This window comes from Medicago truncatula, chromosome 4, assembly GCF_003473485.1.
Source record: "Medicago truncatula cultivar Jemalong A17 chromosome 4, MtrunA17r5.0-ANR, whole genome shotgun sequence".
NCBI classification, from domain to species: Eukaryota; Viridiplantae; Streptophyta; class Magnoliopsida; order Fabales; family Fabaceae; genus Medicago; species Medicago truncatula.
The window spans coordinates 44,932,364-45,036,492 of NC_053045.1; the positions used below are offsets into that span (position 1 = coordinate 44,932,364).

General features: G+C 32.8%; 9 protein-coding genes and 1 non-coding gene across 11 annotated transcripts; 2 read left to right on the plus strand and 8 right to left on the minus strand.

The window, feature by feature from the left end:
• The first annotated feature begins 11,728 nt into the window (after positions 1-11,728).
• Positions 11,729-13,978, plus strand: LOC11407738 (gamma-glutamyl peptidase 5). The gene is made up of 4 exons (XM_003608329.4): positions 11,729-12,201; positions 13,026-13,181; positions 13,319-13,486; positions 13,620-13,978. The coding sequence occupies exons 1-4, from the start codon at positions 11,878-11,880 to the stop codon at positions 13,764-13,766; spliced, it is 795 nt and encodes a 264-aa protein (XP_003608377.2). The 5' UTR covers positions 11,729-11,877; the 3' UTR covers positions 13,767-13,978.
• A 6,165-nt stretch (positions 13,979-20,143) lies between these two features.
• Positions 20,144-23,030, minus strand: LOC11406830 (uncharacterized protein C6C3.02c). The gene is made up of 5 exons (XM_003608358.4): positions 22,874-23,030; positions 22,084-22,131; positions 21,860-21,940; positions 21,586-21,761; positions 20,144-20,496 (listed from the first exon to the last, which is right to left on the minus strand). Exons 1-5 carry the CDS (start codon positions 22,893-22,895, stop codon positions 20,398-20,400), a joined length of 426 nt encoding a protein of 141 aa, XP_003608406.2. The 5' UTR covers positions 22,896-23,030; the 3' UTR covers positions 20,144-20,397.
• Positions 23,031-25,387: 2,357 nt separating this feature from the next.
• LOC11406829 (dynamin-related protein 3A) lies at positions 25,388-34,771 on the minus strand. 2 transcript variants are annotated; one of them, XM_039833077.1, is made up of 20 exons: positions 34,201-34,771; positions 33,836-34,118; positions 33,704-33,732; positions 33,499-33,600; positions 33,183-33,251; positions 33,041-33,100; positions 32,716-32,829; positions 32,528-32,576; positions 32,254-32,363; positions 31,431-31,523; positions 31,236-31,328; positions 31,009-31,146; positions 29,381-29,476; positions 29,165-29,260; positions 29,002-29,044; positions 28,692-28,837; positions 28,441-28,587; positions 27,791-27,843; positions 27,596-27,695; positions 25,388-26,118 (listed from the first exon to the last, which is right to left on the minus strand). In XM_039833077.1, the coding sequence occupies exons 1-20, from the start codon at positions 34,531-34,533 to the stop codon at positions 25,981-25,983; spliced, it is 2,292 nt and encodes a 763-aa protein (XP_039689011.1). In that variant the 5' UTR covers positions 34,534-34,771; the 3' UTR covers positions 25,388-25,980. The 2 variants fall into 2 exon arrangements, with proteins under 2 accessions (XP_039689011.1, XP_024637718.2); XM_024781950.2 differs by having other exon boundaries at positions 29,375-29,476.
• Positions 34,772-40,257: 5,486 nt separating this feature from the next.
• On the minus strand, positions 40,258-44,456 carry LOC11405700 (GATA transcription factor 24). Its single transcript, XM_003608354.4, has 11 exons — positions 44,049-44,456; positions 43,593-43,688; positions 43,361-43,494; positions 42,773-42,874; positions 42,541-42,655; positions 42,210-42,266; positions 41,719-41,769; positions 41,508-41,576; positions 40,894-40,974; positions 40,667-40,738; positions 40,258-40,580 (listed from the first exon to the last, which is right to left on the minus strand). The coding sequence occupies exons 1-11, from the start codon at positions 44,232-44,234 to the stop codon at positions 40,539-40,541; spliced, it is 1,005 nt and encodes a 334-aa protein (XP_003608402.1). The 5' UTR covers positions 44,235-44,456; the 3' UTR covers positions 40,258-40,538.
• Positions 44,457-47,415: 2,959 nt separating this feature from the next.
• On the minus strand, positions 47,416-57,251 carry LOC11409284 (F-box/LRR-repeat protein At4g14103). The gene is made up of 3 exons (XM_024780722.1): positions 56,340-57,251; positions 56,079-56,231; positions 47,416-47,574 (listed from the first exon to the last, which is right to left on the minus strand). Exons 1-3 carry the CDS (start codon positions 57,249-57,251, stop codon positions 47,416-47,418), a joined length of 1,224 nt encoding a protein of 407 aa, XP_024636490.1.
• Positions 57,252-59,799: 2,548 nt separating this feature from the next.
• On the minus strand, positions 59,800-69,402 carry LOC11413368 (uncharacterized). Its single transcript, XM_003608350.3, has 5 exons — positions 69,119-69,402; positions 68,654-68,744; positions 66,431-66,533; positions 61,058-61,325; positions 59,800-60,235 (listed from the first exon to the last, which is right to left on the minus strand). Exons 3-5 carry the CDS (start codon positions 66,512-66,514, stop codon positions 60,087-60,089), a joined length of 501 nt encoding a protein of 166 aa, XP_003608398.2. The 5' UTR covers positions 66,515-66,533; positions 68,654-68,744; positions 69,119-69,402; the 3' UTR covers positions 59,800-60,086.
• A 7,715-nt stretch (positions 69,403-77,117) lies between these two features.
• LOC11407740 (U4 spliceosomal RNA) lies at positions 77,118-77,268 on the minus strand. The gene has a single exon (XR_003011779.1). It is a non-coding gene; the product is annotated as a U4 spliceosomal RNA (small nuclear RNA).
• Positions 77,269-79,707: 2,439 nt separating this feature from the next.
• LOC11413367 (costars family protein) lies at positions 79,708-81,044 on the plus strand. Its single transcript, XM_003608348.4, has 2 exons — positions 79,708-79,927; positions 80,625-81,044. Exons 1-2 carry the CDS (start codon positions 79,847-79,849, stop codon positions 80,805-80,807), a joined length of 264 nt encoding a protein of 87 aa, XP_003608396.1. The 5' UTR covers positions 79,708-79,846; the 3' UTR covers positions 80,808-81,044.
• Positions 81,045-81,218: 174 nt separating this feature from the next.
• On the minus strand, positions 81,219-88,010 carry LOC11407739 (KH domain-containing protein HEN4). Its single transcript, XM_003608347.4, has 7 exons — positions 87,352-88,010; positions 85,201-85,665; positions 84,826-85,101; positions 83,070-83,336; positions 82,912-82,994; positions 82,058-82,184; positions 81,219-81,707 (listed from the first exon to the last, which is right to left on the minus strand). Exons 1-7 carry the CDS (start codon positions 87,841-87,843, stop codon positions 81,567-81,569), a joined length of 1,851 nt encoding a protein of 616 aa, XP_003608395.1. The 5' UTR covers positions 87,844-88,010; the 3' UTR covers positions 81,219-81,566.
• Positions 88,011-97,340: 9,330 nt separating this feature from the next.
• Positions 97,341-100,515, minus strand: LOC11416430 (fructose-1,6-bisphosphatase, chloroplastic). Its single transcript, XM_003608346.4, has 3 exons — positions 100,019-100,515; positions 98,345-98,741; positions 97,341-97,955 (listed from the first exon to the last, which is right to left on the minus strand). The coding sequence occupies exons 1-3, from the start codon at positions 100,415-100,417 to the stop codon at positions 97,555-97,557; spliced, it is 1,197 nt and encodes a 398-aa protein (XP_003608394.1). The 5' UTR covers positions 100,418-100,515; the 3' UTR covers positions 97,341-97,554.
• Between the last annotated feature and the right edge of the window lie 3,614 nt (positions 100,516-104,129).

A 104,129-nucleotide genomic window follows, 5' to 3' on the forward strand; every position in this document is an offset into this window, starting at 1 on the left:
AATAATTAGCAAATCCACCTGCACCAACTGTTTACTACGATGATCAAAACAATATTAATCAGCCATTTTTAGCCCACAAAAAGCGATCACACAAGCACAACATAGGCACAAGTCTAAAATCCAACCTTTACCAATGGCAATGAATCCGACCGCCAACACGATAGCGAATCCACTCACCAACCACTCACTAAGACACCATACATCAAGTTTGTACGACCATTTCTAGCCTATCAATCTGAATCCTCCATCAAATGGAGCTACCATCCAACAAAACCCACACGCTCAAAATCCAAAAGTGTAGATCATAGACGAATCACACCAACTCGTGGTCTTTTTTGCCCAAAACACGAGAACCAGCTAGATCTCAGAAGATCCGTCGAAAAGAACCCACAATCGACAAAGATATGCCAGACAAAGACATATCTCGTTTGTGACAAACACAAACACAGAACTAGCCACCACACGCCACCGTCATTTTTGTGTGTCATCAAATCAAAACAGAACCGCCAGAAATGAAAACAAAATTGGTTTAAACCAAAGCTACCGGAGAGAAGACGGAAACCACCATCACATCCGGTATCGAACGAAAACACAACCAACAACCCGACCAACCGCCGGTAGAACCGCCAGTAGATCTGGTTTCGAGGTGGTGCAGGTGGTTAGCACCGACCATCGCACCCCTCACCACCACGCCTGCATCAACCAAAAAGAGATTGGATTAAGAGGGAAAGAGGGTGGCGCGGTTGTTCTTTTAGAGAGAAGACATAGAAGAATTATTAGAAAAAGAATTCAAAATTTTGTAAGATTAAATGTAGATTTTATTCTTCGTACTTTCAAAATTAATTTTGATTTGTATACTTGGATGTATTATTTAAAAATAAAACCTCTTCATTTATGCAATATAAATTTATGACTTACCTCACACTTCAATTCACTACATACACTTTGTTTGTTAGTAACTTTTGGTATATTCATTTTAATATTTTTTGTTTAAGAATCATTAACAAAGTTCCATGTTTTCTTTGATTTCTGAAGAAGTTTTGAAAGTGTCAATGTGATCGTGGTGCATGTGCTCCCAGTCATGTGCTAGGCGTGGTGACGTCTCTCAAAGAATAGTTTTTTTATGTGTAATATTTGTCCAACTGTACGAGAAGAATACTCCAAGAGGATATATGAGAAGACGGTTTATGCGTGCATGCATTACATTTTTGAATAATTATTTGATCATTTTTATTTAATTTTTTTTGAACAAGGATCATTTTTATTTATTATAGTTTAGGATTCTATTTTATTTCTAGGAATTTTTATATGATTTAGTTTTTCTATTAATTAAATATTCTTAGGTTTCCTTATATTATTATCATTAGGGAAATGTTAACCATTATCCCTGTGGCACTGGTTAAGGAAGCAAATATAGTAGTTTTTGCATCGAAAACTGTGTATCAAAAGTCAAAAAAATGACTTTTTCAATTTAATTTTTCCTTTTTTAGATACATTAACCAGTGCCCCGGGGGCACCAGTTAACACAACCCTTATTATTATTATTATTATTATAGTGTTAATACCTCTTTTCGTCCTTGTAATATTAGCGAATTCTAATTTCAGTCCTTGTAAAAAAAAAGATTTAGATTTTGTCCCTGTAATTTCAGATTCTTCCACTTTTGGTCCCTTATTCCACCACGTCAGCAGAATCTGCATACATGGCACGTAAAATGAGGGACCAAAAGTGGAGGAATTTGAAATTACAAGGACCAAAAGTAGGAAGAATATGAAATTACAGGGACGTAATTTATGCAGATTTTGCTGACGTGATGAAAGGAGTGACCAAAAGTGGAAGAATATGAAATTACAGGGACAAAATCTAATTTTTTTTTATACAGGGACTAAAACCAGAATTCGCTAATATTACAGGGACGAAATGAGGTATTTACCCTTATTATTATTACTAGCGAAAAGACGGACACTCACATGCCCGTTTTCTGCTCTTTTTATTGTGCTAAAGTTTGAAAATTATGAACGGTGTTTTTCTATAAAATTTTGATTTTGATTAAAAGTATAATTATAAATTATTGTTACTTTTAAATTATAACAAAGCAAACCAACTTTGTTTATCCATTTCAATTACACCAACAATATAACAAAAAATATACAATCTAAATTCTTATCTTTTTGATAACGCCAACAACAATCATTATTATAGAAAAAAATTGTTTTATAGTATAATTGGGATAATGAAAAAAGTCAATCCAAAATCTTATATATATATATATATATATATATATATATATATATATCCGATCTAGTTTGTTACATTTTTTAAAGCATAAAAGAAAGAAAAAAATGACATATATATTCATATTGTGTTGGTTACATTTTTTTCTTCTTAATTTTGAATTCACCCCATCAATTATCTTTGTTAAAGAATAAAGATAAGGAAAAAATTGATAAATCGCGGACAATAAAGATTGAATTTGTTACACTTTTTTTAATATTTAAATTTACTCTTATATATTTGTTATATGTGTTATTTATATTTAAAGTTGAGAGTAATTTGGAAAAGAGAAAATGTCAGCCCAAAAGAAGTAAAATGAGCTATTTTCTTTATATATAGAAGATTATTATTACTGTTGTTGTTGTTATTTTTATCAATGGTGCATTTATGGATAACTCTAATAAATTATTATTCATAAATTTTGTGTGAATTTAATGGTTTTCATATTTTAAAATATAATTTTGGTGCTTCTTTGTCTTTTTTTTCTTTTAACAAATCAAAATGGAATATATTGCTCAAAAGGAGAATGGTTCACCCCACATAAGGTATGCTAAAAGCGATGAATCACTCAAAGTCTGTTCAACAACTAAATACCTGGCACAAATGCCACCAAACAGAAAAATAAAAAATTACACGACACTCATACAAAGAAGTGGGTGTCTCCACCAATCATGAAAACCAAATGCAATTGGCACAAAATTCGACGAAAACCATAAAAAGGAATTCAGCTTCACCTTTTCGACAATATTGTGAGGATCAATTGCCACATTCTTTGTCTTGTTTTGTTCCATATTTTTTGGTGTTTGCACTATAGTTATGGTTGAGCTTTCACCATTTGTGAATGAGCTTAAGGTGCTAATGGATCATGATTTTATGTAGATTAAGATTTAATTTGATTCGACGACAACATTGTCATCTTAATTTTTATGGTTGCCACTGCTATAATTTGGTTAGACAAATAGTTTCAAAGTTATATTTCTTGATTTCTGGGAAAATATGATATAAAGATACATGTTAATGTTGATGTTTGTTATGAGTTTATTAAATTTTATATCCAGGTATAACATGTTCATAGGAATAGAAAAAATTTCCCAAAGAAAAGAGTGGAAATAAAGTTCTCATGAAGATGAGAATAAATTCATGTGTAATTTCTTACTATAATTCTTATTTTTAAGATTTCTGAAATATTATAATGTTAACCAAACATCTTTTTTCTAAATATCTTCGAATAAAATTCGCATCTTTATATTCCAAAAAATATTATTCTTAGGAATAAATTTTGTAAACTTGAAACAAATACATCCCAAAATAATATAGTTTTGACGACCAGAAATATGATGAGAGGGACTGACTACTAGTAGGTACACAACTTAGTTAAACATTTGTCCCTATAAATTTAACTCAATTAATAAATATGAAAGATTCGGAGTTTGAATTAAGAAACTCATTTGTTGTAAATTTCTAATGAATAAACTATTTCATAAAAAATAAAACGAAAAGACCCCCGCCTATAAAAAATCTGAAAAGACAATGCAAATATGCAATGGGTAGCATACCATGTAAGGATATTAAACCACATACCCCTGCATTTAATCTTTTACTCCTACAAATTATGCAAAGTGTCAATTTTACCCTTTTTATTATTTGATTTCACCCACATAATATTTTAAAAACAAAGAGTGACCTATTGTTAAAAAAAAAAAAAAACAGAGTGACCGTTTTCAGGATTTTCCAAATTTATGCTTCTTCACCCAATCTCAAACTATTCCTATTCATCATGTACCCCTTGTTTTCATACAATCAAACAACAATATTTTGTTAAAAGATTTGAAATATACAACCTTTCATATGCACAGTTCCAATTTTTTTTAAATCTAAAGGTAAAGATGCAAACATTTTTTTACTCAACTTTTTCAAAAAGAATTCAAAGAACATGTTTCTGCGATTTTATAGATCTAAAAATTTCTTAAATCTAAATTTGAATTCTTTTATATTTAATCCACAAATTTCTTAGACCTAAATTTTCCTAAACCTGCTAAAAATCCAATTCGTAAACCTGCTAAATTTCAAGATAAAGAATTCAAAAAATCCCAACTTTTAGAATTAAAATACAGTTTTTTTGATTTCCTAACCTTTGGATCTAATTTTTTTTCTGCAAAATTATAAGACCCTTCATTTTTTAATCCAAAAAAATGAATTCCATGAAGAATATGATGGGGTTTGATATCATGATCTCTACTAGAAACCTTTAATATGAGTATTTTGGAAATTGGAGTATTAAATTTCGAAAATGTTTTAATGACCAAAATTTTATGAGGGATGATGAAGTTAATTGATAAAAGGGTAAAATTGGCATTTTAATAAATTGTAGGGGTAAAAGATTTTTATTTTTTTTTAGGGAAGGGGTAAAGGATTATATGTTGGGGTATAAAGTATAGAGAATTGTTGTTCCCACATTACATAAGGATGTGCCACATGAGTAAATGACATTTTTGCCCCCTCGGCAGTTAACTGCCGAGGAAAACTTCGGTAGTTAACTGCCCAGGAAATCTAATTATGGAGGCAGTGAGCTCTGCATCATTCTAAAACATTTTCAAGTCTTTTTTCAGCCAGTTTTTACCTGTAATTAAACCAGAGCATTTCGAAAGGCAAAACAATTCATACAACATTGAAACTCGGACATAAACAAGATAAATACAATATCTTTTACAATTGTCCATAATTAAATCAAACTGACGTTTGATTCAAATTACAGAAACGTTTGAAATTCATCATAACGGTTCAAATCACAAAAAAATATTGGCGCAAATGAACAACTTAATTAAACCAACATTTTTATACATTAAACAAAGTAAAAAATCTCATGGAATTAAAAGTAATGTCATCAAAGTACAAATATACAAATCAATGCCATGAAAACACCAAAAGTAAAAAACAAGTCCTAAAAATCAAAATACTACTACTGGTCCTGGTCCTGGTCCTGCTGATGGTGCCTCCTCCTCGGCCTCTGGCCTCGCCTTCTAGTCAAAATCGGCGCGATCTGCTCCCTCATATTGCTCATGGCCTGAAACCACTGCTGAGGGGTCATGCTCATGACCTCCTCCTGGCCTAACGAGCGTAGGCAACAACACCATAAACCATGTCATAGGTGTCAGGCGAGCTTCTCGCCTCATACCGCTCTCACTGCTCTGCAATGATCTGCTCTTCATTTGCAGGCCTCGGAAGATCTACTGAAAGAGGTGGCAAGATCTTAGGGTGAGACACCCTAGTGTACCATAGCACATAGCCATCCGCCATCCGCCATGTCTGCTCACCCCAATCGTCCGCCTTAAGTGTGTGAGTGCGGAAGTCAACGAACGTCTGCACAATGTAAGGCGATGGGAGGTCTACAACATCCGTCAGATGTCTGGGGATGGTCTTGACGTATCCGTATTGCCTCAAAACCCTCTCGGGCAAGTGACGGTACACCCTACGAACACCACACATAATCCAACCAGAATACCAGAAAACCTCCTCAAAGTTCTGGATCTCCCTATGCTCTTCGTACGACCACCAGCATACGTCATCAAACTGTATACAATCAAGCAGTGACCGATACGTGATCCCCTCCCTGTGACCCTTCTGAAGCTTCCACCTCGCTGCAACCAGATAGTTTTCCATGTAGTCAGTGTTGGGATCAACACTGTAAAAGCCAGGAAAATGCGCCAAAGACCATGCCTGCACAAACCAAACAAATCACATTTATAAATTAGTACGCACGGAAAATATAACAAAAAAATTAAAGTTAACAAAAAAATAAAATATAAATTTTCTTACAGTGAGCAGTGTCACGCTCCCTCCAAGAGCTCTGTCTCCAGGCCTACACGCCTCAGCTAACTCACCGTATAGGTAAGCGAGTGTCATCCCTCCCTATGAATAATTACGCATCCCTGCGTAGCCGTCCTCCATGGTCGTTAGATAGACCAACTCGATGCGCTTGTTGCTTCTATCGCCAAACAACAAGAATCCGACCAAGTAGAGAATGTAACACCGAACGCAATAAGTCCTAACCATCACCAGCTCCTCTGGATCCTCCGTACCAGCCAATAGGTTGGCCTTACCAAGGTACGTCGTATAAAAGTCCCTCAGCCTTGGGTAGCTAATGTAGTCACCGTACTCGTTGTAACACCCCGTTTTCCCAACTTGAATATTTGTGCATAAATCAAAGTAATTCAACATAAACGGAATGTAACACTTCTTTTCATAAAATCATAAACGGAATAAATTCACTATTTATTGTCCAACTTAAACATCATATCATTTATTACTTCGCAGCGGAAATTATTTCAACGTTTAAAACAACCTTGGCACAAAGGCCTCAATGTAAAATCTCATAAAATTATTCCAACAACATGTTCATAAAACTTCATAAAATAATACGTAAGGAACAGAAAGCAACAACAAAATTCTCATCCCGTTACGTATCAGAGCGACCCTAAGACACATGTGAGAGAATCGACTCACTTCAACAGCTAATCTTGATTATCTGCAAGTTACCCAATTGTGAGGGCAACATTTCCAAGCAGAAGAGGTGAGATTTCACATTCAAAAATAATAAGCATATAATTCATCAAAAGCATTTAACAACTTAAACTTCATCAATTAATAACATTAACTCTTCTTATAATACTTCATTAATAACTTAATCAACTTCTAATCATCATTAATTTCATATTCATCACATTATATACAACATCATATAGCACAAAATAACCAGATCATAAACATCATCATATAACGACATAATCATCACATCATAATATCATCTTATAACAACATAAACGATACATCATAAACATCATCTTAAACAACATCATAATCAACATCATAAACAACATCATATAATCTTCATAAGTACTTCATGAACAACACGTGGATAGAAGACAACTCAACAACTTATGGATGACAACTCATCAACAACTTAACAACTCATGGATGACAACTCATCAACAACGACTTTGACTCGACAATACAACTTCGACTTCTTAATCATGCATGTGTTACCAATCCAGGGCATCAAGCCCTCAACTTATTTGAGCATTAATATACTCTCAGGGCATCAAGCCTTCAACTTAATTGAGCAAAGGCTCCAGGGCATCAAGCCCTCAACGTATTGAGCATAAATACACTCCCAGGGCATCAAGCCCTCAACTTAAAGAGCAAAAGCTCACAGGGCATCAATATATCCCTCAACGTAAATGAGTATGCATGGACTCAACAACTAATGCAACGACAACCAACAACTTCAACGACATCGACAACAACTTACAACTTTAACGACATTGACAACAACTTACAACTTTAACAACTGGACCAACATATGCAACTTAATGATTTAATAATCAATACAGCAGAGACAACAACATACAACAACTTCACAACATAGCATCATTAATAATAACAACTTGAATGGTATAACAACATTATTTTCTATATCATACCTTTTCCACATAAATATATGTATTTCACATTAACCAACAACATTAATCATTAATAACATCATAGTTATCAACAGATACATTCATATAAGAAATCAACTTCATCTATCATCATATTCATATACATTCATATAATAATTAAATCATTCAACAAAAATATTCACGTCAAACCAAGTTAGATCCATCACAGCATAGGTTAAATACTCTTAAACACCTTAGTTGAACCCATAGTACTTCTAGTTTTGAGGTTTGAAATTATTCCTTAAGTTTTGGATTAACTTATAAACGATTATGCTGAATTTTCATAAGATTTCACTAAGACCTCCTTGGAGTATTTTCATCATATCTCAAGAACCAAAAATCATTTTCACGTCAAACCAAAGCCACTGGAAAGCTAACTCAATTATCTACAACTTTCATGTTTACACCAAAGGCCAATTCAAAACAGAAACGTGTGAAAAAGACGCAAGAACATAAAACAAGACGTGCTGTCATAGAGCAACTCGGGAAAAACCCACTTTTCACCCCCAAAATCCCAATTTTAACTTCCCTATGCCCAAATTTGATCCAAAAACTTGTCTAACCATTTCTATACATGTTAAGGCACTTAAAACCACATAAAACATTACACTAAAAATAACCCATGATCTGAACAACAATTCTACACAAATTCAACGAATTTTCTACTCTATTAACAACCAATTACAACTTCAAAACCTAATTCTCAAATTCCCATAACTACAACCTACAACATGTTAAACTCAATTTCAGAATTATACAACTTAAAATTAGAGAAAGTTAGTCACACCCTTACCTTAGATTGATCGACGAAGGACTCTACCGCTTTCTCTCCTCTGACTCTTCTCTTCTCTTAGTTTTCTCCCTTTTTCACCAAAAACAGGTTTCATATAATCCTTATTTTCTAATTCTAACTCTCCCCTTTTATATAAATCCTTAACCTACTTATTTTTTCTTATTTCCAAATATGCCCTCAAAGTCTCAATATTCTATCCTAATATATATAATATAAAATATTTTCATAACAAATAACAAATATATCTCTATAACAAATATATTTCTATAACATATATATTTCTTCACCAAATAACAAATATATTTATACATCAGATAACATATATATTTCTACACCAAATAACAAATATATTTCTACACCACATAACATATATATTTCCACACCAAATAACATAATATTTCAACACCAAATAACATAATATTTTATACTAATATATACCAACATATAACATAACAAAATATCACTCATCAAAATAAATCGACTAAATTATAAAAGACATATAAACTCAATTAAAGTAAATAAATAATAAAATAGGGCGTTACACTCCTGCCCACAAATTTTTTTCGCCTCCTGCTGCGACACACCCAGGTGCCTCATAAGTAGTGCCGCTCCCTCATGTTTCGGCATCTTCTTCCCATGGCTCAACATCCGCCCCTCAATCGGAATATGCGTGAGACATGCAACATCATCCAATGTCACAGTCATCTCCCCCAAGGACATGTGAAAGGTGCTGGTCTCGGGATGCCACCTCTTGTATAGAGTCATCAGCAGGGCATGAGGCACGGTGGCGTAGCCCAGGTAAACCAAGTCATGTAACCCGCTCTCCCTAAGCGGATCCCAAAATCAATTCTCATTCCCGTTTGGGCGTCCGAGACTGAGGATCTTAGCCCCATGATTAATTGGTTTTATCACACGGAGCTTACGAACCTGAAATAATAGAAAAATAAACATAGTTTAAACAAACAAACATATAAAGAAAACAATTAAACATAAAGAAAAGAATTAAAAAAAAACACATATAAAAGTGGATATAATAATTAAACAAACACACATTTAAAGAAAATAATTAAACATAAAGAAAAAGAATTAAAAAAAAACACATATAAGTGGATATAATAATTAAACAAACACATATAAAGAAAATAATTAAACATAAATAAAAAGCATTTAAAAAAATTACACTTACATTATCTAATTATACCAAAGTGGCAACGCCACATGACTGGCATAAGAGTGGAACAAAAATAAGTCTGTCGGTCCACCAGGAAAGAGAGGGTCCACAGGTAACACCTCCGGTGCAGCAGCTGCTGCAATGTCATCATCGTCTCCTACATGCTGCTGCTGTGGTATATTATCCTGGTCATACCCATCATCAGTCACTCGTGGTGTATCTGATCTTGATAATTCAGGTACTCCACCCCAGACTGGTCAACAAGCTGTGACGGATCAACAACCTGTGACTCCTCAGGCTGTGTAGCCTGAGAGCTCCCTGAACCATCTCCCCTCTGACCTCTACCCCTCTTTGGGATGTGGCCGCTCTGCCTCTCCCTCCGATGGCTCTGAGTCATCGCACGCCTACCACCAATCATCTTAGATGGATCAATGGGGTCCTGATCGGCCATATCTACACAAAAAATAATAAAATAAACATCATTTCCATAACCTAATCAAACACATTAAACCTAAACTAAACATAAACATAATCAAACTCATTAAAAGTACAACAATGAACATCATTTCCATAACCTAAAATCATTCAATATAATCATCATTATAATAAAATTTATGTCCATCATTTTCATAATAACCTAAACATCATTCAATAATTAACATACACTTAATCATTTCTATACAACTAAATCATTTGTGTCCATCATAATTCTCGTAACCTAAACTAACTAAAAAATTAATATAATATACACTTAACCAAACTATAATTAACATCATTTCTATCATTTTCATAACCTAAACTAACTAAATAATCAATAAAATTGTCATTGAAGCATTTTATCAAACACTTTGTGTGCAAAGTATAAAAGATATTCAAATTGTGTTCATTTGCCACCATTCAAAGCCACATTATGATTTAAACAACATATGCAACAACTACATTCATTTATCAATTCCTAAACTACACATGCAATCATCAAATTGTCAATTTTAAAATCAACTCTAACCACATACAAACTACTCTAATTTTATTTTATTTTAAAAATCAACCTAAACAAATTAACATTATCATTAAAATGTGCAGTTGATTTGCTTGCTATTCGTGAAAATGAATTTGGTGAAGATTGGAGAGAAATTGTTAAATTTGAAAAAGTTTTGGAAATGGAAAGTTCTGGTTCTGCGAATGATTAAGTCCAGATTTTCTCGGCAGTTAACTGCCGAGGTTTTCCTCGGTAGTTAACTGCAGCCGAATTTCAAATTCATGCCGATGGGACAAAAACGTCATTTACTTGTGTGGTACAACCTTATATAATGTGGGAAGAACAATTCTCTAAGGTATAACTTTTCAGAGCATGTAATTGTTGAAAGTATTTTTTTTTTTTTTACGAAATGTAACTTTTTTCCTATATAAAAAGAGAAATGATATTTGTACAACCATTTTGATACAACTTTATCTCTCATACTCACATGATGGTCTTATCATCTCTCTTCCTTTTTATCTCTCCATTGTTTTTGACCAATAAAAAAAAAGAAAAACAAGATTATCACTAAAGTTGTCATGAAATGGATGTACAAATATCATCGCTCTTATAAAAAGGATCAAATGTAACTCCTGAAAGTTTTTTTTTTTTAAGAAACTCTTGAAAGCTGAATCAACTATTTCATGAATCAAACACATTCCGCTCTAAATTAATTTACATCGCTTTCAAGAGCAGATTCATTGCAGGTTTTGAATTCTAGCCACAATGCCGGTTACATTCATTTTACCCATTTACTAAAACCAATTTCTTTTCCCTGTATTTTTGGCATCACCAACTTATTTCCAATAAGCAAATTAAATAAAATCCGTTGTAAAGCCACTTTATGGTCATAATCAAGGGTCACTTTGACGTGGAATTAGACCAAGGACAACGTTGTAAATAACACAACAAATCATGCCCTTTCTCAAAAAACCACCCTTTAAAACAACAACGTTGTCATCCTCATTCTCAATCTCAAAACTAAGTATCCAAAAACAATTCCCTTTCTCTCTCTCAATCTCTCTGTAACCTTGAACTTTCTCTCTCTAAAAAAACAACATTTTTAGAGGGAGGAAGCATCACCGGACAGGAGAAACCCAGAATCAAAAATCAAATCTTTTAAGGATGGAGAAAATGGGTGGGAGTGGGAAGAGATTTGGGGTGTTGTTATGTGCAGATGATTCAGAATATGTGAAGAAAATGTACGGAGGGTATTTTGGGGTATTTGTGAGAATGTTGGAGGAAGAAGGTGAAAGCTGGGATGTGTATAAGGTGGCGCGTGGTGAGTTTCCAGATGATGAAGATTTGAATCTGTATGATGGGTTTGTGATCACTGGTAGTTGTAGTGATGCACATGGAAATGATACATGGGTCTCTCAACTTCTCAATTTGCTTAAGAAATTGAATGATATGAACAAGAAAATCCTTGGCATTTGTTTTGGTCATCAGGTACTAAATCAAATCAATCCATATTTAGTAAATTATAAATCACTGGTTATGTTGATTAATTTACTCTATTTTCTTCCAATTTCGAACCTTTCATTTTCTTTCTATTAATATTTGTTATTTAATGTAATTGATTCGCATTTATTTCAGTGCTGGTACATGATGCTATAACACATGGTCCAGGTGGTCCACTTTCAAAAACAAAAACAAAAAAAAAAACTGACAGCTTTAAAAACGACGTGTCAGTGTTTTATGGCGTAAAGAAAATACCTTAGATATTCTTAGGATTGGTTCTCTCTACTTTGGAATATTTAACGCACTATCTATACTCAAGTTGTTTTAACTTTGTTTATTGATTTAGTTTTAACTTTTTCTTTTGGAGAATGTTGATATTGCCTTGATTAAACGTAGATAATGACTAGACGTTACTTTAGTTGTTCGTTTGTACCTATCTATTTATTATTCATGACATCCATATTACACTAATATTTATTTAACCAGACAACTCCAAAAATCATAATAATTAACATTTTCTTTTTAAAAGAATATTTTGCCAGTTTTTGCGACATGTAAATCTTTAAAAGTATCACACTTGTCTATATGCATGGCCCATATGATGCAATCTTCACATGCATCACTTTACGTTACGACATGATGATATGGTATCAACTCGGTTATATAAGTGCTTTATTAGCATGGCTTTGTCTTTTTTCTGACATATAATGTAAAGCTGAGTTAGAAGTATTCTATTATTAATATAATATATTTTACGTGCAAGTTTTTCCTACCATTAATTAACTTACTTTATATAATGTTAATTTGATTAGATACTTGGCCGTGCAATTGGAGGGAAGGTGACTCGTTCTCCAACTGGCTGGGACATTGGTGTCCGAAACATAACGTTATCACCCTCTTTGCCATCTCCTTTGTCTTCTCTTGAACTTCCAACGAAGCTTTCCATTATTCAATGCCATAGGGATGAGGTATGTGTACATCTGCAATACCTTATTAATTTAACATTATCATATCTTTAGTTTAGTCTAACATTATTTTTTAATCATACCACAAGATAAGTTAGTTTAGTTGTTGATATATTTCTCATTTGAATTAAATGATTTAGTTAAGAGAGCTACCTGCCAAGGCTGAAGTGATTGCTAAATCAGATAAGACTGGAATTGAGATGTTTAGATATGGAGATCACATTATGGGAATTCAAGGTCATCCTGAGTACTCTAAAGACATCCTTTTGAACATTATTGACCGTCTTATTCAGCGAAATTTCATCACGGTATAACCATCATTTTCACTTATTACTTCATTTATTTATTTGCAATACCTTGTATCACTATTAAAAAAAAAAAAATTAGAATTATATGATCAAAATTAATCGTAATTAAATTTACTGGCTAATGTAATGACAGGAAAATTTTGCTATGAGATTGAAGGAGAAGGCTGGTATGTGGGAGCCAGATAAGGAGGCATGGAAGAGACTATGCATCAGCTTCCTCAAGGGTCGTTATTGTGAAAGAAATGGAATAGAAAATATGAACATTGGTGGTATATTCTAAAGTAGTAATCGTATGGAAGAAGTTAATAGGAAACTAAGGGTCCCCCCGCTAATTAAGGTGTGGCACATGCACCAGCTATCTAACTAACTAGATGCATGTGTTATTAATATTAGTGATAGAATTATGTGGAATCTCTGTACCTGATGTGAAATGTGAAATTGTAAATATTAAATTTAAAGTAATAAAAAGCTTTCAGTTTTCTTCCTTTTGAATTTGGGATTTCTTTAATTAAGAAAATGTAGAAAGGCGTGGTAGTTATAAAGTGTACGTAGTAATGTGCTAAAGTACAAATTTATGGTTTTGGCTTTTAGCCAGAAATTGACTCGAGGGCAAAACCATGACATAGGCATTTTAAACGCAAGTCTTTCCTGTTTATATGGAAAAAAATGAAAAGAGTGTAAATAGTACTTTAACTCAATACATAAATTGACATTTAAACCAAATAAAAATAGATAACACAAAACAAAAGCAACAACCAAATAGTAAGAAGCATGGTTGACATAACAACTCCCACGAAAAAAAGAAAGCAACCATAAAGCAGGGAAAGGAAAGAAGGAAAAGGAGAAAAATAAAAACACCAAAGGATGGATAAATAAGAAAAATTGCCACCCAAGAAGATTCATAACCTATCTTTTTAAGTGGTGGTCGGGGTCAAACTTCGAACCTTCTATATAATATGCATTGTCTTTATTAAATTAGTTAAACTCATTAAGACTGGTTCAGAACCTATCATCCAAGTAAAGGAAGGGTTCTTGTCAAGAAACATAATAAAAAGAAGGGCTTCACCTTCCACTCATACAATACAAGGTGCAAGAGATTCATGAGAATTTCTCAACAACTTTTAAAAGGAGAATATGATAATGTCTACAAATTAATTGCTCAATACATGAAACTTTATCTAAAAAGATATCATCATTTCGTGACATTCAAGATCATCGGCACTATTGAATGCCACCCACGATCTGTTGAACAGAAAAACGAAAAAAAGTGTCAAGTTACATGTAAGTATTTTTTTTTTTTTTTTAAGAAATGTAAGTATTTTTTTTTTTTATCGCTATAAGTATATCATCTCTCATTTTTAGTTCACACAATTAACTATTATTGTACATGTGTTTAAAGGAAATCCATGTGGCCTTGCATGACTTTATTTACTCCGTATGATGCAACATTGCAGAGTTTTAAAGATGTTATCAACTGATCTTTAAAAAAAAAGATGTTATCAACTTGCAATGATTTAACTATTTAATTTAATCAATTACTCTTCAATTTGAGGTTATTGATAAATTAATTTTAATTTAATGTCAATTTTCCTAAAAAATTTAAATATTAATTAGAAAGTAGTAAATGGTTAAAATTTTAAATTAATAATATTTTAAGGGTATGAACAATATTATCACTCCTCCTCCTGTTTTTTTTTTCTCTTAAAAATTCTCTTCTCCATTCATCAACTCTCAGAGAGATTTTAAAGTTAAAACTTCAATTAGCTTATTAATATCTTATACTCAACTTATTCTTTGATAAAGTTTAAACTATATATACACGAAACCAAGATCATTTGACTTGAGTTAATCTCTTCAAGCTTAAGTAGAGATAATGATGTTGATCTTCTTTTTGTTGAAAGAAACAGTGTTAGTAATTTATTGGTAGGTTGGTATTTTCTCTTTCACTAGGGTTTAGACCGAGGTCATTCAACTTTTTAACTCTTAACTCAAACTAGTGAGATACACATTTCATTCTTGAGTTTGAATCTAATTTTGAAAATGCAACATCAGATAAACTAGTCTCTACACTTATATGTGGAAGATACCTATATTTACACATAAATTATGTATATGATGAAAGTAATCCTTGCTTCTTAATAATATCATGAAGAGAAGTATCGGGAATACTCTTTAACAATCACTATTTTATTGAATGAAATCAATATGGATTCCATCAATTTGTGGGAAATTTATTTTAAAATGTATGACCTATATTAATTTCAGAAGAAAGAAAATAAATGTTAGAAATAATGTACATAACACTCTCATATCATGAATATAATTATGATAACATGGATTAGAGTCTGGGATGAAACTAGAAAGAAAAAAAAATTATAGTAGGAGAAAAATATACACCGTCTATAATATTTTTACAAAACTATAGGCTCAAAGTGACCTTTGCAAAAACACGAACACGTATTTATTCTCTAAAATACTGAAAATTACCAAGTTTTCAGTCAAATTATTTCTATATATTGGTGTAAAAGATCTCCAGAAATGACTAATTTTACTTAATATGCAAGTAAAACAGCTTATTTTGTGGGCGATAATTGGCCCGTTTCTGCCAACATATATTCGTCCGTGATTAGAATAGTTATTCTCTCACTATTGTATATGGTAAATATTTTGGTATCAAATCATCTATACGTGCAACTGCAGAATTTTTTTTTAAGAATAATTCGAGTTCATGATCTTTGTTAAACTTTGCAAAAGGTATGTATTGTAGTTGTTGATTGTGCGTTTAGTATTTTTTATGTTTTTAAAAAATGGAGAAGACGAAATCATACATATTATATTATACGTTCATTATAATTGTGATAATTGTAATTTGTAACAATATCTAAGGGAATAATCATCCAGAAGAATAATTTTTATGTGGTCACAATTAAAATCTAAATCATGTATACAAATTCACAAAAAAAAATACACATTTATTTAATTGTTTTAAAAATACTAAAAAGAAAACTCTCTTTTATATTTATTGATTTGTGTGTACGTCTAAATCCAAATAATTTGTGATTGTGATCATACAAGCATTGTTCAAACATGTAGTGATCACGCGTTCTTCTTTCGTAGAATGAATAATATATAAAATTAAGATAGCTTTTGGAAAGTAGAGTACCACAAAAGGGAATAAATTAGTCAAAGAAAAGATGATGGGTCCTTCCATTGAAATGCTGTAAGACTATAAGAAACACCATTACTCAATAATATCTGAAAGCAGAGTCCACAAACAAACAATAATAGTTAAAGGCAAAACAAACAAAAAAAACCATTCCAAATCACTACGCATTAGAGGAAAAAGAAAGTAGAAGATGACCTCCTTTTTTATCCTTTGCCCTTATTATTGAATCCATCATCTATGTATATAGACTCTAATTTCGTAACTATTCGATTTCATGTGTGCTTTCCACTAAACCAGCACTGAGTAAAATGCACGTAATTTGCCAAACATTGTAATCTCACTAGCTAGCTCAATCTATAGCATAGGCTAAGGATAGACGGTTCATTTGATGAATTTTTTGTCAATATTATATATATCACATACACGTGGTGGACTGGATGGTATATATACTAACATAGATCATAGATATATTAAAATATCAACCATGATATTTTTTTTTAGTCATCCTTAGGAATATCTTATGCCTTATTTGGATGGATCTCTTCATGATTTAATATAATTTTGGCTTCTTTCTTAAAAAATAAATAAATTATTTTGGCTTCTTCTTAAAAAAACAATAATATTTTTTTTCTTCAACTGTTATTCTTTATTTTACAACTAAGAAGAGTTAAAATCTAACGGAAGATGTTAGACTACCACAACATGGCGAATTAAGATTCAATTAAAATATGTATGTTGTCGAGACCAGAACGCAAAGTCGAATATTTCAAACTCAGCTAGTTGGACTCACTTCCATCTTGGTGTCCCCTTTTGCTTCTCTCATGGTGCCACTACTCTCTCTTTTTCTCTTCTGCGTGCAGCATTCTTTTCTGTTTTGCCACGCTACCTGTTGCTTGCTGCCATGCCATTGCCTTTTAATTAGGGATAAGACCCCTGTGTCATAAATACACAATGGTTCGGCATTCACAAGCTCAATTTTTTTTAAGGATGTTGCTAACCGATGCAATCAGGGCATTGTTAAGAATTTTACAAATAAAAATTTTGTCTTGGAAATATAAAATTCATATATATACCAATAGACCGAACCTATGAGAAACCAATATCAAATTCATATATAGACCAATGATAGGAGCACAAGAAAATTGAGATGGAAGAAAAATTGAAATGTTATCATTGAGGGAAAAGTTAGATAATGCATTTGTTTTGTGCTATCAGTATTAGGAATGGACAGAACCTATGCCTAACAAAGGATGTGATTGTATTAATTTATGAACTTTTTATTTTTGAGTTTATCAACGGACGTAAACCACTTTTAGAGTGTTTGAGAAAACTCAGAAAGTCTTTGCACATATTTATAAGTTATTTTTAGTTTATTTCGATAAATTCTTTAAATTATATCCTAAGAAAGCAAAAGTTATTTATTGGTGCTGCAGATGAACACCAAGAGGACACACATCCGTATTTTCTTTTTTACCGTGTTAACCACTTTGTCAGTTGATAATCGATATTTAACTTTCAATGAACGATCCCAAACTCAAAGACGTTCCTCTGCATGGCGATGACAATTTTCCTTCCATGCTGGATTTATGAATATATTTGAGAGTTTGGTGGAAACCATTTTAGAGTTTTTGATGAGTTGGACAAATATTTAGAAGATATAGAAAAGTTGTTTAAATAATTAAGAAGTACAAAACATTGTAAAAATTATGCGGGATTCCTTTTAAAGAACTTAAATAAATGTAATGGATGCAGATGCATTGAAGTTACTCCAAATAGACACGATGGACAACATGATATTGTGGTATGAAATTAGGGTAAAATGCACCTTTTAAATCCATTTCATTTAATTTCTCATAAGTTTTTTTCTCCTTTTGAATGATGAGAGATAATAATATGTTCTCTCATGTGTTAATGAGACATAAAAAAAAAAATTCATGTGTATACGAAAATAAATTCTCTCATGTGTAAATTTTCACAAGAGAAAAGTGTTATCTCTTACCCTTTAACTTCATTCTATTTAAATTTGTCATGTTTTTATCTCTCCTTTTGAATTGTGAGAAATCACACTTTATCCTCTCATGAGTAAATTACATATGATCCATTTATGAGTGTTTACACCTTGAGAGAAAAAAGAAAAAGTGAATAGTGTAATACACTTTATAAATTGATGATGTGATAGAAATATATAGATAAAAAACAAATAAGGTGTTCAGTGAATGGCGAGAATATAAACGTACAAATATAATTGTTGCAATCAAAAGTATACTTGAAATATAGTAAACAACCTTGCATATTATAAAAATATCAAATATATCTCTCAAAGTTTTATTCTCCTTCATTCATCGAGGAGGGATGGTTCTAGATTCTTTTTTACTTAGAATCACCCCTTTGCATCTTTTCTCTCCTTTCTTTCAATTTAAATAAATGATTTTCACACATATCAAGTTTTTATTGTGTCTTTTTGTGATTTCGTCATCTGAGTACGGCGTTGTGTTGTTCGTCGTCTTGTATGGCGTTTGATTTCATGTCTTGTCGCGGTGTACGTTTGGTTTCTATCAAAAGATCAACTTCAATCAAATACAGATTCAATCAATGATTTGGACATCGACGTTGCAGATCGAAAAACATGGGTATTTCAGTGACTTAGAAATTATCATATTATTTGTAGACATTTAGCCATTGTATGCTATTAACTTGGGTGCTGTAAATTTGTTCTGTATTTTTAGCAATGTTGAACGTTTATTGTATCTGATATACTTTCAATTTAAATGAAAGAGTATCGTTTTATTTTTGTAAAAAAAATGTCAAATATATGATAATCTTCTTTTTTTATAGAAGCAAAAGCATTCATCAACTAAAACGAAAGTTGGGGGATAAATCCTTCAGCATCATACAATAGAAGAAGCTGAAATGCCCTTTCGAGCTGGCATATGAACACATGAGACACATTATTAGTTTCCCGAGATTAAACATATAGGGCTAGTAAGATTCTTTGGTTCAACGGATTCATAATTTCCTTGAGAAGGAGGAGGAGAGTAAAATTGGTCTAGCCTGTCTTGAGCACATGAAAATAAGTTCCAAAGTCAAAGATCACATTAGTAAATCCATCCATTATCACGAGCAAACACAAGAATTATGGTCATTACCCAAATGATTTTGCTCATTCCCAAAGTAAAAGACCTTTTTACCCTTACACAATTTAATATGCGCAAATGCAAATTGGAACGTGACTTAAGATAGATAGCGTGACTTAAGTCACGCTAGTGCAAAAATAAGATGCCTTGCAAAAGTTCGTTTTGGGCGCTAATTTGTGGCGTTACTAAAATGAGGTCTTTGGCACCCTACGGATGTTATCCACTCATCAGAGGTTTATAGATTTCAAATCGAGTTTAAAATCACAGTTGCAAACAGCAAGGAAAATCAATGCAGACAAAGTATACTCTATGAAGTTTGCCTGGATCGACTTTGTGGACAGGCTTTTGATCAACAGAGAGGAGGAAAATTGATCCACAGTAATTAAAGTAAATTCAAAACAAGTTAAACCAGGAACATTTGAGACCAAAAAACATTCAAGTATTTGAGACCGATAACAAATAGAACGGTAGATTGATGTCACTTTCACTTCAGTTTGACACCAGACAAATAAAATTTATTGGAATTATATCTATCACCACACAAGCAGTTGTATTCCAACTTAAGACAGACAGAGTACACAGACGATTACTCCAAAACATGCCAAGAGCAGTTACATACTCATTGTGGATCCAGAGTTCTTTTTGCACTCTGCTAGCATATCCATGTAAAACTGGCACTTGCTAATCTCAGTTCCGTAGTGGTTGATGCACTGCAACAATATGAACGTGAAAAACATCAACACAAGTAAAAAATTGTTCTTAAAACTTCTCAATGACAACAAGGAATGCTTGATTTGAAACACTCACAAGACAATGCAAATTCACACACACACACAAATATCACATGATGATGCTTAGTGCTTGTATAACAGATAATGACAGACTCAAAATGAGGTGCATCCATAAAAAGGGAACTTTTGTTCCTAACAGACACATCAAGGTGTTAGTCAATTTTGATTTAAAAAAAAAAAAAAAAGGACTGACCATCCAAAGAATTTCAAAACATTACAAAGAACCCCAATGGGACCCAAAAAAAGAAACCGGGCAGCTAATAACGACCTAAACATCTATAAAATAACGTAGGTTAACAGTCGCAATTACAAAGGTATAGTCATACAAACAGCAATATATTTCTTGATCAACAAAAAATAGCCAATATGAAGAAGACATGCAATTCTTTACATACCCAACATACATAATTAAGATTATAGTTGTTGGTTGCCTTTTTTTTTTTTTTTTTTTAATCAAGTAGCTTGCAGGCTAGAATTCACCTTATAAGGTGAATAAGTGGGGTGTCCGGGGTTCGAATCCCGACCCCTGCATATAATAATGCATTGTCCTTGCCAACTATGCTATGCTCACAGGGACATAATTAAGATCATAGCTGTTGGTTGCCTTTCAAAAGGAAAAGAAACAGACTACATCAACGTTAGCAGCCTGTTATAGTGTTTGTTGGATTTCAAAACATTAAAATATCTTACTCTAAGTCTTTCAAAGTGGAAACAAATCTTCAAGATCATAGTGGTTGGTTGCCTTTCAAAAGGCAAACAGACCATATCAATGTTCACAGTCTGTAAGTGTTTGCTGGTTTTCAAAACATTAGAAGATATGTTTTACTATATTGTCTTTCAAAGTGGAAAACAAATATTTTAAGGTTTGTGATTATGTAAATATGCTAGTATCAGACACATGGGTATAGTATTCAATGTTTAACAGCAGATTATGTAAATACTAAAAACTATTTAAGATTTAAACCAAAAGGAATTTCAAGCAATAACTGAACTAGGAAAACAACATACATCTTGGAATGCCTTTGAATGAATATTGCATGCATCACTGCCAAAAGAGCTTGAAGTTGGTGCAGGAGCTGCTGCAGCAGCCTCATTAACTACTGCTTCATGTTGAATGGTGCGAGGACCCACAACAGCATCCACGGCCCTGTGTGCCATTGCACTTCCAGTTCCAAAAGCCATACCTGCCAAAAATTGAAATTTAGTACTACCAAACAAGAAAATGGAAATTTCATTATATCAATCCACATCACAAAAGCAACATTTATTTTGCTCGACATACCTTGAGCAATGGTTGAACCAATGCCACTAAGCATGCCGCCGCCACCACTCTGAGGATTAGCTGGAGGAGGAGCGTGGTTAACTGCATCCAAACATTAAGACAGTGTTATTAGAAAAAATATGTACCCGTCAATATCTTATTTAGACAACAGGAAATGTTTCTTTAAAGCTTTGCTGTTTTTTAGCAAAGGTTACTCGGCTCATGTATACTACATTAATATATACCTGGAGCAGGACGTGGTGCAGCACGTGGAGCTGGACGAGCAGATCTTCCTACACGAAGAAAGAAAACAACAGGGCCACATGAGAATAAAAAAAAGCATCAGGCAGAGAATAAAACTAGCCCATTCATCAGTTCACTTGATATCGGAAACAAAAAGTTCACTATATAATAATCCATATTGATCAAACCAACCAGCAATCAAAATTTCACTTCACTTCATTAAAATATATCATTATTATTGATAAGAATAATATTTTTAACAATAACCTACTAAACTATAACTCCAGAGCTATTATCATAACATTAAGTCCAAACACATGCATTAACCAACAGCCATATCAAGTATTGAATGCACAAGTCAAAATATCTCTGTCAATTAGAACATCAAATCTAATCGTAAATTAGGGTTTGTACGTTCATCCCAAGCTCCACCAAAAACAACCCAATACAACAATCTAAAAACAAAAACAGACCTCCCAGAGATGAAAAGCAAAAATTATTTAAAGGCGAAACAATTTATCAAGCTAAAAATGAACAAGATTCATAACTTCCCATACTCAGGGAAGAGAATCAGCTAAAATAACTATGAAAAATGGATCAAACATTTAATAAATACAAGTTAACACAACAAAACCCACAATTTTTCAAAATAATAATTAATCGAAAGCCGGAAAAAAAAAACATAGAAATGAATGCGAAAATACAGCATAAAAATGAAAGGGAAAACTATTGTATCTATAATAGGAATAAAGAATGAAAATAATAAAAGCAGATCTGAGATGGGAACGTTACCTCCGGAGCTACGGCGTGCCATGGTTGTCGAAGATTAGGGCAAAGAGAGCAAAGGGGATTTTTAGAGGCAGAAGAAAACGAATGAGTAATAATCGCGGAATGGAACTTTTTGTGCGTGCGAATGGTCTATTTAAACCCTATAAAACTTGGTAATGGTCTTGGGAACGTGTCGTGTACCCATTCGTTTGTACCGGATCTTACTCGAATAATCTAGAAGAACTCGTCTTATACTTGTGTTGTGTGTGTACATGTATTTGCCAAGTATTTGAGTCGGTTATTTTTATCAAACTAAAATTATCAAATCCAATTTTTTTTAAAACACATCTAAACTAATGTATGCACTTCGAACTTTTGACAATAATGCACTTAAGAATATAGCTAAATACATCATATTTTGGAGTTTTTATCTTGTCATTTGAAAATATTTTAGATGATCTGAGAAATGTTTTAATTCGAGTCGTTGTAATTTCCTTTTTCTATAACTAAACAATTTGTTGGATATTTTGAATTTTTTATAGTATAAATCATGTAATTCAGAAAAACAAGACATCTCATAGAAATTATGAAAGTTAGAGAATCAAACAAAACATTAAGATTCATTCCTTCTTTAAAAAAAAAATTAAGATTCATTCCACGTTAGCATATAGATTAAGCCTAAGCATAACAGTAAGATTCTTAAAATTATTTGGATGAGCTAATTTAACTTCTTAAGAAAACGATTTTTAAGATGATTTTTCTTAAGAGTAGCATGCTTAACATCCTTTGTAATATGCCTCACAACATAATGAGCTTCATTTAAATTAAAAATTAAAAATCGTAGTAAATCAGAATTAACCATTCTGGCCTAGATAAAAACATTACTCTTTTTCTTCTCAGAACCCTTATTAAGATCCATAAATAAAATCAAGTTTTTAATGCAATTTTTTTTTTTACAAAGTGACAAACGTCACTACAAACTTACACACATCAATGAAAAATCTCTCGCATTAGAACCCAAAATACTACAGAGGATATCCAACCTAACGATATTGGTATTATCGGTTGGTTATATTAGGCCTTACGAAACTCAACATTGTTTTTCTCTACACCGGGAATGTTCCTAAATGATTAAACATTTTTTCCTTTTAAAAACAAATATTCCCTTGACATTACTTTGGTTTCTTAGAATCATAAAAAACTTTGATCTGTTTCAAAACTTCGATGGTTACTTTTGTTTCTTCAACCCCCGTTTAGTGGCAAAGTTACTCTTTAGGCTTCCAAATTTCTCCATCTATTAAATGAAACTACTAGCATTGAAATGACATGCATTTCAAACCACGGATGCTCCTCGTTTTTGTACCTTGTGTGAGAGTGGATGAATCGTCAACTCATCTTTTTCTCCATTGTGAGGTTGCCGGAAGGGTGTGGCGTGATATTATGGGGTGGTGGGAGAGGTTTATTGTAATTCCGCCTAATTTATTTGTCTTATGGGAGTGTTGGAGTGGCGGGGAGAGGATTAAGCGTATTCGTCAGGGGTTAAGATTAATTTGGCATGTTACGATTTGGGTTTTATGGAAAGCTAGAAATGACAAGATTTTTAATAATCGGAATCCGGAGGTGGTGGATATTGTGGAGGATATTAAGGTATTGACTTGGCGGTGGTCGTTGGAGATAATTGCAATGCCTCCTTGTATGTTCTATGAGTGGTGTTGGGATCCGAGGGAATGCCTTTCGCGATTGTGCTAAGTTGTGGAGGTGATGTTCTCTGCAGGCAGTGCTGATAGCTTTGCTGGTTTTTTGGATGCTGTGTTGGATTGGGCCTGTTAACAGGTTTTATCAGCAGTTGTTGTGGTTTTTGCCCAGCTGTTGGTGGTTAGCAGCAGTGTTGTGCTGTTAGGCCTGCTGGTCCTGTGTTCTGCCGCTGTTGGGATTAGGCTGAGGGTGGTTTTCCTGGGTTCTGTGGCTAGTTTGAGCTATGTTATTGTAATTTGTTGTCTTGTTAGCAGATTACAAGAGCATAACTTGCTTCTGTCATTAGATAGGGAGTTTATCTTTGTCATTAGGAGTTTTTTGGTGTTGATTTTGGTGTTCCGTATATATGCGGCACCATTTTTGTAGTTTCTGTTTTCGTCCTTTCCTTGCGGCTTGCGGGGTTGGCGCTAATAAATTTTGACGATTCAAAATAATATTAAGTAAAGGAGTTGGATCTTCATTTTTTTCTCTCCAATACTATAGTTTTTAAACACACATCAAATGTCACTTTATTACATTTATATTCCTTAAACTTTGGTAATGCAAAAAATTGAGGGTAAAAAATTGGAAGGATGGGGTAAAGACATCTTAAGTGATGAAAAGACCAAAAACACCATGATGACAGTGTAAATGTTGGGGGATGTAGGAAACTTCAGTGCAACAAATCTTATTCACTTAAAATGTACTATCAGGTATCACTGATGATTGAGTTTTTTTTTTTTTTTTTTTTTGGCTCGTTACATTTATGCAGTCAAGGTATTTGCGATTTGGTTCAGGCTAGTATTAAAACAGTGGCATGCTTGTGCATGATGTATCAATTTCTCATAGCAAATGTAACTAGAGAATGTAATAAGAGGAAGTCCAAAAATCAATCTGACCAGCCATTTGAGACATGCAAGTCTTCCATTGAGGCAAACAAAATCAATAATACAAAAAATAAAAATAAAAACCCATAGGACACAACCTGGAAAGTTCCTATGAACGATATCTGATATCTGATATACCCAAAAAAATGCTAATACTAATAATAATATACATGAATGTAGTGAAGGATGTGAAAGATCATCCGCTTGCATTATTCGTTCTGGAGCCTAAAAAAATAATGGCAATGCTATATGAGAACAAAAAGGAAATTAGTAATTGAATGCAGTCCAGCTCCAGGCCCCCAAAAATTGCAGAAGAACAAACATATAAACAAAATACTGAGTTTGCAGTCCAGCACCAGCGCTCATTTGTCAGTCATGTGATCAAAACCTGACATGTATTATGTAATAGCCCTCAATTTCCCTTTGAACCTTCACAAGCTTGCAATGGTTATACAAGCATTCCAGAATGTGAAGACTTATATAAGCTTGCAATGGATAAACACGAACTTCTTAGATATTGTCTCCTGAACTGCTAGTAGAATACATAGAAGAAGTTGGCAATCCGCGAATTTTAGGCAAGCCAGTTGTTTCAGGCGAACTGTGTCCCCACTCAGCTGTTTCAGCTTCAAGAGGTAGTTCGTCTAAGTCCTACCAAGATGAAATAAAATCATCATCATCAGAGACCAACAATATTTTGGAATCAACGTGATTATGCAGAAAAGCTCATGGATTTCAAGATCACACACACATGTATATCTTGGACAATATATACGTCTAAAAGTCATGAGAAGAAACTGATTCAGTAAGAGTAACAGGCATACTGCCTGCACTCATGTAGAAAACGGTGTCATCATGACACAAAAAACCTTGAGGTCGACAACCCAAATATTCACAGAAAATCAAGTTTTCAATGTCAATCTCATACAAACAAACCAATTACCAATATACCATTATTACGAGAGTTTACCATGCGAGAACCAAGTGTCAATGATCAACAACTTGAATCAAGGAGAACTATGATTGCCTTCTAAATAAAATATTAATTCCAATAAGTAAAGATAAGTAGACTAAGGGTATGTTTGGTTAAGAGAAGAAAGTGAGAAGAGAGAAAAAGATGAGAAGAAATAAAGCATATTTGATGTTATTGTTCGGTAAAAGAGAAAAAAGACAGAATTGTTTTCCCTCTCTGTTCTTGATTAGTTGGAAAGAAACTCTAAAGAGAAAAATGTTGTTATTTTTTAAAAGGACAAAAAGACCCTCGAGTTAGAACCAATGTATAATTTTTTGGTTATTTTAAATTGAATTGATCGATTACTTTTAATTAATTAAATTATATAAATTTATTGATTTTACTATCAGTGTTAATTTAATTAATTTGATGGATCTCATTTGACGAAACGTGGGTTTATATCACATGAGATATGTGGTGCAATTAGTTTGGTGCCTTGGTTGTATCTTCAGACAACGTGTACAAAGCCTCGGCCCTCAGCTGCCCAATACAACTGAAATCTGGAAAGAAGAAAAAAGAGGGAGCCTGGTGCACTAAAGCTCCCGCATACGCAGGGTACGGGAAGAGGTTCCATTTTTTTTTTTTTTAAATCCAATATGGTCGCTTACTTCTATTGGTCAATTTTTTCCCACTCTCTCCATAAGTGGAGAGAAATGTAAAATTTGTGTGGGCCATCGTGTTTTACTGTCTTCCCTATATCTCTTCTCTCCTAACCAATCAAGAGAAATTATCAATCTCTTCTTCAACTTCACTCTCACTACTTCTCTCTATCCTATTTCTACTCATCCAATCACACCCTAACGGAGAGCTTTGATGTAATAGCTGGTGTTCACCATGTGATCTAAAGGTCACAGGATCGCGTCATGGATTCACCTATTATAAATCCACACAATGAGGCCGAACCTTTCCAAGACCTAGCAGTACCTTTATATCACACTTTTCTTTCTATAAATGTTGGTTTACAGCGGGCAGATCAATGTTAACAGCAAATATCACTAGCTTTCCATAGAAAACCACAGACAGTAAAACAATAATGAAGGTGATCCAAACTGGCATTTAAAAATAATACAGAACTTCGGCAGGAGAATGCAGACTGAAGTGTTAAAAAAATCTCACCCTAAAAGCTTGTTGATAAGCTCGGAGCAGTTCTCGACAGCGCTTTCTTTTAACGGCTATCTCATTAGGTTCTTGCAACATCTCTTCAAACAGATCGTCTCTGGTTTTGGAGTGACAGAAAAATTAGCAACCAAAATCAGACAAATTAAATAAACTCCAAAGTAAATCTGAATCACTAGGTTACAACCATGTTACCTATATAGATTTGCGATGAAGACATTGTGCAGTTCTCTCTTCGTGTTATTTACCTAGTTATAGAGTGCATGGAAATTCAGTATGTTCAAACACTTAAGTAGCATAGGGAATATGGTAAAATATAATGAATCTAAGCTGTTGGAATATTTAGGAAATATCTCATAACATTAGGCATTATATCTTATCATACTTTAGAGATCTCAAGACTTTTTTGTTTCCACCTTACATATTTCCTGACTTGTTTACTTATTTAATTAGGATCAGTCCATCAGGAATTTAGTAATAATTTAATAAAGCATAAGGATTAGTCCATTGTCTTTTGTAACACAATATCACACGCGATATATCGATATAATATTCTATCATTCAATGCTTTTCTTACCTAAATCTCTGTTATTTCAATATCTAACAAAATACATACCACGACCCACAAAAGCAACTAGTGGATTAGCACCCAATATGCACCACAACTGGTGGATAGTCATTATTATTAATCAGATTGCAGAACAGATCTGGCACATGGGAACATAAGATTTCTGTATACCACATAACATACCATTCGGATTTGAAAGCATCGTATCACTTGCTATAAATTTACCGGTCAAATATTTAATTAAAAAAAACCCAAAGAATAAATGATGGGGAAATACCAAGAAGTGCATGATCGCCTTAGGAATAAGATCCTCAACATTTTTTCTGACTATCTCGTAATATGATCTCAAAAGCAACTTTGTTACTGCAATTTCAACAGCTAGCGTCTCTGAACTTCTCTCTGATGGCCTCAAGACAGTAGGGGGCTGCAAAACCCAAAGCACATTAAATACACACGCGGGGAAACACAGACTCATGGAACAAATTATTGATACTGATGATAGTTTCAAGTAAAACATAATATATACACCTCTCTCAAATGAATTGTAGAGGATGGCAGCACACTTTGAACTGGATCATTATGATGTTTACTATTTGTATTCTCCTTCACAGACACACGGTTATCACCTCCACCAAAAATAGATGAGATCCCCCAACTAGATCCACTAGTGGTTCCTGAGGGGATAAAAATACCAAGCAACCAAAAATTTAATAACTTGCAATAAGATAGATGCTTGCTGACAGTTGATTGAACAAGAACAAAACAAAGGTGCAAAACTAAATGCACATAAAAAGCGTATGCCTTGGAAAACTCATAATTAAAAAGAAAAAAAAATTACCTGAATGTAATACTTTATCGATATCTGATGAAGCACGCACACCCTGTTTTTTTTTTTCACATCATTAGAATCAACAGATAAGAACAAGATAACATAGTATCCGTTATCATGCCAGTATATAATGTAAGCAAAACTTCTGGTCAACTAAACATGATAGAATTACATGATCAGCCATTCCTCCATTGGCATGTCTTGCAAGAATAGATCGAGACTTTCCACTTCTTTCAGAAGCTGATCCTTTATCAGATTCCACAGCATCCTATTGGAAATTAGTGGGAGAATTTAAAAACAAAAATAGGAAAACAAATTAGTTTTCACAGCTACTATGAAAAAACTGTATGATTGGATTAGATCCCACAAAATGTATTTGTACCTTCACCTTAGAAACTGTAGAAGACTTGGTCTGTTGCACTGCAGCTTCTAACGCTTTACTTCCACCAATAAAATTTGGGTGGGAAGTGTTTATGTAATCCATCTGCAAAATGCAGTAGTTTAACTGAGACATTGAAGATAAGGAATAAAAGTTTCACTTTAATAGACAGACCATCACTTTAATAAGTTAAACTTCTTTGTGGCATGATAACTGTTTTCTACTAGAATTCCAAAAAGATTATCACTGTTCTTTCTTGAGGTAGTGGGATTTTAGATAAAAAGAGGAGAAAATTTATAAGAGTTTAAATATTATTGATAATATTGATACTAACTTGATACAAAAGACTAAACACTAATCTCTATTTATAGGGATACATACATAGACTCAATCTTTATTAAATAGAGAAATTAGGAATCATAACAATAAAAAGTAATATAAAAACTAACTACAAAAATAATCCAAGATACTTTAATACTCCCTCCGTCTCAAATTATAAGTCATTTTGACTATTTCACACAGATTAAGAAAAGTAATCAATTGTGTACTGGAAAGATAAATTAAAGAATAATGAATAGTTGAGGGCATAATAGGAAAAGTAACATTAATGCTTCAGTGGTATTGTAAAGCGACATATAATCTGGGACAAAAAAATTTCCAAAGCGACTTGTAATTTGGAAGGAAGGTAGTATAATATTCTAAAAATCCCCCTCAAGGTAAAGCTTACCAAGCTTTAAGCTTGTTACAAATATACCCTCTGAAATAGAAAATATAACTCCTGACACAATTAGACCTAGAAAAGATTTATTGTATAAACCAATGAAGAGCACCAGAACAATCAACAAATAAACTTTTTGCTCAACAAATCAAACTGAAATAATAATAGTAGGCCAGCGCTAACAGCAGCTGAAACCCAAACTAAATGTCATGTCTTCAAACCAAAACAAAAAACGTTATAGGGTCAGTGCTACCCGTAGCAGAAGCCCCAACTAGAAGGTGAAACATCTTCAAACCAAACTGAAACAATGGCCCCGTTTGTTTCAGATTTTTTCAAAAAAATAATCACTTCTGTTGTTTTTAAGTGTTTGCTTAGGATTTAAAAAAAAAAAACATTTTACCCAAAAAAAAATTGACTCTCAAATAAAAAGCTCTTAAAGATTAACTTTTCTCAAAATCTATTTTTTCAAAAGCAAGGAGGTAACACTTGTACAAGTTAAAACTCAATTTTATTTTATTTTTTAAAAAAAGGTGATTTTTATGGGTCGTAAACAAACAAAAATAGCTTCAGATTTTTTTTTAAAATCTCTAGATTCTTTAACACAATTTTTTTTTAAAGCTGAAACAAACGCACCCAATATTGGATCAGCGCTAACCGTAGATGAAATCCTAAGGAAAACTTAAAATTCATGGTGTCAGTGGCATCCTAACTTCAAACCAGATTGGAATGATAAATTGAGGTCTGGAATAGCAGCAGAAACAGACATATGGTGCAGCAAGCAACATTAGCTCCAAAGAAACAGCGGTACTATAACAACAGGAGGTCATGAATTTTGAGCATCTAATACTGACATGAATATTGCAGTAGAAGTGGAAGCAAATATATGTTTACATAACAATGAAGTAATATTTCAGCATACCTCCATTTCTATGATGTGGGTGATCATTGTCTCCGAGGGTTCAAGGCCTTCTCGTAAAAAGTTCCCAATAACTTCATCCATGCGTTTTCTCAAGAAAGGGAATCGCTGCAGTTCAGTCACCATACAACGATGGCTGATCTGAAAAGAAGATGCTTTAATCTGGCACGCATTTGTGTTGAATGGAAAATAAAGTGAGGTAGAAGAAATGGCATGCCATAAACCCTTACCTTCATTAACTCGTCATATATAAACCTGGCACATTGAAGACTTGGATCCAATAGCCGAGATATCTGCCTCCGTACAAGGACTTCAAACGGAACCTACTTACAGGGAAATAATAGATAGGTATGTTCTTAATCAATAGGGCAAGAATGTGTTCAATGAAGAAGACTAAAATTATATGTGATGGCAATAAGACCTACATCTGGAACAAACAATGCTGCTCTAGGTCCAGTTGCATTCTGTATGGCGGTACGAATATCATCATCAGTCAAGTCTTCACATGGATCAACTTCCTATAAGATACATTAAATTGCATTATATAATACAACAACCAAGCCTTATCCCACTAAGTCGGGTCGGCTACATGGATCAAACGACACCATAATGTTCTATCAAATACCGTATTTCTATCCAACTCAATAATCTCTAGATCTTTCTTAATAGTTTCTCTTATAGAACAACACAGTCATTGGATCATATAGAGTTCAACATAATTTCACTGTTGCCTAAATAAATATGTTCATATAAAATTAATTACTGTGATTTTCCTTTTCATTTTAAGCCGTTCAATTTGATAGCAACGTGTATGCAACGTAGTTTGCTTGGACCATAAAAACAAGGAAAATGAATCATTTAGTTCAACAATTTCAAAATCAAGATGGTCATGTGACTTGAAACAAAAAGACTGACTAAAAAATCAAACATTTGATAAATAATACTTGACATTATCATTGACTTTATCAATATTCAAATAGTATATGAATGATGTAAGAACAATAAGAAGACAATGGTATATGAATGATGTAAGAATAATCAGAGAATGGGTTAATGGGCATCTACCCATTAAATATGATAAATTGATGAGATGGACAACAAATAGATATAGGCCAGATGGCTCGTTATTTTGTTAATAAACTATACGAGTTAACGGCATAGTTATCCATTTTCTGTCTCTAAAGACGACATCTCATGATAGTTTACCTATATATATTATTTTAACACTATAAAAGACAAAGTTCATACCTCTAAACTCCTCACAAATATGGATTGAAAAATGTAATTAATCCGTGCTCCACCTGATAGCTCAGATGTAGACATCGCCTCATTCTTTCCCTCTACTATGGAGGTGAATGCTTTTTTCAACAAGAAAAAAAAAATAGTATTACTGAGTTTGGGAGATAGTTAATTAGTTATGTGTGGAAAACCAATTCGCAATTGTGACCAGAAACGGAATGAGTTTGCAAATGTAAAAGCTGAAGAGGAGATAAGAAATTATATGGTAGAGATAGTTAAGTACCGTCAGAGTATTTTGAAAGAATATTCAGGATAAGTGCACCCTGTCCAGCCTGCAAGACACGAAGAATCATATGGATAAAATATATGGCCAGCCAAAGCAGAAAATGTGTTGCTTTATATTACAAAGAGAATCACAATACAGTATTATTTACAAATGTCACAAAGACATATCAAAATAATAACACATGCCTTAGACTCCGTGATTTCTCCATAGCTTGCATGTTCCTTTGCAAGATTGACAAGTGAAGCGCTTATGCGTGCCTTCAGCCCTGGTAGCACAGCCTTGATGTGTTGTGCAAGAATCTGCAAGAGATGAACAGACAAATATGCATATGAAATCTCCAAGTACAAAAATTAGAACTTCTAAGAATTTAAAATGGTTTGATCTTTTGGTTAATTTCTAGGAATTCAGTTTTTTTAATTGTATAAGCAGAATGTGTAATTAAGGGCTGCAATTAAGAAATTAAAATAAATAACAAAAATAATTTGAGTTTTCAACATTGCAAAAGCCTACCTTGTTCAACTTCTTTGCCAATTGAGGAACGCCACAACTATCAGCTAGACCACTATATATCTAGAATAGCACAGAAAAAATTAGTATAAATAAGTGTCATGTAATGAATATTACTAACTACTAAGCAATGACACTTCCTTACAGGATGACTGCGGAAAAACTTCTCTTCAGCAACAAGAGCATCCTTTATACTTCGGTTCGTCAGAATATCCTGATTTATTATGAAAACAGACAACTGAATTTAGTATTACATGTTGACCTAGACACTAATCAAGCAATTTACACAATGGCATATTTGTTTGTGATGATGATCATATTTCCCTTATGTGCAAGCCCCCAATATTTAACAACAACCCATTCTTAACAGATAGAAGCATATGCAAAGGCTAAATGTAGTAAGTCAGAAACTGTCTGCAATTTATTACAGCAGGATGAAATATAAGTAAAGAACACGTTACCTCCTGGCTACGATTTACAACACCGACATAACCAAGTCGGAGGGGGATAACTTTCCCCAGTAACAGATTCCGAGCATCGGTACCTCTGTCCATGATATCCAACTACAATCCAAGTCCAAGCAATACCATTCTTAAACTTGTCAGAATAAGTAAACAGCGTAACAAATTCACAATAACATTTTCATATCAGAGAAATATACTATACCTTGGTAATGACACCTATAGTTCTATGACCTGCAAAAAGTGCAAAAAAAAAAAAAAAAAAAGCATTTAAAAACCAATGAAAAAGATTTGAAAAATATTAAAATTGTTTGAGGCATATAAAAAGAGTAAGCACCATCGGGATCAGCATTTCCGGCCATTTGAAGGGCATCGGAATTCGCCAAATCTGAATTAGCCGGTGTAACAGCAAGAATAAGACAAGTAGGAACTTTGATATATGACATAATCATAGTTCTGATTCTCGATTCGATATCTGACGGTTGATCGCCAACGGGAACCTTGGTAATACCAGGGAGATCCACAAGCGTAATGTCAAGAACATTGGGCGAAAAAATCTTCAAACGAATTTGTTTATCAGAAACACCTTTATTCCCTCCAGCTTCCCTATCAGTCTCAGCCTACAAAAACATCACATAATCATCAACATCAAATTCAATTCAACTAGTGTAATTGAAATTGAAATCGGTGAAATGAAGGAACCTGAATTTCGGCACGGATTTGAGAGAAATCATGGAAAGTGCGACCAGGTAAATGAAGAAACTCAGCTGATTCGGGTTTAGAAGGTGGAATGTGAACGAGTTGAAGAACAAGGGGTCTTCGTGTGCAGATATCGTTACCACGGGGGAGGAAGTCACGGCCGACGAGAGCTTCGAGGACGCTAGACTTGCCGCTACTTTGGCAGCCGACGACGGCAACCTGAGGAAGGTCGATGGTGGATTGGCTTCCGACACGGCTGAAGATGTCTTGAAGTTTGTTGACTAGTGAGATTACGGTGGATCCTAGCGGGGCGCCGTCGTTGGACACCGCCGCCATAGTTTGGTTAGGGTTTTAGTGTCGATTTGATTGGATTGGATTGGATTGGAGTGAAATGGTAATAAGTGATTTTTTGGGGAATATTTCAATTTTCAGTTCAACTCAATGTGTGTGGTGATTGTTGTTTTTGTTTTTTAGGATTCTGTTGTGCGCGCTTTTCAACTACTTTCACAGCTTCTTTCGTATCAAGAAAAGTGAAACAGGTTTTTTGAATCATGAAATGTAACGAAATGAAAAGGGATGAAAAGTTTAGTGAGTTTGGCCAGTTTGGAATTTTCAATAATCGATCAATAGTTTGTCAAAAAAATAATAATTAATAATCGATCAATAATAATACTAATAACTCAATAATTATGCCTTAAAAAATCAATACACGCTGGGACTTTTTTTACCAAAAAATAAACATAGGGACTTTGTTAAAAAATAAAAAATAAAAAAAAATCAAGAGGGTGTATTGGATTAGGATTTTAAAGGACAATTTTTGTTTAAAAAAGTATTGATGATTTTAAAAGACTTTGGAGGATTTTGATGATTTTAAAAGACTGTTAAGGATTTCAATAGATTTAATTCATAAGATTTTAAAGGATTTGAAATGATTTTATGGAATTTAAGAGATTTCAACAGATTTTATAAATTTTAAGAAATAATTGAAAAAAATATCATAACACACTCTCTTTCACAAAATCTCAATAAAGACTCTTTTATTTATTTAACTTTATTTTTTACGAGAGAGAGAATGAGAGGTAGAGAGAGAGAGAGTAGAGAGAAGGGAGGAGAGATAGTAAAATCTTAAAAGAAAAAAAACAATCCTAAGAAATCTCATATTTTCATGAAAGACTTTTTCATGCTAAAATTTTCACTAGAAAATTCCACAAAATCCATCAAAATCTGATTTATTAAACAATCCTTCGAAATTTGAATGATTTTAAATATCACTAGACTTTTTTTTAAGTGATTAAGAGTCTTGATTGAATACCACAAAACTTTTTTTAAATGACAAAGAATCTTGATTGAATAACACAAGACTTTTTTTAAATTGAAAAGAGTCTTGATTGAATACCACAAGACTTTTTTATGATAAAAATATCTTTTAAAATTCCTTAGAATCATGATCCAATACACCCGTTTAGTAGGTTGGATACAAATCTATTTTAACAAAAATGACTTCCAATTCATCTATATTTCTTGTAAAATATCTATTGGATCATCTTACACAATTAAAATTACCAAATACATTTGGTAAAAAGGATCCAAACAAAAGATAATTAGATTTTATTATAAAAACTTCATAAATATTTTGCGAAAATTGAAAATGGGGTTTTGGGTGGAAGAAGGAAGGTCTATCATAGTTTTTCATTAAGGGTCTATTTGGTAACTCCCAAAAAGAGCATATAGCTTATAAGCTCGTCTGACAAAAAAAAGTTCTGTTTGATAACGCTTTTTTACAACGAGCTTATAGCTTATTTTAGGAGCTTATAAGCTATTTTTCAGAAGCTACTTCAAATAGCGTTTGAGCTTATAGCTTATCATATTTTCTTCCATTTTTATCCTTATTGATTTATCTAAAACCCATTTCTACCCCTTTATAATTTATTAAATGTTACATTTATATATATGAAAGATGTCACGTTTATATATTTTCTTTGAAGTAATGTTACATTTATATTTTTTTTAATGACGTTAAGTTTATATTTTTTTAAATAAACGTTACGTTTATATTGTTTTTTTAACGTTGCGTTTATATTTTGTTACGTGCTTTTATATAATATTGTTTTTATTGTGCTTTTTCTTTAATCATTTTTTTTTACTGTTTTTATATATATTGTCTAGTAATACATGTTACGCATTTTTCTTACAAAAGAAAAAACATATATTGTTTCGCTTCTTTTTAACAATAATATATAAAATATATACATACATATATAATATATATATTAAAATAATAAATTAGAATTATTAAATTTTAAGTATTCTACTTTTTTTGTAAAGAAAATATTTTATTTATCAATTGATATAAATTTTATCATGAATGTCCTTTTATGTCATTTTACGTTTATCAGCTAGATGAAACGTTAGTTTTATCAAACAGTTCAATTAGCTTATCAGCTATCAGTCATCAGCTATAAGCTATAAGCTATCAGCTATCAGCTATCAGCTATCAGCTATAAGCTCTTTTTACCAAACAGAGCCTTAATATTAGAGCTACTAACTCTACTCTATCGGAGATTTGGGACCTTTATTTAGGTAAGAAGCTTGGAGACCGCTTTTCTCTCTTCTCTCTCCTCAGACACACTTTTCCGACGACATAGATCCTCTCCGATGAGGATCCAGTGAGGGTGTTTTCCCTCGATTCAAGTGGTATTCTTGCTCCTTTATTTGTGATCTACCCTTCAGGCGCTTCTTCTCACACTTTTGGGTGGTTTATTTTTGCTTCATCGGAGACTGAAGTTTTCGGGTGGCTGAGATCTAGTTTGGTGCGGCTCCGGCGACGGATTCTTCACGGTTTTCAAGTGATTTTCCGGACTCTTCTTCGCATGTTGATCTTCTTGCGTGGTGTCTGGTCAGTGTAGCTTTGTCGGAGTCTGGTGGCTTTTTCCGGCGACTGAGATCTGTTCTGGTTGCGATTCCGGCGACGAATTCATCTATGAGTTCCGGTAAGCTTCTCTTCCTTCTGTTGGTTTTCTGGTGAAGGTTGTTGGGTCCTTTTTTGCTACTGTATTTTGTTACTCTGTTCGGATGGTTTGCCCCTGGCCATTTCTTGCTGCCTTGGACACGACGGAGACGGCGCCGCCGGAATCTGGAAATTCAGGAAAAACTTCTGTTCAAGTTCTTGCTGCCTCTGATGACCTTGATCTCAGTCAGCTCCCGCCGAAGGTTATCATGGGTGACTCTGTTCGTGTCAAAGTTACACAGAAGGAATATGAATGTGGGATTTTAGACTGCAAATACAACCTTCATGGAAGATTAACCTTGCACAAAGGGGATCAACCCCTCCTAACCCAAGCCTTGAAGCTGAAGCTTGCTGGTTTGTGGCCAACATTGCGCAATTGGAATGTCTTACCTTTGGGTAAGGGTTTCTTCGAGTTCCAGTTCAGTTCAATGGAGGATATGCGGAAGGTGTGGGCACTTAGGGTCATGAATCTGAAGCCTGGGTTTCTGCGTTTCTTTTGCTGGACTAAAGCCTTCACTACTCACACTCAAGTTTAGACACATGCTCAGGTTTGGGTAAGATGACTTCACCTTCCACAAGAATATGGGCGAAAGAAAACTATCTTTGAAATTGCCTCAGGACTTGGTACACCTCTCACTATTGATGAAGCTACTCAAAATAGGAAATTTGGTCTTTATGCTAGAGTTCTTATTGATATCGATTTGTCTGCGAAAATGTTTGATATTGTTGTAGTGGAAACCGAAGCTTTATGTTTGATATCAATTTGGTCTTTATGCTTCCAATCTCTGTTGATGTTTTGTGTTAACTGCAATATGATGGGACATAATCTCCAGAACTGTAAAAAGCTAAGTTCTACTAATCAATCTGTTGGTGCCTCTAAGAATGTTAAGAAATCACAACCTGAGACGAATAAGCCACCTCAAAATTTTGTGGGCTCTTTAGCGGACAAGCCTAATGCAAGTAGTATGGCACACCCTCTTAATAATGTTGATTGGGGGGGGGGGCATTTTGGTTAAAGATACTCCATTTCCACACGTTTTCGAGTATATTGAAAGTTCTCCTAAATCAGGTGATGCTGAAAAGGAAGGAGTCAAAGATGTTGTGGCTGTTGGACCTGTAAGCATACATGACCTTGATAAGGAACCTCCTTTGACTCTGCAAAACTCATTTGACTTACTCCCTGCCGAGTGTGAAATTCCTTTTGGCAAGGCTCAGTTAATTAACAAGGAACAAGCCACTTTTTTATCAGAGGAGGTTATAACCTCTGTTGATGAAGTTTTAAGCCTTGATAAAAGAAAGATCACCATTACTCATGAGGACCCTACTTTGGTTCAAGCATTGCCTTCTGAGTTGTTGGGTGTTTCTGTCATACCTGCTACCTCTATCAGAACTGTAAATCCAGATAGGTTAAAGACTTCGGTGGATACTCCAGGGCTTACTCCTATGCCTCAACCTATAACTACTAGCTATGCTAGTTTGACACCTGACAAGCTCCCTTCAAGCCAAATCTTGGTTCCTGCTTCCAAATCCTCCTTTCATTCTGCTGCTGCCCTAAAGAGTGTGCAAATTCTTTCCAAATTTTGGGGGGAAGAGGTAGAAGAGGTGATGGAGGACACTTTCAACCATGACAAGAGGCTTGAGATGGAAGACTATCCAAGTCTATCTGAAAGCACTAAGGCAGAGAAAAAGAAGAAGAAACATGTGAACAAAGTGAAGCCTTTCTAGTTTTAACTCAGCCGGAATGAGGACTCGTGCCCAAAAGGGTACCTCCAAAGCCGCTTTGAGAGATACAAAATAGTTGGTTCAATTGCAACAGAATATATGGGAATACCAATACTTTTGTTCAAATTTTCATAGAGAGAGTAGTCTTTTAGTCGTTGTTTGGCCAAGTATGGTCATACTTTTGACTAGTTTTTTGTTCATTGGTTGTCTTTGATACCTCGTTCCTTTGGACATTCCCTTTATTGGGATAGATCCAGTTTCTCTTTTCATAGGTTTTACACTATGTGACTCTGTTGTATTGGTTCGGGCCTCTCATGCTTTTATATTTTATTGCTTTGATAATAATAATAAAATCAAATAAAAAACGTTGGCTTATAATTCAGTTGCATTTGAGTTGGGCAAAAAATTTGTGGCTAATATGATTCATGTGAAAGCATCACACATTTGATGTTATAACGAATATTTAGGTACACACGCATTATTTGAAGAAAAAAAGTAAGAGAATATAATTAAATAATGTATATTTTTAATATAATTAAATTAAATAATATGTATATTTTTTGTATATGGTTAAATATGTTCAAGAGTAGTGCCAGTAATTCTCTTTTGAATACTCTCTTTAATACTCATTTTTTTATTGGTTTAAATCATTGTGTTTGATTCAGAAGTCTTAGCTCAACTGGCAAAATGCCGAAATTGTTAGGCCGGATGCCATGACCGGGGTTCGAACCCCGATAGCTCCACTTATGTGTGTGAGTTTATAATGGCTTTGCCATTTCGTCTATCTACCAAAAAAAATAAAATCATTGTGTTTGAAAATAGAATCCAAACAAAATATGTGACATACATTGAGAATTTAAAAGTGAATGTTACCAGCATTACTCATATGTTCAAATACTTCCAAGCACACGTTGTTCCGAGCACTCACGTATTTATTTTCCTCATATTAGAGGATTCTCGTTCCATTGTTATGTGTGTTGTCCTCGTGTTTTCATTTCTTTTATTGTTGCTGCCACTGTGAGCACTCAACCCCACAGCCACAGGTTTCCTTTTTATTGTCTCCTAGATCAGTTTATTTGAGCAATTCTTGCATGGACACAAAGATTTAAACACATTACTTGGACGGACGTTGATAAAATGCACATCATATGATTCTTTATAAAAAAAATACACGGAGTATTATTAATTATATTTTTTCTTATTTTTTTCTTGTGTCCAAAAGATGTGTCTAAATTTTTGTGGCCACAAGAATTATTTGGCTTATTGAGTCTCATTCTTCTATAAGAATTTGGTCCCCCTTTCTCCCATTCAATTATAACTTCAAAAAGTGGTTACAGCAAAGAAAACAAACTCAATGGCCATAAGAGAAGGGATAAAAGGACTTAACTATTTACACTATACAAAAATTAAATCCGGTTACATGGGATGTACAAAAACTATCATGTATGAAGATTTTTAAGTCGCTATGGTCATATAATTCACAGTGTTTCCAGAAATAGTTTGTCTATAAACCATAAAACATCTCCAAAAGTCTAGAGTTAGTTGAACCAGAGCCGCAAATTTGTTCCACCACGAAAAAACCATGGCTCAGTCACACACCAATGTCGTAAGATCACAGCCAGTAAGTCCTCATATTGGAATCATCAATATTGACCTGTAAGTATGTCAGAACTCATCTCATAAAAACTTTAACAAGTAATTGATAGATAAAGGCTACCATTAGCAAGATTGGATGGATACCTGATCATCAAAACATAAAGGAATCTCAAATTCAGTCCCAGAAGCATCAACAAAATCCGCCATAGTATTATCCTGTAATCCTCAAAAGTATAACATACCAGTTCTCAAATAATGCCCTAATACTGGAGCTGCTATCAGCTATCACCTCAACCCTTTACACGACTTTCCCCTCTCAGAAGGATACCTCATCTGAAGAGTAAGAAATCACAAAAGTAAAAGAAAATCACCTGCTCGTGCAGATCAAGAGCATTATTCTCCACTTGGATGGACAAGTTGTCAGTAACTGCTTCAGCAGCTTCAAGCATATACTGTAATCATATTATCAAAGATCCAAAATGTTCAATAAATGACATAATGTTCGGATAAAAAAAATTAGGAATATTTTTTAAACAGAACAAACAGATTGAGTTCCCAATTGAAAAAGTATGCACGCCAAAAACTTGACAAAACTATTGTGATTGTCCACATGGGGCTAAAGACACTGATTAAGAGCATGAAATACTCTAATCCAAAAACTTGCATTCTCAATAACATGAATTGGTCTCAATTTTCTGGAGGGAATATCTGCTTCATTTACTTAATTCTTACAAATAATTAAGTTCGATGTGACAAGGTTTTTAGAGACCATAGAAAACGTAATTACTACATGGTTTGATTTCTGCAAAAGTTAATCACATTGTTAATTATTGTGTATCTCAAATGATCTATCATCTATTTATTCAATGAATTGAATTGCATTATCCCATGTGAGCAAACAAGTCAAATTTCCTCATCATAGCCTGAGGCTAATTTAGTTTCTCAGAAAAGATAATGATTCCACGAATACAAACAAATATAAAACCTGCTCAATTATCATCTCAGGTGACTGTCTGGCATCCATTGGCAAAGGCTTTGTTGCATGGGGGCTTTCCTGAGGATAAAAACACATAAGACTGATAAAAGATAAAGGGACACAACCAATGTCACAAGAAAATAAGGTGTAAAAGAAACAGCTGCATTTTTCGAATCAACAAAAGTGTCATTAATTTGCGGCGGATAAAATCAAAAGATACCTTCTTGTCCTGTGCAGCACATGAATTTTCTGGATCTGTTGTTGAAAAATCCTAAAAATAAAAGTAATACTATTAGACATGAAATTTGAAGCATCTTTGGTTGAGAACAGGTCATGTCAAGAAAGAAACCTCAAACTGGTGACCACTAACGGATTACACTCTAATTTGCATTGGATTTTGAGGGCAAGTAATCCAAACAAAAAGGTAGCAAATAGACACAATCTGTTTCTTAGTATTTATCATAAATGAAATCATTTATGATCCTATGCCAAAATTCTCTAGTGTTGCATCATAATGCCATGTGATGTGACAACTCGAGAAGATCCAACATCCAGGTTACACGAAAACGGAACTGGGTCTCTAGAGTTGTTAGTTCTTTTATTCTTAAAGTGTAATGCCGAATGCGGAATGAATAACATATTATATTCTTGGTTACTTTATAACAGGAGAAGACATTGTCCAGTGAAAATATGCAAAATGAAAAAAAATACCAGTTCAGTCTGTTCAAAAGCAATCCTTCCTGCTTTGCCGAGATCTCTCAGTGTTCCCTTCATATCAACAGACCATGCGAACGTAGGTCAGTAATTGGATACAATAAATAAGATTTCCCAAGTCACTTCAGGCAAGATGGGAATGCGAAATTTGATGATATTACAGAGGACAAAAGCTCCTGTTTAAGCCATGGGTTCTAGTTGGTAAATATAAAAGAAATCGTACAAAAATGAGGCATGACTTAACACCTAGTTCTGGAGTGCAGAACTTGTAACAATTCCGTTACAAAAATATAATCCTATGCTAAGCTAACAAAAAGATATTAATTACCTTATTTGCCCACATGAGCCCACAAGCATTGCATAGAGTTCTTGGACCAGCCGGTCCTCGACGCATTACCGGAGTAGACTTTGCAGCAATTCCACAATGCTGGCATCTACGCTCACTTAAGAATGGAAGGGATGCAACAGAACAATAGCCGTATTAGCACCAATATTAAGACTAAAAGGTAAATATGATTCCATTTTAACTTTCAAACAAATGATATAATTTTGAAACTCACATGGATTCTGGGAAAGGAGAACCATTGCTAAAATCCTGGTTTTCAGCAGGAGAACTGCATTCTTCCTTCAACGATGCAAACTGCCCATTCTTCCGTTGCATCCTATTAGATAAATTTATATCATCAATCTCAAAAGCACCAAAGTCGAGAAGATTGGCAGAACATGTTAGCGTCTAAATTAAGTGTGACTCTTATTCAGAAAGCCAATATATCCTAATGTCGTGCAAAGACACGTACGACTAACATTTAGAGACGTAATATTGCAAATAACCAAGGTAGACTTTATTCAATTTAAATGAAAGCATATCTAAAGAGGGAGGCAAGCTTACTCTTGAAGACATGGCACAAAGGTGAACCAACTACTCACCCAATCTTAAATTAGCTTATAAGTTTTGTTTAAACCAAATAATTAAAAAGAAAAAAGAGAACAGGACAAATCTGCAATTTTCTTCGGTTTCAAATAATCAAAATGTTTGTAATTACCACACCAATTTATAGTATAAAAGAAGAAAATGTGAAACAACAATGTCAATAGGAAAACATTATATGCCAGACTGCACCAAAGATCCCAACAACCCAGGACTCTACCTCTCAGCAACCTCCTTACGGCAAGTGTAGCGGATTTTCTTCTCAAAACATCTCTCTTTCCGTTTTTCACGAAACCTAACAAGTGATGCAGATCTCCGTGAGACCTTTGAATTACGGAAAGGATCATTTTTCCCCTGGTATACATCATAAATTTAAAAATGTTTAATAACATGTTAAGAAGCAATTAGTACTGATACATGTCCAAACGAAGAGTTATTTCGAAATAAAATACCCAAATGTCCCGACAGTTTTGCTGCACCGGAAAGTCAGAAGTGGGTACGCTATTGCGTGTCTCCTTCCCATCTAAGAGTAACAATACAGCCTGTACCTGCATATTACAGAGGGGTGATCAAAGGTTTTTTCCTTTAAAAATCACAAGAATGATCCAGAATCAAAAGATAAAATAAAACATGATCAAAATAAATAAGTAAGTGCTATCAACACTCTCATTTTCTTGAATAATAAATGTTATTAACTCGTCACCATTCACCGCATTGTAGAAAACCCACTATTTGAACTTTAATCCGACCTTAAACTTTATTGCATAGAGTGCATTATCAGAACAAAAAGTTCAAAATTTTCAAAATTTATTTGGCTATGGTAATTCAAATTCAAGCATTTCAGTTCATAACACAAAAAACTTCAATTGATCGATGGGGGAAGAAATAAAAACTGTAAAAAATTGAACCTTTTCTGGCGTAACGGAAGGGAAAACATAAACCTCGCCTTCAAAGGAAATGGTGAGTTCACTAGCACGAGAGAGTGGAACAGAAGCAGTAATGGGCTGAGGTTCTTCTCCTTCGTCAGAAAAGTAAGCTACATTGGTACAGTGCATGGCCATTGACCCGTTCTCAGACGAATTCAGCATTTCCATTTCTCAAGCATAACTCGCTGAGAAAATGGAAGAGTGGGAGGGTTTGAGATAGGAACCCTAGAGAAGAGAGTAGAAGATTAATGTTGAAGAGAAGTGAATTGGAAATGGAAAGAAATATTTTTGAGTGTTTGTTTGTACTTTTGTGGTGTTTCCTAGACAAAGGGGAGTCAAGGGAAGACAAGACTGCCACCCAAACTCACTCTCCCCTGCACGGCTACACCCTTTTTCCATAACAATTTCAAATCTTAAATCAACTCTAATTTTTAATGTAATTTTATCGGTACCACTTGGATGACAGCGTGATTGGTGACATTAGTGATATTGACCAACCACAATCTCACAAGTGTATTAGAAAAAAAAAACTATTGTGAAAGAGGAAGACACTTGTGACATTGTGGTTGACCAATATCAAAAGCCACAATTTCACCAAATGCTATCCAATTTTATCTCATACAACTTTAATTTTATGTTAGAAATTAGCGAATTTGTCCAAATCAACCCGAAAATGAAACATATGATTATTTAATTTAAATCGGACTAATCTATATGTTTCAGGATTTGGATTTGATCAAATCCAACTAAAACTAATCCATGTACATCATTAATCTTATTTATTGTATTTTAAGCGTTATAAATATAAAAATTTATATATATATATATATTTTAAATCTAATCTTTTTAAAAAAGATTTATATAATATTCTAAACATGCCTGCGAAAAGAATATAAAAAATTTAAGGAAAATGTTAACTTGTGCTCTTAAGTAAAAAATTTAAGGGAAATGTTAACTTGTGCCTTTAAGGCACAAGTTAATGGTTGTCAAAAAAAAAAAGGCACAAGTTAATGAATCAAATATAATAAATAATTTATTGGAAAGGGTGCATTAAATTTAATCTTTAACTTTTTAATGAATTGAATACACAAAACTTTAGAGAATAATTCTTCTTTTAAGTTTTTTATCATGTGCGCTAAGGGTAAAAGTTAGCACTACCCAAAATTTAAAAGCAAGGATTAAAAGGAGTGGTGAAAAAAATTTGGGGACTAAAATCAAAAAAAAAAATTAGAAGGATTAAAAGTTAAAATATTTATAGGGACCAAAATCATATTTAATCCTGCATTAAATAAATACATCGATATTATATATAAAAGAAAAACTATCCCACTACTTCAATTATATTTAATTGTTAGAAATAATATTCATATTTTTGTAATAATAATAATAATAATAATAAATTAAGGAATTAATTTGGTGATCCCTTTACATTTATCTAACTGTATTTTGCAGGTTAGTGCATTAGCATGATTCTCAAAGATTTTAAGGTATTATATGAATATTGTTTGACTTGGTTGTGTCTGGGTAATTCGTAAAAAAAAATTACTTTTTATCGGTCAAAAAGAGGAGATGATTGCTTACTTGTTCGATAAAATTAAGTTTTTTTTTTTTTTTTGCGGTTAATCTTCATCATTGATGGGTTAAAACTTTATTGTATGTGTTTAACCACTTAGCTAAGTTATTTATTTATTTTTTGTTATTGCTGTCTCTTGTTACGGTGAGTATTTTGTTTGTACTCTATTTTTATTTTCTTTAAAATAATCAGGTGGTTAAAAATTTATCTGAAGATGAATAAGTAGGATGTCAGCGGTTTAAACCCTGGCCTTTTCTATTATAATGCATTATTTTTATAAATTGAGTAAAGCGCACATGGATACTCTTTGTTCTTTCTATGCACTTTTTGTGGTGAGAAGAACCTTTTATGTCATAAATAAATTCCATTTCATTTTGTTCAAAAAAATTATCTTAATTTTTTCAAAAACATATCCTATATCAATATATTTTTATCTGGGTTGAATATACTTCTAGTCACTACAAAACCACCAAATTTCAAATTTAGTCCATAAAAAAATATTCAATTTTTCTCCTTAATTATATTTTATATGAACTATTTTTGAGGATTAAAAATATCCATTTTTATTAAAAGTTTTTAAAACATGGACTACTCTTACAAACAACAATATTATATAGAACGAAAATTACAATTAAAATTTAATACGTACTAAACATGAAAGTTTGTGATTTTGTAGGGATCAAATATATATTTAACCTTTTTTATTAATATTTATATTTTTTTAATTCAATGTCAAACTCAATTGTTTTGGCTTTTAAATTCTATATTTATATATCTCTAAAAAAAATATTTTATTTAATATTTTAAAGGATTTTTTTTTGACAAAATTTAATATTTTAAATGATATTTCATACCAATAGGTGAGTAAATTATATTATTTTTTATCATATATTTATGGTTTCCAACCCAACTTCGTATTCATGATAAAAAAATAAAAATTAAGCAGAGATATGATAAGGTTTCAGATTTGGCCTAAAACAAAAACTTATCGCATCTTGGTGGCTTACCAAATGTTTAATCGAGACATTATATGATAGCTTATTTGATCATATTTCTCTCTTATGAGTGTCAAATAGACGTTAAGGTCTAGACAAAATTAAGTCGTATAAAAACTCATGTGGCTGTTGTGAGTGGCGGAGCCAAAATATTTTTTGGGGGTGGGCCATAAAAACAAACTCTTGATAATAAACACTAAGCACAAAATTATTAATAAAAAAATTAAACTACATAACTTACAAAATTAAAATAATTCTTTATGCAATTTAACCAACTTTTTGATATAAATGACACAATCCAACCAACTTGAAATCATCATTAACTAATTTATAATCAATACTTGCACTAATTTTTCTTTTGATATAAACTGTCATGTTATCTGTCAGAAACCTCCCCTCCCATCTTGTTTCTCAACCTAGTCTTGCTTCATACATACATGTCTTTTATATTTGTTGGTTCAATTAACCTAATGTTTTATCAGTACACATACTGTTGAGACAAAATCATTATTTGATGTTTTAAAGATTATAAACATATTATATTTATTTAATCTTGTTATCTACTAATTCGTTTTGTGCGAATTTGTTTCATGAGAATGAACTGAGAACGTTCTGGCGAAAACGATAAAAATGGAACAGTACATCAAAAGTGAACAGGTCTGCACAGCATGAAAGCATGGTTGATTATGTTTTAATAAATGTCTATTGGGCCATAAGAAAAGCTTTAAGCCCATTTGGAAAAGTAAAGCCCATTAATCTCTCATGGATAAGATCACATGGCTTACTTAAGCATGACATCACTAAAGCAAAAGGACATGACATCATCAGAAGTGGGCACAAAGTTATACAGCTCATTACAGCTGGTTATCTCATGCGCAAGCAAAACAACAGTGCTTTCAAAGCCAGGCAAATCAGAAAGAACATTTTGAGAACGTTCTGGCTATTTTAAAGAAGAAAAGAGAAATCAATTGAGACTTTGGACAGCTATCAAAAACGTGTCCAACAACTCTATTTTCTCCCTTGATCACCAAGACACTCCTCACCTATAAATACAAGGGCCTTTGAAGGTCATAAGCAAGAGTTTTGCAAGCTAATATCTCTCTAAGTGAAAATCATCACTACAAACAGAGCTCTTCGCAAACAAAGCAAATTCCAAGCTCTCTCACTATATCTCTTGGATCTTCTCTCTTGAATTTGCTCTTGTAAAACTCAAACAAAGATTTGAGTATTTATTTGATCCAAACAAATCTCATCATACAAAGTGTGTTGTATTTCTCAAAGTCTATTGAGCTTAATAGTTTTGAGATAGAAAATTCCAACCTTTCTTTTGCTAGTGTGCAAAGAATTGTATAAGCCTGCTGAGGTTGATAATACAGGTGTAACGGACTGATCTGGTGTGATCAAGATCTTGTAGTGCTAGTCAGAAGTTTCTGTTAGCAAGAAAACTATAGTGGATAATCTCACACGAGGTGTGGGGACTGGAAGTAGCCGGGTTTGGTGAACCAGGATAACTCTCCTGTGTTATTCTTCTCTCTCTCTCTCTCTCTCTCTATTTAAAGTTACACAACACACACACATTATTTTATTAATCTCCAGAACATTCTGGTCCTTGCTAAATTAATATTTTATTTTCAACTTAACATCATTTTTCTCATTCTGCTTATAATCATTATTCAGAACGTTCTGTTCTAAATCAATTAATCGTTATATACTCTAATTTTGTTAAACTAACATACACCAAGATTATTCTTGAGTATATAAATCTAAACGTAATTTTCATGAATAATTTTAAAAGGGTCACAATTCAAACCTCCTCCCCCCCTTTCTTGTGACGTTTATTGCTACTTCACATACATCATGGGTCCAATGTTATATAATTTATTATGCATCTAAACCAATCCTTTGAATTCCTTGCTCCGAAAATGGCATATGCAAGAATTGAGGCATCCCTCTTCTAGGGCGCGGTTATGGTGCATAAGGAAATCCTTATGCACCTTGCATAAATCCAGAAATGTTTTATGCGAGTTATACTCCAAAACCATTATTAGATGTACTTAATGGTTTCCAGCATCCTGCATAAGGATTTTCAGCACCCTGCATAAAATTATGCCAAAACTATTTTGCTGTGGAAATGGTTTTTGTGAGTTGTACTCCAAAACCATTTCTGAATTTATGCAGGGTGCATAAGGATTTTCTTATGTACCATAATCGCACCCCATCTTCTATGGTCATTCAAGCTTTTGTTACCAACAATTGAGGCATAAATTGAGGAACAAACAATAACAAAAAAAAACAATCAATCCTATAATCCTATTCAATTAAGCCAAATCAATCAATAATATTGCAGCTTCAAATTGTGTGTGTGTGTTGGGGGGGGGGGGGGGTGGTTTGGAAAAATTCTTTAAGATTTGGGTATTTTTGTAATTTTCTTATTAGAGAAAAAAAATTATTTTTTTTGGGGGGTGGGCCATGGCCCACCTCAGTCCAAAGCATGCTCCGCCACTGACAGTTGTCGCACGAGTTTTTGTTAAACAGTGTATAGTTAAAAGGGATGATTAAAATTTGATGAAAAATGTTATTTGAACAACCATTTTTTGACAACTTTTGTGACAACTTTCTCTCTCATATTCACATTATATTTTTACCTTCTCTCTATTGCTTTGGTTCTTATGTCAATATTCATTTTTCTTTGTAAATTTAGGTTGTCTCAAAAGTTGTCAACAAAAATGGTTATTCAAATAACACTCCTCAAATTTGATATATTAAAGAAGAGTCTTGTTAACGAGTGCCTCCGAGACTCTTTAAGCATCCCAAATTTAGTATTCTTTTAAAAAAAATCAACTATTATAATTTTCAATGCAATTAATACATAATTTTTTCATTAAAAACTTACCATTTAAAGTGCTTAAAAAGTGTCCATGTTAATATTTCCTATTAAAGAAATACGTGGAGTAAAAAAGTTTGCATGAGACTTTTTTAAGGACTAAAAGCAAAAGTCAATATCTATACTATATATAAAGAAAACAACTCATTTCAGTTATTTTGGGCTGAATTTTCTCTTTTCAAAAATGCCTTCAAATTTCAATACAAATAACACATGTAACAAATATATAAGAAAAAAAAAAGTAACAAACTCGATATAAATACACATACGTCTGATTTTTTTCCTTTATCATTTTAAAAAATGTAACAAACTAGACGAGTACATTTAAAAAGTGTAACAAATTAGATTATATTTTTTTGTTATATTATTGGTGTCTTTGAAATAGATTTCTTTTTAAAAGAAAGAAATATGCTTATAACATTTCGTTAATAATAAGAGATTCAATACAATCGGGTATGTTAAAATAAACAACGGGACTAGCTAGAAACATGGCTTCTCTTGCAAGCACATGAGCAACCACATTTGTTTGTCACCTAGCAAACTCCACCCTAGAGTTGGTAAAAGAAGAGCTGAAAAGAGATTGACAAGAAGAAATAATGCACCCAAATTCAGAAATATCGTCTTGAGTAGAATAAAAAGTGTTACGAGTAATCTTGTAGTCGGTTTCGAAATCAACATTGTTAAATTGCATTTCACTCAACATTGCATAGCACTATCGTTAGTTTGGTTTGTTGTAACTTGAAAGCAACAAATATTTATATATTTAGTTTTAATCAAAATCAAAATTTCTTAAAAAAAACACCATTCATTATATATTTTTTTTTTTAAGTAAACGAGGGCTTACGTCCTTACCCAAAATAATTTTACATATGTACCTTATTATATAAGTATCTCTTATTCCTTAAAGTTAACCCGAACGCAAAATTTTGCCTTAGATTTAACCTAACTTATTTGCTTAATTTTACTATATTAATCATATTTAATTTAATCAAAATGTTAATGTTAATTGTTAGGGAAATCAAAATAAACAAATCGCTTCTAATTTTTCTCCTTAATTTTACTAGACAAATAAACAAATTCTCCTATTCTTATCCATCTCTTATATCTTATTCCTAAAAGTTAACCTGAACGCAAAATTTTACTCTAGATTTAACCTAAATTCTTTGCTTAATTTTACTATATTAATCCTATTTAATTTAATCAAAATGTTAATGTTAATTGTTAGGGAAATCAAAATAAATAAATCGCTCCTAATTTTTCTCCTTAATTTTAATAGAGGCAAAATAAACAAAGAGTTTAATAGTGATGGGTTGACGATTCAAAACAGTTTTGCACACACAACCAATCAAAACATTTAGAATTGTCACATCAATTAATGATTTTAATTTATGTGGGTCAAACGTGACAATTCAGAATGTTTTGATTGGTGTGTGCAAAACTGTTTTGAACTGTCAACCCACCACAATTAAACTCATAAAAAAATTCTCCTATTCTTATCTATAACAAAAATTTATTATTATAGAATTATAAGAGGAATAGAAAACTGAAAACACAAGAAGCACGATAGCTGAGTGGTTTATTTAAAAAAAGAGTAGATTCTTTAAAAAAAAGAAAGATGTAACCAAAGAAAAAGAGTAGATAATGACATTTTTTCCTTACGCAAAATATATAAATCAACGGTGATTACCTCAAAAATAAATCAATGGTCACCCAAAAAAAATAGAAATCAACTTTTCTTTAGTAAAAATTGTTCTGATTACCGTGAAAATATCAAGGGTTACTTCAAGGGATATAGTTTAAAGATATTGATCAATGATGAGGATGACCAAGATACTGATGTGACATCAAATTTTCCGTAACGTATAGGACTTTGTTTTGTAGCATTGTTGTTATTGCATATTCGTACTATTTATATGTCGATAGACCTTGGATTTTCTTTTCTTCAATAAACTATGCTATTAAATTTATATGTAATGTTACGGTACCAGGGTCGATGTCATAGAAATATTTTAATATGGTACGGTAGAAACGTTTGTGGCAATTAATATTATGAATTGAATTATACTATTATATTCATTCAACTAAACTACATACAATTAGCGCTTTATATTTTTATCCGAATGACCTGTGCGTTAGCACGGGTCAATGATCTAGTTAGTGTTAATATTTTCAACAATAGTTACTCCTTCTATTGTCAAAAAAAAAAAAACACAATAGTTACTCCTTCAATTTCTCAAAACGTCGCTTTTGCGGAAAAGATTTATTCAAACTTATTTATCATTCTTAAAGTTCAATGTAGTATTAACTTTTTTTTTGGTACAAGTAGTATTAACTATTGTTTTGTTAACTATTTGTTTTTTTAGGGGATTGTTAACTATTTGTTGTTGAGAGAAATAAGTGGAATAAAATAAATTAGTCTTATCCTCTATGTGTGGGAATGATGATAAGACTGTTATCCACACACTTAGGGATTTTGTCCATGCAACTCGTATCTAGCTCAGGTTAGTTAGATCGATTCAAATTATTGACTTTTTTTCCTTCTCTTGACTATAGAGATTGGATCTTCAAAACCTGAACAACAAAGACTTTTTGGAGCAAGAGGAAAGTTGAAAATCTATTTTCATGGTGACATGTTTGACACCCTTAGACTTGGCGAAACAAATCCATTTTTGAAGAGGGCTTCTGGCGCGCAAATGATCCACTCTTGGTAATCACAAGGAAGGTGAAAGAGATCGAGATTTTTCAGGATACCATTTACATCGGTTGGAAGCATCCACATAGGAAATGGATCAAGCTTAACTGCGATGGAGCTTACAAGGGTTCAATGAACATCGCGGGATGTGGAGGTCTTTTTCGGGACTCAGATGGTCAGTGGCTACAAGGGTATACACAAAAGATTGGAGCTTGTGGCGCCCTTCATGTTGAAATATGAGGAATGTATACAGGAATGTAAATGGCAAGAAGACAAGGATACATTAATATTATAGTGGAAAGTGATTCTAAGTTTTTGATTGATATGGTAACATAGAGCTGTAAGCTTAATGGCAATACCTCTAGTCATGTCCAAGACGTCTTAAAATTACAGTGATATGTTATTTTTAAGCACACTTGACGTGAAGGAAACAAAAATGTTCATTGGCTAGCTAGTTTCAGTCTCAACTAAAGTTCATATGATGTGAGCATTCTTAAGGTTCTACTTAGGGAGCTCCAGAATCTCCTCTTTAATGACTTATCTGAAAGCTTGCATAGGATTGCTCCAGAATCTCCTCTTTAATGACTTATCTGAAAGCTTGCATAGAATTGTTAACGTAATTTTGTAGTTTTTCTTTTCTTTTGAGCATTGGCTCTCTTTGTTTAAAAAAAAGTAGCACATACTAAAAGTGTTATAATCTCATGAAAAATACTATCAACTCGTAAGAGAAATTTTTTTTTAAACAAATAATTCAACTTTAATCAACGAGTTTTATACACTTTTTTTAGAGGGAGCTTACACTATATATTATCCTTTAATAACCTAAAGGTTCAACATTTGGCAATCATACTCTAAATATAGTGTATAAGCTCCCTCTCACAAAAAAAAAAAAAAAAAAAGTGCAAGTACCTAGACAAATTAATAAACACACATAACATATTTTTTCTCTTAGACAAAGTGGAAATCACCACTAAAACTCACAAACAATTACGACATTCTGGATTCGAACCAAATAAAGGTAGCAATATTGACATAATTTAGTGAACCAGACTTTACGAACAAACCAAAATATGTTTTATATATGAGAAATGTTAACAAGTGCATGCGGAGCCTTCTTTAATACTTTTAAATAATAATTTTTTTTTAAAAATATATGTAATCAATGAATTAAAAATCAAAATATTTGACTTTTGTATAAAATATTTCTTCTTTTCAAATGTTTAAAAAGTGCTACCGAGACACTTGTTAGAATAACCATGTTTTTCGATCGTTAGAGAATTCTATGCAACAAACCTATTTCAATATATATGTGCCTGAGTAGTCTTGGTTGAATCCTTGAAAGTGTCAGAATGATCTTCAAATTAAATTAATATCCTGCAACAAAACAAATGTTGAATGATTAATTATAAGATTACAAACATAAATATTACTCCATCCGTCCCTGAATAAGTGACCTATTTGATCATTTCACATAGATTAAGAAAAGTGTAAAGATGAAAGAAAGAGAGTGATACTTTTACTGAGTTGCCCTTGTCATTTTTTTGAAACTTTTTCACTTTTAAGTAATGATTACTTTCTTTGTTCCACTACAAACTTTAACATGAGGACCACAAAAAGTATTTATAAGGGGTAAATATGTCAAATTTTGCTTAGAAATCTGAGAAGGTCAAGTATTGTGGGACAAATATTTTTTACAAATAAGTCACTTATTCAGGGACGGAGGGAATATCTCTATAAATTTATTTACGATCGCTATGATTTTCTAGCTTTACTTTTTTATATCATTTACTAGAGAACATAAAATCATTAGAGCATTTTGATTGAAAAAAAGAATCATAATTTATTTAAAAATCAGTCTTATACTCAACCGTGTGTGTGTATATATGTATGTATGTATGTATAGACGCTAATACACAATCGTTTTTCATAAAAAACAAACTATATAAACTTTGTATTATAGATGAAAAGAAAAGATATAAAACTTCGTACCAATACTAGTGTTGATGATTTCTTTGACCCCTTGAGTAAACTTCTTTCTACCGATTTCTTTGAATTTTTTTGTATAAAAATCTTGACCTTCTCTAATTTACTTGAGCGGTATAAAATGTATTGCGTAAAATCCACCTCAGCTTTTATATTTTGAATTCCTGTAAATTCAAACGTAATTAAACTAGTTGAAAGACATGTCGGAGTCGTTGATGGTCCCACCCAACTCGAGTTTCCAACCTCCTTTCTTTGAGAGTTTTTTTTAAATTTTTTCTGCATGTAAACAATACAAAAACTTAAAGTTAGGCTTTTACAAATAATATATAATAGATAGATAGTGTCTTCGTGTATATATTCTATATGGGCAAATCAATAGTATCTATATATAAAGTAAGATTTTTTATGCCACTTATCGCTTCTACGTTTATTCTTAATAATTTTATTATTTTTTCTATTTTCTAAAACTAATATTTTATTTCACATAAATATTCAACAAACTGATCATTATATTTTAAAATTTTCTAATCATCAATTGTATCAATCAATAATCTATCTTTTATTTTCTATTTTTGAAAGTTAATGTCAAGCAAAAGCACAATTTTGTCTCAAGATTCTGATCTATAGCTAATTGGTCACCAAAGTAATGATGCCATTCTGATCATACCAAGCAACAACTATATATCGCAAAGAGAAATGATATTTGAATATCTATTTGGTGATAACTTTTTCTTTCATACTCACATTATTTTTTACTTTATCTCTCCATTGCTATGATTTCCGTGCCAATACTACTTTTTCTTAGTAAATTTTGATTGTCAAATAAGTTGTCACCAAATTGGTTGTTCAAATAACACTCCTCTATCCCAAAACACAATCCCTCCAGCCGAAAGTATCCACGCTATAGCTACAAAAACAACTAACCACTTGATCCGCAATCCAAAAAACGACATGATAGAAGCTACGATGCCATTTAAAAACACAAAACTCACTGCAGTTTTAATGGAGAGCCTCTTTCTATCATTGCAGTAGCATGCATTGCAAGAGCAAACATGAAGTTTAGTACGAATTGTAAGAATGATTGAAGGGATACATTCAGCAAGTATTGGCAATGATGTAGTCAGGATCATAGTATATATAGTAAGAATTACAGAGGTTAAGCTCAAGATATATACAAAAGGGGATTGAGGAGGAGTTTCTTCAGCATGGGCTTGATGAGAGGGTTGAGGGGTGTCAAGAGAGGATTGATAGGGTGTTAAGAGAGGTTTGAGAGGTGTCGGTGTCTCCACCTCTCAAATAAACATTTATCAATGTTTCTTTCAATTCTTTATATATTAACAAAAAATTGTTGCAGCTATTTTGAATGTCAAATAAACATTTATCAATTTTGAATAAAATATCATAAGGTTTGTATTATTAATAATGGGTACGGGATTCTGCGAGTTCGGGTACTTAAGATATGTTTATTTTATTCTATACGTTAATAATTTTACTAAATTCAATTAATTTCATCGGTTTGTGCATCTATTAATTTATGGGTATTTAAAATGTGATTTGTTTTATTTTATTCTATTTGTGTGTATTCATTAAGATATTTGTTCCATATTGGTCCGTGGTAAATTTTGTTTACGAATACCATGCATACAAAATTTTGGTCATCCTTACTTATATATAACTTAGGTAACGTCGGATAAATACATTAGTTTAAAACTAAAAATATAGGAATAATGGATAGATTTTAGTTATTAAAAAATAAGAAGGAACTAGATATTATGTTGTCAAAAAACATGGACATCCCTAAATACTTTTTATCATAAAAAAAAAACAGTAATCATTGAAAAAACATATATTTTGTGCAAATAGAGTTATAATACTTTATACGTACCTCAATGATAAGATCTTTAAGGTTAGGAGCATTTTGAAGAAAGCCAACAAGCAAATTCCAATTGCAATTCTCAGATATTCCAACCGATAAAGATAATAATTTATGAAAAGTAAGGAAACTTAAGTTGTGAAGTTTGTCCTCCATGCTTAAAAACTGTATAACAAACAAACAAAAATAACATATAGGTAACAAAATATGGAAGTATGGAACTATATTCCTTAAAAAAAAATAAAAATGTATAATAACAAAATTGAAACTTACCTTAATTGTTTCAGAAGTGAGGGTCAATGATTTGACATAAGAAAGTCCTTTCAAGAGTTTATGTAAACTGTTAAAATCTACATACTTTATAATGCTAAGAGTAGCTCGATCAACATTGGACAAGTTTATAAACTCGTATTCTTTGTGAGAAAAATCAGTAAAATCCAAAGCTTCAAGCGATGACTGGATATTAATTTGCAAGGGTCCAATGGGAGAAACACTATCAGAAAACCTCCATAAATTGAGGTCTAACCTTTTTAATAAGGGAAAAGAGATATTGATAGGTTGTTCCAAGTAGCCATGAAAAAGAAATTCCTCAAGACGTGGGCAACCAGATAGTAATTCAATAAGATCATACTCACTACGATCCTCATTAAAATCAAGCCTAAATAAATCGAGATGAAGAATCTTTAGTGACGGTAAATGTATATCAAAAGAAGAATCAAGTGTTGGTTGAAATTCAATATGACCACGTAATTTTAAGACCACGAGTGACTCGGATCTAAATAGCCTTAGCGGCAATATAGGGTTAGGTCTGCTCCCAAACTCCAAGTGAAGTTCCTGTACCTTGAGATCCAATGCCTTTGAAACCCACAAGTGTACGTCACATGGTTTACAACCATCATAATTACGTAGACGTAGTTTTCTTATATTTTCGGTGCGTCTTAGAAGAGCTGCATATACGGATTTAATTTCACTGGACGAATCTGTAACTTCTGGTATTTCAAAGTTAAGGTCAAGGATTGTGGTGCAGATCGATGCCCATCTTTTAGATAAAACACTTGATCTGTATGCTGCTTTTGTTGGGAGAAAAGATAGAACATGACATACCAATTCGTCTGAGAGATTGCTAAACTGGTCACACTCTTCATCATAGCATGTCACTGTTTTGAGTTTCTTGGCTTCCTCCATATTTTCACAATGGAGATTTGGAGAAACAAAATTTGCTTTAATAGAATTAATAATCGAGGTTTGATCAAGCCTGTACTGTATATAATATAAGGAACGTGGGGTATTCTTCTAATAACCACTACCCTTAAATAGTTAGTAAATAGCTTGGGTAGTAGTTTGTTTTTTTTGGACAGAATAATATGGGTTAGATTTAAAAAGATAATATACAATATACCTCTTTCGGTAATATAGCAGGGAGTAGTTTTTTTTTTTTTTGGGATAAATCTAGGATTATTTGTTTTTTTGATAAGAAATCTACGATTTAGTTAATTTTTATTTGGCAAAATTACACTTTTAGTCCCTTAACTTAATTTTAGGTAACAGTTTGATCTTGATTTTATTTTCTTATGTCTTTCAATCTTCAAATCTATGATTCCGTCTATGTTTGCATAAGAATATTAGATTTGAAACTTGAAAATGTATATGAAAATGGACAAAAATGATCAAATTGAAATGAAAAAAAGATAAAAAAACTAAATTGTAACCTGAAATTAAGTTAAGAGACTAAGGGCCTGTTTGGATCGGTTTTTGTTTTTAGTTTTTAAAATATGTTTTATAAATCTGTTTTAGAAAACAGTTTTAGAGAAAAAGAAAATTTGTTTGGTAACGTAACTTTTCAAAACTGTTTTAGAGATGAGAAAACAAAAAATTCATTTGGCATTCTAATTTTCAAAAACAGTTTTCGAGATGTAAAAATAAAAAAATCTACTTGCAATCTAATTTTTTAAAAACAAATTTATAATTTTAAATACTTTTTTTAGAAAATAATTTTAAATACTTAGGTTTATATATATTGAATTTTTTTGTTAGATTTGTCACGATTAAAACTTTTAAAATATCAAATTTTATAAATTTTGTTAATAGCTATTTAAAGATATTAAATGTCAAAATTGTGCATTCACATATGTCAAACCCTCAATTGGATCACTCATTGTGGAACGAATGAAGTATGATAAAAAAAGTGACAATATGTGATGAATCGTTAGAAGTTGAGTATCATAGGATAACTTGCGATTTGGCCAACATGCATGGAGATATACAATATATAAGTAAGTCAATAAATTTTCAGAATTTGGAGTCACATGTTCTCAAATGGAACCCTAAAAAGGTAGACTTAGTAATAAGATACAAATTAAAAATAAATAAAAAATCAACCCCATAATTTACTGCTATGCAAATAAAAACACACAATACATTTTTATGGGAGAAAGATGAAAATGATGAAAAACAAATTGTCTATATATAGAAAAAAAAACATTTTTTAATTTACAAATGAGTCATGATCCATTTTGATTGGCTCACGAAAAACAAATGTGTCATAATCCTTTTTTTATTGGTTGATATAAAATAAATGTTTCAATTCATTTTGATTGGATGATAAGAAAACATTAAATGAGATGAAATTTTTTTATTAATTAATTTGATGAAGAAAAAGAACAAGAATATTTCTTTCAAATTTTTCAAAAAAACAAAGAGAATATTCTTTCAAAACCTTACACATGCGCGTGCCAAACTACCATTTTTTATTTGTTTAGATTTTTATTAATCAAAGTTGGCATTAATAACGATTTTGCCATTAATAAAAATTAACCCTTTTCTCCGGGTTTTCAGTTTTCGTTTGGATACTCAAAAAAGTGAAAAGCAAAATGCAAAACATGGATTATCAGTTTTGGTTTTTTGCTTTTAAAAACACCAATTTTGAAAATGATTTTTAGAAACAGTATTATAAAACAATTATTCAAACAAGTTTTTAATTCTCTAATTTTTAAAAACAGAAAAACAGTTTTTAAAAAGGCAATCAAACAGGCCCTAAATGTGTAATTTTGCCTTTTTGCTAGCATTACGCTTTTTTTTTTTGGACTAAGGTTTAGTATTACGTATTTAAGGGGATTCGAACTTTCGAGTATGAGAATTTTTTTTTTTTTGAGAAGAGTATGAGATTTTCTTGTTCGGTAAGAAAAACATCAGTATAGATTCTCGGTGCTTATTACAAAAGAAGATATATATCCAATTTCTTTATAAATTCTTAGGTACTTTTGGTTGGATAATGATATCTATAGACAAAATTTGTTTAATATTTAAATTTATTTTAAATAAACTAATATATAAAAATATAACATGATTATACCTGAATATCACCGTGTTCACTTTTTTTATATAGTCACATGATGTTTTAAAATAAAAAATATTATTTGTATGATTATTTTCTTTCAAAATCTTATTTGATTTACATTCTTTTGGTCAATACTTGATTTACTTTTTACTCTCGATCTTCTTATTTTTTAAATTCAAATCCAAATTTGCCTCAACAAAAAAAAAATCCAAATAAATATATATCCATTTTAATTAAATCCAAATATCATTGATTTTATCTTATATTAATATAATTTTACATTGTACTCCAATCAAATTTTACCATTTAGATATTTGGCCACAGACCACTCTGAGGCAGTATTCAAACTCAAAAATCATTACCAATCTGAAAGAACGGAGCATAATAGAGAATCAATTCAAATCTAAATAAGATGTCGCTATAATAATAAGCCTGTGGATTAAAACAAAAAGAGGTTTGAATGACTCATAATTTCGTACCCTTTTCTCAGGGTATGTTAAAGTCTTATGAGCAGCTTCTAAAACTTTAGGACACATGATTTACAGAGTGACTCAAAAAGAGTAAAGCATATTCACTTGTCTCCATTATAAAGACAATATAAACCCCCTAAATACCTTAGGTTTTTTTTTTCTTTCCAGAAGACACTGTGACATGCCATCGTCTGATAGTCAGCAAAACACATCTTACTTTGGTTTGTCATTTAAGGTTACAAGTGATTTAAGCACTCCTGGACTTATCAAGTCGGCGAGAGCACCTTTCTCTGATATAAGATACGACTTGTCCTTCACAATGCTCTGTAGTTTCTTTGCCTCAAAGTCAAGCTCTGCTTGATCTGCAATTAGATGAGCCGTAAGAATATACCAACCAATTTTCAATAGAAATGAGCTTATAGACAAAAAGGAATCGACACAGTTATAGTTCAAACTCAAACTTTCACAACAACAACAACGATCAACAAAAGAACATTAACAAAGATATTCAGTCCCATCAGAACTTCTCAACTATAATTTGATGCATAATACTGACCATCCATGCTCAACCCTTCGCTTTAAACTATAAAGTAATTTTGTATTTCATGATGATAAACAAACTAATATAAGAGGCATTTGGAAGCACTTCGAGTTAAATTACAGACAAAAGACTCTTTTAACTGGCATTTGAAAACCTACACAAGCACTGTATATTTTGCAATGACATGATGAAATTCCTCACCACAATCACGTTGAACCAATAAAGAGTATGAAAATCAATTTTAACATAAAAAATTTACAAAGAAAGAGAATGTTAAAAATACCAAACAGTCTAAGACATGACTGCATATGCACATTGTTTCTCATATCAAGGATAATGGTCAATAATCCAGATTCCAAACTAATGCATATAACCTAGAAAAGGTGGAAAATAATCTCACATGTATTCCTAAATCACACAGAAGCAAAGATGGAAAAATTCCAATGACAATGGGCTTTTCTCAAATAAATACTACTGAATGGCCACATACAGAAATATGACTAATCAGCATGTTTACCGAAGTAGATGAAAAAGACAACCAACACAAGCATACATTTACAACAAAAAAAAAACACATTCTTCTTTCTGAATATTGTTTTTGTTAACAATTAGAAGATCCCGAGTGCAGAGTAGAATAATAAACCTGTTTCCAATATAGTATGAGCAGCATGAAATGGAATTCCCACAAACAGATCAGTTCCCGGAAACATCGTCCACGTCTGCTCAAAAGAGTCATGGTTACCACAGGTGGTACACACCTCTTGTACCAAAGGTCTTGAGCCGGTCCCTGAAACTCCCTTCATTATTGATCCAAAAGGAGATGGAACACTAGTAGTTGTTGTCCGAGCCTTTTTCCTTAGCGCAGTAAGTGCTTCTCTGTTCCCATTCCTCAACTTATCATTCTCAACCAGCTGTACTTCACCAAAACAGAAAATTGCATACCCACTTAATTTAATAGAAAGGATATTAAACAAAGGATCCAGTAGAAGGTAAACAGTTTTTGTTAACTTAATGAATAAAACATCTGTTGATTGAAACACCTGAATTTAAGGAAGTTCATGAAATGGTATAGTGATGTGGAAATTATTTTTAGGATCAAGTGATTGGTTACATGTACACACAAAGCGAATGACATGAGTCAGTTGGTACTAGGTTGGTTCTTGTACTTTATTGTTGTGAAGCTGATGTTTGTGTTTGCTTTGACACGTTGATGCATAATTGTCAATGGTAGATAGTAGCACATGGTGGTAAATGCTTTAGTAACTACATGGGATGGCCTACTATACAAAATATAGTGAAAATAAAACATAATTTGCCAACGTTTGGTTTTTGTTGTGTTGTGTTTAGTCTGGAGTTGTGTTTGGGTTCTGATTTGAATTTCTCACTATTTTTGTTTACTACCAATTAAGTGGTTGGCTTAAAGTCTTTGACACTGGCAAGGGAGTTGGGTATTTATTGGGTTCTATGAGACCTAGGGTGGCCCATTAGGGAGAAGGTTGAGCAGAAGCAACTACTTAGAAGGTCAAAGATAGCTTTGACGTGTCTGGAAATGATATTGAGGAACACTAATGAGTAAGGACTAAGGAGTAACACAAAATACATCTAACCTAAAAGCCATCTACCATGGACAACCCCAATTATTGTTATTCAAGAGAAGTGTAGCTGCCCAAGTCATCTACCATGTCATCTAAGAGTGCAATACATAAGATTTTTAAGAAATGCTTTCATGATATAATCTCTCCTCAGAAGCCATTTGTCTAATTTATAGAAAAGCATTTCAGTTTACATGGCTTTTCGCTTTTCTTCAAAAGCTACCAATCTAATTGATTACATTGAGATTTTTTACACATTTTTAAAATTTAAAAAAAATACTTTTTCCTAAATAATACTTGAACTAATTTGGGTTTCCTTTTTCATCAAGTTATAAGAGCTTAATACAGCTTCCAGCATGATGAAGACTGATAGGATCATAACATAGTTATACGGAAAGTACTATTAAGGTCATTCAATTGAATACATATATCCCGGTCAAGTTGAAGGGCATGCAAATACTTTTTTCTGAAAACATTGGCAGCTAAGAAAAACATCCCAAAAAGCTATATCTGACAAATAATAATTATAAACTTTACCGAGTAATATAATCTCTCTTTAAGGTTGTTGAGATATTGAAAAGTTGTGACTATTTAGTTTTAACTTCAATATTTATTGTATTGATTGTATTGATTAATCTTCCTTATTAATTAGGGATTAACTAGGAGACTCCCACCCATATAAATGTACATTTTCCCCACATAATTTGATATGATAAACATATTTTCAGTCTTAAGATGGTATCCAGAGCATGGTTCTGAAATCCTAGTTTTGTCTTTGGGTTCAGTCGCTGTCAAGGCTATCCCTATATTTTTTTTTTTCTTCTCAATTCAGTCGTTTGGTGTCCAAAAGGAACCGTCCTAGTTTTTGTTTCGTGTTGTTTAATGGCGATCCAACCAGTTTCCTCTTCAGCCACATTGGCTCATTTAAACAATTCTACAGTGTGCCTATCTCACTCTACTGGATCATGGGTTTTAGATTCTGGTGCTTCTGATCATGTTGTTGGTGATCCCTCTCTTATCTCTAATTTGTCACCTCCTAAGATACCTCACAACATTATTGTTGCTAATGATTCTAAGGCACAAGTTACTGGTATTGGTCAAGCTTCTCCTCTGCCATCTCTATCATTGAATTATGTGTTATTCATACCTAGAAGTCCTTTTAATTTGATCTCAATCACTAAACTTACTCAATCTCTCAATTGTTCTATAACATTTTCTTTCGACTCTTTCCTTATACAAGACCGAAATACGGGAAAGACAATTGGAACAGGATTTGAATCACAGGGTCTCTATCATCTCCATTCTCATCCATCCACCATTTGTGGTGTTTCTGCATCTCCAGATATCATTCATCGTCGTTTGGGTCATCGAAGTTTGGATAAGTTAAAGGTATTAGTTCCTCACCTTTCACATTTAAAGTCATTGGATTGTGAATCATGTCAGCTTGGCAAACATGTCAGAGTATCTTTTCCAAGTCGTGCCAATAAAAGATCAATGTCTCCCTTTGATATCATCCATTCTGATGTTTGGGTCCTAGTCGCGTTTCGTCTAGGACGGGATACAAATATTATATCACTTTCATTGATGATTTCTCTAGATGCACCTGGATCACCTTATTGAAGGATCGTTTAGAATTATTTGGTGTCTTTCAAACGTTTTGTTCAGAGATAAAGACCAAATTTGGTAAAACAATTCGAATTTTACAGAGTGACAATGCCAAAGAATATTTTTCTACATCGTTCAACTCCTTTATGGCTTCTCATGGTATTATACATCAGTCCAGCTGTCCTCACACACCGCAACAAAATGGTGTCGCTGAAAGAAAACATCGTCATTTGGTTGACACAGCTCGAACTTTATTGATGAATGCTCATGCACCTTTTAGATTTTGGGGTGATGCCATTCTCACTGATTGTTATTTGATAAACCGCATGCCATCATCGGTATTGGGTAATGAAATTCCATACTCACTTTTGTTTCCTAAGGATCCACTGTACGTTGTCCCTCTTCGTGTGTTTGGATCTACGTGTTTTGCACATGATCTCTCTCCTGGCCGTGATAAATTGTCTCTTCGTGTGTTTGTCTCTTCGTGTGATAAATTGTCTGCTCGAGCTGTCAAATGTGTGTTTTTGGGATATTCTAAAACCCAAAAGGGGTATCGTTGTTATTTTCCATCTGCACATCGTTTTTATGTTTCAGCATATGTTACTTTCTTTGAGGATAGACCATTCTTTGCTTCACCCACTACATCTGGTTCTACAACTGATGTTACTACTTCCCAGGTGATGCCCATTCCTCTATTTGAGTCATTTGTCTCTACTCAAAATCCTCCAGTCACAAGGTAACCCAAAGTTCCGTCGGTATGGTATTACTTATGAGCGTCGACATGTTGAAGCTCCAGAAACAGCTCCTATTGATTCCAATGATTCAACTCCTAAGACCCCTGCTACTAATTCTAGTGATTCAGGTATTGTTCCAGTCTCTTCTCCTGCTGCGGTTCCACTTGAGCGTCCTATTGACTTACCTATTGCTCTTCGTAAAGATAAAAGGTCTACCGCTAATCCTCATCCTATTTATAATTTTTTGAGCTACCACCGATTGTCTCCTTCCTACTTGGCTTTTGTTTCTGCTCTTTCAACTGTCTCAATTCCTAAGACACTTCATGAAACATTATCTCATCCAGGGTGGAAACAGGCCATGATTAATGAGATGATTGTGTTAGAATCAAACCAAACTTGGGGGCTTGTTCCACCACCTCTTGGAAAATCTATTGTTGGTTGCAGGTGGGTGTTTAATGTCAAAGTGGGACTTGATGGACAGGTTGATCGATTAAAGGCTCGGTTAGTGGCAAAAAGTTATACTCAAGTCTATGGTCAGGATTATAGTGATACCTTCTCACCAGTTGCGAAGATGACATCTGTTCGCCTCTTTATAGCTATGGCTGCCATGAGACGTTGGCCCGTTTCAGTTGGATATCAAGAATGATTTCCTGCATGGTGACTTGGAAGAAGAGATTTATATGGAGCAACCTCCTGGGTTTGTTGCTCAAGGGGGAAAAGTTTGGTATGCAAATTGAAAAAGTCCTTGTATGGATTGAAACAATCGCCTCGAGCATGGTTTGGTCGATTAAGCAAAGTTCTACAACAGTTTTGGGATGACCCGTTGCGAATCAGATCATTATGTTGATGACATTGTAATTACCGATGATGATTATGAAGGTATCAAGGCATTAAAACAACATCTATTTCAAAACTTTCAGACTAAGGACTTAGGTCCTCTTCGTTACTTTCTCGGGATTGAAGTGGCTCAATCAAACTCTGGAATTGCTATCTCTCAGAGGAAGTATGCCCTTGATATTTTGGACGAAACAGGTCTTATAGATTGTAAACCAGTTGATACTCCTATGGATCCTAATGTGAAGCTTCTTCCCAGGGGAGCCCTATTATGATCCAGGCAGATACCGAAGACTAGTGGAAAAATTGAATTATCTCACCTTGACCAGACCGGACATATCTTTTCCAGTTAGCGTCGTAAGTCAGTTTCTTAACTCTCCTTGTGTCAATCATTGGAATGCAGTTGTTCGAATTCTTAAGTATATCAAAAGAGCACCCGGAAAAGGACTTGTTTTCACTGATAGAGGCCACGCAAATATCGTTGGGTATTCAGATGCCGATTGGGCAAGAGATGCAAGTGATAGACAGTCTACTTCTGGTTATTGCATTTTTGTGGGCGGAAATCTGATTTCATGGAAGAGCAAAAAGCAGAATGTTGTCGCCTGGTCAAGTACAGAAGCCGAGTATCGAGCTATGGCTCATACTACATGTGAGCTTGTGTGGTTGAAACATTTACTGCAGGAATTACAATTTTGTGAGGTTGGTCAAATGGAACTTGTATGTGATAATCAATCAGCTTTACACCTCTCCTCCAATCCAGTTTTTCACGAGAGGCATATTGAAGTTGACTGTCACTTTCTTAGAGAGAAAATTATCACCGGAATCATCAGAACCTCATTTGTCAATTCCAAGGATCAACTTGCTGATATCTTTACTAAATTTCTACGGAGTCCTCGGATAACTTACATATGTGACAAGATGGATGCATATGATGTATACGCACCACCTTGAGGGGGAGTGTTGAGATATTGAAAAGTTGTGACTATTTAGTTTTAACTTCACTATTTATTGTATTGATTAATCTTCCTTATTAATTAGGGATTAACTAGGAGACTCCTACCCATATAAATGTACATTCTCCCCACATAATTTGATATGATAAACATATTTTCAGGCTTAAGAAAGGTGACATTCTTGTTCTCAATGTAACAACAAAATCGAGATTATCTCGTTGTCGAATGAATATAAGTTATTTTGGTAGCAAGTGTTTCTGCTATCATGAATCAGCTTGAATCTGAAAATTGGAATTACCTGATGTCGGGCTAAAAGAAGATGCTCAGCTTCGAGTTCCAATTCTGTTAATTTCTTTTGAAAATGTTTCATCTTCTCATCCATATTTGATGAAGAGAAACTCCTGCAAAGTTGTAAATAAAATATTATCTTGAGAATTCAAAGCAAACAAAAAATGAGCCTCACACCAATCAAATATACAAACAGCGGCTGCACAGTCAAGGACACCGAAACGGAAGCAAATAGAGACAAAAACCCCTGCACCAAACCAGAAAAATACTACAGCCTATTTGTCTCATGGAGAAAACGAGCTTAAAACCAACAACCTATCTGCCTATCTGCCTGAGTTGAGTTTTATTTATGTATGTTTGGTGATATATCTATCTGCCTAAGTGAGTGTTGCTTATCTGCGTTTTGAGATCTGTTCCCATGCTTATATGCTCATCTGCTTGAGTTTAGTTTTGTATATGTCTGTCTGATAATATATCTATCTGCCTAAGCTTTGCTTATATGGGTTGAGTCCTGTTCACATGCTTATATCCTTATCTGTTAGATAATTTGATGCATAAAAACATTGTTAAAGCAGCAATAAAACAACAAATCAACAATTCAAAAATCCAAACCAAATAACAAGCACTTTCACTTCTCTAACATGAGATGAAATAGAAAAATCAATCAAATGCAGAGCTTAGTCACAAAAGGAGATGAAATCAAAGTTGAAGTTTTTATTTATCTTTGTTAAAGTTAAGAATCTTTAGATATCCCTTTAACTGTACAACTTCCTAGATTGATTGTATAACTCCTAGAGTATTCAACTTTCTAGGCTACTGTTTACTAAATAAGCATTCAATGTATTTATTGTAAAGCCATTATAAATACAAGCTGTGTGATCTCATTATAGACACACAGAGAATTTATCACTCTGCTCATCGCTTCCGGTGACCTTCACACCCTTTCCGCTGTGCATATACCAGCTGCCAGAGGTTGTTTGTCACGTTGTTTGTCACTGAGTCTGCTCATCCCTTCCAGTGACCTTCACACCCTTTCCCGCTGTGCAAATACCAGCTGCCACTTTTCCGGTGCCACTCAACATCGGGCGCCACTACCTTGCCGCCGCGTACCTCCGGCGTGCACGACGACTATTTCTCTGCTGCCATCTTCCGATGAATGCGCCTCCCTGCACTGCTTTTATGCCTTGCTTGTGAGCCCCACGCGCCGTCGCCAAATCAGCACCTAAGAATGCGTGTCCAACTATTCAGCTTATAGTTTCCAGATCCAGCCACCGCAGGTCCCCCTCTGCCACATTCAGAGGCGTTTTTTCATCATTTGGTGACTCGGGACTATATTCCCACATTTGATTATTAACGGTGCATTCTCTTCCTGTTGATGATCATTTGATGGTGACTTTTGATTAGTTGTAACAAGCTTGGTTTATATGTCATGTATGCTACAGCTTGAGGAGGGGTGTTAAAGTTAAGAATCTTTAGATATCCCTTTAACTGTACAACTTCCTAGATTGATTGTATAACTCCTAGAGTATTCAACTTCCTAGGCTACTGCTTACTAAATAAGCATTCAATGTATTTATTGTAAAGCCATTATAAATACAAGCTGTGTGATCTCATTATACACACAGACTTCACATATTTTACAATCTTCAAGCAAAATTAGATACATCCACAACCTCATTCAACACCATATTTTCAGATTAATAAATAAGGAAGAATTAAATAGATAAATAAGAAAATGGAAAAGCAGTGATGAATGAAGTAAATATGCAAGTAGTGAGGATTTTTCAAGGGAATTGTTACCTGAAAAAGAGAGATTCACGAGAAGCTCAAGAAAGCAAAATGGAGCGGAACGGTTAAGGGTTTCGTGGTGGGTTTTATGGTGAGAGAGTGAAAGGTGACATTCTAGGTTCAAGTAGACTGAGCTTTGCAAACATTATTTTCCTAATAATTATCTAATCACTATCAAATTACTTAGTTAAAATTCATAATTCATCTCTAATCTCAACATATTTAATTCAAAACAATAACTTGAGCCCAGAAATTGACCTATAGGGGAAACTATAAAACTTAACTCATCATTAGCTAATAATAATCTAGCTCTAGAACTATCTAACTTAACATGAGAATTTATATGAAAACCTAATTTTCTCATACATAACATAATACCCATAATCCTTAAACTACAGTTTTCACTTCTATCTAATTGAAATCAAGTCTAGAAAAAAGAACCCACCTCTATTAGCTTCTCTTGATGGCCAAAGCCTGCAACTTCTACTTTTTCTCCTTCAAGCTTCTTGTCTTTCACTGATCCTTCAACTTTGGTCCTTATCAATCCAAAAAATCATCTTTAGTATTGAGACCAAATGCAAAAGCTCAATTCAGCCAAAATTAAGAAAAGAAGAATTAAAAAGGATTTGGGCACATACGGCCAACTCAAGTAAGAATAAGGGAAAATTTGATTACCATGCTTCAATACTCTGAGAGTGAGAGAATTGAGAATATGGTTTAGTATCAGTTTGGTTTTATTTTTTTATGCATAACAATTTGGGCTTTGTAAATAAAATAAAAAAAACTATGTTTTTAGTTAAAGAACTTGACCGTGATGAAGACAACAGCCCAGGTTTAAGTGTTTGTGTAAAAATTCTGACCCAGATCTGGAAAACATACAAGATTGGGATGAAAACACGTAAGCTCTTACCCGGCGCGGTGGTTGCAAGCTCCGGCGTGGTGGTCACCGGCGAAGGTTGTCCGTTCCTGATATTTTTAAATGGGTTTTGTAGAGAAGATGGAGGGGACTCTTTTTATGGTGATGGATTTTCAAAAATGAAGATGGTGGAGCAATGTAACGACCGCCGGAGACACACTGAAGGAGGGAGGAGGCGGCGGCTAGGGTTTGTTTGAGAATGAGAGAGTTTTCCAGATTTCTTTGGTGAAGAGAGAGAAAATTAACTTTGAAATAAATATGGTGTGTGTGGAATAAAGTTAAATGACAAAAAATAAAATAAAAAGAAAATTATAAAAAAATACTCTAGGTTTGTACGAGATAGAAAGGGGTAAAGGGGTGTAGACTTTTTTTATTGCAAAATTAGTGTAACATGATAAAAATAAAAATAAATATATTCTTTAAAAAATATATAAAATAATAATAATAATTTTCTTTATCAAATAATAAAAAATAGTAGTAGTTTATTTAACCTCTAAAAATATAATTTAATAAATGTTATTTTACACACACACATATATATATATATATATATATATATATATATCTAACGACGTGTTTTTTTACAAGATCTAAAGACGTGTTATTACATTAATTAATGAATATTAAAATTTAATTTTTTTTTTATATTCATAAAAACATAAGGTAAATATATTTTATTGTTACATAAAAATAACGATAAAACATTGATCGTTTGATACGTACAACATACCAAAGAGAGTAGTAGAAAAAGAGTGATGTGTATAGATTTGAAGTGAGGCAGTAACAGACGATGTATAAATAGTTTAAGAGACAAGTTTTAAAAAAGATTGACAAAATATATTATACAAGGGTCAACTCATCACTTCAGAATTTTAAAATAATTATTGTAAACGAGACAAATTGTCACTTCGCAAAAATTTTAAAAAATTATTATAAACAAGACATGCTGATATAAATTTTAAAATAAGTATTGAACATATTTTGGTAGTGGTCGGAGTTTGAACCTCGGACCTTGGATATATTATGTATTTTCCAAACCAACCGAGCTAAGCTCACGAGGACATAAGTATTGAACATATGATTTGTCGTCACTGATATATATTATAAAATAATTATTATAAACGAGACAAGAGATACACTGATATATATTATTAAACATTATTCTCCTTCCTTCAAAAAAACATTATTCTCCTTTTTTTTTCAAACCATAACGTAAGTGAAAAACTAACTTAAAAAAATAATAGAATTATACACAGCATTTGTTATCATTAAGTACAAATTCAAAATAATTATAACACAGAGAGACAAGTTTTAACCGATATGAATTTTAAGATAATTATTAACCATGTGACATGTCATCACTGATATATATATATATATATATATATATATATATATATATATATATATATTATAAAATATTTATTATACATGAAACAAGTTGTTATTGTTAACTTAAAAAAAAAAAACTTTAATAATTATTATTATGACGAAATTGTCACTGATACAAATATACTAATATCTACTTCTTCTAACAATATCTAAAAAACGAAGTCCAGCAAAATAAATAAATTAGTCTACAGTTATCAGTGGAAATTAGTTATACATGACCATTATCTGTAATTAATTTAAAAAAAAAAATAGAACATAATAAACAAGTTGTCGCTCATATAAATTTCAAAATAATTATTAACCATGTGACATGTCATCACTTATTTATATATATATATATATATATATATATATATATATATATATATATTGAAGAAAATCACTTATATATATTATAAAATATTTTTTTTGAGGGATTATATTGTAAAATATTTATCATACACGAAATAAGTTGTCATTGTTAACTTTAAAAATTATTATTATACATGGGAGAAGTCGTCACTAATATCTACTTTTTTTTAGGGGGACCGATACAAATTTACTAACATCTACTTCTACTAACAATATATATATATATATATATATATATATATATATATATATAAAATCGAAGTTCTTCAAAATTTCATAACCGTCCTTATTAAAATTCACTATCTTCTTAATTTCATGTGTTAACTTTAAAAGATTTATTATACACGAAACAAGTTGTCACTGTTAACTTTAAAAATTATTATTATACACGGACGAAGTTGTTACTGATACAAATCTACTAACATCTACTTCTTCTAACAACAATAACAATATATAAAAATCAAAGTCCACCAAAATTTCATAATAATCCTTATTAAAACTCATTATCTTCTTAATTTAATGTGCATAATTGCATTTTTCAAAGTTTAATTTATTTTTTAAAAAAAACTAATTACGGACAACGATCATCACAAGTGTAACTAATTTCCGCTAATAACTATGTAATTTATTTATTAATTTTGACGGACTTCGACTTTTATATATATCTCTCTTAATATAAGAAGAGAAGATGTTGTGGAAAATATATTTATGTCCTACAATGGTTGATTGCCACGTCCTAACAATGGGGTAAAACATGTCATAAATTTATTTTATTGAACTAAATTACCTCAACTAACTTTAATGATGTCATGTAACTAATAAAAAGTACCGGTTTAGTTGATGGCATGAGTAACTATGATGATATCATGTAAGTTGAACAAAGTCTTTAGTTTAGTTACTTTTGAATCTAAAACTTACCTTTTCTAATTGATGACGTCATCTAACTATTATTATTACTTTATGGTTTCAAATTTTTACACATTTTTCTCTAAATGACTTAACGAAATCTAACTGCCTTTCCCATTCCCATAGTTCCATTACTTTTAAAAATTTCCCATTTTTCAATGAAAAAACAATGTCATTCATGACTTACATCATGTCATATCACATATTTCAAATTTTAAAACTCCCCCCTAAATTTTAAAACACAAAGATTTTGAAATCATATATTCAAAGTCACTTTCACTCATATTTGTCATTCTCAACTTCTTTCTCCCAAACTACAAATGTCAATACCTTTTCTTCTTTTCAATCTTTCTAATCTCCAACTACTATTTTAATTTTATTTTATAGGAAACTTGAAAGCTGTTCATTTTACAACTAAACAAGTAGTTGAAAGTCCTGCAAAATAAAAAAAAATATCAGAGATCTACAAGGGTATTTGATGTCTAAAATTTACTCTCTTCATTGTCTAATATGTACCTCTTTTTTGTTTTTCTTATCTTCATTATTTGTCTTAATCTTCAACTATCTCTTCAGCAAACTACAAACAAAGAAAGGAGACACAAGTAAGTAATTTACTCTTTTCATAATCTATCATGTACCTCTTTGTTCAAAAAAATAAAATAAAATATGTACTTCTTCTTTGTTCTTCTGATCTTCATTATTTATATTTATCTTTAACTACATATTTTGATCTAGATATGTTTTTGCAGAAAGTTGAATAGAGTTTTTGTCCTTCAGCAAACTACAAACAAAGTAAGGAGACAACAGTGAGGAAATGAAAAGACAAATTAATTAATTTAGTACATATTGTATAAATTTTTGCTGAAAATGATGAATTAGTGTCTTGTATGTTGCTAATAAAATTGAAAACTATTATATTTTGCAGGAAAGTTGAATGGTGTTCTTATCACTTTAACAAACTACAAAGAACGAGATGCTTAAATACAAGATAAAGGAAAACCGTGAAGACTTTGATCAGTATATTTTTTGTGTGATTAAATATTGTTTTGAAGAAATGAAGATAAATACATAAGAAAAAAGTTTAGTTGTAATCCGTATACATAATTTTGTTTAAGGAAGTGGCGTCTATGACTGTAATTATCTACTAATTATATTTATTGTACAAAAAACACTTAGTTTTTTAGAACACTTCATAAAAAAAAATTATGGTTAATGAGGAACACGGTGTTTAGTTTAGTTAGCATTATATATTAAATGTCTGGTTCATATGTTTATTCCACCGAAATGGCAACTTTTTGGCTTGAAAAAAGAAATATCATATATTAATTTGTTTTTAGATCCAAAAAAATTATTTATGTTATTTAAAGAAATTAATAAATTTTTCCCATATCTAGAAACAAACAAATGATTTTTCAAACCATACAACTTAAAATAAATTGAGAAAGATGTATCTGTAAAAATACAAAACTATGTGGCTTGACGGATAAAAAATGGTTTAAATTATCAACAAAGTAATTTCATTATATATATAACAACACGAACAAATAGATAGTTGAGAGAATATATGAAATTGTAGATTAAAACTAAAATATTTGGAGAAATTTAAACCTTTAAAAAATAAATGATTGATCTACAGTTTCAATACTTGTGAAACTTATTTATTAAAAAAATCTCAAATCCAAACCAGATCTGATACATATAGTCACTTATGGTGTTGTTTTTGTTGTTGCATGCATAAAGTTGAGAAGAAATTACACAGATTTGATACTTATCTTTTAGTGTCTCTTATGTTGTTTTTGTTGTTGTTGTTGCATGTATGAAGTTTGAGAAAAAATTGCACTCCATTGATGTAGTAGATGCAGAAGAAGAAGTATTGTGCATATATTTAGGTGTTATAGTGACAATTTCTGTCAATAGGCAGTCAAAAACATGGTCTGAACTCTAAAGCATCATGAAACATTTGAGTTTTGTACTGAGTGATGGGGTCAAACGTGGTAAAAATTTACAAAGAAACAACGAAAGTGTTAGACAACACAGATCTCAAAATTACTAATTTTCAAGATTCCTCCTTTTGCAAATATAATTTGATAGAAAGATAGAGGAGAAAGAGAGCTTCAATTGTATGCATTTCGTTTGGAAAAAGAAGGCTGGTCGGAGTGGTTAGTCGCCAGAAATAGGGTGGCAGCGGCTAGGGTTTCTAATGCGGGAGGAGAACACTTGAATGAGAGAGAGAGAGAATGAGAAGCTGAAATGAATATTAAAATAATTATTATATAATGGACAAGTCGCCACAAATAAAAATATAGAAATAATTATCATCACCGTTAAACACATACACGAGATTGTATTGATTAAATGTCCAAAATAAATACTAAGCTACATATTATAAAATAATTATTATACATGAGTCAGGTTGTTTTTGATAAAATAAAATAAAATAGTTATAACACAAAAGACAAATCGACGTTGATATAAATTTTAAAATCTTTATTTCACACTTGATAAGTGTTCAATGTTCAAATTTAATAATTATTTGACACAGGTCAAATCGACATTGATAAATTTTTTAGCATAATTGTTATAGACGATATAAGTTTTTTTTTAAGGATTATAGACAACGTCACTGTTGAAAATTTAAAAATCTATTATTATACACATGAGATGTTGTCAATAACATAAAATTAAAATAATTATAACGTACAATACAAGTCAACAATTATATAAATTTTAAACTAACTATTCTATATAGGACAAATCGTCAGGGATACAAATTTTTAAATAAATATTATACATAGGTAGAATTGTCCATGGTAAAAATTAAAAATAATTATTATGCACAGTACAAGTCGTAATATATATAGTCAAAATGTTATTGATATGTGAGACGTGTGAGGATTTCGGAAAGTGAATAATAGAAAGAGAGTGATAATGTGTATAGAGTTGAAGTGTGGTAGTAGTGCGTGTGGTGTGGCGGAAATTTTAAAAACTATCATAAAAAGAAATTTACAATTAATTAATAAATGTACAGAATAAGTTGTCGTTGACTAACTAACTTTTATACACATAACCAATTGTTATTTATAAAAGACTGGTCTTGCTAAAACGTTCATGCTATTTATAATATCACTTCACTTCAAATCTATAATGATATTGAACCCTCATAAACTAATATGCACGGGATAAATGAACATTGACTAAACTTTCAGAAAATAAAATAAAATATACAGGATAAATTATCATTGACTAAACTAACATTGATTTACACAATAAGTTATCCTTTATAAAAACTGTTCATGCTAAAACATTTAAACTATTTATAACATCATCACCTCAATTCCATTCTACAGCGATATTGAACACTTATCAACTAAAATGCACAGGATAAACAGAGATTGAATAAAATTTCGTAGAAAACTGAAATGCATCGGATAAGTGGTCATTGACTAAAATTTCAAAAGTAACATAAATGCACGAGAGAAGTTGTCGCTAACTAAACTAACTTTGATAAACAATATTTAGAAAAAATTGGTTTTGCTAAAATGTTCTTGTTGTTTATGATGTCACCTCACTTCAATTCTATAATGATATTGAACCCTCATAAACTAAAATGCACGAGAGAAACGAACATTGACTAAACTTTCAGAAAAAAATAAAATACACGGGATAAATTATCATTGACTAAGCTAACCTTTATTTACACGACAAGTTGTCCTGTATAAAAATTGTTTCTGTTAAAACGTTTAAAGTATTTATAACATCATCACCTCAATTCAATTCTACAACGATAATGAACACTTATCAACTTAAATGCACAGGATAAACAGAGATTGAATAAAATTTCGTAGATAACTGAAATGCATTGGATAAGTGGTCATTGACTAAAATTTCAAAAGTAACATAAATGCACGAGATAAGCTGTCGCTAACTAAACAAACTATGATAACCGATATTTATAAAAAATTGGTCTTGCTAAAATGTTCATGTTGTTTATAATGTCACCTCACTTCGATTCTATAATGATACTGACCCCTCATAAACTAAAATGCACAGGATAAATGAACATTGACTAAACTTTGAGAAAAATAAAATAAAATACATGGGATAAATTATCAATGACTAAACTAACATTGATTTGCACAATAAGTTGTCCTTTATAAAAACTGTTCCTGCTAAAACATTTAAACTATTTATAACATCATCACCTCAATTCAATTCTACAACGATATTGAACACTTATCAACTAAAATGCTCGGGATAAACAGAGATTGAATAAAATTTCGTAGATAACTGAAATGCATCGGATAAGTGGTCATTGACTAAAATTTCAAAAGTAACATAAATGCACGAGATAAGTTGTCGCTAACTAAACTAACTTTGATAAACGATATTTATAAAAAATTGGTTTTGCTTTCATGTCACCTCACTTCAATTCTATAATGATATTGAACCCTTATAAACTAAAATGCACGGGATAAATGAACATTGACTAATCTTTCAGAAAAGAAAAAAAAAATACACAAGATATATTATCATTGACTAAACTAACTTTGATTTACACAACAAGTTGTCCTTTATAAAAATTGTTCATGCTAAAACATTTAAACTATTTATAATATCATCACCTCAATTCAATTATAAAATGATGTTAAACTATTTATAATATTACATGACAAGTGTAATTTTTTTTTTTAGCAAAAGTTGTAATATTATAATAAACTGTTGGATATTATTTTTAATATCTATATAGACTTAAAATATACACACAATATCTCATTTTCCATTATATTCAAATATTATAACATTGTTTACGTTTCAAGTTTAACAAATTTAAATAAACTTAATTATGTTATGTAAAAATTGTATTATATTTTAATGTGCATTATCATATTCTGCAAAATGTAACAATCATTATAGAGAAATAACTGCCCATCACATGTAAAGAAGTTATATTAACATTTTCAAAACCTAAAAAAAAATATTACATCAAATTTTTAAATAACAATATATAACAATCATTAAAAAGAAAATCAGACTCTTTTAAACAACAAACAGTTATTGTACCCGTGCGTCGGCACGGGTATGTTACTAGTATTTATGTAAAAGGTAATACGACATCATTGCATTCAATAGGTTTTTATGAGCATATAAAAAAAATAATAAATATATACTGGGTCGGTCGGTATTGGGTTTCGATGGGCTAATAAACTTGGACCGGACCGACCCGCGCATGCCCAGCCCAATCCGCCCTTCAGAGCTCTGCTTAACCCGCGTGACCCGACCGCTTTGGTTTGTTGTGGGGCGGATTTCCCGATTTCGGGCGGAGATGGGCTTTTTGTCCAGCCCTAGCTTTACCCTAAAGGGAGCTCTTCTAGAAATTCTCAAAGGCCAAGGATAAACCAAGACCTAAGAGGGGGTTTGGAAATAGTTTTCAACCAGCAATAGACGCACCTCGGTTGGAACCTCATTAGCTGCGTCATTGCCCCAAGCGCAAAGATGCTAACTTCCATCACTCAGCTCCGCTTTTATATAGATTGTATCACATCTTGTTTCCAGCTTACCCGATGTGGGACATTGTGCATTGTTGACTGATAACTAACGATGAGTCCAAACACCAAAAACCATTCACCATTCCTAGCTTTAAACCCAGCTTATATCAATTTCATACAAACACCACATGAACAAGTCAGTGTATTTTGAATACTCAACGAATTAAACTCGTTCAACTAAGCCATTTATATTGTAGTTTTTGAAACAACTTTGATAACTCACAGTCAGAGAGAGACCTCAAACACCAACCTCCTCATCAGCAGCAAGCATATCCTAGTATTGTGGTACTCAGCCACCAAATCATTCATGTTACTCTCAGCCTCGGGGTGCTTTCTTCCATTCCCTCACCAGCGTACCAATACAAGAAAGCCTTGCGCCTAAACATAGCTGTGAACTTCTCGCTAACTCTCTTGAACATCTTGAATGGGTGTTGAATTTCCAATGAACATATAAATACTCTTTGGTGGTATAACACACACGCTAGACTTGACGTTGTTAGTATATCTCTTGAGTGGATATCCGACAACGTCAAATTTAACGTGTGTGATATATTGAAATCACTTTCACTTTGTCTCTCAATTTTCACTTGTTATTACATATCAAACACATTTATCTACAAAACTTGTCTACCTTAATCGGCTGGTCTATTCTATTATGTGTACAAAATATATCAAATAAATCTTGTTTTGACCTACTCGCTCAAGAATTCCACCATGGTTTTCATTTAGACTCCTAATCCCATCAATAGAGTGATTACCTACAACACGTACTGTTGCGAATTCGATGAAAAATCACACCAATAACAAACTTGATGTGTGGAGCAATGGATAATCAAGCAACCAAAACAAAGTGTATGGAACAATTAAATACAAGCCAAAAGTAGAAAACAACGGCGAGAAGAACACAAAGAAGAGAAGAACACAAAAGAATTTGTTGACCCAGTTCGGTCCAAATTGACCTAGTCTGGGGGAGAGAGCAGCCCTCCGTTCCACTATATGATGAGTAACGTTACAAAGAGAAATCAATGGGTTACAAGAATAAGTCTCCCGCCTAATTCTACCCAAAGTCCCAGCCTCTTCCCGTAATCAAGAGACTCAATCCTAATAGTGTTTCCCAAGGTGAATCAACCCTCAAACCCTAGTGTTTGTTCTAAAGAGACAAACTCTATACAAACCCTAGTTTTGTTGTTGCCATTCTAAACCCTTGTTTCAGCCCCCTCTATCTCTCTCAAGTTTAGCCTGATACAAGGTCTATATTTATAGTAAAAGTTTTGCTTAAAATTTGGAACAAATCTGCACCTAAAAATACGTTTCTGTTATTCGCCGCCAGCGCACCATCGTGCCACGATGCGACCCCATCGTGCCACGATTTTTCCAGTGCCTCACCTAAAAAACTAAAACATCTCATCGTGCCACGTTGCCTTGCCATCGTGCCACGATTCTGCAGAAATCTGATTTTAAGTTAACTCTTACAGGTACTAAACGAATACATGTTGGATTTGGCACGAAACAGGTACTAAATGTTTTAAATTATTATTGTTTTTAAGGTTAGATTATTTTGTCCTCTAAAAAAAGTTAAATTATTCTGTTGTCCATAACCTAATTGATAAATTTTTAAATAGATCTCTGTTTTTTTTTTGTTGCAATTGAGTCCTTAAATTAACCAAAAAAATATATTTAATTAGATCCTGAACAATTTTTTTAAATTATGCCCATAAGTTTTAAATAATTTATAATTAGGTATCTCCTAAACTTTTAAATAAATTTAGTTGGATCCATAAAATTTTAAATAATTTTTATTTGGGTCCCTATAATCATGGACCTAATTGCCAGTTTTTTTAAAGTTTAAGTACCCACTTAAAATGATTAGAGACATATTTAGGGACATGATTACAATGTATTTAGTTTATGGTCTTTTTTAAAAATCATCAAATAGTTCACCTACAAAGTTATTAAACATATTTTTAATTAAATATATACTTCTTCCTCCATTCCTTTTTATAGAACCATTTTACAAAAATCACGAATATTAAGAAAAAGTATTGAAGTTATAAATTTGTCACAAATTTAAGTGACTATTATTAAATTGTCCTTTGTGTATAAATATATTTAATATTAAATTTTTATATTTTAAGATACATTGAAAGTATTAATAAGGGGTATATTTAAAAAGAGGGTAATAGATGATCTTATATTTAAGGATTTTTTTTTTAAAATAGTCTTACAATTATTTGACTATTTATTAGTATTATTTTACCAACGCTTAACACATGTATAGTTTTGTATATGGAAAGCCCCTCATCACAAAGCTTATACTTTTTGAACAAGTTATAGGTACTCGCTCCTCCAAACTTTACTTTAATCTACGTAAAGACCACCATAATTATATTTAAGGAAGTACTATAAAATGTTTTTTATCATTAAAAATTAAATATAAAAAGCTTTTAGGCCGAACAGAAACTTTATTAAACACACAAGAAGAAAGACTTTCTTGTTTTTGGTGGTCTGAAAAAAAGATATTGTGAAGATGAACGTAGAAGAGGAGGTTGAAAAGCTGAGGGAAGAAATCAAGAGGCTTGGAAATGTTCAAACAGATGGTTCTTGCAAGGTATAACAAAAGGATCTATATTCATCATTATTTTCCTTACAAACCATTTACATTTTCATGATGCATATAGACATAAGCCTTTTAATTAAGCACTTGATTCAGATCTAGATATATTGATGTGTATTTATTGAATGTGGTCACTTTCTTATTCTTATGGATCTAGATCACAAGGTCATTCACAACATTTAGATCTTCATTTTCTTTCACAGATCCATTACGAAATATCATATGAAACATGTGTTCTCACAAACATTAAACATATGCATAATTTACCAATGTATCTACCGATACATTTGTTTATTATAAACCATGGAGGAGAGATATCATGTGAGAGTCCATTCCACATAAAACTGATATGGCTAACAAAGTTGAAGATAGTTGTCTCTTTTCAGTGCACAGAAGCATTGAAGTAAGCCCTAAACTGCATATCAATACTTAGTGATCTAAAGCTTGAAATTAAATTGCATTTGCATGATTGTAATTAAATATGTTGGCATCATTGATGAATGTTTGTTATGTGACATATTGATTAATTTGCTGAAATAGTACTATGGTATGAAAATCCATGAATCAATTGAAGATATAGTAAGTGATGGTGAATCTGTTTGCTTGTTAATGCGCATATGTGAATTGGTTTGCTTATGACACAATGCATAAAACTTTATTAGTTGAATAAAATATGTAATGCATTGTGAAGGTCACATTTGGAACACTCTTTCATGATGATCGGTGCGCAAATATATTTGAAGCACTCGTCGGTACACTAAGAGCTGCTAAAAAGCGTAAAGTAGTTGCATACGACGGTGAACTACTGTTGCAAGGAGTCCATGATAATGTGGAAATCACTCTTAATCCTGCTCCTGCTGCTGCTGCTAACTGATTCGGCTGTGAAGGGTCATTGAGCATCCTTTGCTGCTTGAATCACTAACCTATTTTTATGGCTGGTGTGATTACTATTTTGTGTGATGTTGTAATATATGCATGTGGAGAGGACTAAGATATGCATCTCTTCGTAAACTCGTTACCATTTAGTTCGTGAATCAAATGCAAAGTCAACATATTTAAGTGGTAGTTTTTTATGAAACTTATTTATATATTATAATTACCTTTATGTTTATCCTATCCTATTATTTACAAAGTGGCCACAGAACCATGGAAATTTAAGCATCAACTAATTTTTCATCTGATGTGAATATGCATTCACTAAAACAGATTTGGCTTGATTATCATATGCAAATTGTTATGTAACTATTCTTAGTGTTCGACATATGCTCAAGACGGACAAAAAATGTGAAATATTAAAAGCTGAGACGTCTAAAATCATGAAACAGAATCACATTCAGGAGTTGAATCAAGATATAGCATCCTTAACAGGGTAATATTTCTAAAAGAACTGTTGAACACAAAGTATTGAGGTATACCCTAAAGTGATTCAAGAGACCGGAGTTGAGTCAGTATACTGCCGTTCAGTAAACAACCTACGCTAAATTGATTTAGCAAAAGTGTATTGGTGGAGTAAAATTGAAGGGCTGTACATGCTTTCCGGTGGTGTCAAAAAATATATCGCAAAAAATGGAAAAACTATGTCGACAAAATTCAAAACTGTTCAAAATAATGGGGCATCGGTGAGGGGATATTATCATGATGATCCATTGAGAATATATGCTTGGAGAAGGCTCTGAGCTGCTTGAGTTTCATCAGGTGTGCCCGATAAGACAATTTTAGCTCTGTCACTTGTTCCAGGACGAGGTTCATGAAAAACAACCTTGGCACCTGATATCTGATAATAAGAACACAACTAGTTAAAAAGACGGGTTATAAGCTGCCCTCCACAATATCTTTGTAACACGTCCATTGCTCATATGAACAATGCCACATATCCAGACAAAAATATGCAAGCACGAGATAATATGATGCAGCCAAAAAATTTAGTTCTTTCAGTATCAATGCATAGTTTCTACTTTTTATCTGGGAACAATCTTTTGAACAAATATCCAATTTTGAAATCATATCAGTGTTTATTAGTGTTCACTTAAGCAAGTTCACAATAATTAACACGAGGAGCTTGTAAGCCAGCAAACAAACTGTAAGTTTACATGTATAAATTTATAGAAGATTAAGATTATGTACCTGTCTCAATTGATCCAGATTGCTACCATTTTCCCCATATACAGAGCCAATAATATCATTGGGAAGCATAATTTCCACAGTTGTATTAGTTATAATGGCAGCATTACCAATGACAGTGTTACTCCCACTGCAGACCAAAAAAGATTAATAATCAGAACATGAAAGTTTGTGACATCTTAGTCCTTCTCCAAACTATTTCAACAACTCATTCAGCAATAATTGTTTCCCTTCTTTTTGCTTTTAGCGTGAGGAGAGGTCCCCCTCATTCCATAATTCCGAAGGTTGAGGCCAACAATCAACCTCAACAAGGAATTAGAGTGGAATTACATATCACCTACCAATAGGGAACTCTTGGATACAGTACCAAGTCATGCAATTGTTATGTGGCGACCAGTCAACAGTTGAACGAACCCTTGTTGGCATCAGAAACCATTTCATAGTAGCTCAGTCATATGACTTCCCTCAATGCCAGGGTTCCAACCTCCAAATATTAGCAAACAAAAAGGGATCCCAGAAAGGCCAAAATTTTATAAAATATAAAATGGTAGTCCAGCGCAATGATTTGCCACTAGACAGCTAATTACATGAGATAGCTAAATTCTCCAAAGTAAAAAAAGACAGTATGAGCTCAATGACACAAACAAGCAATGTCATGCAAGTATACAGTCTGACCAAGTTAAAGGTGTCGCATGCCACAGAACTCAACATTGGTTGTGTACCAAACCATAAATACGATTTCCTAGTCATTCAGATCTTTGATCCGATGATACTAAGGAGGCCTATGGTTTGTTCTTCATTAAATTAAATAATTGATTTAATTAAAGCATGTCTTATGTATTTTGCATGTCACCAACCTGGCAAGTTCTAAGTCACCTTCACGAGGATTCAATCTCCTGCCAGCATCATCGGTATATCTGGAATTTTTCCCACCCACCACCTGTCATCAAATTTAATCATATAACAACGGAAAACTTGCAAAGGAAAACCAGTCAATAGAGGGAAAGAGACATACCTTTGGTGCCCATACCCCTGATGAAGCAGAACGACCTGAATTTCGAGAAAGGGTGAGATGATCCATGCTTTGAGATAAAGAATGAATGCTTGGACCATGATTACTGCCAACAACTGATTGGCCTCCAAGACCAAGAGGAATGGAGTCCCTCGGTCTCCTGTAGGGACCGGTTCCGCCACTGTTTTGTGCTATGAGAAAAATATGATCTCGCAGTCTTCTAGTAGCATTATATAATGCATCTCGAACATTTGGAAGTTCACCTGATATCTGAGGGAAAAATGAATGAAGATACAATAATTAATAAATATATCTGAAGCCACTGCAAGATTTTGATGACTTGGTAAACAAAGTATAGTGACACACGCACGTTATGAATACTGCATATAGGTAAAAGTAAATGCATGGATACAATAAAAAACATAGGTTGAATATCATCGCATATTTTACAACCACTACACATTTCACCTAGGAAATCATGCAGATCATCTTTCGAAAGTGTGAAGATCAGATTTCCAGATCATGCATATGCATGAAGAAAAATTGAGCAGCTCCAACACATCAGTTGCAATAACTGATATATGCATGCATCAGGAAGACCATCAATATCATTTTGACTAATATGAAGGTGCTTATAAGGGTAGAAGTATATATTAAGATACCAAAAAAAAAAAAAAAAAAAAAAAAACAGTTTCAACTTATAAATATTACTCTTTCCCTTCATAAAAGAGAAAATAATTTATATTTCAAATAAAGCTTATAAAGGGAAGATGTTTGCTTTGAGGGATAAGTGAATAATATGTATAGACACACCCTAGCTGTTTATTACTTGCAAACAAGTCAAGCATAAGAAGGAGATAAATACAATTTACAAAACGATGCAAACAGAGGAAGTAACTAAAACCCTTAACGCTGGAAAAATAAACTAGCCAGCAGATGATCAGACCCGGTCATATTTCTATTTGGGTTGAGCATAACGTCATAACTATCATAGCAACTATGAGACACATCAAGAACCTAACTTTTAATGTTGAACAGGATACACAATTATATCAAAGCAGTTATGCAAACATATATCCACCTCTGAAGAGATAGATATTAATATACCAAACAGAAGCCTTGTCAAATACCTCAAAAAACAATAGCTGAAACAAATTTTAGATCAAGCTAGACTTTCTATAACAACTATTCCTCCTGCAATAACCATTATTACATATATTTATCAGGATAAGCCAGAAATGGCTTCAAACTTGTCTGTAGGCCTCAAGCTAAGTCTAACTAGTCTAGAAAACAAACACGAGCTCAAACATATCATATGAAGTATGAACAATCTCTATCTGAGAGAAGTAATTTCATTCACTAGGCATTAGCCCGGAGAGAACCTTTCACTTTTACTCTCTAGGCAAACTCTTCCCCCCCAAATCTGAGTTGAAAGAGCAAAAATCAAGAAACCGACAAGTAAGAAGAATGGGACTGCATTTATATACTTGAGAATAACAATTTTTTTGCAGAATATATATCTTAAAATGATACAAATGTCACATGATAAAAAGAATGGGTTTTTTTGTAGTAAAGAAAATAGGTGTATCAGGCATCGTTAAGTTAACATAATGAATCATGAGAGAGCTCTTACTTTAAGGGTAATAAATTTCGTATTTGACTTAACAGAATACACAACATGACATGTTGAGAAAATAAAATATAAAATCATTTTCAGCATCTTATGATTGTAAATCTAAATAATGAATCATCTCCATACCTGTACCACTTGATCATTAAATGATGCACACTTTGGAACTTCACCATTCCGAGTTATTCGGATGCTAGTCCATGTGGCCTTCCGCATTTCTGAGACTATTGCTCCACCTTTCCCTAACAAAACACCCACTTGGTTGGATGGGACTACTAGCTGTGCAGTGACAGATGACTCCTTGTTTGATCGCCAGTCTACCACCTTCTCAATACAACACTCAATAGACCTGCAGAAAACAAGCACAACAGCCTCCTGCGCTGGAGAAAATCTTGATTCGGGATTCTGCCAAAAAAAAAAAAAAAAGCCGCCAGCAAAAAGAAAATTAGCAAGTACACATAATGATACGCATAAAAGTATAAAAAACTATTAAATTTGACAAACCTCTAAAGCAGTAATAGTAATTAGCCGATCCTCACACTCAACTACTGGAGGACCAACACTAATATTAGCCCCTGTTTCGTTCTGAAGAGCTTTTACAATACTGCCACCTTTCCCAAGTACAGCACCAATCCTATCACCGGAACAAAGAATTCTAAAGGTAACTTCCTGCTTAAGTGCTTCCGGATCCAGAGATGAGACTCTGTTATCTTCAACTGACAACGGATGACTTTTAGAGGGGACACCATTAGACCTAATGGATGAAGTGGATATTGCAGAGCTCCTCTGCAGACGGAAATCCATATTCAGATCAGTTAAACCCTCATGTGGAACAGCAGAAGTTTCATTTTGAAATGCTTCATAAGGTCTGGTTCCCATCATCTTTGTTCTGTCAAGTGGAGGACAATCTTGAAGACGTCCAGCAACAGCAACGAGGGCCTTCTTTACAGATGACGCAATGCCTTGTATCTGACAACACCCCAAAATATATATTTACTCAGTATTTAAAAAAAATGATAGCACAGATAAAATTAAAGTTCATTTAGCATATTCAGGTGTCCTTTGATTAGTGAGCTATAAAGGGGTACAAGCTTGTACGTACCCCAAGTGTACGGTGTACCAAAATGAATACCCATTAAAAAAACTATTTTGGCACGCACCACAGGTATCTAATATGCACTGGTGTGGGTATATGCTCAGTACATGTATGACTTTAATTTTGGAGCAGCCGTGCTTCATAGCGAACCATTGTTACCATGCGATTTGGCAAGACCGCACGTGAGAATGTAAATGTATACAAAAAATAGTTTATTACACAATTAACCATGTGAGTATTTTATTAATTTCCTTCAGAATGCTATTTGTTTAGATTTGCAACTTCGTTGTAAATTTACACATTTTCTATGCCATGCTTTATCATTTAACTACACTAACCAATGTCATAAATGACAATATTTATACAGACAATAATTTATTAGTATTACACAATTAACTTTCTGAGTATTTTACTTGTTTATACTTGGAATTTTGTTGGGAAACTTGCACATTTTCCATGTTATGCTTTTCCATTTAACCACACTAACTTATGACATTCTCTTTCTGTCTACATTGAATGAAAATCAAATCCACCATCTCCATTATTGTATTTCACATATAAAAAAATTCTTATTTGTGCAATGGTAAAGTATTTCCTTGTGACATAGAGGAGTGGGTTCAAATCATAGAAACAGCTTCTTCACTTGTGGTGATAAAACTGCACGCATCTATTTTCCTCAAACCCCACTTGGTGGAACTGCCCTCTATTGTTCATTAATCATTACCAAGCGAGGTGTACGCACCAGTTCAGAGTTACCTCCTTTAACTGATGCTATTTCTTCAAGAATTATTGTGTTTGGATATTGACACGAAAATCGTGGCCTAACTCATCCTTACAAAACCCGCTTGTACAGTGAGGAGTGTCTCCTCTTTATAAAATCTTCTCAAGAATCCTATCTATCTGATGTGGGACTAAATCCCACCGAGTGTTGGTCGCTAACAGATATATAACTATTGAATTCAATTTGGTAGTTATATCCAAAAGCAATGAATTGTCAGTAGTTCTACAAATCTTCGATAAATTAAAGTAGCTTAAATAAAATAATATAGTAGGTGTTTGGTTTGGCATCTAGGAGGTCCTACACACGTTTCCAAGCCATTCCACCGTGAAAAATAGAAGCTAAAAATACCAGCTTCATTCAAGAAGTGTGTCTAGCGGCCTAAGTACCGCAAATACACATGATTTTCAAGTGTTCAAATATAAATGATATTCATCAACCACAATTTCCATCCAAATGTACACTTCAAAATCGTCAGTAATTGAGTTACAACACCTCGTTATATTCATTGATCATCCACTGAACGTAATTCACCACATATTTAAATTGCGTTGACGATCTAAATTGCAGTCAAATTTTGATTTTTAAAGTCAAACTATCATTTCTCATTATCTATCAATTCAACAGCTAGTCCAAAATAAATCCATTTTCTCAAACCTTAATAACTACAAATGCAGACAAAAACATTGATCAAATGTATTAATCAATAACATGCAATATAAAAACAAAAAACAATGATTTGAGTAATAATGAGACAAATAAAAAGTAAGTAAATAACTACCTCAATGATTTCATCAGAAGGTTTAGTACAAGCCGGCAACTTATCATTCAAAACCCTAATCCTACAACCAGTATCAGCCCTAATCTTAGCCACAACCATCCCACCTTTACCAATGACCCCACCAGCCTGACCAGCATTCACCAACAACCTACAAGAAACCACCCTATCACCAACACCATTTCCATCACTCTCCGCAGCAGCAACATCAAGAATCCTCTCAAACACCTTCAACAAAGCCTCCTGTGGGTTTAAAGAAACATCTCCATCGCCGTTGAGATTAACGATGACAACGATGACACGCTCCGGACAGTCGACCGGCGCGTCGTCGATTCGGATCCTAGCTCCGGTGAGTTGTTGAAGGGATTTGATGACGGAGCCGGATTTTCCGATGAAAGCGCCGATACGTGACGCGTGGCAGAGGAGACGGAAGACGACGTGGCCGTTATTGCGCTTGAAGGTAGTGAATGATGATTCTTCAGTGTTGCTTCCCATAGTGATTGATGATAGTTTTCAGTTTTTTTTGTAATAAATGATTATGGCGGCGCTGAGTGACGACAGCAACCTTAATGTTTTGTTTGTTTGTTGTGTTGTGTTGTGTTGTTTCAGTTTATGAGAGCAGTTGCAGAGATTGCGAGAGGGAAGATGAGATAGTGAGCGCGCCGTATTCTTTATTCAATTCTTTTTTATTTTTTTTTATTTTTTATTATTCATTCAAGATAATTCAAGATATTTTCACACAATTTCCTTCTAAATCATTTTACCTTTTTCTTTTACATTAATGTTTTCAATATTAAATTGCTTTTTAGTCAAAAATAAAAATCAACAACATTAATAAATTGGTCTAAAATTGTAACAAAAATAAAAAATTGGTCTAAAGTAGCTTTGGGTTTGATATCCGATCTTGCTGAAAATTTCCTATCTATAACATTATCAAAAAATTAAAAAAGGGTTGTGTTAATTAGCGTCTTCGAAACACTAGTTAAAGAAACAAAAAAAAAAGTATGATTTACGTTAAGGATGACATTTTTTACGCTTTTAAATACTTGATTACACAAATTTTAAGAAATTCTTACTGTAGATTATCAAAAAAAAAAGTTCTTACTGTACTTATTTTCTTAATTAGTGTCATAACAACATTAGTTAGTATTTTTCTCTTAATTTTATTACTCTTAATTTTTTATTTGGTCGAGTCAAGCAAAAGTTTATTTGGATAATAATATATATTTGTACTCGCAGGAGTACAATAATCATATATAGGGTTTGGGTTGTTTATGAGATGTCTTGAGAATGATTCCAAGAATGGTATTTATAGCCTGCTATGGGCTTGTTTTAACTTGACTTGTGACTTAAGTAAGCTGGGCTTTAGGGCTTTTATCCGGCTTCTAGAAGTGTCTAGAATCAAGCTAAGGCAGCGCCTACTGAAGGGCGCGCCTAAGGCCCATGGAGCCTTCTGGAGGGCGTCCTGGCCCTTCCGGAGGGTTCTTGTGTCCTTTTTAGGGATTCTTGGTCTCCAGGAATATATCGACGGTCCAATATCTAATGTAAAATGATCAACTTTTTTTTACTCAATAGTCCACTTAATTTTTATTTTATTTTATAGATAAACGAAATGACAATAATCTTTATAAACTAACACACCTAATTGGATGAGTCAGGATTCAAACATATATCGCGACATTCGATTAAGCAATTTAGTTAAGTGGCAAAATAATAAATAAATAAATATTATAATATTTTATTATTTGGAGGCCTAAGTTGATGGTTTTAATGACCTTTCACTTAGACCAACCCTGATTAGTTTTTTTTCTTGGGTTACTGAGGAGTTTCGATATGTGACATCCAGACATACGTGTCCTGAAATAATGAAGGGCTGGTTAGTTGAATATAAGATATAGTTTAGAGAAATTTTTCTTCCAAATATATACTTTCTTTTGCCAATTTTAATGTGCATTTATTTTTTAAAAGGCTTTTTTTTTTTTAAAGATTTCTTAAAAGACTTTTATACCTTTTCATATTTACTCAAAATGCAATTAATTTTCATGTTAGCATATCTGAAAACATTTTTTTTAAGAAAGCATATCTGAAAACATTTAATTCAACGTAATATTAGTAAAAAAACTTTCATTACCTTAATAATGAGTCTTATTGGTTTTAATTTTTTTCTTCTTATATAAAACCAAGAAAGTAATATCCACGCATTAATTTAACACAGTTACATTTATTTAATAATAAATACTTTATGGAAAATTAGTCAAAAAACAAACTTTATAAAAAAATCATTTTGCCAATATTATTACAATTCAATAAAATAATATATAATATTCTTAACATGCTATTTTTATTTAGAAAATATTTAAATATATTTTTAGTGTATAATTTGGATAATAATATTTTTAATTTGGATAAGACAATGTGTAATTTAGGTAATACTAAACAATCACATAGGATAATAAATTATTTTTGGGTGTTAATCGAATATCATATGCAGGTAATTGTATAGACTAATATCGCATGTTGAGTAGTGCTACGACGGATGACAAAACTCTTCCTCAAAAGCAATAACATTACCATATTCTCAATGCTGGATTTGAACAAAAACACTTTCAGATTAAACCGGAAGAGATCACTAATTTTCTTATTCAAGTACTATAGAGTCCTATAAGGTAATACTATTATAAAATAACCTGAGTACAGATTTTCTTAGATTAAATTCGGTATAATTTCATTTTTTATTTTTTTTTAAATTCAAAGAACAAAATAGCAAACATTTCCGATTGTTATTAAAATAACCCCACTTAGCCCTCTTCATCTGATTAGCATCAAGCAATTCATTATCATCCTTGTTTCTCTTCTTCTTTGACCTGCCTGATTGCCTTTTGATTGGTGGTGGCTGAAGACCAGCATATGTTGTTCTTTCCCATAAACACTGCCCATTAGCTGGATAGATGACACTGCTGTAGCATGTTGCATACCTTTCTTTCTTGAAACAATCTGGAACAAAATCATTGATGTTAATGTCCTGGCTCTTCATGCAGGAAATGGCATGACAACATGGTAAACCTGTCAACAACCATCTCCTACAATCACATTCCCTCCTAAGTAGATTGACAGGATACTTCTCAGTTAATGAAGCAATGCATCTGACTTCATAATCATATTCACTTGAACGCCTAAACAAGTTAACAAATTGACAAGCAATTTCAGGGCACAAATTAACCAACCAGTAATCATAATGGCAGACACATATAATTGACAGTAGCTATATGAGATCACATACCTAACCAATCAATTATTGGTGTATGCAAATTCTCTTTCAATTCTTTTTTTGATGTTAGGCAACACTTCATCTTCATATCTAGCAATTTTCTGCCTATTTGCTTCCCATCTCTCCATCAGGTACACTCTAATTTCTTTAAACATAGTGACCATTGGTTTTCCTCTAGCAATGATAATGGTGGAATTGAATGTCTCAGACATGTTGTTCACCAGAGTGTCACATAGTGGTCCACTTGTAAATCTTGACTTGCTCTAATGCCTAGCTGAGATTTTCTTCAGATACTCATACGCTCCTTCACTTATGGCTTTAATCTCATTCATAACATCATTAAATGCATTGTCATGTGATGCCTTTGCTGCTTTTCACATTAGCTCTTTTAATTTCTTACCAGGATATTTCTTCTTGAAGTTGTTGTAAAGATGCCTCACACAAAATATTTGATCCACTCCAGGAAGTAACTCATCCATAGCAGGTAGAAGATCCTATACCAAATTAGTGATTGTTAAAACAGAAATTGAATAAGCTTAAAACAGAAATTGAATAAATGAAAATTATTTACCTTTTGTTGGTCACTAATAAAAGTGTAAGTCAAGCACAATCCAGGTCCACCTAAGTCAGCAATGAGCTGCTCCAAAAACCATTTCCAAGATTTTTTTGTCTCCCCTTCAACCAATACAATTGATATTGGAAGCATTTGATAATTTGGGTCCCTTCAAATAGCAGACAGTAGTTGGCCACCATAGTACCCCTTTCCATTTAGTCCTATTATTGGCCCACACTTGAAAAAACTTTCCTTGCAGCCTTTGAAACAAACATACATCCTTTGGAAATGGGGAGGGAAAATAGCACCAGAATTCTCAAGGTCTTCTTCACTTCTATGGTAAGGTTGAGTGGTAATAGAAACACTAGATTATTTGTTAGACCTCAACAACTCATGTGCATAGTCATAAAGCCAAGTGTACTACTCCCTAAAAGAACAATCCACCAGATCAAATGCTTTGCTTCTAGCTCTGTATGCCTTAGTGAAGTTCACCCCAATACCCCATTTTTCATTAGCTCTTTCCACAATTTTAGCCAACTTCAGATCTGGATTTTCCTTCACCCTACTATGTAGCTTGTTACCCAACCATTCTGAATTCATCAACCTTATCTTATCTTAAACTCCCTAGTGCAGGTGTGCTCCCCCCCCCCCCCCCCCCCCGGTTATCTTCCTCAATTGCTGATAATTTTTTTAGCAAGTGTACTAAAAATGCATCAAAGTAATAAAATAAGTTCGTATCCACGAGGACTGTGTTAATCTCAATTTAGCAATAAAGTAAATATTTAAGATGTATAAAAGTTCTTTTGAATTGCCACTAGGCAGTTGATTGGTTTGATTGCAATAAAAGTAAATAATAGAAAATAAAGATAGTTTTGGAAAATATATATAAGAGATGAGACTAAGTCTTTCGAATCATCTATGTTTCCCTAATTGGTATACTGCACCTATTCTTATGAATGATTTTCTAGTTTCACGATAGTTAACAAAATAGTCCTAATCAATCCTTTGACTTAGAACCCTCTTCTCAAACTACAGCCCCTAATTCCTTTGGTGGTCTAATAATCTTCGAAGGTTTAAGCACGTTAACCTAATATCACTAACAAACGATTATCCATTCCTAGACTAACCTGTTTATTAGAACAATTCAATTCTGTCTAAGTAGAAAGCTATGGTCAGTAGTCATTCATTCTCACTAAATCATGTTTATATTTGACCAGGATATATAAAGCATTAATAACAATTGAATTGAATAAAAACTAGATTGTCATTCACAATAAATAGAGTTTACCAGCAACATGGTTCAATTAGGATTACAAAGAATCATCTCAGATTTAATCAAAAGAAAATTAGCTAGACATGATAAAAAGAATAAACAACATAATAAAGAAAATAAACCGATAGAGTTTCGCCGTTGCCGGCTTTGCTCCTCAGTCAATTCTCAATCGCTACTGTTGATAATCGTTTTCCACATCCATGTGCCTTTTTCCCATCTCGTTATACGTGAACTCCTAATTCCTTTTCCAAAACCTCATACTCTGCCGAAAACGTGAATTTTTTTTTCTTGTTGTGAAGCTGCCTTTTTATATCATTATGTAACCTAGTTATCAAGTCATTGCATGTTACCTTTTCTTTCTTTTGGATCAAACATAAGCCCATATGACTTCTTAAATCCATTGCTTCTTGACAGTTTTGCTCTTTTTGATCATATTTTCTTTTGCTTTCATTTCTTTCCTTGTGCCACATGTCCCTAAAATCGTGTCACGAAATAGCCATCGTGACACGATTTAACCAATGTCGAATGAACCTCATCCTGTGCTTCAAATCGTGACACGATTTTGCTTTCTTCAAAATCTTCTATTTTTCTTGTTTTCTTTGCTGTTTAAGCTTGCTTGTGAACTCAAAATATCATGAAAATGATACTAAACACAGTGAATGACTGAGTGTCATCAATTGCCATGTTTCTTCATTTGGTATCTTTGCCAAATATAGCTCCCTTGCACAACCAGGTTTACATGTAACCGTCACTCTCCTTTTATCACTCCTCCTAAACTTCATAGCCCTAGTAGAATGGACTGCATAAGTTCTCACCGCATCTTGAAACTGCTTCTTAAACACAAAATATGTCCCTGCCTCCCATTCATAGTCTCTCATGTTCTCAAGTTGCTTGAAGGTTGGAAACTTATGCTTGCTGCCTATATTTCCTTCCTCATCATCAGTTTCAGCACCACTATCCAACTCATCACTATTGTACTCTTCATCATCATTTAAACCTCTATCCCTCACTATGCTTGACTGACCAGGAACCTCCTCACTATTTTCATTTCTGTTAACTTGATGAGCTAAGACCTCATCATCAAACACAGACTCATTGCTCTTTTGTTTTTGTTTCTTTGGTCTTCCCCTTTTTTTCTTGGCCTTACTACCACTAGCTTCTCCTACAGTCTGAGTCCCTTGAGTTGATTCACCAACAGTTGCAGAGGATGGACCAGCTTCTCCCTGAGTTGATTCACGAATAGTAACAATTGATGGACTTGCTAAAACCTCATCCTCTTTCTATGCTAAAACCTGACCTGCTTTATCTGCTTCTTCAACTATTGCCTCACCAAAGTTATCTTCATCCCCAACCTCTTCCTCTGAGTCTCCAAAGGACACTTGCAGAGCACTATCGTCCTTTTCCACACCTACCCAGAAACCCTCATCATCATAATCTTCTAAGTTAATATCAAGCCCATCCCTCTATTCTTCATATAGACCAATTGTAGTTCCCTCCTCACCAGCAACACTTATGTCATTATTTAATCCCTCACCAAACTCAGTGGACCTATCCTTATTTGTTTCATTCACACCAGTGGGACCCCCCCATCAATTATAATATTCACCTCAGTTACTCCACCATGTGCCCCATTGTTGGTCCCACCATTGGCTCCACCATCTATATCACCTTCAATTACCACATTACCCTCTCAACTCATTTTCATGCATATCATCAACATTTCCCTCATTTTCCACCATGTCAACAACATTTCCTCCATTTTCTTCAACCACTACAGGGTACTCAATCATAAGAACACCCCCATTTTCCATATCATCTACAATTTCCTCCAAAGCAACTCCAGCATTTGGTACAGGAAAGTCATTGGCTTCATCTAAAGGGTTCAGGTTTCCAAAGGCTCGTGGGTCTACAAAGTGTATTACATAAAGATGAACCATCTTATCCATTTCTGCTATATCTTGCATCCTTCTACAACCATTGTCATCCCTCAACCTAATCAAGTTTTCCTCTAGATAAGGGTCATGGTACCAAAGGCTCGTAATCATGGGGCCTCCTAGTTTCTTAATAGTTGCTAGCAAAGAAAAGTAACTCCAGTAATCTGGCTCAGCTTCTAACACAGTTTGTTTTCCAATATATTTGGTATTGTGAAATTCAAAAAACACCCCTCCATGATGAACCACAAGCATAAACCTTCCTTCTAACTGTTACAAAATCAAAACAAACAACTCAACCTAGTAAACAACAACATTAAAACGACTTGCAGTTCATTTAATTTGGAAACCCTAAAACGATAAACAGTTGATTAAAAAAAATTTATTTTTTGAAAACCCTAACCCTAAACCAGATCACAAACCCAGAAACTAGCATGAAAAACCGAAAATATGAACAAACCCTAAACCCTAAAGCAAAACGAAGAGAAGACATACCTCAACAATCGGACCCTCAAAATCGGGATCTTCTGCAGCCATTTTCGTCTTCAGCTAGCGAAAACGACCTTCTTCTTCCTCTTTGATTCTTCAGCAACCCTTTGTTGTTGTTCTTCTTCGCTCCCTCTCTCTCTAAAACCTTTTCAACTTTCTAAAACCCGCTTCCGTTTCTCTCTCTATGTCCAAAAATGCCTTATATACGTGCCACATAGGATCGTCCACGTGTGCAAGAACTAACGGGAAAGACAAGCTTTTGACGGAAGGGACCATATTGACTGACGGAGCAAAAGCAAAGGGACCAAATCGTTGATTTTAGAACTTATGGGACCAAAATAAAAACAACAAATTAGTTAGGGGACCAAATATCGAATTAGCCTTTATAATATTCCATTTAGTTTGTAATTGTAACGAGGCAGAGTGGAAATTACTCTCCCGCTCTTCATCCCTACCATAAAAAACACTCAAAATACTCTGATCCCAATCAACATAAAAAAAAAAAAAAATTAAATTTTTATTTCATCAATCAAATTGGCAGTAAAACTATTCACTTCTATTTTATTTTTATAGGAGATCAATATTGTTTTCTACTTCCCCCCGTTCATGACTATGATCCTTTGGGTGTAGGTGAACTCTTTTACCAACTAAGTTGGGCTAATGGTAAAAATATTTAAAATTTAATCATAAAACAAATAAAAAACAAAGACATTATTAAATATTACATATTGAAGAAAATTATAGTTTATACACATATTGTGTAAAAAGATAAATAAATATAATATAAAAAATACTTGGATATACACATATAATATAATTGTTTATCTTAATAAACTAATTTAAAATGATGTCAGTATCGACATTTACATGTAGAAGATACTCGTTTCACATAAAAAAAATATAGAATCTTCCTGATGACTTTGTCGAAATCGATTTCCTCGTATTTTCTCATATGGGGCAATTCGCATTCTTAAATGTTATTTTTAATTTTGTTTAAGAACCATGGTTGCAACCCATTAATTTTGAGTGATTGCTTTGCTCATCTCTTCTGTAGGCATGGCAATAGGGTGAGATGGGTATGAGTTTTACATTCCCCATCCTCATACCTGATTCTTATGTACTTACCTGTTACCCTACTCATATTTAACGGGAATGAGAAATTGAACCTCATCCCCGTCCTCGACGGGTTCGGGTATCCCCGCCTTATCCCCGTCCTGCCATTGAATATTTTTTTTAATAAAAAATAGAAGTTTTTTTGCAACCCCTATAAAAATGTTGTAATGCATTATCCAGCAATATGCTCATTTTAATATTTGTCAGACCGATTGATTTAGTTGCTTCTTTAAATACCAATGGTAGTTTTTATAACATGGCAATTATCAAACAAAATAACATGACATATCAACATAAAGTAATTTTCTGCATTCGGGATATATTTTGGTATAAATTCGGGGTGGGTACCTATATACCCGTTACCCGTCCCATACCCGTGTTTTGAAATTGGGAAAACCCAAACTCATACACAAACCCAGTCAAAATGGGAAAAACCCGTCAAATTAAATTTGGTTTGGAACCACGATATGAATTTTGTTGCCATGTCTACTCTTCCATAATATTCTCAAACTTGTCGAAATACACTATCCAAAATTTGCTTCAAGTAAAATGCCAAATTTTAGGGGATTGGAAGCACAATCAGCTTAAATTCCATCAAATGAATCTATAATTTGTGAAAACAGAAAAGGCATTCCTTTCATAAAAAAATAAAATAAAAAAAAATCCCTTGCATGATTAACTATACTTTTTAGATTTTAAAGATTAACAATAAAGGCATTGACAGCACAAATTAGGATTGTGAAAACAGAAACATCTAAAACAACTTATGAGCATGCTACAAGAGCCAAAACACATATTGCAAAATTTGAGATATCTAAAATGAAAATGCATAAAACTTGAAGCTTTAAATAGTTGGATGCAAACCGCGTCAAAATCCAACTCAAATGTTTCCGTGAGCTTAACTTAACTTGGTAGAGACATTGTATAATATATACATGGATCAGAATTCGAAACCCGGATATCTCACTTATTCACTTTAAAAGGTGAATTTCTAATCAATAGGTTACTTAAAAAAAAAAAAAAAAGTCCAACTCAAGCTTACCTCGCTGTTATAAATTTTACAAACCATCCACATTTGATTAATTGTGAAGAATCAATAAGAGTGTTTACGACGATTTTGGGTTAATTGAAAAATCTAACATCAGTCATTTAAAAAAAAAATATTTGAAATATATACACTTAAAACCTTGGTAATCGAGCTCCCTCAAATCACATGAACAAAGATCCTCTACAAATGCATACATTTTAAAATCATGTGATGAACATTTATTCCCTTAAATTACAGTAAAGGGAGAGGTCTCCATTCCTTTTGAGAAATGGAGAGTATCCTTACTTAAATCACCCTAAAATTACTTTAGTAATAAATGAAGAGAAGAAAAGGAGAGAGGTATTCATTTGTGTGTTTAAAGTCATTGAATCAATAACCATCTCCCAAGAAAAACAAAAGTGAAGAGAAAGAAATCTATTAACACAAATGATGGATATAAGGCAATACATACAACAGATATAAACAACAACATAGTTACAAATAAGTTAGGAAACATAAAGGTTGAACATTCAAAATTTCAATGCTATAGCATCAAACCTCATAACCAGGATTTACTTTTTGTTGTATGTCTCCATAACTTTCCAACTCTTCCATGTCTTCTGAACTCCCTAAAAAGAGAGGAAGTCTTTGGTGCAGTTTAACTGGTTGAAGAGAAAGAATCCTACTTTTTCCATCGGACCCTCTCCCACCAGCTTGCTCCACGATGAAACTAAGAGGGTTTGCTTCATAAACAAGACGAAGATGGTCCCTCGGATTCATCGCCACACCCCCATACAACAAAGTTCGATGGAGATCAGCCACTAGAGAGCATATATACCTTGCAGAGTACTTCTTAGGATATTTACCCTTTCCTTGTCTCACAGTATCAATATATTTTCTTAAGCCTTCAGGCCAATCAAAATATCTTGCATCATTCACAGAATATATTTGCCCTGAGTGACAAAACAAGAGAGCAGTCAACAACATAAGCCCTTCAAGATAGTTTATGAAAACGATTTATAGTTTATACGAAAATAATTTGACTTAGCCTTATGTAAGATGCTTCCAACATTTGATAATATAACATAAGGTAAGAGTTATAACTATCAAATTATTTGTGTAAATGTTTGTGTCAAAGTGGAAAGTTGATATTAGATCTGCAAATATCTGTGTAAATGTTTTTTTTGAAGAAACTAAACTAACCCCCTCAAATTGGCACCAGAGAGAATCGAACCTGAGACCTTGAGGAGGAGCACACTCCCAGGTCCCAAGCCAATACCACTAGGCCAACCCAAGTGGGTTAATATTTGCGTAAATGTCATAATTAAAGTGCATATGTTACCACGGGGAGGAATTTTAATGCTTGGATTTGTCAGAATGAAGTCTCCTGTTGAACGGTCGAGAGTGAATGCATGTGTCCCAGAGCCAAAGGTAATGCAGAGTATAGTTGCAGATGAATAGAGAACATAGCCAGAAGCTATCAACCTATTTCCACTTTGGAGTGAATTCAGCAAAGCCTTCTCCTCTGTGGGAAGATCATCTAGCTCCTCAAGGCGTTTATAAATACCGAAAATTGTACCAGTTGGAATGGATGCATCAATATTTCGAGAACCATCTAGGGGATCTGTCACGACCACATATGGACCATCATCACTTATCCAAGTTGGTGTATCATTTTCTTCAGAAGCCATGACAGCAACTTTTCCAGATTTTTGAAGTGATGACAAGATAATTTCATTCTGCAATAAATGCATGGTGGGGATAATTGATGACTCAGATTCTCTTTTTCCTTTGATAAAGGGTTTTGTTACGAAAGTAAATTACACAGTCTTTTATAGACATAATGGCTAGAAAGAATTTATATATGACAGTAAACATTCAAGACTAGTATGGTAAATCAGTAATGGGTTTAAAAATAAGACCAATTCAGATATAAGATCAAAATTATTAGCCCAACAATCCATTTAACAACATTAATAGAACAGTTTGTCATAATGGAGATATAGGCTATATATCTCATGCAAGACTTACATACATAGACTTTGAGTCAAGACTATATAACCTTCAACACACTCTAACATAAGAGTTTCTAAGTATTTATAAGTAGATATATCACTATCAGCAGTCAAAAGAAGTTCTCATGATGGTGTTCTACAACTTAGATATAAGGGCTAGCTTACATTAATTTTCCATGAGTTGTTCAACTAATGCACGTATAGAAACAGGCATGAAATGAAACCTTCGATTCTCAAAATTTTGAAGACCCTTGGGGCTTAATTGGTAGTAAGTTATATGAAAACACAAGGATGACAAAAATCATTCCTTTTGACATTAAATATTGCACTTTCATCTCATGGTCACCTCAACTTGGATGGCTTATTTTCTATTAGGTTAGGTTTAAATATCGGGTCTAACTAGTTCAAACCAATTCGTAAAGTAACAAGTGCCACTTTGTTGGATGACTCGAATGGATAGTCTCTAATGCCAGACAAGATTTTTATATTTGGTCTAATCCATCTCTACAAAGCCGACCTAGATGACTTATTTTCTAATCGGTTTTAGTATCCGGTCTAGCCCATCTCTACAAAACCAGGTTGTTACATAGATAATTTGGTGGATGACACAAATAGATAGACTCTAATGCAATAGTTCACCTAATTCATGCTTACAAAACCGACTTTTAAAGTGTTTTTTATACAAAATTTATGCTATATTGAGTTTTTCCCAATGATGTCCCCGTAGCGCTCAGTTGGTAGGGATATTGCATGATATATGCAAGGGCCGAGTTCGAAACCTGGACACCCTACTTATTCTTCTTAAAAAAGAATTTATAGCCACTGGGCTACTAGACAAAAAAAAGAAGTTTTTCCCAATATTTTCAACCACCCATTTTGTCATGATTCCCGATTAACAACACACAAACACAATGAAAAAACATGACAAAACTAACCAAGACAAACAAAAAGGAAAAAACATCATTGAAACTCATAAAATTCAAGAGAGAAGAAAAACACACCGATATAATATCAAGAGGCTTTGGAGCATCCCTATCAGAACCACTACTTGGCATATCAATGGTATAATTGAAAGGAGAAGCTATAAGAGCTGCAATTCTCTTACAAGCATATTGTATATGATCAATCAAAATCACCAAATCATCATTCACACCAATTCCACCTCTCTTACCCATATACTCCATCAATGTAACAGACCCATCATCATTTGCAACTGTTGATGAAGATGAAGAAGAATTACCTAAGGCTGAGAGTGGTTTTACTCTTGTTCTGAACTCAGAAACTGAAGCCATTGTTGGAGTGTAGAAAAGGGTTTGAGTTTTTGATTGGAAAGTTTGAAGCTTTGGTCGGAAGGTGAGGAGGAGTTGATAGAAGGGTGTTGTTGTTGTTGCTGACTGCATAGTGTCAAAACTTATCCAAGTTTCAGCAAAAAGTTTCCATTTTCATTTGGGGACACATTTTCCCCCTTTTCCGGGAGTTGCTGGAAATACATGGATACCAAAAATTTTAAGGTTAGACCGATTTAAAAATATAAATAATTCATAATTTTTACGTAAAAAAAGTTTTATTTTTTATTTTTTATGTTTTAATGTGTTGAATACACAATTTTTTTTTTAAATAATTTTTTTTATCAAATGTCTTAAATATTTGTTAACATTTTTCACTTTTAAAACATATCGAAATAAAATAATCTAGAGAAATTTTAACTTCGGCACAAACCCAAATTAATTTTAATTGGACACGCACTTATAAATAAAAAAATTAAAAGAAAAAAGATTTAAATGATGTGATTAAATAATTTCTCTATTATTTTTTTACATTGTGTCTAAATAAGAATCACTCAATTATCTAATATTTATATTTAAATAGGTAAAAGAAAATTTTGTTTGGTCGTAAGTTGGGAACACTTTAATTTTATTTATTTATTTATTTTCAAAATAATTTAGTGGATACAAATACTTTTTTTTAGGAAAGCTAGAAATACTTTTTTTTTTTTTAAGGAGGGAAGCTACGAATACTTATTAACTGAAAAATATGGAATCTAATTTAGGTGCCATTTAATATGGGAAAGGGTAAAATTTTCCCATTAATGAAAAGTCAATTTTAACCATTTGACCTAATAAAGTACACATTATTATCATAATCTTTCAACATTATATTATTCTTCTATTATCATAATCTTTCAACAGTATATTATTCTTCTTCACCATCTTCCAACCTTATTCTTTCTTCTTCATGCCTCACTAATCCACCACCTACATCAAACCTGCCAACACTTTAAGAAACAGAAATGCATACTCTTCAAACCTTAGTTCTTGACACTTCAACGACATTGTTCAAATCTCAAACAACACTTTAACCTAAATCAAGTTTATGCTACCACCGCTACTGTGCATTATTTTTAGAAAATAAAGTTGAAAAATCTCCAATAAATAACAAACTTCTCTGCTAGAACCCTAAACATGGAAACAATGGCTTAACAAACCATGTAGTTAAAACTTTTTTTTTTTTTTTTTGTGGTTTATGAACAAAACAATGCTGACCAATGTAAAGAATATAGAACAAATCATGTATTGCACTTAGACAACGTAAATTGTGTGGGAGGGTGTGGCTCATTTGAGAATGTCGAGCAACTTTTCCTTGGTTGTGATTTCTTTGGTCGGGTGTGGACACAACTGTTACTTTGGCTTGGTTTATCATATGTTGCTCCGGTCGGATGTAGAGACCATTATCTTCAGTTTGGACATATGGCGGGTTTACCCCATTTTTCACATTCTTTTTTGCAGTTAATTTGGCTCGCTTATGTATGGACTACATGGAAGGAGAGGAACAATCACATTTTTAATCAGAAGTCTACATCAATTAGCATTCTATCTGACAGAGTGAAATTACTCTCATTCCAGTGGCTTAAAGCTAGGTTGCATTCTTTTGCCTTCAGTTACCATGACTGGTGGCAACACCCTATGTCTTGTATGGGTATTTTCATGTAATCTTCTTTGTTTTGGTTGTGAAAGCACGATGTCTGTATTTATGGCACCAGTGAACTGACCTTTGTATCGTTTTTAAGTGATTCTCTTTTGCACACCTTGTGCGAGATGAATCACTTCTGGTTATGAAATCCATTTTGACTTGTTCAAAAAAAAAAAGTGAAAAATAAACAAAGCATCTCTTGAAAATTAATTTCACCGGCGAACCACCGCATACCACCGTGGACGAGTTTCCGATCACCACCTCCGGTTGGAATTAAAGAGAAAAATTGAAGAAACAATAAAAAAACAGTTGATGAATTATACTTTAGAATTAAAATTAGGACAGTGGTATCTTTTTAGTTTCTTCGTGCTTTTTAATCCTATTGAAAAAAAAGAAAAAAAGAAGTGGGATGCCAGGTTTGATGTTGGTAGTGATGGGTAAGTGGGGCATGAAGGAGACGGTGTTGGAAGATGGTGTAGAAGATATGGCTCTGTTTGGTAAAAATAAGCTATAAACTAGCTGATAGCTGAAAAGTTAGCTGATAGCTGATGACTGATAGTTGATAGCTTATAGCTGAAAAGCTTGCTTATTAAAAATAATGTGTTTGGTAAAATTAGATGTTGATGTGGCTGATAAGTATAAAATGACATAAAATGACATGTTTTTTTTTTTTTTTTTTAATATACATATAGACACACACATTTTTTTGTAATGTATTTATTTTTTAATATTTTTAATTATAGTTAAATATGTTTTTGGTCTTTATAAATATTCAAACTTTTAGTCTTAGTCTCCATAAAAAAATTCTTCGACCTTTAATCCTAAAAAAATATTCACCGACAATTTTGATCTCTGCTTTATGAATCCCAAAAATAAGAGAAAGATGGAAACAAAATGTGAGCTAGAATATATAAAATTTTACAACGTACAATAGACTAGTTATTTTTTCCTTAAAAAAAAAAATAGGCTAGTTATTTTTTGTGTGGTGTACAGCTGATTAGTTATAGCAAAATATAAAGTATTTCCTTAAAAAAATACACACACACACACACATATATATATATATATATATATATATATATATATATATATATATATATATATATATATATATATAAAGTACTCCTTAAAAAAAAAAAAACGTGACATTTTTTTTAAAGGACAAAATGGGGCGGTTATAAAGATGAACATGGGTAGTTGTTTAATTAAAAAAAATTAATTTAAATTAATAGGGTTAAAGTTGGAAGAAAATATAAAAAGCTACCAGCTATAAGCTAAAAAGCTACTTGAAATAGCTTTTCAAAAAACGCTATAAGCTCATGAAAAAAACTTGTTACCAAACACGCCACGTTTTCATATAACGAGCTTATAAGCTAATCCAACAAGCTATAAGCTAGCTTTTTTGTGTTACCAAACACGGCCATAGTATTGAGAGACTATGATAATTGTGTGTATTTTATTAGATCAAATGGTTAAAATTGACTTTTTTATGGTGGGAAAGTTTTATCCTTTCCCATGTTAAGGCTCTGTTTGGTAAAAATAGCAGATAGCTGATAAGCTAGCTGATAGCTTTTAGCTGATAAGCTAACTGAAGTGTTTGGTAAAAATAGCGGTTCAACTAGTTGATAAATGTCAAATGACATAAAGGGTATTCTTAATTCATAATAAAAATTATATCATTAATTTAAGTATTTGTAATTTTGTAAACTAATTTTTCTTTAAAAAAATACTTTAAATTTATTAATTTAATATATCCTATGTATTATAAATTAAATTAAATTTTATTCACTAAAATTTTATCTTATATTTATTATCATTTAAGTGTTTCTACTTTATAAAGAAAATAACATTTACCTCAAAAACAAAAAAAAAGGTAGCACTAATAGAGTAATACTAATAACAGAGAATAAAGAAAATAACACTTACTTACCTCAAAAAAATAAAAAAAAAAGTAACACTAATAGAATAATAGTATTTTGTTCCGTAAAAAAAAAAAACACGAAGGTATATATTTTTTCAAAAAAAAAAAAAAAAGGCCAGCTGATATATATATACAAAAATTGGAATAAAGGGATAGTAGTCTTTATTACGTAGCTTATTATAAAAATTATAATGGATAAAAATACAATTTAAATGAAATAA

Bases quoted from the DNA above. Each gene is read 5' to 3' on its own strand.
- LOC11407738 (XM_003608329.4), top strand. From the start codon at position 11,878: ATGGAGAAAATGGGTGGGAGTGGGAAGAGATTTGGGGTGTTGTTATGT. The intron at 12,202-13,025 runs GTACTAAATCAA...TAATTTGATTAG, and splicing joins GCATTTGTTTTGGTCATCAG to ATACTTGGCCGTGCAATTGG. The intron at 13,182-13,318 runs GTATGTGTACAT...TAAATGATTTAG, and splicing joins TTCAATGCCATAGGGATGAG to TTAAGAGAGCTACCTGCCAA.
- LOC11406830 (XM_003608358.4), bottom strand. From the start codon at position 22,895: ATGGCACGCCGTAGCTCCGGAG. The intron at 22,132-22,873 runs GTAACGTTCCCA...TTCTTCGTGTAG, and splicing joins GGCACGCCGTAGCTCCGGAG to GAAGATCTGCTCGTCCAGCT. The intron at 21,762-21,859 runs GTATGTCGAGCA...AATTTTTGGCAG, and splicing joins TGGTTCAACCATTGCTCAAG to GTATGGCTTTTGGAACTGGA.
- LOC11406829 (XM_024781950.2), bottom strand. From the start codon at position 34,533: ATGGCGGCGGTGTCCAACGACGGCGCCCCGCTAGGATCCACCGTAATC. The intron at 31,329-31,430 runs GTAGGTCTTATT...CCCTGTAAGTAG, and splicing joins CAGCATTGTTTGTTCCAGAT to GTTCCGTTTGAAGTCCTTGT. The intron at 28,838-29,001 runs GTAATTTTTTTT...TTATCCCCTCAG, and splicing joins CGATAAAGTATTACATTCAG to GAACCACTAGTGGATCTAGT.
- LOC11405700 (XM_003608354.4), bottom strand. From the start codon at position 44,234: ATGGAAATGCTGAATTCGTCTGAGAACGGGTCAATGGCCATGCACTGT. The intron at 42,875-43,360 runs GTAGAGTCCTGG...TTTATCTAATAG, and splicing joins CGTAAGGAGGTTGCTGAGAG to GATGCAACGGAAGAATGGGC. The intron at 40,975-41,507 runs GTTTTATATTTG...ATATGATTACAG, and splicing joins CTGAGATGATAATTGAGCAG to TATATGCTTGAAGCTGCTGA.
- LOC11409284 (XM_024780722.1), bottom strand. From the start codon at position 57,251: ATGGAGGAAGCCAAGAAACTCAAAACAGTGACATGCTATGATGAAGAG. The intron at 56,232-56,339 runs GTAAGTTTCAAT...TTTGTTATACAG, and splicing joins TCACTTCTGAAACAATTAAG to TTTTTAAGCATGGAGGACAA. The intron at 47,575-56,078 runs GTACGTATAAAG...TCTTTAAAATAG, and splicing joins TTAAAGATCTTATCATTGAG to CCAGAACGTTCTCAAAATGT.
- LOC11413368 (XM_003608350.3), bottom strand. From the start codon at position 66,514: ATGGATGAGAAGATGAAACATTTTCAAAAGAAATTAACAGAATTGGAA. The intron at 61,326-66,430 runs GTAATTCCAATT...GGTGAAGTACAG, and splicing joins TTCTTTTAGCCCGACATCAG to CTGGTTGAGAATGATAAGTT. The intron at 60,236-61,057 runs GTTTATTATTCT...ATCTAATTGCAG, and splicing joins TCATACTATATTGGAAACAG to ATCAAGCAGAGCTTGACTTT.
- LOC11413367 (XM_003608348.4), top strand. From the start codon at position 79,847: ATGAACGTAGAAGAGGAGGTTGAAAAGCTGAGGGAAGAAATCAAGAGG. The intron at 79,928-80,624 runs GTATAACAAAAG...TGCATTGTGAAG, and splicing joins AAACAGATGGTTCTTGCAAG to GTCACATTTGGAACACTCTT.
- LOC11407739 (XM_003608347.4), bottom strand. From the start codon at position 87,843: ATGGGAAGCAACACTGAAGAATCATCATTCACTACCTTCAAGCGCAAT. The intron at 85,102-85,200 runs GTTTGTCAAATT...TTTTTTTGGCAG, and splicing joins TTACTATTACTGCTTTAGAG to AATCCCGAATCAAGATTTTC. The intron at 82,995-83,069 runs GTATGTCTCTTT...ATTTGATGACAG, and splicing joins CAGGGGTATGGGCACCAAAG to GTGGTGGGTGGGAAAAATTC.
- LOC11416430 (XM_003608346.4), bottom strand. From the start codon at position 100,417: ATGCAGTCAGCAACAACAACAACACCCTTCTATCAACTCCTCCTCACC. The intron at 98,742-100,018 runs GTGTGTTTTTCT...CATTTATTGCAG, and splicing joins AGCCTCTTGATATTATATCG to AATGAAATTATCTTGTCATC. The intron at 97,956-98,344 runs GTAACATATGCA...TTTGTCACTCAG, and splicing joins CATTAAAATTCCTCCCCGTG to GGCAAATATATTCTGTGAAT.